At 28.5% G+C, this 144,179-nt stretch overlaps 3 protein-coding genes across 9 annotated transcripts; 2 read left to right on the plus strand and 1 right to left on the minus strand.

Moving 5' to 3' along the window:
- The first annotated feature begins 15,524 nt into the window (after positions 1 to 15,524).
- LOC129968460 (fasciclin-2-like) lies at positions 15,525 to 107,605 on the plus strand. 4 transcript variants are annotated; one of them, XM_056082347.1, is made up of 18 exons: positions 15,525 to 15,864; positions 74,132 to 74,303; positions 80,995 to 81,146; positions 83,737 to 84,003; positions 85,199 to 85,314; positions 86,359 to 86,518; positions 87,439 to 87,578; positions 88,388 to 88,544; positions 89,101 to 89,285; positions 91,079 to 91,190; positions 91,364 to 91,537; positions 92,223 to 92,479; positions 93,439 to 93,628; positions 97,555 to 97,792; positions 99,058 to 99,129; positions 101,487 to 101,543; positions 102,344 to 102,439; positions 105,590 to 107,605. In XM_056082347.1, exons 1-18 carry the CDS (start codon positions 15,816 to 15,818, stop codon positions 105,687 to 105,689), a joined length of 2,694 nt encoding a protein of 897 aa, XP_055938322.1. In that variant the 5' UTR covers positions 15,525 to 15,815; the 3' UTR covers positions 105,690 to 107,605. The 4 variants fall into 4 exon arrangements, with proteins under 4 accessions (XP_055938322.1, XP_055938324.1, XP_055938323.1 ...); XM_056082349.1 differs by lacking the exon at positions 102,344 to 102,439; XM_056082348.1 differs by lacking the exon at positions 99,058 to 99,129.
- A 10,357-nt stretch (positions 107,606 to 117,962) lies between these two features.
- LOC129969276 (uncharacterized) lies at positions 117,963 to 126,149 on the plus strand. 4 transcript variants are annotated; one of them, XM_056083769.1, is made up of 2 exons: positions 117,963 to 118,118; positions 122,339 to 126,149. In XM_056083769.1, exon 2 carries the CDS (start codon positions 122,346 to 122,348, stop codon positions 123,279 to 123,281), a length of 936 nt encoding a protein of 311 aa, XP_055939744.1. In that variant the 5' UTR covers positions 117,963 to 118,118; positions 122,339 to 122,345; the 3' UTR covers positions 123,282 to 126,149. The 4 variants fall into 4 exon arrangements, with proteins under 4 accessions (XP_055939744.1, XP_055939745.1, XP_055939746.1 ...); XM_056083770.1 differs by having other exon boundaries at positions 118,001 to 118,187; XM_056083771.1 differs by having other exon boundaries at positions 118,001 to 118,151.
- Positions 126,150 to 129,258: 3,109 nt separating this feature from the next.
- LOC129969159 (NADH dehydrogenase [ubiquinone] 1 alpha subcomplex assembly factor 3-like) lies at positions 129,259 to 133,948 on the minus strand. Its single transcript, XM_056083594.1, has 3 exons — positions 133,748 to 133,948; positions 132,085 to 132,185; positions 129,259 to 129,901 (listed from the first exon to the last, which is right to left on the minus strand). Exon 3 carries the CDS (start codon positions 129,883 to 129,885, stop codon positions 129,307 to 129,309), a length of 579 nt encoding a protein of 192 aa, XP_055939569.1. The 5' UTR covers positions 129,886 to 129,901; positions 132,085 to 132,185; positions 133,748 to 133,948; the 3' UTR covers positions 129,259 to 129,306.
- Between the last annotated feature and the right edge of the window lie 10,231 nt (positions 133,949 to 144,179).

The raw sequence follows: 144,179 nt of genomic DNA on the forward strand, positions 1-144,179 counted from the left end.
ATCAACATTTTTATTTTTAAAAATTTGGTGATTGCTCCCGTCGATTTTTCTTAAATTCTCATTTGAGATGTCACTCCTACTATCAAAAATGAGTTAGTGACATCCGTTTACGTTTACTTATATTAACGTCCTGCTTCTAAAAGAATATGGGAGTTTTTTTTTTTTTTATTTTTTATTTCTGGAATTAACTTTTGGATTTCGTATCGTGGTCAAATGGTGTCACGCATGCCAGTGCCCCTCCCCTATATTTCCGCTCCATATCAACAATAGAATCGTATGTTAAATCTGAAATGCTCCGAATGTCGACCATTTATATTCAAAGTCGCAGCTCAAAGTTTTAGGCTAAGTTTATGTAATTAAATGTTCTTAATTGGCGACAAAATTCTCAAAAAGCAACGATTCTGTTGTTCTTTTTTTTTTTTTTTTTAAAAAGAAAAACTTGCTTAGTTTGAGCAAAAATAGGTTTTTGTATTCATTGAAATGTAATCATTTCCTTTTTAAATTAAAGTTCAAATTTTACGAAAGCTGACAGAGAATTAGAAAGATACATAGTACAGTGATCAGATATATTACTATGAGTTATATGACTGTCAAAACTTTAAAAATGTTTTACTGAAGAAGCTATTAAAAAAACAACCTATATAAAATATTTAATTGAAAATTTAATCTTTGCGAACGACTGGTCGCCAAAAACGGCTAATAAGATTATAAAATGAATATTATAATTGTGGTATAGAAATCATATATATCTTGATGGATTAATGACCAGAATTATTAAATAACAATTATTTACATTTAGCTCACAATCTTTCATTTGGCTAATAAACGCAAGTCATGCTCAGAAAATGTACATAAAAATCCATTGAGAATTCGGCAGAAAATAGTAATATCAGTTCTAGGAGGTTAATTATCCTGAAAAGATATAAAATAATATAGAAGTGGTATAAATTATTTTCAAAAAAATGCAATGATATGCTATTGAATGAGTAAATGATTTTTGTCAAAGTATTTTCAGTAAAGCGCAGAAAAGAAAGATGCGGTTGGTTAAAGTTTCATAAATCGATAAAAATTAAAAAAATTGCAGAATTCCGCTATTATACTTTGATTGCATTTTAAAAATCTAACTTTTCTGTTAAGACTATTTTGTTTAACTAGTTAAACAAAATTTTAACTGGTTAATTTTGTGAACAATTGTTTAGAACAGATTGATACTCATAAATAGATTCAGATATTATGTTATCTATTAATAATAGAAGTTATCAAAATGTAAAAAATAAAGTCAAGCCTGTATGCTTTTCAATTCATCTTTGAAAAATTTATACTCCATTAAGAATGAATAATTCGGTATAAGTAATAGCTTATCTTTTTGGAATTATCGTTTGCTCCTGCATTTCTTTTGTAACATACTACAAATCCTATTCCATAAGCGAAATAAACTAATGCATTAACGCTTAATAAAAGTTTTTCAATATTTACAAAATTATTTATATTAAATTCGCCGTTTTGATTTTGCTACGAGCATTGCTCCATTCAGTTCTTATATTCGTTCGTCCAAATTATTTTCCTATTACCAATAAATCTGCTTTCACCAATAATGCTCTTTTAATATATTTAAAATTCTATTTACTTTCTCAGTGGTTTTAATTTATGATCAAAATCACATGATTATTTTTTATAAATGCACTTTTTATTAATTTAAATCTGCTATAAGAGTTCTGATCTGTGGCGGTTGAAATCGGTGAAATGTGCTTACGTTTTGGAAAAAAATATTTTGAACTTTGAAAGCATTTTGAGGATTGTTAACATAAATCATTTTAATGAAATGTTGAGGAATGGATTATCAGTTGTTTTTTTATTAATTGACACTGTACACTATTATATCTTATAACTTTAAACGAGCAATTCTTGTATATATATGAATATATTTACTTCGTGTATCAAATTTTGCATTTAGAAAAGGTTTTACTTTTTAAATTTATCTATATAAATGTTTTTCCAGAAGAAATGCGCTTTTACATAAAACAAATATTTTTTACAACTAAACTATTAGAGCCTTTTTTTTATTTGCTGTCATGCTTACATTGTCAAATAGTGCCATCTCGGACCAGCTTTCACCATGGTAAAACTGAGTGTAAGTTTAAAAATATAACTGATGATAGATAAATCATAAAATAAACTCTGTAATATAGCAGATTATTTCGAAAAATATGTTAAATTAAGTGTATTTATGATTATTTTTAATTTAAATGACCAGTTCATATGTAGAAAAGATTCAAATATATTCATATGTAATCAGTATGTCATTCGTATCTAAATATTTTCTCCGAACAAACACAAATTTTCAACAACAAAAAAATCGTTGAGCTTGGTTTTCTATTAATAATGTATTATAATGAAATATAAATGGTGTGGAAAGTTGATTTATTTTTTTAAAAATAAATATGTACTTCAAAACTTTACCAACATGTACCATTACTTTAACCGATACTAATTATTAGCAGCTTTTCAACAGATTAAGAAAGATTATCATTAGATATTTTTTTATTACTTCCCCAGTGGAAATAAATAAAAAAAAGCCTAAAATAAATAAAATACTAATCAGTTATTTAAATAATTATATAACAGAGCTCAGCTAGGAAAAGTACCTTTACACACTGAAATTACTTTAAAAAAAAGTGTTTTGAAACCCAACTTTGAAAAAGATGAATGAATTTCCTTCAAAGATGTCATAAAACGTCCTTATGTAATTACCTAGACTTCAAATGCAAATAAATTAGTCATAAAAATGCATGAGAAGTTCAAGGTTTTCGACAATTAAAACATAATTGTTGTCTTTAAAGTGCACTTCCCGGATGATTTATTAGAAAAAAATTCTGTAGAAGTTTAGAAAAAGTAAAATTAGAAAGATTTTAACGAGCCAAGTTTTTAAATAAAGAGAAACCAAATAATGATAAAGCGTCACTGCATTCTTTTGGCGAATATTTTCAGCATTGTGAATTTTTGAGAAAGATATGAGATAGAAAATAATACTCAAAATAAAAATGCAGCATTTCTTAAAATTTATATTAGAGTAAAGATTATAATAACATTATAGGAAATGGTTTATCTGATTAGATGGAAGTTGAAATAAGTAAACGATTTTTTTTTAAAATTTTTTTCCTTCTGAATAGTTTTAATTAACTATTTTATCTTCGTACAAGCTGAAGATAAGCACAAACTTACTTTTTGCAGGAAAATTTGAAAAAAAAAATACTTTTCAAAATCGTTTTCCCTTTAATTAATGAACACGTTGAGGATAAATACGAGAAAGTGTTTTTTCTCAACCTGAAATTCAGCATAAGAAAAACAAAAACAAAAAACAAAAAAAAAAAAACTTATGGTAATTTTAGTAAAAAGAATTCTTTTCAGAGACAAGTAATGTTAAAATGTATCTAATACTTTGAAAAATTTATGTACATTAATTCTCCTATCTTTCCATTTTATAAGATTCGTAGTTTTCCTTCTGTATAGAGAATTGTTATTTTAATCATTCAATAATGTTTATATCAGGTTGACATACTTAATTGCGTAGATCATTTAATTTCTAATTTGACGCCGTGTTGCAGTATAGTCGGTATTTCTACGTAGTTTTAATTTTAAAATTACAAAAGTTAGTTACACAAATTACGAAGGAGAAAAAATTAATAAACATTAGTTCATATCCAAGGTGCACCCACTTTCACAAAACACATAAATCTAATACTTTCTTTCATATAAAATAACACCTAAACATAAATCGTCTCTCATTTAAACCATCTTCGGAAAATACAACCAAACTTTTACGGCATATCCTAGAACAGAAGTAGTATAAAAAAAATCGAATACAGACTGTCTCTGATGAGTTGGCAGGTCTGACGTAACAATTGTTTGATGTTGGACGAGTCTATTTTGATAAATTAGAAAATGGGTGTGAATCAAATTTTTCCGCATATATTTCTTTTATTCATCACATAAGCCTTTATTATCGATTTTATATTATTAATAAAAAGGAGGGAAAAAATTACGCCACGTTCAACAAATGATATTCAGTACCATTTTATTATTTCTCCAAATACTTTCACCTTCTTATCAAATGAACTCGTCTATTTGGAATCGAAAGTCAGCAACCAATTCGTCAGAGCCTCACTATAATGTCTGTTCTTATACAACAGTCGTGTGACGTCGTGCGAACGAAGAAAAACAAAATAAAGAAATAGAAAAAATAATCATATATGAAGTCATAATGCTGCGTTACCTTAGGATATAAAATCCTTTTTTTTTTCCTTTTTTTTTCTGTAAAATATTCAGTGGACTCCAAAAATTTATTGCCGTGGTGCATTAGACGCATATGAATCAGCGTGAGTTGTCTTCATATATTTCTGGAATCCATTGAGAATTTGGCAGAAATCACAGCTTAGTGCAAATCAGGGAGCGTACTTCGGCATCTAGTGACATGTGCAATTAATTTTCTCATCTTGATAAATCTTGATAAATTCCTTTTAAGCATCAATTCTTTGAATAGAGTTAAGTTTTTGAAATTTTTCATTTTAAAATTCTTTTCATTTACTTTATTTTTACTGTTCAATTCATTTAAAAAATTAATTAAAATAACTGTAATTACATTTTTTGATGATGAAAAGTTACTCCTGCACAATTTTAAATTCAATGATAAATTTAGTTTATTTATGTATTTTGGGATTGCAAATGAATCAAGTTTTGTAGTTTCAAAATATTTGAAAAAGAAATTTATTTTTAGTATCCTTTGTTATAATTATTTATTTTTTATTAAGATAAAATTGAAAGAAATTTTATTTAACTTTTTACAATATTTTGCTTACGTAACATGTGCAAAATGGAATGTCAAGATCCTGTCAGTTACAGTTAATGCGACGAAATTTAGCATATTTAAATAATAATTTTCAAAAATACGAAATATGAAACAAATTAAAAATGCTTGAGTTTGAATTTCAAAATAAAAATAGTTAATTTGAATTTATGACATACTGTTATTTAAATTTATAATCGTAAAAAAATCAAACTCCGAACTTTTATTTGCATTTTCAATTCTGAAACAGGATTTTTGAATGTTTTATTAAACAACAATGCAATTTAATTATTATTAACTAACTTAATGTATCCTTTCCCATCATTTTTAATTAAAAATATGTTTCTATGTTTAAGTGGATTAATCAAGAATGTAACACAATGTTATTAAAACTTGGATTATAAAACGATTAGTTCATTCATACATTGGATATAAAAGACACTATAAGCTTCATTTTAATTATAAAATCAGTTGTACATTGTTATAATATGTAATCATATTTTACATTATTTTAAATTAAAGAAATTAGCTTTTCTGTGATGCTATTTTTTATTTCTGTACGTTTTTTCTTTTTAATTCTAGTATTTTTTTTAATTAGTAATACCGTTTCCCTTAATAAAAACAACAAAATATCAAGATTGCGCATAAATGATGTGGATATTTCTCTTAAAACTTGTTTGATTAAGCACAATAAATGTAAGATTTTCCAATTTATCACAAGCGAATAACAACTAATGCTTTGAACTATTTCAAATCATAAAATATTTTTCTTTTTTGCATTATAATGTATGATTTAAGAATCGCTATGCACTGCACGCAACGGCTGATGTAATCAACTTTAGAGAGCATGACTTTTTATTTTTTTACATTATATGTGTTTTGAATAGCTACATATAATTTAGGAAAATTATTAAACAAATTTTAAAATTATACTTTTGCGTGAAATTAAAAATAAATAAGTATGCAAAATGGATGCGTTAAGAATTAAACAATATCTCAAAGACATAATCCCTTTATAATAATTCTGCAATAAAAATTTGTTCCTTTTTATCAACATATTTTGTGCAAAGCAGACATATATATAATATTTTTAATGGTAGAACAGTTCATATGCCAACCATCTTGGTATTTTTCCAAGTTTCCAGTTTAAATCTTAGTTTAGTTATTGCCATATATCGGTCTTATCTACAAATGCTTATTAAAAAGAATTTCCAGATATTCATTATTGTCCTTTAGAATAGTCATGTAAAGCTTATAAATGGAAATAAAAATGTGCAGCCAAAAGCCTACATGTGTGCACCACTGCAGAGTCAATCTAGAGGCAATAAGATAAGGCTTTATATTTGCAAATCTGTTGTTATTGTTTCTTATGGCACTTGCCATGGACAAGCCCGCTGTTACGAAGACAACGATTTAAGCCGGTGGGGGAGCGTCTCTTGTTTTTATAGTAACGCCAACTAGGGCCAAGAGTACGACTTTGCTACTCACGCATCACTCATTCGCTTGCACATCCCCATTTTACAGGGGGGCACATTCACACATCTCACAGATAGAACAACAGAAAAACAACCATGCCCAAACCGGGACTCGAACCCAGGACGTCCAGATCACGGGGAAGACGCGCTACCCCTATGTCAGGACGCCGACTATTGCAAATCTATCTATCATTTATCATTTTAAAATGATTCTACGATATTTTGCACAAGAGTTCGATTTTTCTTTTTCTCTCAATTTTCTTCTCTTTTCTTTTTCTTCATTAGATTCAAACACGATTGCTTTACATGAGGCAACTTCACGATAAATATTATTAATTCGGAAATATTTAGATTACTAAAGAATGCCTCAAGCTGGTACAATCTGGTACAATCTTGATCTAGAGATAATAAGTTGAGTTTTTAATACTATCATTCTGCGATGTTTTGTATAAGAATTCAATTATTTTTCTTTCGCTTTTCTAATTTTCTTCTCTTTTCTTTCTTTCTTGTTCTCCATTAGATTCTAACGCGACCGCTTCACATGATGTAAACTTCGCATTAGATATCAGCAATTCGCAAATGTTTAGATTAAGAAAGAATGTCTCAAGCTGGTACAGTGCGTGATTAAGAAAAAGAAAGAAAAAAAAATCGATTTAAAAAAATAAGAAGAAGCCACACCAATAATGACAGCCGGAGGAATTAATACCGATTGATTGATGAGAAAAAATTTCTCGCTGAGACCTAATCGATCACGCCTGGATTTTTCTTTTGTTTAAATTTGTCTGTGTTAAACACCTTAATTAACTCAAGTCGCGAAGTGTTCCACTCCGAAGGCCTTTCACCTTCCCCGAGTTCTTTTTTTTATAATCTCTTTTTAGCATTTTCTTTCTCTTATACTAATTCTTCGAACGGATTCAACCGTATCGGAAATAACAAGTAAATGAAAACTGCTCGTTTCGGAATAGTTTAAAACAAAGTAAAAACTCGCTTCTGCTGTCTCAGACAGGAGAGATATCCGGATTTAATACACTGTGGAGATAAATTCTAGGAATTACGGCAAGAAAGTATTTTAAAATGTTTCAAGTTGATAATTTTGGAGGCTTTCAAGCATTAAGGTCTTTGATAAAAATGATCGTTCAGATAGCATTTTACAGCAAGATTTTGACTCCATAAATCTTTGACTTGTATTTTTGACTTTGTCTGGTTGCACAAATGATTTTTCCAGAAATTTTTGCATTTTTTTTATATGATATGAAAATAAAGTCCAAATTTCGTAATCCTGAAACAGACTTTGTTATTAATGTATGTGAGATAGAACAATAGATACAGTAGTTTCAATAATACACAACAAATGAAAATGAAATCGGAAACAGCGGCATTTTTATCCGAAAATGAGTTATTTATTTTGTTTTTACTGTAAAATTCTCCAAAATAATATTTGATATGTTTATATTAATTATCTATTTACTCAGACGTAGGGTTGTTTTTTTTTTGGCATTTCTGTTAAAAAAGCGCGAAAACTACATTTGTTACTAGCATGTTTCGATGAATTAATTTACAAGTACAATATCTAAACGCATTTTCTGAAGATTGGATATTTCACTGTGATTGCTTCACGGAATTTATGATATCTCAAAATCAATTCAATAAAATTTCATGAAATTTGGTATGCATGCATCCAACATTAATTTCTGAGATTATGGTAAACCCCGGGCTTTGAAGTAGCTTCGTTTAGACATGTTTTACAGACAATTTAAGTTCAAAAGAAATTTGACAAAAAATTATTGACGGTAACTTTAATTGCTCATAAAAGTTGTATTTATTAAAATAATTTTTATCTTATGGTCTGTTATATTTTATGTAGTTTAAGTTATATACAGCTGAAATAAAAATGAAATATTTCTTTTATTTTTTTAACTTACCGTTTTTTTTCTAAAATTGGAAATTTTGTTAAATTTTCATTAAATAAGTAGTTTTTTTTCAAAAACTAAAGGCAATGAATGTTTTTTTTTTTTTCTTCTAATAGTGACCTGTTAAGTCTGTTCTAACTATTTAGTACAATAAAAATGTTTATGTATCATTTAAAAAAAAAAATTCATCTCCAAAACTAGTCGAATACCTTAAATGGGCATTAAAATTCCGAATTAAATGGGGATTTATTCCGTTTTATTTTCTTGTATGTAAAATATCATTAAATAAATTTCAAACGCACAATTTTAACGAATCTGTATGTTTCATATCACCCTGCTTCCAAAAAAATTACGTTTGTCTGTGATCATAACACAAAAATGTTTTGAGCTGGCTGGATGAAATTTGGTATATTGGCATAATACAGCATTTATTGATTTTTTTTTATCGAATTTTGACTTTTTATCAAATACTTTTAAAGGAAATCTGTCTCTCTAACTTTCTCCATGTATTAGTGAACACAATATTTAAAAGATTAAGATTAAGATAAATACTAATACATGCAACTTAAATGTAGATTGTAATCAGATTTTGAACCAAATTTGTGAAACAGCATGCAAGTGCAGTAACTAAAAAACATATGGACTTAAATAAGTGAAATTTGGTTTGTGATCGTATGTCTTCATTTGTAGTTTTTTGTAAAATTTTGTCTCAATCGGGCAGAAAAAAAAAAAGGTGCCAAAAATACAAATTTGATTTTCTGGCACTCATGTTTTTGTCGCATTCTAGGGATTAATCGCCAAAGATCACGTGATATGTTTAGCAAAATGCTAGATTCGTGACAAAGATCAATAGTTTGCAACTATTGTTCATTCGTGCCATTTACGGTCTTGCCCAAAATCCACAATTTTATTCGGGGGTGGGGGGTGGGGTGAGAGGGAGATTGCACTTTTATTAGGGTTTAGGTAATTATATAAACTTTCTATTTTAAAACAACACTAGAGCTATTTTGGGACAGATATATTAATTTAGAATTGCAGTATGATGATAAAGACGACACTGAAGCTGGCGCTCCTCTTTCCATGCTTTGGGATGATGAGGAAGTTTGGCCCCGATTATTTTATCGTGCACCAAACCCACTAACAAGCTGTTCTTTAGAATCAGGTTTCGAATTGGAACTTCCTGTCCCGAAGTCGGGACCTTACCACTAGACCATCCTGGGCCCCTTTATTAGAGATTATGCCAGAAAATTTTGGAGAGACCACACCTGATGGCTTTGAAAGTTTGCAAAGGTTTTGGAATATCACCCTTCTTGATATTACTTATAAAATACACCAAAAAAAAATTATTGCAGAGTTCATTCCTTTTGTTTATTTTCTCATACCCAGTTTATGAACACTCTCTGAATGTTGCTGTTGAATTCCAATCAATTCTAATTTGATTTATGTTTGATAATGCATTATTTGAAAAATTAAATGTGTGGGGTCGTTAAGGGATTCAATAAAAAGTCTGAATTGGTGTAAGAGTAATTTATTTACAGATTATGTAACAAATGAACAATTTACATACAAAAGTTACATATAATTTTAAGATTATATATATTTATGAGCATGAATCAAAGCATGCAGTACATGCCATTGCTTGACCTGAACTGAGTCATAGCTCTACAAGGCTTCAGAGGGCGTCATCATAGTCAGTTATAGTTAGTATTACAAAAGCGGCTACAAATGGTGTTTAAATACACGTAACTATTAACAGTGTTTAAGAATAAGCTGGTAAACCATTTTATTTATGCCAACAATTAATGATAATTATTTAAAATATCTTTTTTCTTTTCTTTTGACTCAGTATTTGAAGGAGACATATTTTTCTTGACATCTATATTTTTAACCTTACCGTCGATATATTTTGCTGCATATTATAGCCTTCATTTTCTCGTTTGATTCATTATCAAATATGTCATATTTTCTTGACTCATCTGCTTTTTAACCTTATCGTCGATTATTATAGCCTTAATCTGTTTTGATTCATTGTCAAACGAAGGCCTATTTTTCTTGACTCATCTGCTTTTTAACCTTACCGTCGATATATTTTGTTGCATATTAAAGCCTTAAAAATTAGCAGCAGTCTTGTATATAATTAATGGAATTTAGTTTAATAACATCAAAAAAAAAGCAAATAATAAATGTTTTACCGAAACCACCGAAAAAATAATTCAAGAACTTTCCATTTCTCATTTGCTTCAAAGATAGCAATCTCTCCTGGCTTTCCAGATTTATAAACTTTGGAATTCATTTTCGCATGAATAATTTGAATCGATGAGAAAAATTTATAATCAAAAATATTCTACATAAAGAAATATTTAAAGATGGATGGCAGGATTGGTTTATTAATGGGTTTCTTTCTTTTTTTTTCCTTCAAGTTTTAAAGAAGAAAGGTTAAGCACGATTTTAAAATTAATTTTGCATATTTTCCCGAGCGGAACTTTTTTTTTTCCATTTTTAAATTCTTAACATAGTTGAAAGTCTCGCTTTGAAATATTGAAACATTTTATGCATCAGTTGCTGTTTATTTAAGCGTTTACTTTACAAATGGATTCTCAAGGAATGTTAGCCCTTTGCCCTTCCCTCCTTCATTTATCATTTATTTTTCGCATTTGAGAAATAATTCATTCCATGGTAACGTTTCGAATAACAGAAGTTATCAAAAATTTATCAAATAGTTTTCAGAAAATATCAAAAATTAAAATACTTGACTATACATTTTTATTTTCTCATATACTAAGCTTAATACAAAGGTAAAGTACTGTATCGTTCAATTACAGTACTGTACTGCACTGTATTTTTCAAAAATTGCAAACCCGGAATTTTGATATATTTGGACATATCTAGACAAATATTTTGACATATTTGGATAAATTTGACATTTCAGATCTCTCCGAGTTCAATAAACCATTTTTGGAATTATACTTTTCCAACTGTCTGTCTGTCTGACTGTCAAAGATAGCTCAAATGGTATGAATAAATTCGGTATGGATTTTACACCGAATTTGTAGATTTCTATGAAATTTTAAACAATATCCGTTCAAAGAAGTCTATCTGTTAGACTCCCGATGTGCAAATAAACACAAAAATTACAAAATATAAAAAGCTAGATGAATAAAATTTGGTGCATAGATTTAACACGTTGAGTATAGTTCTGTGCTAAATTTTAAACCAAATCCGTCAAGTATCTGTCAACTGCACTTCTGTTCATATTTAAACGCGATGATTGGAAAACATGGCCTACTAGATAAATGAAGATTAGTGTGTATGTTTTTTACTAAATTTGTTGTTGATTTTCAAATGTTGGTTGATAAAATCGGTTGAATCGATTGAAAAAAAAAAGTGAGGTGTAAGGAAGCGTATAAAATGCGCATTTGATTTTCTTTTGTTATGTTTTTCATAAACCTCTTGAAGTGTGGGGCTGAAAATAAAAATCTGCGCATGTGGCTTTCAGTGTCAATTTTTATGCTGAGGAAAAATTCTTTTTGTATACTTTATGTAATAAGCGGGGATGTTTTTATGAGGCTTTTTCAGCTGGTTTTATTTGCATATTTTTATACATGACACGCAACCAAACTTTCTATAATGGTATTAAAAATTGTTATGGATTTAACTAAAATTAGCTTACATTTGTTTTTTTTCTTGTGGCAATTTTATTGGAATTTTAAGGTTTTTCGGTGCAAACTTAGAAAATTTTTAACCATAAAATTAGTTTTTACCTTATTTCTAAGTCCGAAAACGTACTATTTATTTTATGATGTGATGTATTATTTCTTTTTTTTTTTTTCCTATTATTGTGTGCTCTTTGTTCCGAGCGTCCTCAATTTTTTAAGCTGGCTCTTTTAATCATAGCAACTATAACTTGTATGCAAATAAATATATTTAATTTTTTATTATAATAAGTGGCAATACGTATTTAAATAAATAAACAACTAGAAACTAAAAATATTAGCTAAAACATTAGAATAAAAATATGAAAACTCAAGTCATAGAGTAAGTCCATAGAACAAGCTTAATTTTAATCACAAGTTAATTTCATCTTTCAAAGTTTTATTCCAAAAGCACAGCATTTAATAAGCCTTCTGATATTTATGAAGAATAAATGTCAGAAATTGGCTGTGGGTTTGAGTGGCAAGTACTCCTATAAAAAATTCTGTACTTATCATCATCGTTACTTTTTAATTTGCTCATGCAAAAATTTATAATTGCTAAGTCCATTTAATTCGTATTCAAGGTAGAATGCAGTCTATATTAATAGTTTAACACCAGAACGGCTAACATTCGGGCATATAAGGCGGCTGATGTGATGTATTTTTGACGGCAAAATAAGAAAAATCTTGTTATATGCTGCTGATAGCAGAATTATAGCTATTTAGTGCAAAATCTTCTTTCATGAATTCATCTTCAAACAATAAATCGTTATTTTCGCTTTCACAAGCATATTTCAAAATTTCATTTTCAGTTGTTTCTATAACATAAAGTTTCAACGGCCGTTTTATTTACTCAACTCCTAGAATTACAACGTTCTCCTATCAATAAGAACACTGAACACTCAGTAAGCATTTAATGCAAGTGCTGACAAAAGGATCAAGTTCATTTAATATTCGTTTCAGTTTGAGCAATCTTTCCTTGATCTTTTGATAAGCAATCTTTCCTTGGACGAATTTATTTCTTCACTAATGTTACATTTTGAGCAATAAATTGCATTTTAAGAATTGCAATCGTAATATGTAAACCGTTTTTGGAAAGGATTCTGCTTTCAGCGAAAATATAAAAGATATGTTCAGCTTACAACTGCGTCAATATTTTCAATTTCAGCCATGTTAATCGTGCTTCTTAAAATAAATATGTCGGAATTTTCCGTGAAACGCTCTTTTGTTGGGCTCTTCAACAAAATTAACTAAGAAAATGGTCTTGATTTAAGATATATTAAAGTTTCTATATAAATATTTATTTTAATTGAATTTCCTTTTTAGTTACTAATAATTAATAATCCATTTTCGAGTTTACTTTCTAAATATGAAATTCTTTTTGAAAAAAAATGTAGTGTAAAATTTTTTTTTCTTAAAAAAAAAGAAGTACCGAACGGGAAATTTTAAATGCATTTTATAAATTTCCATTATGTGTGCAACTATATTTGCTAATCACTTTTTAGCAAAATTATACAAAATTGCCATTTTCATAATTTGTGCTAATTTAATATGACAAAATACTCCGTAAAAATTATTTTTTTGAAATTATAATCTTTATGTGAAGTGTCTGAAACAATATTCCAGATTTTACATATGAATTGATTTTATAACAAAAACAAAACAACAACAACAAAAAAAGATTTCATTAAGTAAAATATGTATTTAAAAAAATTCCATCTTTTTGCTATACATACCAATTACATTAGTAACAATTTTATCAAAAACATCCAAGTTTAACTTTTTATATAAGATTGAATAAAAGGTGTCGATTTTGAATTAAAGTACAGATTTGTTCAAATTTTTGCATACCAGAAAGTAAATTATATGAGATTTTATAAAAAGTTCACTTATGTAAGAAAAAAATTCATTAAAGTTTTATTAATTAGTAAGCAATTTATACTAGAAAAAATTTATTCAAATTTTATATCCACAAACAATTAATACTAGAAAATATTTTTTCAACTTTTGCTAACAAAAAACAACTAATAATAGAAAAGATTTATTAAAATTTCGCTTATTGATAAGCAATTAATATTAAAGAAAAGTTTGTTAAAATTTTGCTTTTCAATAAGTAGTCAATTATAAAGATTTAATAGCATTTTACCTATCAATAAGTAATCCTATTAAAAAGGATTAACTAAATTTGTATTTATCAGTAAATGGTTCATATTAAAAAAAGGATTTACTAAATTTAGATATAAAGTTTTGGATCATAAAAATTCTTTTTTCCTTTTTTTTTTGTGTGCGACTTTACTTTTTGCGGTTATTCAAACACAACCAATTAAAATTAATCATCCTGGAGGAAGGGTGGGGGAAGTGATAGAGATTCAAAAGAAATTTATAATACTTCTTTTTTTTTCCCTTCAGATCTTTAAAATAGCACATTATTTCATTACTTTTTAATTGTTACTTTATTTCGATTTCTTTCAATACTTCATCTTTGAATTTAGAATCCTTTTAAAGGTTGAAAGAATGGTAAATTGTTGATTTCCAGTTTTATTTAGTTTAAATTTTAAAAATTACTTTAAAATCTATTTTAAACTTTTCAAATACACTGAAGCAAAAGAAAACATATCCCTCATTTTCTTTTATACATTTAAGTAAACTTAGTTGAAAAAAAAAAATTAAAATTATTTACAAAAATTTCTAATAAGAAATTCAAATTTTTTTTCCTACGACTGTGTATTTATATGATGTAAAATGAACAAAATGTAATCAATGAAATATTTTCTTTAATTTTTTTTTTTCCAATTTGAAAATTTTTTTTCTGAAAATATTTCGAAATTGCAGATATTATTAATATTTAATAATAAAATTGACTTTATACAAAATAGGTACAATGACTATTAATCGAAAACAAGTTTCTTAAATAATTATTTTACGTAGACGTTCCTAAAATATTTTCTACATAAATAACTTAAGAATTTTAATTATTCAAAGGCATGTTTAAAGCAAATATTTCATTTTAAAAAGAATCATTCCAATTTCGAGATTTTTATTTTAGACAATTTAAGCGATATAAATTGAACAAATCATAATCAGAGCAAACATTCTTTTTTTTTTTTTTTTCTGAAGAATTTAGTTTAGAAAAAATAAAAATTTTTAATTGTTGTCAATATTTAAATATAGTAATTGTTAAACTGCTGTATTATTTTGATTGAAAATGCACACATTAACTAAAACTATAATTGGTATTTAACAAATAATTGCAAAGAATAGATTTTCAGTCATTTTTACAAATGTTTTTCTTAAACAATTTTAGTAATCTAAAAATAATAAGCATTGTAATTTATAATTTACCACCTCCATTCATAAAATTTCTATTGGAACCTAAGAAAACCCTTATAAGGAATAAAATCCAGAAAATCGGAAGCAAACGACAAATGCATGGACATCATCTTCCTGTTGACGATTAATCCAAAAATCATCGTCAGCCGCGACTACCTCACCTCCCTGACTAATCTCTCCTGCTGGCGTCATCTTGGCATCCTCTTTCGCAAGTGGCGATGACAGGCTACTCCGAAACTCTCTGGCAACCCTTTTTGACGCTTGTACCGGTTTTTCAGTGCAGTGGAGAGGCAGCAGAGAATCTTTTGGCCATCCTGTTTTTACGTTGGTTCTGCGTTTTGAAAAGAAGGAGCGTTTTCAGTTGTATGTGCACTCGGAGGTACCTACTGGTCTGCACCTGCCGTTTTTAGAGAATAGTGACCACTCCATCCCCACGGATTATATTTTGCCTGGGAATTCAGTTCTGAGTTTTTACTGTGTTTTTTTACATCGATACGGTGTGTGCAAAACGACACTGCTGCAACAAAACTGGAGTGTTAGTGGTTTATAACGTTAGAGAAAAAGGATGCGGGATTTCGAACGAATAGGATTGTTATTGTTTGTCGCGATATCAGGTAAGTGTTTTCTTCATAAAATGTAAATGGCTAAGTGTGTGAATGCATAAGGGGTCGTTTCGAATTTTACGCCGGTTAGTGTTTATGGGAATAATCGCTTCATTGTTCGACAAGTTTTCGAGGAAACGTTATTTCTTTGTTCTATTCATCTTGAATTTTGAAATTAACTAGGGATTATGTTATTCAAGTGCCTTAAATAGTTAACTCATTTAATAACTTCGTTAATAGTTTAAGAAATAGTTTTCATTTATTATGGGGATAAACTATATAAGATTAAAATTTTCACTTTAAAAATATAATTTTTCTGAGTTTTTTTTGTATATTTAACTGATAGTGTAACCTGCATTATCATGTAATAATAAGTTCATTTTCTTCGTAGTTCTAAGCAAGTATATGTTCGTTTCGGAAATTATTTTCGCCTTATTTTGAAGTTTAGAATCTAAAATGCGATAGAATTGTTTTAAACAGGTGTTTCAAGATAGCTGATGAGCTGAGCATCTTGTATTAATTAACAATTTCGATTCCCCTTTCGCGCTAAAAATAAATTTTGAGAATTTGTGTAAATTTTTCTTATATATTTATTTTGTTATTTGATGCTCGTTAATCTTATCTACGAAAGTAAAATATGCTTGTCGCAGTTTCTTTCAAATATTCGATAGGTGCGTTTTCCAAAATAATGTTACCCTCAATAAATCATTAATTGAATCGTGTTTTAGGAAACATTTCTGTATTCTTCATTCTGTAAGAATAATTGGTAACATCGGGCGATTTTCTTAACTCTTATCGGAACACCGATTTCTTATACGAGAGATATTACTAAAAAATTCGGAAGTCCAAAATATGCTCAGCACCTTAGAAATGAATTCGTACGAATTTATTATTTGCATTCTTCATTACTTAGTAAAACATAAAATTATTCTGATGCGCCGTTTCGCCGTACACTCGATGCATATGTTACTGTTTTTCATTTATTACTTAATACTCGAAGGTATTTAAACTATGTGAAACTAAAAACTTGTATGAATTTCGAACATTTCTATAATGGTGATATGCTACTTGTATTTTATGTAAGTTAACTTTTTTTTTGTGCAAAAGTGCTTTCAAATTAAAATTGTTTCTCACAAAATACATTTAATATTTGGTAAGCATATGTTTTAGTATTACTATACAGTGCTTTAAAAAATATGAACCAGAATTATTTTTCAGTGTTAAATTACTGGAAAATTGATAAAACTCTTGTAGTTAAGGGCTTAATTCTTAGTGGAATTTTCACTTCGAAAATTTCCTTCCACAAAATTTATTCAGTTTCTCAATTTAGAAAGCAAAGATTTTTTTTTTTTTTTTTTTTAATTTTATTAACTCAACATTCGTATTTATTCTTGAGATTTACTTAGTTGATAACGGATCAATGAAATATGTCAAAAAAATTGTATTGATCATTTGATTTCTCCGAATTTTTCTATCGTAATTCTTCAATTTTAGCTGTTTAGAAGATCATAAGGAAGTAAAAAGTAAAAAAATTCACTACTGAGTTCATTGATAAAGCTGCAGAGTACAATCGTGCATCTATGTTGCCAGTCGGGCGTTCTGAATATCGTTTTCCATTCTTTGTTTTAGCACTACGTAAGTTAATGCGTTATTGTTTTCGGTGAATTCTTTATGATGCCCATTAGTAGAAAGAAAAATGTGAGACAAAGAGTTTTGTAGCTTTAGTGAGTTTATCTGTTTATTTAAAATTCTGCAGATAATTTTCTTGAAGAAAAATTACAAAAGGAAAATTCTGTATTCTTAAGAATAACTCAGTATGGAACAGGATAAAAATGAAACTTAGAAGGAGGCTGAAAAATATAATATTGTAGTTTCTGTGAGAAATCTTGATATTTTGTTTTATTTTTCTGAAAATCTGTAATGTGACCATTTGTATAATGTGCTTTAAAAACTTTTTTTTTTCCAATTCTCTGTATTAATGTGAATTTTGCTGATAGAATTGAAGCTTGATGGCGAATGATGCCATAGATCTTTTGCTTTAACATATGTTAAATAGTCTTCTAATTAATAATCAATCACATAATTTCTTACTTTTGAATATGTGACTACTTACGGGTCGATTTTGTTTTTGAAAAGCTGTTTAAAAAAATTATATTTTTTAAATTTCTGCATAAAAAAGATTGAAAAAACATTCATTATACTAACATGAATCAATTGAGCCATAAATATTTTTAAATTGGGAAAGAGGCATAAAGCAAAACTCGTTTAGTTGGTTACTAATATATGTAATAATTTATTTAAAATTTTACAGACAGCTTAGAAAATATATTACTTAGCTGAACTAAAGCTGAAACTAAAAAATAAGCTGTATTTTAAATATTAGGTTTCGATTGATAAATGAAATTTTCATTTTTTTTCACATTGCGAAGCTTTAAAGCAACTATAAAATATTTCTAAATGAATGATTAATTCATTTTTCTAGTTCTAGAACTAGAATGAATGAGTAATTTTTCTAGTTCTAGAACTGCAGAACATATTGAAAAATTGTTGTGCCAAAATTGAACAAAAAATATGTATTAGATTTTAATTTACGAGATTTTTCGTAAGAAAATTCTACCAATTTGAGAAAATAATAAAAAAAGTTGTAAAATAGTATTAAAATGTTTATGAATGAAATTATAAAAATCAATGTTAACTTCCAGAAAAATGGACTTGGAGACAGAATTCAAACCGTTTTCTTAGGGAAACTGTTCAAGTAAGAATATTAATTTTAAAAAATCATATTTTTGACAAAAATATACTTTTTAATGTAGTCAACCTTAAAAAACAAAGCATTTCTAATCATTATTGCATTATTATAAAAATCAGAACTATTTTTTTTATCATTCTTGTTTCGGAATTTTAATTGTAATGAAAGCATTTATCAGTACTGTAACATTTAATATTTTTACGTTTGTATCATCGTTTCATTTAGATCTGATATCAGAAATTGAGTTTGTGGCAATTAATTGGTTGTGGTAATTTGTTTTGGTAATGATGAGTAAGTACACAGGCCGCCAAAAAGTGCATGCAAACTTGAGAGTACCCCCCCCCCCTTTTTTTTTTGTCTTGGTGAAAACGATACTTATCATTTCTCAATTTGTGAGATTTATTATGATGATAAATTTTCTGAAAATGTAATTTTAATATTCTGGAAATTTCTGCTAATAATAAATTAATGATTACATATTTTTTACTCTAGATATTATCATTTAAAATGTGGAAACTCCACTTGATTTGTAATGTAGGAAATTCAAAGTAATTAAATTAATTACTAATTGGTGTATTTTTTTATGTTTAAAATAGGTCTTATTGTCCAATTTAAAAAGTGAAAAATGTTTATGCTCGAAATCAAAGAAAAACATTTATGTCCGCTTTAATTCTTTTTCTGCACGACTTTAGTTTCCATTAAAAGTAAAATAACAATAATGCAATAAACGTAGAAAGAACAATTAATTTTTTTAAGTATTAACAATTAAATCATTTATTGCTTTCATTTTTTAAATTATTCAAAATCATTTAAAAATGTTTATATGTTAATGACTCATTTATGAATCACGGCATAGAGTAAGCCTAAAACCTTCAAATATTCTCATCGAACATTGCTGAAAAACAACTTTGAAATCAAAGATACCAAAAAATCTGGTTTACTGTGTTCAGTTTCTCCATTAAACTCTTTCAACTGAAGAAAATCAATAAACCATGAAGTCAAATTATACATCGTGCATTGGTGCTTTCATGTTCGAAATCTTACTTTTTCAAGCAACAGATAATGGTTGATGATATTTCTCGTGCGGTCCTGGGAGCAGCTGCATGTTGTCATAACACGAGAACTGGGTTTATAGATTTTTGTTGATTGGCTTGACTAACGTGGGAGAAAGGATTTGATGGCTTCTGAAAAGTTCGTAGAAAACGCGATGGTGCTCGGATGTTTTAGGCACGTAAAATATCGATTCGTAAGGTTTTTCCTGGGAATATCCGTGTAATAATTGCCTTTATCGTTGCCTATTTGCTAGGAAAAAAAATGCAAGAGAATTCTGCGTTTGAGTTATATATTTTTAAAGTTGCTTATTAAATTAACAAGATAATATAATTATACAAAGTAATACTGAAATAATTAATTCTGTGAAAAGATTAAAATTTGATAGACTAGTGAATCTAAACAAGAATAATTCGTAATCAATTAATTCTAATTTATTAAGAATTATTCTCGTTCTTATTAAAATTTCGTTTTATTTATATATTTTTTTTATTTTGATGTTCCAAGAATTATTATCTAGGATTTCTTTAGGTTATACTAATTTAGGTTATACTAATAATAGAAAAATTTTAGCAATATTTCCAACCAGCATTTTCTTTAGATTGATTTTTCTGCATTGAATGCTGCTGCAGATGATCGTATGCTTTGCATAAGAAAGGCACATATTCTTCAGAAGCTGAGCTGTAAAATTAAAACTCGATAACTTTTATTTAAAAAATGGAGATTATCTATATTAACTTCTAAAAAGGTGAAGCAAAGCGGATAATTGTGTTCTAAACTGATAATAATCAAAAGCAAAAGTATGGTATTTGATCTGGGATTTGTGATGACATTATTTACTTATTGAATGGTATTCTTGAATTTTAAACAATAACAGTAACATCATCTACTTAAAAAAATTATTGCATATTCTGTAAACAATGTTATCAAAATGATTTTAATAATAATACAAAGTTTTTAATAATTACTACACCTTTTTTTTTAATTACATACTTACGATCCCATATAATGTATTATTTCATTTGTCTTTCAGAAATGAAATGAAAAAAAAAAGTATAATAAGCGTAACAAACCGGCTTAATATTCGAGTAATCTCGCAACGTCTGAATCCCTGCGAATCAAAATAGCCATTCAACTACAATCCTACGCATGTGATCTGTCCGCCCAGTGCTAAACGGATATATCTTTTCTTTCCCTCAATTAGTGTAACTGGGGTATACCAAATGATGTAAGGTCAAGGGCCTGAGCATAATTGTTTATGATGGAAGTAGCTGATAAAAGTATACTTCTACTGATAACTGCTTGGTGAAGTTGTCTTTTAACACATTATCCGAAGAAAGTTTACTTCCGAATGCTTTTATTTGCTTATCCTGATAAAAGAAGACCCATTCTTTATCCATCGTGTGATAATGCAGTGAAGCACCGCTTACGCGACTGACGTAAATCGGCATATAAGTGAAAGATGTATAATCAGAACTTAAATAAAGAGTTTTGATTTTTACAAATTTAATGCTATTAATATTAATTTATTATAATTAATTATTTTAAAAATAGTAAAAGTGTATTACAGTGTATATTGAAAACACTAAATTTTAAAATCGAACTTTTAAAATATAAGTGGAAAAAAAAGCAAAACTTTTATTACCTATTATGAGTATTATATATGGTTATTTATTACCTATTATTTCCTTTTATATGGATTATGTATGAAATTAAGCTTTTAATTAAAAAAAATCTTTATTTGTCTGAAATGAATTCGTTATGAATCGAATTTTTTGCGTAGAAGCGTTGTTTTTTTTTCGTTAATATTTTGACTAACAAAATAAACCCGATCTTTAATGCAGTTCATTTCTTGCGTCTGAAACGAAAGGAATAACTTAGTCACACTTTACTTCATTATCGCTTAAACTAAGGCTAAATAATTTGTCTGCTATAAATCCATCAGCTATAGATAATTCCGGAGTCATGATGATCGACATCACAACTCATCTACTCTTGGAAAGTGATTTCTACTCTTAGATTACTTATTCCGATTACTTATAACTTATTCTTATCTTCTAATATCAAAACCGACGTTTTAACGAAAACTGCGTCATATAAACGAAGTATTCTGCAATGGTTACGAATAAGTTAGATTGACGTATGAATGGTGCTGAAGATGTGTGTACATTGAGATAACATCCTGAATTAACTGAGTTTGGTTTGTAATTTTGATGATGAATAACGATCACGGTTATTTCCATTATTTTTCGTATAGATAAATAATTTTTTAATAAAGCTGAAAGGAAAAGGATGAACTAGATCTGAGGTTGTTGAATTTTGCAAAGGCGTTTGGCTGGAAGGGGGAGATGCTGCAGCTCCATATATGGAGGAAAAAAATCTTTCATGATCGAGTATATACTCGATATAAAAATAGAAAAACAAAATAGTATATATACGTTACGTAATGATCAGTGAAGATAAATTTGATTAAAGATATTTTGTTCATAAAATACTTCGAAATAGTAAGCCCTTATTTAACTATTCTAATTTATTAAGAGTCCAGGAAAAGCAAAAGTTAGCAGTATTTTTAGAACTCATAGTAAGAGAACCTGAACTCGATTTAATTCCAAAACTTTGGCTGCTAAACTGATATTTTGTCCCCTCCCCCCTTTCCTTTCCTCTTAACTTTTACCCTAAATAGAATCTAGTCATTTTACTTTCGTTAGAAATGGCAGTTGAAATCGTTATCTCTTTGAATTTTATTAATTTTCATTCCGTATTTCTGCCGCCATTAATATTGGTGGTAAACATGTAATCTGAAATCGATCCATTAATTTGAACCTTTGTCCATACTTGATCCTCATCCCACCTACCCAATATCCAAAAAGAATCGAGTTAAAAATAAAATGGTTACTTAATATAATATATTTAATTCAGCAGCTTTAACTGCAATAAGTTTTTCTTCTTTTCCCCAACTGTATAGTTGTATGTACGTTAAAAAAAAAGTAAAATAAAATAAAATAAGCAGCATATTTTGCTTCAGGGGTGGTCTTTGTAGGCGTTATATAGACGCATAGAAAATATTCCAATAGAGGTCCCTGACCATAAAACTTTCTGTGTAACTTCAACGAACAAGTAAACTAACCTTTTGGGCTGAAGCAGAAATGCATTCAGGTTTTGAGAATGAGGGGGAACCAGGTATTTCCCACACTTTTTACCTTAAGTCGGAGACGTGTTCTCATTGGAGGCCAACAGCCCGTGTTTCCCAACCGTGTACCTTTTGCTTCCCCTCCCCTCTCCTCCCCCCTTAACGTCTTACCTTTTCAAAAGCAGCGGGTAATTTGAAGTCCGCGCCTTTTTCATTTGGCGAGATATCGCCGAAGTTTTTCTCTCATTTTTCGTGCAATTTCAAATTTTTGAAACTGATATTTAAATTTCTTGCGTTTATCGTAAACAAGCTCTTTAGGATTTTTTGAGATATTTTTTGACTATTAATTTTTTTAAAAAAAGTTATTAATACATATTTAATGTAGTTTGCAAAAATGCGGATTTAAATTTATTTTACATGTTATCGTTTGCTCGAAGTATTATTAAAAGAAAGAATCTGATTGTCTTTCGTCTATTGTATAAATATGTTTTATTAATTTAAGAGTGAGATTTTCTTTTGTAAACTTTTTTTTTGTAAGCAATAGTAGATATGTTTTGAAAATGTATGGAACTATACGAATTGGAATTTTGATTTTAAAAAATTAGTGCCAAATTTAAATAAGTAGTTGATTTATTTATTTACTTTTTCCATTTGCTTAGTCAAATTTAAACTTTAAAGGTTAGAAAAAATACCAGATACGAAAGATTAGAATAAGGACTAAATTAACTTGTTCCTTTTGGAACTATTGTTTAGATTAGTAACTTGTTTTTTTTTATGTTCTTTGCGAAATTTTAAAATCCAGAAATTTGCAATTTATCGCTTTATTTCGCAATAGAAGCTTTTTGAATGAAGCAGACTAGTCATTAGCCATAAAGTATGACTCATCAAACTTCGTTTGTTAGAAATACCATAAACTTCACGGCTGGCATGCGGAAACTTATAAACTAATCAGTCTTTTTTTTCCGGTTTTGTCACTTGCGGAAACAATGGTAAATTAAAGCGGGTATTTTTTGTATTTGATTTAGAATTTGATCAAGGTCAAGTATTGCGTTTGCAAAGTTTTCAATAATGGCTTGAGTAATGTTCAAAGAATGAAATAAATTTTACCAATAAGTATAATAGGCAGAAAATAGAAATTTAAATAAAAATTTCAAATCATAATGTATGCCAATTTAATGTGTTTAAGCAGATATATATTTGTACCTTATATTTAGAAAAATTTTGTGAAACAACAAGTAACTTGGAAGTTATAACGCTCTTTTTTATGATTATTAGCACTTTTGTAAAGATGTTTAATATTTTTCAGGTATCTGCTGTTTTCATTTTGTTAATATTTTGCATTGTATGATTTGTATCAGAGTATTTATTTCATTGTTTTGCCATTTGTTTAAATCCCATAAATTTGTTGAAATTATTCGTGCCGACAAATAACTGCACACACACACACACACACACACACACACACACACACACACACACACACACACACACACACACACACACACACACAAAGTGAATCGGAACAAAAAAAATTAATCCCTTTTATGATCTTATGTAATTCCTTTTTTTAATTTAAGAATCAGAATTTTTGAAGTTAAATATCTTTCGCTTGCTTTTGGGCTACATTATGTAAATTTTTTGCTTCTTTGTATAAAATGTTTGAATTTCCTTAAATTAAAGAGTAAGAAAAGATTAAAAGAAATTTGCATTTTTAGTCTGGGTAAATAGTTTCCCTTCTCCTCAAAGCTGTAGGGAGAAAAAGTCTTTTTACTTAAAATTTTTATAATGCATTTGTGGAAGGGCTCACTATTTGATTAAAAAAATTTGCAGACTAGTGATTTAGACAACATTCTTCTTGTTGATTAAAGGTAAAACGATTTTTTAGAAGTAGGGCAAGCCTATTATTTTTGTCTTAAAATTACTAGTATTAGAGAGATGTTATTAGCAATAATAAAATAGTTTTTGAAATTATGAATGAATTCGTCCGTTCATTTAATTTGTGATTCCTTAAAATTAATTTTTACATAATATAATTTTTGTATTTTGTATCTGATAATATAAAAATTATGTAAAATCTTTGTCATAGATTGATATGATGTAATGTTATCAAAAGCAGTTATTCTTCGTTAATTATTTGCTGATTTATTAAAAAAACATTCAAGTGACCTTTGTTGATTCAAAAAGTATTTTTATAAGTTTATCTTGAATTCAGATTTGTATTTTGAAGGAAAGAATCTAGATAGATCTGCATAGATTATTTAAATTGTTACAACTAATCAGGTACGATTAGTATACCGACGTAGGTTGACTACAACACTGTTTACATTCTTTTTTTTTTCTTCTTCTTTTATCTACTCAACATATATATTTGTTTTGTTGAAAATTCAAAATTTCTAAGATCAGTTTATAATAAATCCTGCTTTCCAGTAAGTTTTGTATTCTGTACCGAACACAGCGGATTAAAAATACATCTTTGTGTATGTGTATATGTGCAGTTTATCAGAATCATGATCTTTGATCATTTTTGATGAAAGGAATAAAAAAATTAGGTTCTACAATTCATCCATAACTTGAAAAGGTGAATGCTTTTAAAAAAATGAATTAAAAAAAAACATGCAAATTATCGACAATCCTTCGCCAGCTTTTCAATTCCTTGTGGCCTCAGATTGAATACCTCTCAGCTTGATTCAAAAAGGTTGGGGGATCTCTTGTACTGGTTTGGATGCTTGCATTCTTAATTTACTACCCTCTTCGTTTTGAAAAGCGGTACAGAGACGTAAAAATTGGTATGGCAGACCCACGTTTACCCTCACACATTCTTTTCTTTAGGGTATTCCCCTTTTCCTGTATGTATGCCCTTGCATTCCTTTGATTGTTAGCGCTCAAAAAGGTTCTGCCTGGTTTTAATACCTTTGGTATTTGTGAAATACGTTTAAAAAGTTCTGGCCTTGAGTGCTGATTTTTTTTTTACCCCTCTCATATTTTATGATGACGGATTTATTACGCGGAATACATTGAGCTTATGCGAATAATACTTCTATGTCATAAAACTGTCCTGGTGTTGAATTGGGTTATGGAAATGGCAAAGAATTTGGCGAGAAAACTTTTTATCGAAATAATCGTATTTTTATAAATAACATTGCAGTGGTTCTCGTTTAATATGTTTTGTGAGGGTTTTATATTATATATTATATATATATATATATGGAATTCTTTTTATGAGAGTAAAGTGCGCTTGAGCTTGTGCATACAATCAAAATTCTTAGTATATGTTTAGTGGTTGGAATTATTGCGCTTGTCTGTAATAGGATTCGTTTTTTTTTTTTTTTTTTTTTTTCGTTTATGAATCTTTAATATCTACCAATTTACGTGTAGTCAAAAAATATCGAAAGATTATAATTTAGAATTTCACCATCATTAAAAAATATTCTGCAATTTCGTATTAGAAATAATTTTTTTAAAAAAAAATAAGAATTTTCGCTGTTAAATAAGAAAAAGTTTTTTAAAGGCTGTCCACGCGTGAAATACATGAAGAGATATTTTTTTTTTTCGTCTGAAAAACGGAAATTAAAAAGGGTCGATTTTTTTATTGTTTCGGTATTTTTTGTTTGAAACAATTATGTGTACTTAAAAGGCTGAAAAACAATTATTGAGTTATTTTGAAATGTAATATGTTATTCATTCTATTTTTATTTTTTAATACCCATGTCAGTCCACTCACCTCTAGAATGTATTATTATATATATCTATAGACGGGGAAGAGTTCAAAAATATCGGCTGCATCATTTACATGTATGCATTCATAAAAATAAAAAATAATAATACAGTAATCAATACCAATTAAATATGCAATATGTTAAACATAGATATTAAAGCAAATTATATAATATTTATTCTATTTGGCATTTTAACTTTTTTTTTTATTCTGATTAAAATTCATAAGACATCAACATTTAGATTAGTCTTCTGAAAATGTTTTGCAAATCCAGGCTGTATTATCTAAATTGAAAAATTCTAATTATTCGACTGTTAGTTCTATATATAATTGCTTCCTTTGAAATTAAATCTATTTAATTAAATAAGGCAAAATAAATATCACGGAAAGAATATAATAAAAGTATTTCAGATGTTCAATCGCTTTATTCTTGGTCAATATTTCTATGACTTCAATAATTCCGAGACGAAATATTTTCATTTCTATTAAAAGATGCAATTGTTGAGGCTTAAGAATGGGATCTCTCGCCAAATGTGCCAGAATTGCGCATCTTATCAAAACACTCGCCAAAACATTTATTTTGAATGAGTACAAAAAGTCAGTTATCACATTTAGCAAAAAATTGCTACAAAATAATAATAATAATAATAATAAGTGATCGCATCGTATTTTGTAAGTTTGGACACAAAAAATGATGCAGTAATATTGACCTATGCATCAGGTAGTTAAATTATTTTATCAGAATTATGAGCCATTTACGGAACGAGTCCTTATATCATCTAATTGAAACTTGAATACTTATTTACTATTGTCATTGGATTCCAAAATTTGACACAACAAATGTCGACAATAATTCGACACAATTTTAAAACACTTATAATTAAGCTGTAGATGCAGAAATTATTTTTGATAACATCTTGCTAGACTATATAATTTTTGTTTAATTTTTCTTTAAATTGATGAACTAGCAGAATACGAAAATCGTGATTTTCTAGAATTCGTAGAAGTCTGAGGATAAAGCATCCTCTATTTCAAAAGCCTCAAAAACACAGATTTTTCACTTGTTTTGTCTACAAATAAAAATATATATAGGTCAAATAGCTGCTTGAATAACCCGGAAGAACATGATCTTATTTGCATTGCTTTTTTTATTAAGGTAGATATCGAAAGAACAAATATTCTCTGCCTCTTTATTCCCTGACTTCGCTGGTTTATGCCTTCATTGTGCATGAGCAGGAAGAATTCTTGACGTAAAACGAAAATAATGACGTTTGCTGGAATTTTGATTTACATGATTTTAGCTTCTGCTCTTAAAAATGAGGCAATGTTTACTCATTAAAATATATGTCACAATCAGTTTGCTGTCAGTTTTAATAAAACCGTTATTTATTTCTGAGAAAGATTTTCAAAATTATTTTCCCCCTTTCCCCTAAGATTGAGGGCAAATAATGTTTAATTTGGGGATAATTTTTTTATGTTTTATAATCTATAAATTGGACTTTAATTATAAATATTTCGATTTGATTTGAATGTATATTAGCTATATTTTAAATTTATTTTATAAATAATTTGAGTTAAGAACGTTTAAGACGGCAGTAATAACAAAGAGTTTATAATCTGCTGAAAAAATTATATATTATTGGTAATATGAAAAATAAACATGAATATAGAATTAGTTTAACAAACCTATTCAAATTGTATGTTCTATATATATAAAATGGAGAAATACGTTCCTTTTTATATAATAGTTTTTATTTTCAGTTTGAAGCAAGTGTGTGTGGTGTGTGTGTGTGTGTGTGTGTGTGTGTGAGAGAGAGAGAGAGAGAGAGAGATCTTGTAACTCTTTAAATCATTAGTACAGAATAAACAGCCCCCCCCCAAAGAAAAAGTTACCCAAAATTAATGTTTAAACAAAACTCTTAAGAAAAAAAGTTATAAAAGTCATTTTTACTTTATAATCATTTTTTATACTCATTTCTATTTTATACTCATTCTAACCACCCTTCAAGACCAGATGCAACGAAGTGCATGGTGTTGGTGCCAGATGTGGCGTTGCAACGAAGGAGCATGGGGTTTGAGATAACCCATAACACCTCTCTTAAGAGGCGTCATAACCATCTAAAACCTTAGTACGTTTTGTCACTTTTCAGAACGAAGTCTAATACAAGTGTAAATAAATAAAACCATGCTGCTTCCACGATTTATATCTGCAAAGTCATTGATGACGATTAGATACGAAAAAATATCCCGCGCCCCTAGTCCTTGCCTCGCCACTGAGTTAAGAGACCAACAACATTTCCATTGTGAAATTTCATCTGCTCCTTTATGTATTACGTTTCTCCTCAATATTGCTTTCCTTCGTATAGTATCTCTTATTCATAATCTTACTACATGGAATAGTTTATTTTCCAGAGTCCTTTCTCTGAACATTAATTTTATTTGTACATGATTCGGGCGGTGGCAAAGCAAACGATCTATTCTACCCCGCCATCCTTCATAAATAATTAAAGCTTGGCGAGAAACATTGGCTGAAAAGGAAAATTTTTGCGAAATGGAGCCCTTTTAAACTGAGTCAAACAAACTTTACGACTCGCGTATGGAAATATTCCCAAGCTCCAATTGCAGACCCCCGATCGATTTGGTTGCCATGACAACGGCGCGGCAGCAAGGACACATACACACTCAGCGGTTTTCTTTCATGTCCGCCACAGATGAAAGGCTGAAAGGCATTAAATTAACAAAAGATGCCATCATTATGAGACATTTTTTTTAAAAATTATTTTTTCTTACGTTTGGCTACGAGAGTTTAATTTTGAAATTGAAATAAGTTACCGTTTTTATTTCTTCCGCTCTTCCATCTTTTCAAAGTTATTTTTTTTCGAATGGTTTATTGCTTCTTTCAATATGGTATTTGCGGCCATCATTTTTTAAAGCCGAGATTTATTTGCATTGTGTAATAATTTCTTAACCGCTATTTAGCTTCGCTAGAAAGCGATGACCATGTTTTAAATAACTTCCTAAAATGTAACAGTTTGTCTTAATAGTTAATTTAATAGTTGTAGGTATTTTAATTTTAGGGTGAAAATACTTGACCTTAGGATTCCAGACCTTAAGAATTATAGTTACTTAGATACTGTCCTATCCCATGGGACTGAAAAAAATATTTTAATATTTTGTTAACTGTAAAATATTGTTTACATGCGAGTCTTTATTGTTAATTAACATGCATAATAGTAGTATTGATTTTGATTAATTTTAATCGAACTTTTCACGTATAATTCGATATTCCTAATTCCCTCAATAATGTATTTTTTTCCAAGCATCATTTAAAGTGCGTGCTTTTAGGAACCTAGACCTTATTTTGTTTATTGAAGATAAACTTCTCTAATGAAATCAGGCCATCTGACAATGACATTTGCATGCAAGCACAATTGTAAACATCATTTAATATCTAGCTGCATATTGCCAACGCCGTAACTTTATTTTTTTATTTTCCATGTAAAATATGCATATGAATCTAACATTAAAACAATGCTGTGTATTTTATTTTTATTATATAAGCATTTTAGATGGAAGTTTATGAATAAAAAATTAAAATGCGAAATAATAATAATAATAATAGTGATTATAATTATAAAATATATTTTTAACTTGCGGCTCCTTTTTTCTTTTCAAAATAAAAGATATTAAAAATATTATTATAATAAAATATATATTAAAAATTGAATATGGGGCATTAAAATAAAAAGATGAATAACATGCTAAAAATGAATTATTAAAACTAAAATGAAAAATAGCATTCATTTAATGCGAATTAGCAACGCCTATAACTATTGATTTAATGCATATAAAAATAAAATGCGTATTAATTTTTCATAATTCCTGTTTTTACTGGAGGAATTCAATATTTAACAGACTGAAAGCGGAACATATGACTTAAAAATCATATTCCATATTTTATTCGGTTGACACTTATTTTAATATTTATTTAGTATTGCAGACGAATTATTCTTGTTTTAACTTATTAAAAAACAGAATTGTTCTGATGTTTTAACTTATTACAAAAAAGAATTGTTCTTATAACTTACACTAAAAAGAATTTTTGTAATTTAATTAAAATTTTTATTGATCTCGTCGAGTTTGTGACTAATTTATTTGTATGTATTTTGTTGCGTATTGAAATTAGAAATTTAATTGTATTTAACACGAAAGAAAAAAAATTCCGCCCTGGGGTTTGAAAAGTGGATAATTATAGACGCACGAAATATCGAAAAGTGAGTCTGTAAATAGGGGGAAAAATCAATTATTGAAATTAAATTAACAAAATATACATTCAGTTAACAGAAAAGCAAAATAACAACTTTAAAAATAGATTAATTCATATAAGTAGCACGAAAACTAATTACTTTCGTTGATTAATTATTCAAAATTCACTGAGGACGAGCAAAACTCCTAAATGCGTTGGTTTTGTTCATTAAATTTAATATAGAAAGTACCAACCAATGACAGTATGGAAATGTTACCAACAGCCAATCAGTTTCCTGCGTTTCTTCTCATTAAAATCGCTTTTTTTTGTTACATTTATTCTTTGTTATTTGTTTTCCTTTCACAGTCTTACTTTAAGAACATGTTATATGTTAAAATTAGAAGTCTGATTATATTTAACAAAATAAATAAATAAAAATAAAAAGGAAGGGGAAAAAATGTTCCAATCTATCCATCTAACATTAAACTTATCTCCGTGTGCTGAATTATCTTTTGCACTAATGCACTTCTGCACTAAACCCCAAGAATAAATGAATTCTTGAAATATTTATTTATCTCCAAGTAAAATCTCATTTTCAAAAACCGAAAAAATCATTATCGATTAAGAAAAATTCCCGATGCATTTTAAACCATTCAAATGAACCAATACTCTTTGAGTAACGAAGTCTGTCGAATTCGCACATTCTTATCAATACCTTTATTAATTAGTCATTATTTGCATTTCGAACTTGTTATTTATCACTCCGCAGATGTTATTTGACCTTTCATGTTTAAAGAATGGGAAACAGGGTATCAGGCATGCGTCTTATTAATGAAAATATAAAAATTAAATTTAAATTCGTGTTTGTATAAGTTTAATCTTTCAATTTGTGTGGATTTTAGTACTCATATATCATGTTTTTAGGAATGTTAGTGTTCATATATCATGATTAGAACTGGAATAGTATTTTATTTTACTGTGAACATCTGGAAGATAATTTAGATAAATTTTTTTCGTTCTTTGCTCTTAATTTATTCAAAAATGATGCTAACAATCGTTCGACTACTATATTAATAGCATTAATTTAGTAATACTAGCAAACTTTGATAAATTTTATTTATTTTAATGCATTAATTGAAAATACTTTTCTAAAATTATACTTGCACAATAAATAGATATAAAATATTCTGGTTGGTTAGCTATGCACACAAAATAGCGAATGATATTGGCGAAATTGTTTTACTGTTGGAGCTTGAGGTTCTGTACATTTTTTGTTTTACAATTTCTTCTTGAAAATGGAGTGGACTGGCGACTATTGATGACATATCTGTGGATCATGAGCTTTCCAAATTAAATAAAAATTTGCGAAGTACTTACAGTGGTTAGGACTGGGGGATTCTATCGTTATTTTTCCCCATCGAAAATTTACTGTGAAGTAGATTTTTTTTTTTTAAATAATTTCTCTAAAAAAATGGAGGAGGGGAACAAAGTTAATAACTTATCCTGGCATAATAAGTTTTAATATGAAATAAAAATTGGTGATATTGGAATTGCAATCCAAATTGGTGGATGATGGCTCTCTGCTTTTGCCAATATTTTTAAATATATAAATTTTTACTTAAATTAATAAAAAAAGAGTTAGCAGAAGGTAAGTTTGACATGCATTCACCGGTATAAAAAATGAGGTTACATTTTATTGTAACTCTGTCATGTGACTTACGTCAAATGTGTCCTTCCTATGTAATTTTAGCATATGTTGGGCTCCAAAGAATATGACATCACAGTTCAGAGTCAGACTAATGTCTTTCTGTTATTGTTGACCGATTTCAACAAATATTCATATCATTACTATGAAACGTAATTAAAAAATATATATTTAAATTAAATTTCAAAGTTCTAAGAAATATTAAATAAAATTCTAAAAATAAGAAATATTAAATAAAACAACTTTTATTGAAACAGTTTTTGTAACGAAAAAGAATATTTATGTTTTCATGTGAATGGCAACAATGTGAATAAACAAAAGGATTTAGATGTCAAGGTTTGTGTGCTTATGATATATTTTTACTAACCTGTTTTTTTATAATTTGGACGAAACAGTTGTGTATTGCTGTATAATGTGTTTACTAATTTCCATTTCTTTCAACGTTGTGTTATATTTTACTCTGATTCGGATAGACTATGCAATATAAATGTATAAAAAGGTATACGAGTTGTTGAAATTGTATTTAACTTGGAACTAGAATTATTTTAGGAGATCGATTTTGAAAATCGTGATTTAATGCAGGATTTTAATAGCATTAGAAATAAAAGTAGTATACAAATAGCATTAGAAAAGAAAGCACAAAAACTTTCTCAAAAAATTTTGTATCCATTTTTTTTATTTAAATTCTTTATTAATATTTTTAATATTCGTTTTCTTTTCCTTATTTAATTTTTATGAAACAAAAATGTCAGAATAATTATAAATTGCCTATTTACAAAATTGCCATTTATACTTAGAATTTCGTTGTGTGGAACAAATTTATTAAAAAAAAAAAGAAATCAGAGAATTCCAACTTGAAGATAATTTCATCTGATAAGGGGAAAAAATGCGCATTAATTCCTCGTTATCTATTTTTCGTAGATGGTATATTTCTGAATAATTTTACAAAATTTTATTTCAGGACAATGCCTTTTTTATGGTAAATTTGCTGTCGATATTCATCGTGCAAACAGGTATTTTGGTGGGGGTGGGAAGCATGATTTCTTGTTGGAGTTAATGATTCAAACAGAGACAGTGCATTTATTCGAATATAATTTCCTTGAAGTCTCGCCGTCCATTTTTAACGACAATGTCGCCATTTTCAGAATCTTCGAATTCTTTTGTAGTGCCGTAAACTGTTTTGGAAAGTGATATAATCACTCATTCAAGTCACGAATGAACTGAGATTGACGATCAGCCAAAGGGATTTTTTTTTTGTTGTTGTCTCCGTGGCCTTCAAAATAACATCCTCGTATTCTCAAGAGAGGGAAAGAAAGGAAATGGAAGAAATTAATGTAATTATGGTTTGTCAATCAAGGAATAGTCAACAGAAAAGATTTGTGATAAACACACCTTTAGTTTGTTTTTTTATGTGTGTGTGATGTCTGAAAATATTGTTACAGAACTTAAGGATTATTTAAGTTAACACGTTAAATGCCTATTTTGGCGTCTTTTGTGTTTAATTTGTGCGATATCCGATTTCTTTAATATGGTGGAACCGGAAATCAATGTAAAATTACGTTAAGACTGCGTACGTGCACTTTTGTGACTTCCATGTTTAAGTCTATAAAGAGAATATATATATATATATATATATATATATATATATATATCGTCAGTCAACTTTGATTAATGCAGCTTGAACGGAAATTATATTATTAGCCAATAGCGATTGATGTTGTTTAAATATTATTAGTCAGTAGTGACTGATGTGACTGAAATCTGAAGTACTAAGTGAGTCATTGGCAAGTTTCTAAGTCTGAAGGCAAGTTTCCAAATATAAGGCTGTATTTTTTGCAAATACAAATTATAATTTTTTCACTTTATGATGAATTTAAATACAGCATTGAGGGTAGTACAGAAGTCTGAACCTATTATATTTGCAAGGGGTAAGAAAATCTGCTATTCCTAATGTAAATGAATATGAAATCTAAAAATTCATCATTCAAAATTCAAAAAGAAAATCTACTATTCCTAATGTATTTGAATTTGAAATCTTAAAATCCATAAGGAGAAGGAGAAAAATCTGCTGCTCCTAATGTAATGTAATATGAAATCTTAAAATTTATCATAACGGGAAAAGAAAACGTGCTATCCTGATGTAATTGAATCAGAAATCTAAAAATTTATCATAACGGGAAAAGAAAACGTGCTATCCTGATGTAATTGAATCAGAAATCTAAAAATTCATCATATTGGGAATAGAAAACGTGCTATTCCTGATGTAAATGAATGTGAAATCTAAAAATTCTGCTTAAGGCGGAAAAGAAAACCTGCTATTCCTAATGTAAATGAATCTGAAATCTGTAAAAAGTTTATCATAAAGATTAAAGAAAATTTGGTATTAATGAAACAGAATTCTGAAATTTATAAAAATGCATCGTGTCTAAGAAGGGGGGAGGGAACATCTAGCTAATGCACACTAATAAATTGATTATCCTAATGAAATCGAATCGAAAATCTGTACAAATCTATCATATCTGGAGGGAGAGAAAACGTGGTTAATCTCAGATGCGTTTGAGGAGGAAAATGAGCTTTTTGAATTTTTTATCTCCCGTCTGCGATCGGCCCAAATAAATTGTGAACGAAGACCTTTTTTTCTTCGGCGGATGTACCTTGTTGAAGGCCGTACGTAAAAGAACGCAAAAACAACAACAAAAAAAATAAAGAATATCCTCTCAGCACGAAAGCGTGGAATGCATAAGCTATTGACCCCATTCGGAGTTCTTCACTGTGCTCAAAAAAGGCTTCGTGATTTGAGTCACATTAGGCTGCTTCTCCCCCCCCCCCTTTTTTTTAGTGCTCCTTTCATACTTTGGTTATTTACTTCTGTTTTTTTTTAACATATTCTTTATACTTTTCCTCCCAAAACGTGAGTTTCGGCTGAGTGTAAAGCCACATTTACTAACTGTTCGGTTCCAAAATCACGTTTCGAACTTCTTCAGGATGTATCCGCGTGAACAGAATTCGTCAGGGATTTTTGGGAGGAAACTGAGGAAAGCGAAGTCATTGATATTTGACTGATTATGCTGTACTAACTTTAGGGACGTGCCATACGTTCATTCTGGTTTTTGTTTATTTCTTGTGTCGTTCTGAGTTATAAATATATTTTTTATCTAATAATTGGTTTCCTTCTTCTTAAGCATTTAGTTATCTGTCAGTTTTAAGTGACGTTTAATACTCAATGAACGATTGTTTTGTCAGGATAGCGATCTTATGCTCAGTGCGGATTTAGGCCCTAAGATATGAGTGTTCTGAAACTTCTTTATTTAAATAATTTTGATCAAAGCATATGATTGATTTATTTTCACATTTCAATATAAATTAAAATATATATTAATTAAGTAATATTGATAATAATTAGTAAATATTGATTTTGGTTGATTTTATTTTATTTTAGTAACTTTGCAAAAATGCACATCTAATGTGTATAATATTTAAGCAGATTCTCGATGTTTATAAATACTGTAATGATTGTTCTTTATGAAATAGATAGTAGCCTGGTCAATTATACTTGATAAAATACTACAATCAGTCTGATAATGTATAATTAAAAAAAAAAATACGAATTTACATTTGGGGGGAGGGGCTTGAGTTAATAACACCTTTTTAATTGATTTACCTGCAGTCCCACCTTGATCCAATGTTCCAAGAAAGTTGCCTAGCCTGCTTAGTCGGAAATCCGCCACTATTTGTATCCAAGTTATTCAAATCCGCTTCTCAAAACCAGACCCCCCCTCCCCACAGATTTCAGTATTTGGAACAATTTTAAGCCAAGCTTAGGTATACAGCACAAAGATAAGATATCCGCCATTGCCTATATCCTAGTAGGTTTAGCAAACCTGGACTTATTACTCCCTAGCCGCTTTTCTCAATGTACTAAGAATGATTTATTGGATGTTTATTATTGGACGTACAAAAATGACCTGTACTGAAAAGTCCCAATACTCTTTTCAAAATTAGCTCGATTTTCCACCCTCACCCCCTTCAGCTTTTGTATTTGGCGCAATCTTGTCGCAACTTTCGTAGTTTACTTACTGAGAAACTGACACTTTATACTGCCCCTCCCCCCTCGCATTGGATTTTTCTTTGCTGTGAGTTTTTAAATATGCTAATTTTAAATAAAATCTAGCTTATTAATGAAGTTTACATTTATTCGATTGCACGTGAAATACCAACAGAATCTACATTAAAAAAATAAACTGCAATAAAGGTGAACGATTTTTTAAAAAATATTTTTGCATGGAAGCAGGCATATTGAAGATTTTGTTTTTAATTTAAGTTGAATCTTGGTATTTGCCGAGAATTTTGGAATTTAATGCTCCGATATCAAACATTAGCAATAACAAATTTATTTTCAAACTTCAAAAACAGATGAAATGATTCTTCTTTTTTGTAAACAATATTAAAACATGGTTCTGTTGTAGGATTATAGAAAGTAAAAGAAAAGTATTCTGTAATTTAGTTTTTAATAAGATCATGTGTAACGTGGGATTATCTTCTGAATCTGAAGAAAGCAGGTGGAAACTACTTGTTGCTGTCGGTCATTTGGGGGATTATCCTGTAAATCAACATTGACTTTCTAATAGAAAGTGGAATAGAGAATTTTATGTGTTTGTTTGTCTGCTAAACAGATTAGCAGATCTCGAAAGATTTTGTGTAGAACGATAATATTTACACAGGTCTTTGTCAAGTAACATTCTTAAGAGTGCAAACTTGGGGATGTTTTCAAGTTTTATTTGAAAAGAAATACCTTAAATTAAACAATGCTTACATTCTTATTTAAGTGGGTATAGGTTTAGATTATGTTCTTGTAAAAGTTTCCTTTTGCATGTGTGTCATTTCAAATATATATATTTGTAAATTTTTATGTTTCTATTTTATTAAATTAATATTTTTTTCTTTTTTTTCAAAGAGTTCTAATAGATAGCAACGAAAACGATTGTGTTATTAACGTTTTCACCTTTTTCTAAATCAATGAAAATAGTATAATTTTGTTTATAATAATTGATTAATTCTTTCAAGTCTATGCAAGACTCACCATTGAAAAAAATTTAGTGGAATTCGCCTAGTTCTAATTAAAAAAATTGATATGATTGGCGTGGTTTGAATTTTTTTCTCTTTTTTTATCATTGTATCACATTGATACAATGTTAAAATATCGTCTGCATTTCAAATTTATTTTGGTTATTTCATTGTTAAAATATCGCTTGGGGTTCAAGTTTATTTTGATTATTTCGAATTTAAAATCGTTTTTAAATAAAAATTGTTTTTATTTCTGAATTGCTTTAATTAGTTAAATATATCCGTACCTTTCACTTTCATTCTTCATAAGAAAATGTTTTTAAAATTTTAATTTACTCGAACACTTTTCTTTTATAAAATATATTCAATTAAGAAAACTATAAACATTTTTTCACTTTTTTTTAAGAGCATAAAACACATTGAATATGAATTGTTCATTTGATTTTTTTTAAGTTTATTGCATTATTGTGATTGCTAAATTACTGCATATTATAAGTTATTAATTTTTTTAATTTTTTAAAATTATAATTATTACTTTATTTATTAGAATAACTTACTGTTTATTCATTCATTATATATTGTTTATTAATAATTTTTACAACTATTTTTTAAATTATTTTTTTTTCTCATGCTGTACGCAAAAATTAGACCCAGTATTTCTTTATTCGAATCTCCAGATAAATCGAATTTTCATTGTGAACCCTTCATCTACGAATTGTCCAAGTTCCACATGATTACATAATAACAAACGGTTTTAATATCATCGATTTGTTTCAGCTGTCCATTGTTATTAAAGAAATGCCGATTTTCATCAAACCCGCTAATCCATTAATACTGATTCATACCCCTACCTAGTTCGAAAGTAACTGTGTATATTGAGCGGGGAAAATGCAGCAGCTGTTTAATAAAACAGACCATTAGGAACAGTGAATGGTTGTTGATTGATGCTAATTTCAATGTACTGGTGCATGGCGATCTTTACAACTAATCTCATTTACAATGAATCTATGCAGCGATAAAATCGGAGCAATTAAAATTGGGTTAGTGGTGCAAATTTCGATCACAAAAGTTACTGAAGCGCTGATCAATTATGTATTATTTATTGTAGATGTCCAAGTTCTGCTATGCATCATACTTATTTATTTATTTTTTCTTCTATAATCAAAGCCAACTGTTCTCAAGCGTTTTGTAGATTTTATCATTAAACTTGACCGATGAAAAAAAGGTATTTAAGTTCTTTCTTTGTTTTGTTCAATCTAGTTAACGCACGGATGAATGAATTGTAAACATAATCGGTTTGAATCTCTTCTTCAATCACAGTATTGAATTATCTGATGTCAATGACATAGTTGCTCATTGCTCTAAATTATCAACTCCAAAAGCTTTGTTAGTGCTATTCTTTATGTTTAGAATGCTAAAATCTTTTTTTTTCATTGTGAATGTAGCAACAATTGTTAGTTTGGTTAGAATGCTATTAACATTTACGAGTCACTTAACTGGTTGTTAAGTGATTCGTATGCAGTTAGTTGCTTGATTTTTAACATAATATTGAATTGATGTAAACGAACTGTTTAAATATATATTATCTATACGAAAATATATGAGATTAATGCATAATCTATATGAATCTTTTCTTCAATCATTGCATTGAATATCAGTTTCAATGAAATTGTTCATTTCTCTAGATTAGGAACTAACCAAAATCTTGTTAATGCTCAACTTTGTGTCTAGAATGCTAATGTCTTTTTTCATTGTGAACGTATCTACAATCCTTAATTTTGCTAGAATAATGCCTGATTGGTTGTCAAAAGATTTTGAGTTATTTAATTTTTAACGAAGCATTCAGTTGATGTGTTCATGGTATATCTGAAAATGTGAGATACAAAATTTATATGAATGTATCCTTCAGTCATTATCAAATTTCATTGAAATAGTCCTATGCTCTAATTTACGAATGTTAAAAAGCTTGCTTATTTTTTAAATAAGTTTAGACTACCATTGTCTGTTTTGTAAACCTTGCCACAATATTCGCCATTTTTCTTTAGATTGGTGCCTGATTCGTGGTAAATCATCTGTATTTAGTTTTTCGTTGTTAAATCATCTGTATTAAGTTTTGTCTTTCCTTGTTAAATCCTCTGAATTAGTTTTAGTGTAACAATGAATAAATCAAAATAAACGAACCATGTGTGTTGATATTTTTGTAACACATGGCCGATTTGCGCATGTTGTTTTAAACATGATGATCTAGTAGATTCAAAAACCGAAAATCTAGATCTAACTATTCAGGCAGACATGACACATTTTTCTTGGAAACGCCGATTTCAGCCATTTTTGGAATCGAATTTTGTAATTTTTGTGGTTGATTAATTTTTTTAATGTAAAAATACTGCAATGTTTCTAATATCTCAACCACTTTTTTTATAAAATTTATTTTATTGTTCAATTAATCATATTTTTTTTATTTATCGGATGTTTTCATGAATATTGGCACATAATCATCATTTTATAAAAAAAAATTGTTGTTGTTTTGAGCCTATATTATGTCAGATAAGAAAGTGGTATCCAAGAAGTATCTGTCACAAGATATTAGTTCAAAATATAGGTGACACTAGGTCATCAGTCTTTGTACTTGAAAGTCTCTTCTTTGCACAAAGTTCTGATTTTCAGTATATCACTATTAGTTTTTTCTTAGCAATTTATTGATTTTGAAAGAAGGGGAATGTATGCTTTTAGGTATGCACAATAATTTAAATAAATTTACCTTGTATTCTTGAATATTTACATACAAATCTACAAGCATCTACTTTGTGTTCCTGGTTCGATACATGAACAATTTAAAAATATCTTTGTATTTTTGAACATTCGCATACAATCTAAATCCATCTGCTTTGTATTTTTGAATATTTACATACAACAATCTAAATCCATCTGCTTTGTATTCTCGAATATTTACCTACAACAATCTAGATGCATTCATTTACTTTGTGTTCTTAAATAATGGATGGTATATATTTTTTTTTTAAATTTATTTTCATTGAGAGCGGAAATGTTCTTTTATCAAAATTATTAATTTATCTTATTGCTTTATGAAAGCTATGTTCGTTTTTTTTTTCTGTTGTTATAACTGAGTAATCTTTTCTATCATTGGTGAAAACCTTACTTTTTAATTTTCCTTTTAAAAATGGCAACGTTTATTTTATCTAATTGAACAAAAAGCCTTATTAGGCTAAGGTCATCAAACTAACCTTATGGTCGACATTGTATTTATAAATTGGCTGTCATGTTACGGGTTTCTTTTGTTCAGGTTAAAATACATAAAATATTTTTGTTGCAGAAAAGAAAAGAAAGAAAATTATAACTCGAAAGGCGGTTTCTATCTGCTCCTTTTCGTGTACATTTCTTATTTTTGTTCCGCTCGACATCCGAGTAGATTCAAAAGAAGGGAAAGAAAAACATGGTGGTCACAAGATCCACCGATGTTTTGAAAAGATTTTTTTCGGAATGTTTCCAAAAAAGATGCGTCATTTTCTTTAAAGAAAAAAAAAAATGTCGTTGTGCCTCATCATTCAAAAGAAAAAATCACGGCATTCCCCCCCCCCCCCTTGTTTAATTTTCTTTATTTTCCTTCTGCCATTATTTTATTTCTTGCTTTGGATTATTTTGTCGCACGGACGGTGGTTAAGCTGTGGCTATTCTGTAGTTTTTGTGAACTCTCTGAGACTCATATATCCTGTCGCGAACATTCAACCAGGCGGGGAACTCAACTTGCTGCTTCACTGCACCACTGCGTAGGCCACTGAACATGGCTCCATTGTTGAAAAAAAAGGAAATGTAATTATATGTCGGATTCGCAAGCTTCCATTACGGCGAAAGGAACATGACATTTTTGCCCGGCTCTGGAATCAACAGGAATAGAATCTGGTCGTACATTGATACCAGGCGAGACTTTTCAATAGTGGAGCATGGGAAGCAAGAGTTTTTGTTCAACATCGGAATTTACAAAGTTGGACACTATTCATGTGTTTGGTGGCTGAGATATTTCGTATTCTTTAAATATCGAGAAACTGTAATCAGTTATCATCTAACACATATTAATTTTTTTCGCCTACTCATTTTTTTTTTTTTTTTTTGGGAATCTTTACAAAAGAAAATTTCTATTAAAAAAAGATCTTTCATCATAATCTATCCAACGGATCCCGCCTGTTTTTTTTTTTTTTTACTTTATTTTTCTGCACGTTGAAGAGCGTTGAATAAAAATATATGCGTTGAGAAAATATCATGTTCATTAAAAAAAAAGAGATGAATTTAATTTTTAGAGATTAAATTTATCCAGTTTTACACTCAAGATGCGAATTGATACTATAATTTGGTCCAAAATCATTAATAGAAGGTATTATTTTTTTTCTCATTCTCGATTATCTACACTTTGCTAAGAAATAAAATACAAATACAAAAACAATAATTTTTTCTCTATAACTGATATATTCCTTGAATATTCATTGACATATTAACTGTAATGAGCATTATTCCGATCAGAGTTAAAAAGATTTTCTAAAACGCGTTGTTATTCTTACTAAATAATGATATCGCATTTATCGATACTTATTTTATTAATTTTTTCCACATTTTCACTAAGGATCTAGGAGATATTTACTTGTTGCCTTTATCTTTTGCTTTATATTATATTTTTTGTACATGTTATTTTGGCTATTATTAACATATTTTGTACATGTTATTTTGGCAGCTAAGATTAATTTTTGAAATTTTAACCGCCTATGGTAAACAAAAATTTCTTTTTAATATTAAAAGCACTAAATCAATAGTGCCACGCAGTTTTGATAATCTACATCTAATGACACCAAATAAAAGTTCTGTTTTAAATTATGCTTGCACAATAAACAGAGAATTATGATTGATTAAGTACACATGGCAAAGTGTCGAAGTGGTCCTAATTGTTGAGGTGGTGGGCTGTGTTATAGTTTTATTTGGTTTATACCTCAAATATTGTTAAAGAGAGGAGAAGAGCAGATAACTAATGATGAATTATCTAAACGTCCTCAGCATTCAAATGAAATTTTGTGAAATCGATGCTGTGGTTATGGCTGCAGAACTCTTATCAAAGTTTCCCTCCATTGAAAAATTTGCAGTAAAGTAATTTTTCCTCTCAGAAATGAAGTGTAATTGTGAGTAGGTGATCATTTATGATTTGTCTAGTGGCAGTGATGAGGACTGGAGTTGTTGATTCTTTGATTTTTTTTATATATATTTATAGATTTTAGATATCTGACTGTAAACAGCACGGCAATAAAAAGACTATCATTCGTAATATGTCAGAAGACCCTTAAAATTGTGCATGCACCATCATCATTTATGTTTGTTTCGCCATTGGTAATCAGACTATTTTTTTTTCTTTCTTTTTGCTTAATACAGATGTTTCAACAAAATAATAAAACTTTTAATTTCTTTTAAGTAATTAATAATTTGTATTATATTTATTTATTTTCTTTTAAAAGATAACATTTTTATGTAGAATTCAATGAAAGAAAAAGAGAATTAATAGAAATAGCTTTAAACACTACGTAAAAAATAGCGGGAACAGTGACAAGCATCGAGGGAATAATGACATTTCAGAGTTCTGGAAATACAGGAATCTCAAGGTTACAATTATATACAACTGGTTGCTTTTTTATTCTTATTTTTAAAAACAAGTTACAGCACACATAAATCAGATAGGTATCACGAGACTATTTCACTGTAAACATTTTATAATTGCTTTATATAAATTGGAATACATTCTTACTTTTACTCTGATTTTTTCCCGTATGATTAGTTAACTTCTGAATTCCAAAGAAATGTGCTTATTTTTTAAATCTTTTCTTTCTTTATATTTACTGTATCAGCTTTTTCCAAGTCATCATTAACATTCAATCAATTTGAGATAATGACATTTTGAATGTCGATTGTAAAGTCTTTTGTTATTTTTAGTGATCTAGCGAAAAATTTAGTGACTTGAAAAAAAAAAAAAGTAGACTTATGAAATAGAAAAAAACTCTTAATTGGGAATCAACAATTCAAAAAACAGTTGTCAGAAACATGCGAATCACTTTTTAATATAATGGTGCTTAGAAAGCAGACTCCAGGCCTAACTACTAATCCGATTCTGTTAATTTTTAACCATCAAGGATTGAGTGGCCCGCACTGCTTCGATTTTCGAGAGAAATCTTAAAAACACTATTTCACAGCACTTTTTTTTTTTGAAAAAAAAAAAACAAAACACAATGGAGTTTTTCAACCCAAGTGGTTCTACTAATTCTACTAATTTAGCAAAGTTTCAACGTTTAGATATAATATTAGTAGCCCTCTTTCTGTTTCACCCTTAAAATTTTGAGTTATTGTTAAATAAAATCTTGAATTAGCCGCCACCCTCAGCAGTTGGGCCGATTTCGCTAATTTTATTTGCCAATTGGTTTCTTCATTTTTTGTGCATAGTTGAGCAATCAAAACGCTGTGTGATTATTGTGAAAGTATCATTTAAAATAATATATTTTTTTGGATTTCATGTAGTTTAGCAAAGTTGAATGGCAATACTATATAGGCTCGTATTAAGAACACTTCTGACGTCTTAAGATTTTTCTTATTTATAATGTTTGTATTGCGATGTCAGTGATTTCAATTTTACAAGTTTGTAGTATCTCTGAAAATCACAAATTCTGAAGATTTCATTTCTGAAAGGTTATAAATGGAATACTTGTCATGGTTTGTTTCATTACTTCGAATAGGCTTACGGTGATTGTTGAAACAAATACTCAATTTCTAAGCGCTTTAAAATATATATAAATTGAATGCTATTCACTTTATCCATTTTATGCTTTGGGAAGAATGATGGCAAAGATCTCTTTGGAATAAATTTTTCTGAAGTAATTTCTTAAAATATCTGAAAGTAAATTCATTAAGTGAGTGTAATGGATATTAACGATTCCTTTTGAACTCATAGTTCATTTTTGTCAGTGTATTGCTTTATCAATAACAAATCAATTTGAATGTTTTGATGAAAGAAAAATTTCTTTGACATGAAGGATTATTAGATTAATGCTTTTTTTCTTGTGCTCATGATATAGCTGTTCCTATGATTTAGTTGTTACACTCATAATAAATTGGTGCGTTGAAATAAGATAAGCAGCCCAATTTTAGTCCAAGATCCAAATCATTCCAAAAATATTCACCTAAATGGCACCGAATCATAATAAGTGGAATATTCGAATGTTCTAGTAAATAATTTTTGGTGATGATGTTAAAAATCATCGTTTGAAGTATATTACACTATTCTCTTGAAATCATTATTAACCGATAATCTGCTCCAAACAACCACCACCATATCTTTTATCAAACGCATTCGAACACGAGCTGTTTTGATCATCCATTGCCTACCCTCTCCGCAATAGGCGCGCATGGGGACCGCCACTTGGATGAAAAATATCACATCCCGCCCTGTGAATAGTGTCAAGGCCGCCACTTGCTCTTCGTCAGCTAGAAATTAGCTTGCAGTTCGGAAGCAATTATTAATGACTTAGCCCCGGGGGTTCCTCATCACCGTTTGCATGTGCGAAACCCGACCGAAGAAACTGTCTTCTCCCGATGTTAAACACATGATTGGACACTGCTATGTGGGTCAAGTCGCTGAAGGAAGGGGAGGTGAACTGCCTGTCACATTTTTACCTATCGTTTATATCTGCCTGGGGCGAAGTCATTGTCGTTTCTCTTTGGTATGCATAACGCCTGTGTATATAATTTTGCTGAGATTTCCTTTCTCTGTCGGTTGCTTTTTCCTTGGTTTGGATTGCAGTGGCGGATTTGAAATGATTGGCCAATCGCACTGAATCATTATCCATCTAATCTTTGGATTTGTTAGTAGGTGAGTCGAGACAACAGAGGGTAAAGTGGTGCGTTTGTCTTTTGTCTCCGTGAGGCAAGAGAGTGATAATAACAAAGGAAATGGCTATTGTTGTCCGCATGACATAATGGGGTTTAACCTAAATGGGGATTTATTTGATTTCGCTCTTGTTCAGATTTAGTCGTTAGTCATGGGGCACAACAGTTTACTAAATTGTGTTTTCAAAAGAGTATGATTAAATTTGTGCGGATTAGACGTTATTTTGGTTGGAATATGTTTCTTTTGCATGAAATTTATCTGTTAAGTTTACGATATTTATGAAATGAAACATATAAACTTTCATCCAATTCTCTCTAAATGACTATTATTCATAGTTTATATTTACTTTTACCATTGTTATCTGCGATACTTAAAATTGATTGTCTTTTAAAGCATTACGTCTTTACTTTTGGCGCAGTATTTCTGAAATTAACAAAAATTCTCATTTATATATTTAAAATAATTAGGGGGTAAAACTAGTCTCCCCCAACATCAGTCATTAATTTGATTTCGCCAATTTTTGTTTTACGTAAAAGCTCACAACTTCCTGATAAGTCATCGTTGGTAGTCTGTTTCTCATTTTCAAAAATTCTCAAGAACGCTACCTCAATATGAATTCTTTGTGCGTGGAAAAAATTACTCAACAAAATCTACTAACCACAACCAATGACTGATTTCGACTATTTGTATTTTATATGAAAATTCATAATCCCCTAGATACGCTATCAGTGATTGTCCGCCCCATCTACCATTCTTCTATTTCGAGCGATATCCCAAAATAAAACTTCGGCAAAGGCCTAAACTTCATGTGGCAGTTAATTTCGCAATTTTACAAGCTCATCCAACAAATCAGAATGCTTTGTTAATTGTGGAAATATAATTTAAAATGATTTTTGTTATGGAAAGATTTAGCTCATCAAAGTTTGTTCATTAAATATTTGTATTGTAAGTATAACGGATGAACAAGTGGTACTCGAATGCAGATAATATGTTATATATATGATTAAAGGATCTCCCTATATGTATATTATTATATATTGAATAATGCTTCATTGTGTTTTAGAAAATATTTTGAATATTATAATCTCGTTATTGTTGCAGTTTTGAGATTCAAGGTATATTGTATTTCAATCTCATTTTTTAGTATAAAATTGAAGATCTCTATCGATCAGAAATGGCATAATTCTAACTTTTCAAAATATGTTTAAATCTGTAATCAAAAGTTACAGTCTCAAACGCCGAAGAAAATATTCTTGTGAAAATTAGGGAAAGCAGAGTTCTGTACAAATAACAAACACATAACCTGAAGTGGTTATATGTAAATCTAGTTAACGACCGAGGTTTTAGATATCTGTGTAAATATTTATTAAGTTAACTCAAAAGATTTTGTGGTACATTAATTTTCAATCCCTTGGTTAACTCGAATGAGGGATCCGAGAGTACTAATTATAGAGGATCGAAATGATTTCCCTGAACAAGAAGTATAGTAATTAGTCTCCTTAATTCGTACTGCGTCCCTTGATGAATTCAAAAGACCGAGAACTACATAATTGATGGATTAAGTTTTGGTTGGGAAGGATCTCGCAGGATTATCTAGTTGTGTGTTTAACCAGGATAATTGTCTGTACCAGTTAAACATAACTTGGTAAAACAAGGCACTTTTCTTGGCATCGGGTTCTGAGAGCAGTTTGCAAGAAGTCTTCTGGGATTGCGATGGTTTGTGTGAACGGATTGTTTGTATTCCCTTTCCGTTCGCGAGTTACATGAAGCTCATTAACTTGGAGGAAGCTTATTAAGCTTTAGAGGACAGATTAATGAATGTCTGGTGGAGTCGATAACAAAACTTAAGATCGTTTGTTCATGCTCTTGTAAATTTAAATTGAATATTTTGTTAGTTCCATATTAAGTCTGGATAGGGTGACTACTTCCTTGTTGCTTGAAATAATAAGTGGGATGGTTGAATCAGCTCAGAAGCAGAAAAAATCAAAGTCATAGTTGTTCTGTTCAAATGAATAATAATAATTGATATTTAGTTTTTAATTATTTATTTTACGACTTTTTAAACTTTTACCCTCTTGAGACCTTTTTACTTTCTCGTTTACGTAGTATACAGAAAGTATAGTAAATGTCAAAAAAGTCGAACTCTAGATTTTGGCCAATTTCCACGTTTTGAACCGTCCTGAGTTCGAAAAACAGATTTTTGGAGAATGTCCGTCTGTCTGTGACAAAGATAATTCAAAAATGCTTTGAGCCAGATGGTCAAAATTTGATATGGTCTTCACACCATATTCGCAGATTTCTATTAGACTTTTGAGTAAAATCTATTCAGAGAAAGTCTGTCTGTTCAGCTATTCGAATAAAGTTTACACAATAATTACAAAACGAAGAGAGCTAAATGGATAAAATTCAATACATAGATTTAATATCTTTAGTATAGACTCCTATAAACAGATATAACATCTGTAAACAGATTTAACATCTTCAATATAGTTTCTGAGCCAAAATACAACTATGGTTTGATCGTCTGTCGGGTCAGTACCTTCAAAAGCATGCAAACGCAATGATTTAAATCTATCAAATTTGGTTTGTGATTACAAGTGTAGCTCTGTGTTGCATTTTTGTCTCAATCAGTTGGGAAGAACGCGTCTAAAACACAAATTTGGTTTTCGGAATATATTATTATATTAATGGCATACCAGGCATCTCCAATCATTAAAAAACTCGACAACGATCGCACGAATGCTAAATTCACGCCAATGTTCCGTAACTATTGTACGCCAGTGCTATGCAAGGCGTTCACTGGGACAATATCTTTATTAGAGAATATGCGAGAAAGTTTTTTTAAAGACTACTTCCGCTTGTTTCAATTGCAAAAAATTTCTGCGGATAAAGAATTTTTATTCAGTTTTTGCTATATATCCATTAGGATTCCCATTGTCCTTAAAAGTACTTGAAATTTTTTGTATTTAATTTTGCTGTACTTGGGACCCCGGAAAAGTATTTGGTTTTTCTATTGGATTTGAAAAGCCGGTGAAATGTACATATACATATATTGGTTAAGAATGGAGAACCAATTTGAGATTTGGTTTCACTTTGAGGGTGCGAATTTAGTGAATTTTGTGAAATGAACACCCAGTAGTAGTTTGTGTGAAATTAACATCTAGTAATAGCCATATGATGGCAAATAGTAAGGCCGTCTACATAATTATCAGAAAACTTAATTTGAGCTGTAAATATTGGCTTTATTAACTGCAAAGATAAGAATAAATAGTGTCCTTTATACTCTTCACTTAATCCTATTGAAATATAAATAAAAAAGTAATGCTGCATATAATTTTTTATATAAAAATATTTTATTTATCATTTCCATTTTTATGTTTAAAATATGCATATTATAGTCCTTGGATATTCCTATAAGAAAACACGATGAGTTTTTGGAATTTTTTTCTTCAAAAAGAGCAGGGATACTATACAAGAAAGAAAGTAAAATATTTTAAATATTAGTGATAAAGATAAATCTAGTTAAGTTATAACGTTTACGATATGATATATTTTTAAAAACAATAAGAATTCAACGGATAATATATATAAATTAGCAATCAGCTTGTCTTATTAATATCTGTTAATAACAGTGATATAATACATGATAGTAAAATGTACATCTGCCAATTTATTCACCAGTATATTTAGTAAATCAAATAATTGGCGTAGTTTTCACTTTTTTGACTTTCAAACTCAAGAAAATCAACCAATAAATAATCTAATGTATTTATCGTTTGCACGTTCTTTAAACAAAATAATTTGTTCTGCTGAATTGTTGCTGTTTTGTTCACTCAAAATAGCTGTAAATTATATAATTGATATAGAGTAACGTTTTAAACCATGATGCAATAGCGGGAAACAGGAACTCTTGAATGCCAGTGGTGACCTGCGAGGTTGAATAGAAATGGTAGGACCTGACGCTAATCCGCAAATTATCACGCAGGATTAAACTCGAAGGCACTTCCTTCTTGACTTCAAAAACCAAATCATTCAGGAAGTTTCAGAATTTTTAGAAAAAAGTAATATCAGATAGAAAAAAAGTAAAGTAATATCAGATCAGGAAGAAAAAAAAAACACCCTAATTAGGATATCTCTAATTACTTCTCAATTTTTTCTCTTGGTTGTTTCTGTTTCTAACACATGATTGTTTCTGTTGTATTAGGATTAAAAAGTAAGTTTAGCAGAAATTTTACTGTTTCTTAAAATCGTTTGTTTAAAAACGTTTTACTTTTTCTTAAAATCGTTTGCTTAAAAACTTTTTATTGTTTCTTAAAATCGTTTGCTTAAAAACTTTTTATTGTTTCTTAAAATCGTTTGCTTAAAAACTTTTTACTCTTTCTGAGAATCGTTTGCTTAATGCTCATGATATATTACGATTAAACAATCTACTATATCTAAATTTCATTACTATATAATTCATTGCTCTGAAAATTTTAATCGGTGGTTTTGAAAGATTTTTCAATTATCTATTTAACTCTGTTTGATCTTGCATTTCTTATATTTTTATTCCCCCGTTATTTTAAGAATTTTTGTTTGAATAATATAGAAAATTTAGCGAAACGATTGCTAATATTTACAAAGGGATTAATATTTGAAATATATTCCCTTTTAGATCACTATTGCTATTAGCACAGAGATTTATGGTTCTGTATAAAGCATTTTAGTATACCTATGTATTTCAATGTATTGAATTTAATTATAAAGGATTACAACAAAATTTTTTAAAGAATTATTTTTCTAATTTTTTTCGTATATGTAGACTCAAGTATCACTGAATTTTACAAGTTTTTTTAAATATAATTATTATTACAAAAGATTCCCGCCAATGATTTTTGGTGCACAATATGTGTAAGCATATATATACAAGATGATCGTTCTAAGCATCACCCAGTAGTTGGTATATAGTTCTAGATGAAAAATGCTTTTAATTATCTAAAAATTTATATTTGTAATATACTGCTAAATTAAATCATTAAATTACTACAATTAATATACTGTTAAAAATTAAGAAATTTTTACACACGAAAAAAGTTCTATGTCAGAAAAAATTCATCCAATCAATGGACTCCGTTTACTCGAGGTGAGCTTTGATAGGCCTTAAATAATGAAATCAAAAGCCTTCATACTTTGGTCAGTTTTGTGTGCAAAAGGAAAAGTGTTTTTGTTGTTTGTTTTAAAGGTGGTGCTTGAAAAATATTTTACTAAATATGATTCAACAGACAGGGAGACTATGTAAAAATTTAAATTTCGCAGCTTTTCCATCAGTTCATTTATTGTTTGGAACAACTTGAAATATAACTTTTATACGACATATAAAGTATTTTTTCCATCTAAAGCTATATTCTAACAGTTATATTCCTATGTTTAGCAGTTTTAGCAATTGATTATTGGGCCACAATTAGGCTGTATAATAATTTCCGCAAAAGAAAAAAAAAATGTATTTTATTAAATCTTGGCGTGCAGTTTGTTCATTTTTTTGAGCGTGTTCATTAAATATTATAACTACTTGCAGTGATAAACTTGCAAGTGTAAATTCCGCATTCCAGGAATTAATTAATTCTAAGATCTTAAAATTCGCTTTAATGCAAAATCTTGATTTAAGCAATCATTACATTATCATTCATATGCAAATGCATTTATGAAATAATATATTATAACTGACTTCTATTTATTCTGGGATTTCTAAGCATCATTTAAGACTCTCTAAATAATATACAACTGAATAAATTTTAAACTTGAGAACATGAAAGTCTTAAATAAATTGCAATTACTTTTAGACTCTACTCTCCGCATTTGCGCCTTTCAAAATTCACTCGGGAATCTTGATTTAGCTTTCAATTGTATATTGTATTCAGAGTGCATAAAAGTTAGGGAAAAAAATTAGTTAAACGATGAAATATTCCCTTCCCTAATTATCTGTCATTCAAGATGGGAGGAAAATTGTCTTCTCCGAAAGAATCTGGGAGGAAGCAAAACATTAAAACTGTTTGGACAAGAAATACAATGCGAATTTGCATGTTGAAAGAGGTTACATTGGAGGAAAAAGTTATTGTTCTCTTAAAAGAATTTACATGTGCAGAGATATTTTGCTGTTTGCAAACATGAGAGTTGGGAAATACATGCGTAAATCAGTTTTCTTCATTTCTTGACGAATTTATTTTATAATAAGAGACTCAAGAAAATGTTGTTACATCAATTATCTTGCGTAGCATAGTTATTGGTTATTTCATTGTAATCCTGTCGTAAAAGAAAAATTCAAGATTAGGTTATAGTTATACTTACTTTTCGTTTATTATTAAATTTGTATATTATAGAAAACGAAAAGGAAGATTCAGTATAAATTGTAGTTTGTGAATTCAATAAAATTTAAATCTGCGATAATATAAGAGGGAAATTTATTAAGTGGAAATTAATCCAGTGCTTTAAAAAAAGAAAGTGTTGGTAAGGTGAATATTGATTGTTTTTGTAGACACCCCCCCCTCATTGTATCATTTCTATTTTTAGTTTCACAAGGATGAAAGAGTGCAAAATAAAAAGTTTATAAAAAATTTCAAAAAAAAAAAAAAAAAAGTCGCATTTTTAGTTAATTATTACCTAGTGGTTGATTATCACCTTTCAACTGTTAGGGATTGCAGCTGTCAACAAATTTTAATTATGATGATTATTTGTCAAATTTATATTATCTTTCTACCTTCGATATAAAGGGATTATGAAATTATCTCCTTCATTTTCATCATCATCATCACCACTACAATTCCCTTTGATTTGAATGATCTATCAACTAACTCAGACGAAGCTTTCATATATACATCGCTGGTTTAAATCCAATCACAAATATTTGAAATTATCGTTTTTAGAAGATAAAAGAACCCCCCAAAGTTTCCATAATTTGCCTTCACAATTAAGGAACATTAACCCATTCACTGCCATTTACGAGATATCTCGTAGCAAACTGCTGTAAAAATTAAGCGTCCGTAAATTTCTCTGGCAGTAAATGGGTTAATATTCTCATTTTCTTCAGAATCATTAATATTTTTGTGTGTCGCAAAATGGTGGTTTCATCTTACTATCTTCACTTCTTTTATTTCATAAACACAACATTTTCTGAATAGAAGGTTGTATGCGTATCTGAATGATAGTAACCCTTTGATTACTTTAAAATATCCGTGACTTGGAACTATCGGTACTTCACTCTTTCAAGATTACAAGCTAATTAAAGAAAAAGCCAAACCTTTCTGCAAATAAGTCCATAACACGCCTCGTTTGTATCAGTTAAGATAATTCGGTCTTGAAATATGCATGCATTTTTTTTTCCCTCATTTTATCAGGCACTAAAAGATTGGTATGTAATGGCTTATCGGGAAAATAAATACCGCTCTTTAAAAGGCACGCAAATCGTTTGATAAAAGTCACAAACTTTATTTATGTTTCTTGGGAGTGTTATTTAAAATGCGTTAAGTTTATACTTTTTTTTTTTTATTCTTGGCAGAAAGTTAATGATAGCCTTCATTTTTGATTTTATGTCTCGTAGTTATCGTTTTTTCGATCTGTGGGTGATGTCATTGACCTCTGTGTACCGATAATTAAGTCTGTGTACAGTTAGGTTTATATTTTGAAAGAATGCTTTCGGTTGTTTAATAATAAAGAATGCTTTCATTTCTTAAAACTTTCACACGGAAAAACGTCGTGAAATATGTTCTCAGCCGTAAAATAGTCGCCTGGTATTCGTAGTAAACATTGAGTTGAAAATGATTTAGATATTGGATCTAAGATACATCTTTGATTTAGGATATATTTTTTGGCGAATGTATTGAATCATTTTTTATGAATTACCAAACTTTTTAATGAACATTTTAATATGAATTTTAGAATTAACCCTCTGACTGCGTAATTCTTTAAAATCACTATTCAGATGCGATGTTTGCAAATGAGCTCACATATTTTTCAAAGAAAGTGAATTAATACTATATGTTACACGATAATAATATTTAATAAAATTCTGTAACCGTAAAAATAAACACTAAACTACAGAAAACGCGGGATGCAACAAAAAATGAACAAATTGCCAACCCGCGAAAATCGCGGGATACGCAGCTGGAGGGTTAAGGTTAAAGAAACTAACTAAGGTGTCAATTAACAAAATAATTGAAATTGTTGTTGTTTGTGATTTACGAATGACAAACGCCAGCTAACTGAAATGATGATGATGTCGTGTCCGCGTTACCACGGAAAGGGGGTGCAGTAGCTTTTCAGGGTAAAGACCCCTGAGCACCCGATTGCAGATGTCTGATTTCTAGCGCATATGCAGATGAAACTCACACATTCGCTTGCACAACCCCATTTTACAAGGGGGGGGCACATTCACACACCTCACAGAAAGAACAGAGATGAAGAACAACCATGCTCGAACCAGGAATTGAACCCGGGACGCCCAGATCACGGGGAAGATGCGCTACCTCTATGCAAGGAGGCCGGCTGAAATAAAATTATATTTAAGATATCTAATAAACTACAGTCACAAATAATTAGATACAAAACAATTAACCTTTTGCACTCGGAAAAGTAAATCAATGCATAATTATTCACTTAATACAAATATTTGTTTATTGTTCTGAAAAATAAATGCACATTATTGTTTTAAGTCGAATTTCTGTGAAAAATTAATATACATCTTTTTACCATTCTGTAGGAGTTTTTAACAATCAAAATTGAAAAATAAATTTATAATAATATTAAAAATAAATTTATATAATAAAATTAAATATATAATTATATATTATAAATTTATAACAAGACGTCAACCGTCTTGAATGGTGAGTGAGAGGCACTATCCAAGTGAAAAGGGTTAACACATAAAACTGTTTAGACAAATCCTAATGACGTTACATTTCTGACGGCTAGAGGTTGACTACCTGTTTCTTTCAATAACCGCTAGAGGGCTATCTTTCTATTTGTTACAGGTTGTTTATACCACTAACATTTGGCGATCTGAATCTCTGTCCCTCCCCCACCCCCTGTAAGGGTCTGAAAAGAGATACTTTAAGTACCATACATACGTATAAAGTTACTATTTCAACTCACGAATTTTATTTAGTTTATTTATTGTTAAATTTGCATGTTTGAATGCAAATGCACTAGATAATCCGCAGAGCTTAACGTTTTATTTTTACACTGTTCCTTTCAAAATGCAGAAGGTCAGGCTTCTAATATGTGCATACATCTGAAGGATGCTGTCCATTCTTTTCCTTCAATGAAGACGAGTATTGTGACGTCATCCGCTGTCGTAGTAATGCCATGTCAAACCTCAGGAAGGAAACTGGAAAATTCTTAATGTTGCCATTTTTTGTACTTAATATCTTTCTTTGTAATCTGGAGGAATCGTGCATGCGGTGTAAATTACATTTAAGAAAAGGAGCCTTTTTTAATGTTTTCTCAGAGCCCAGACAAAGAAAGATTTCAATGGAGTTATGTTATTATTGTCCCGTCCAAATCTTGCCGGCCGTTTTCCGAGGAGTTTTCGTTGATTTTTATGGTGTGCGTTCATGCTTTTCAGCGAAACTGTTGTTGTTTGCATTTCCTGTTCCTAGATATTTTGGTTAGAATTAATAAAAGGGTTTTTGACGGTGAACTGAAAACATTGTTGTGTGGTTTAACGTACAATAGTTCATGCAACGCGATTGTGCGCAAAAGCGAGCTCTTTTGAGCAAAGCAAGTGAAAGCAAGCCTTCTCTTTTTCCTGAGACTACTCTAGTTTGTGGTTTAGTAATATAATGGAATCCTTGTTTGTTTGAATCCGCTTGATTCAAAGATTATTTCTCAAACTTATATCCCCCCCCCCTTTTTAAAAGTTATTTTAGAGCTTTTTGGAATGAATTTTGTGATTTTGAATTATATTATAATGGCACGAGTGAGATCTACGCTGGCTATTGGCGGATTTTGACAACTGAAGTCAGATTGTTTGGGGGGCTTTTCACGTTTCCTTTCTTGTAAATTCGAATTCGACTTAACTCTATTGTAAACATCTAATATAATCCAATGGAAGTCGTCTAGCATTTTCAGACGAGAAACGATGATTTTTACCGCCTCTACTAAAATCCACACTCTAGCATAATTCGTTCCCAAATCTTATTTATGATGTGAAACACTCGCTTAATGAAACATCCCCCCCCCCCCTTCTTTCTATAGGAGAAATAGGACAGAGCGTTCCAATCGGAAAACGAATTGTAATAACGTAATATATTACTTATGATGTATGTTTTCTTTATTTACAAAAAATTGTATAAAGACATTTGGTACGCTTCAAATTGGTGAAAATTAGACACTACATTACCGTTAAATGAATTTCTATTGTGCACAGTTACTATATTGTTAAGATGATGCTACCCAACATACAAAGCAATAATTTTTCATGTTTTCAACATCTCCTTTATTTTGTTGCTCTGTTGAGTACATTATTTCCTCTTCTCTTGACAAAATCTCCTCCGCACCTTTTTGCTGTGACACAGGTTGTAGTTCCATAAGTTCTTTCGTAGTTCTGACTATATCTTCCCACCAACTCATCCATGTAATTAATATTTATCTCTAGCCTCTTTATCTTGCCGATTTGAGAGAGGTATTACGGAGTGCTTGAACACAAGGTTCTTTATCTCCGGACGTAACAGGTGGATAGAGTAATGGCATGGCAATGAGATTACTTAGTAAGTGGTTGACTCACATTATCTTGACTACAGACATATGTTGATTAAGTCACCACAGACACTTGCTCAACCCCCTCAGAGTCGCATTAAACAACTCTGTTCGGCCGAAATTTCTTCCATGTAGATATAAGGATTTTAAAAAAAATAATTAATGCAGACTGATACAGGGTCAATCCCGCATGGGACGTCACGCTGTCTCTCCCTCATGTTAAGCGAATTGCTTGATTACATTTTGTTTTGTTCATTATGAGAATTTCTCTTTAAACGGCATTTGATTTTACACAACACAATATGTACCACCACCAGAACAGACGTTTGAACCATATGAATTAATTAACCCTTCGCACAAAACATATTGGGTGTATCGCGTGTAGATCATACGATGCTCCTGTAACGTAGCCGAATTTTACGATATGCCTCTTGGTACTTAGATTACTAAGTTCGACAGCTTCATTTAATAATCATGTTTTCTTTAAATGTTTATAATGAATTATATATAATGAAGACAAAGACTTTTAACCCTCCATCTTCTTATTCCGCAATTTCCGCGGGTTAACAGTCAGTCCATTTTCTGCTGCATCCTGCATTTTTCGCAGTTCGGAGTATTTATTTTTATGATTACAGATTTTTATTATATATTATTATTGTGTAACATATTGTATCAGTTCACTTTGTTTGAAAAATATCTGCAAACATCGCGTCTAAGTAGTGGTTTTAAAAAATTACGCAGCCAGAGGGTTAATTATATCAGAAATAATAATTCCATATACTTGTATGAAAAGGATTGAGATGAAATAGCCGAAGATATATTAAGCTATAATTTGCAGTTACAAAATTGAATGAACTGGTTATTAATCTGGACATAAGTATTACAAATAATTAATTGGTTAGAAACGTTACACAAAAACAATTAATGAAACTTATGTCAAGTGTTGCCATGGTAACATTTTAAGTTTATAATAAAATAAAATAATCAATTTTCAACCACGTGACTTTCGTTTGAATTAATACATATACAAAATTTCTCTTTTAAAATGCCAAAAGGCAATTGAATTATTGGAAATATTTTCATACTTTGATCATTTAAAATAGAAAATTAGGCTCGCTCCTTGTTATAAATAATTTTGGCCGGTGTTTGATAAGTCGACAGAAAACGTATTAAGTCATTTGGACGCATATTTGATTAAAGCAGACCTAGAACAGACATTTCAACTAAATTGAATAAACATTTTTTTTTATTTTAATTATTACTATTGTAGCAGTATGGAGTTTTCCCCCATCCTTCTGAAATGCATTGTAAATCTTGAAAATCGTTTTAATTTTGTGATTTTTTTTTAGAATAAATTTGAACATATTCTTCATCTTGATACAGATACTTAGCCTTGATAGAATTCGATGCACCGGAAAGATAATCTTTTTGTTGTATATAAAAAAAAAGGTCACTGAATTTAACGAGGTAGCAAATGTATATAAATCTTTACTAAAAATATGTTTTGATTAAGATGACAAGGAAAAAAAATACTTCAAGCATGCTGGCTCGATAAACGGTATCGTTTTGTAGATCTGAATTTAATTTCGAAATTAGATATTCAAATATTTCAGCTTTCATATTACTTTAAATGGCTACATTATCTGTAATCCTTCAATGAAAGAGGAAAAATTTTATCATAAAAAGATCTAATGTATTTTCTTTTATCTCATTTATCTGTTACTTTTTCTCTCTCTTTGGTACTAAAGAAGCATTGATTAAAAAAAAAAAAGATATCTAATCCATCAACGTTTCGTTTCTTTCTAATACCAACAAATGCTATTTATAAAAGAAGGAAAACAAATTCTCAATACCCTTCTTTATTTTACTTATCTCTTAATACCATGAAGAAAAGTCTTCAGATTTATTTCTTTTACTATTTAATATAAAGACAGAAGTTTTGTTATTTTATTGGCAAGAATCGATAACAAAGAAGATTACTTGTGACAGAATTTATTAGGTAACGCACTTCAAATCTATAAATCGAGTTTCGGGAGTTGGAACAATTTCAGAAAGTACTTAAATTTTTTCCCCGATACATTTATTAAAAGTTTACTGTATCAACCTTTGACATTTTTAAAATGATTTGTTAAAAGTAATTTTTAAATTAGTTTGAAAATTTTATATAAATAATTTATAATGTAATTAGTATTTTTATTCCACTATTATACTCTAGATTTTGATAATCTATTGATCCGTAGTTTGAAAATTTGATTTATCTTTGAAAAGAGGGTTGGAGAAAATATCAATAAGATGTTATAAGACCTGTTTTCTGAATATGTGTTATGAATTCTATTATTATTTTATTCAGTGCAGTGTGGTATTTTGTTTATTGGTTAATATGAAACAGACCAGCTTCTTTCACTAGAATTTTGTAAACAAAGCATTTATAATCTGAAAATGTCTTGAATTTCCATAGTTTGAAAACATAATCGAAAAAGTAATCTAAAATACATGTTTGATTGAAATACTTTGATTGAATTAACATAAAAATGTTATTGATGATGTCGTGTCCGCGTTACCACGGAAGGGGGGTGGAGTAGCTTCTGAGGGTAAAGATCCCTGAGCAACCGAGGACAGAAGTCTGACTTCTGTCCTCGGACTAGCTCATATGAAGGTGAAACTCACACATTCGCTTGCACAGTCCCTTTTTACAGGGGGGCACATTCACACACCTCACAGATAGAACACAGGGAAGATGCGCTACCCCTATGCAAGAACGCCGGCAAAAATGTTATTTTGATTATTATTACAAAGTTAGTGATTTATCACATACAGAAAAGATATCCGAAAACTGATCGGTTCATTAATTGCATACTTTGTGGCTTGCCAGTAACCAATAATGAGATGTGCATTAATTGCCAGCGTTAAGTTCAAAACTCTGTACAAGGTACAGTACAAAGTATTTCAAGTATTACAAAGTATTTCAAGTACAAAACTCTGATATGATTCTTTTATTAAGGCAGCAGAATAGAACCCTAGATTATTCAGTGTCGGCATCAGTGCTTCATTACTACCTAAATTGTGTTAAATGGTATCAGAATTTTGATACGGCTCCCATGCTTATCGTTCAGTGCCAGTTTTACGTTTATCGCCAGTGCCAGCTTTGGGCTACCATGCTCATATTTTCATCCACCATCTGGCATCTTATGTCTTAAAAGGAAATATCTGATTAACTATAAGACATCCAGAATTAACCGAGAGTTTTAGATTTTAGACTGTTTATCCCGATTTCAAATGAAATACCCCGAATACTCCCCCCTCCTAGTAACTAATAATATTTTAATATTTATCTATCTGAATCAGTGAATAATTACACTATTTAATCTTCAAATTTCGTATGATTGTTATGTAGATTTGCTATATATACACATGGACTGTAGTTAAAGTGGGTTTATACTCATCCAGGTACAAACCATCCAGCTAGACTACGCATGCACAGAAACTGAACAGTAGCACTTATTCCGTCGAGACAAGAACTTGCTATTGTCCGCTCTCCTACTGCGTGCGCATGCGTGACTTACTGGAATCTTATAAATGGCTGATTGTAGACCCACCTTTATTGCCTATAGATAATTAATCAAAGATCCGATATTATCCAGGTCACTCCAACTGCTATTTCTCTGTCATAGGTAGGATCTAGTCGAGAAATAAGCCTTAACATGATTTTTCATGGATGCCCGTAGTATAAGCCCTACTTCTTAAATAAACTCCAGTGAAGATCTTCAGTTGTCTGTGCGCAATCACTATTGCTGAATGAACCAAAATACAGATACAACACTAATGGATTTTTGATAACAGGCATAATCAAAATAAATTTCGATCATGTGGTAGTGTAAGTGCAAAAAGAAAGAGCTATCCAGGTAGGTACTAAAAAGCAATTTTAGGAGACTTAAAATTCTTTCAAAAAAGAGGTCTTTGGATATCCCCAAAATGGTATTCAGAATGCGATAACCTCAATCCAAACAGGTGGACGAGGGAAATCCCAAGAAAAGTAAGTGCGGATTAAGTTAGTAATCATTATTTCTTCAGTTGAAAGACATCATCTGTAGGTGCATTATTGCTAGAAAAAAAAATTAAATTTTCTCTGATATGCAAGGGCGCAGTATAGCCAAGTATGACTCTTGAGCCAATAAACCACACGAAACCAAAACAAACCTGATATTCAAATGTTTATTCTTGCAATGGCATTACACACTAGAATATGGACACAAGAATACAAAACATCACAAAGTATAAGTGACTTTATTCCACGATATAAGTTGATTCTTTTACATGAATAAATGCGAACTGCACATGGAAAATTTTAAGACATTTCCTAAAAATAAGCTGTAATGCCTTTTTTTTTGGGGGGGGGGGACTGTCTTAATTTTGGAGAAACACAGTATTTCCAACACATTATTGCCCTATATATAAAGCATCAAAGGCATCTACGGTCACTTTAGATAAGAAAAAAAGTTATGCTGTGAAATAAGTTCCAGCACTTCTAAATCCTGGTTGGTCAGCATTCACATTATGCAACTAGTTAGCTTATTTAATTCCGGACAAGGAAAAAGGCCCCCGCTCTAAAATTTCAGTCGGCTTGTTGAATGAGGGATGGCGTCATAGCAAATGCAGCAGCGTATTATTCTAATCTGTGAGTCACGTATATTCTCTCATCTTTAATTTTACTGTCAGCCATCCGCGAGTCGAAATTGCTATCGCTGAAATAATGGAAAGTTAGCCCACGCTTCTTAACATGTGGATTCTTCATTACAGTGTAAAGATAAATTCAAATTATTAATTCCTTAAAAATAGTGTGTTGTACATGCATATTGCTTATTGATATTTTAATCAGTTAATTTTTTAATTGCATTATATATTACGTTTGCTTCTAATAATGTATAATAAAAGTAATTGGTTATAATTTATTCATCAATAGCGTTGGGATCCCCCCTCCCCCTTCTTCTTTTTCAATTTGTAAATAGTTCGTTAGCTTCATTTGTGCTTCAATAACTAATCATTTGTTGAAAAATATTTATGCATTGCTATATTTTCTTTGTATCCGTCGGCAGTGTAAGTTGAAAGTGGCAATTTAATCGTTGTTGTGTTTTATCTACTTCTTATTTCTTCTTCATTGGTTCTTATTTAAGGAAGGCTTGTCCATTCAACTGAGAGTGTTATAAAGGATGGCCCAAGATTTCAATTTGCACCATTCGTGCAGTAAAGCGTTGGCAACCCTATTAAAATAAACACATTTTGACAGCTGATAGTTTAGGGTTAGTAAAAACGGAGCGTTACACGATAGAACAACGTGTTAACGCAAAATTTGAATTAAATAAAAGGCATAGTTTTTTTCTTTAAATTGTTATATTTTTATTGAATTGTAAAGCAAACAGGATAGCGTTATGTATAGAATAACACATAGGGCAAATTGCCTTCACGGCTCTGCTGCCACATACGCACTCTTTTGTCGGAATTTTCCATGACCGTTTTGCATAAATGTGACTGAATTTTGCTTATTCAACTTTGAATTTCCTCCTTCAATGCACGCTTGTTTGGCTTGTTTGTGGGCTTGTTGGCATAGACCTTTTACTTCAAACAATCCCATAAAAAGAAATCCAATAGTGTTAAATCACACGATCTAGGCGGCCAATTCTCAAATTTTCGAACTCTGGCTACCAGACTTTCATTATTTTTGAAATATTGTTCAACAATGAAACCACGTTGTTTTATTGTGCAACATTTCATTTTTACTAATCCTAAACTATCAGTTATTAAATGGTTGCCAACACTTTACTGCACGAATGGTGACAAAAGCAAATCTTGCATTAATTTTGAGACATCCTTTAGAATGTTAAAGATATTGGTGAATTTCAATCATGAAATTTTTTAATGATAGCAATTTTAACTATAAATTCTTAAATATTATCTAGACATATATGATGCTTGGGTACAATAAATAAAGCTTTCAAGTGTGTTGTTAAAAAAGACTTTAGGCGATATTAAAAACAAACGATACTATGTATTTATTTGTCGAATCCGATAATGTTTATTTTTGAACTTTTAGTTGAAGAGAAAAAGGCACGAATCAAGATTTTCAAAGCACTAGAATTTCTTTATAGAACATTTTCCAAATATTGGACCAGAACTGCTTGCTGATGAGTATTCTGTTAATAAATGGGACGATTTTATATTTACATGGGTTAATAAAAAAATATTTAAAATGCAGTACAGAATGACTATGAAATCCTTTTATCTTTATTTCCGCATTAACTTTTTAAGTCTTTAAAAGATAATCCTCTGAAATCTGTCTCTGAACGTGATAAGTTGATTCATCTTAATGTACATTATTCCGTTCAATTTAGCTGCGCGCTGGCTGTCTTTGGCGACGTTATCTTAATGAACTTCCTTGAAAACCACTTCACCGCAACTTGACCATGCCCATGTTTGTTTCCTAAATTTTATGCAAGAATGCCTAACATCAGATAACTCAAGAATGATTATTTTATGATTTTGTTCGTTTTTATGCATTTTTTTTTTATCTAATGACGTTTCCCAATATTCTAGGAAATTTATTGATAAATCAAAATGATATAACCAAGGGCAAATTTTAGTATTTATAACCTTATGGCGATTTTTATATTTTCTCTCCATATCACAATAATGGATGGAAAATGGAAGGGGAGGGAGGAATGGAAGTTCGATGGAAAATATTTGTAAAAGGGCGGTTCAGTGGTCGTGTTTATAATAGCGTGTGGTTTTACTGTGAATGTACGCCGGAAACTTTATAGAAATTTTTAAGTTTTTACTCGTTAAAAAAAGACTTTAAACAGCTGTAATGCTAAACCACAGATATAGATTTTAATGTATGATTACTACGATGAATTATATAATTTCCAAAAGTGATTGGATGAAAATATGTTTAAAAAGTAATAAAATTCAATCAGCGATTTAGAAAATGAAACGAAATTGAAAAATAGCATCTATAAATTTTAACTGGTATTTAAGTAATCTATATGTCTTGACATTGCTTATTTAGTGCTAATTAAATTTTAATAGGGTAACTGATTTATTTTATAAAAATAGCGCAAGGAATAATTAAAAAAAAAACATTTTTATTATATCACCTATTTACAGCTCTTTTTTTTTTTCCTTTATTCTAATAAAAAAAATCATTATCTTGTTCGCCATTCTGCTTTAATAAGGTTTTACAAAATTTAGTTATGAAATAGACACTGTGGTTATGTAAGCTGTAAATAAAACCGATTAAATATTGAATCAGTTGACTTATGGATATTATCAGTACAGAAAATTTTATATCGAAGCTCAGAAAGAGTTTAAGGGTTATTAAAACAAAAATTTTTTTTAATTAAATTTATTGTTAAGCAAATTCATTTTTAGAAACTTAAAAATATAACTTCTTACTAATGTCGTAGTAAAAACAAATATTAAAAAAGAAAAAAAAATGTCGAGAGAAAAATTTATTATATTGCGCTCTTTTATTTGTAATCCACTGTTGGTGTCTTGAATCCCACCCTTGCCTTACTCTTTTGTTTACCATCTTTCACTTTATTTAACACTGATGTTCAGATCATTGATTTTATAACTAGTTTTAGGGATTTTCTTTCTGTTTTGGCGCATTACAGCTTAGCATATCTCCTTAGAATCCACGCTATAAAACCATAAACTTAACGAAAGCAAACTCGAACTTGCAATGGATTTAATTACCACCTTGAAATGCACAGTTGTAGAACCACTACTAGTTCTCTGATGATCTGTCTGTCAGGTTCCGGAAATTCAAATTTCCTAACTGCTTTAATCGCCTTTCTTTGGACTAAAGTCATTCTTTATTTCAGTTTCTACCCCCTCTTACGTGTTCCAAATGGGTCGTAATCCTTGCTGGGCTGGTTTCTGTCATTGACCCTTGGAAGAACTTGCCTCGTACTGTTGTGACTCATGTCATGCACATCCAAAGGGATGGTTCTTTTAGTCACAGAGGCAGGCCGATTGACTCCGCTTGCTTTCTCAGAAGAAAATCTCTTCTGAATAATTAAATGAAGCAAGAGTTTGATTAATGCCTTTCTTTCTTTCTTTTCAATTCATCTGATTCATGCAGTCGTGAAAGAAATTCCATGTGGGAGAAAAAAAGAACACCAAAAAAATATTATTATATGTTCTTAGGAATTGAACCTGATTTTGTAGTCTACCGTTTTATGGATATTGTGCTAACTGAAGTAATCAGACATCCTGAATCTCGAGTTGGGACCCTTGAAACTTAAGCACACCACCTAGGATATCAGCCGGGTGTTGGATAAAAATAAATATATTACGTCTTACTTAAATTAAATTATCTTTAGACTGAATGTTCCATAATGGTAATCTGGAATAGGATAACCCTATGCTGTGTATAGTTAAAATTAAAAAGGGGAATTCTGCAGAAATTTATTTTTTGCTATTAAACTTTTCTCTGTGCCATATCTGTGTAAAAACTGTACGTCCGGGATGTTTAATTCAAATCTTAGGTCTAAAATCAGATTTTGGGGCAAAATTCACTATTAATGATCCTTTTCTTAGATGTTTTGAAATTAAAACTAAATCTATAAATTTGGAACTTTATCAAAATTGTGTGTGTTGATGTTCATATAATTTTTTATAGTTCTTGTTATCACTGTCGATTCACTTAGTCTCGATATATGTTGCTTGCTAAAGTTTGACTTATTTTTATTTATAAAGTAAGTTTCCTTAAAGTATGATACATGTTAAGTCCGTTGGAGTCAAACGTCCTCACGTTGGTGTTGTGTGTAATTTTGGAGAAGTGACGGGATGCCAGTTCATGTGTGGTCCTTGTTACTGACCGCCGCTCAGAGTTGCAGGGTCCGTTGCAAAATAGCTTTAGGTTGCTTATAAACGGTTCTTAAAATATCTAAACTTAACTATGAATCTTAAATTTGAATTGGATGTCCTATATGAATTTTTGGATCGCAGAGAAAGAATTTAGGGAAATGGTAATAGTGAGTGTCACAAAGAAGAAATCTGTAAAGAAAAATTTTCTCTGTTGTAAGTGCTTCAATAAAAAAATCTGTAATCTCACCGAGAAACATTCTTAATTTGAAACATTTAATCAAAAATTTCAATTATTTTCATTAAAACAATTGTTATACTGCTTGGGGTTTCGAGCGTTTTTCAAGCTGAAATTAATTCACCAGTATAAAATAATTAAGAAGCTGTATTATAATTAAGTAACATTTTAAAAATTCTACATATAGTTAAAGAGTAAATGATAATACAAGATTCTTCATTAATTTTGTAGATTTAATCCAGTCTGTAGAAGTCAGACGTTGCTTCAGAAATATTATTAGAGTTCCGAATATATAATCAAACACTCAAATGAATAAATGTTAGAGATTACGCAAAATTTCTTAGAAAGCGATGTTGCTCATTATTATTGGAGCAATGAATTCAAATATTACCACATTTATGCGGCATGCTGCTAACTTTCTATCAAAAGATTAATTAATGACGTTTGAAATGAGATTACCTGATGTAATCATATATTTATTACGTAAGCGTTTGCATGCACAAATGATTTTTCATCCTTTCGTGTTTTGAAAAATAATTGTGGGAACATGCTTGATCAATAGACCTGCCACAACTCGACGAAGCAAATCAATTACGATTGCATTTCAGCTTATTCTAACCAATTTTTAAATGCATTTCATTCTTTATAAGCCAAATACTGCAAATACTGATTTTACCAAATAAGATTATTTCATCAAAGTTTTGAAGAACTTGTGGAATTGCGATTGGTGTATAGGTTGGTAATTATAATTACTTTGAGTTTCATCTTATGCAATCTGTAAGGAGAATTTGGTTTTGGTCAAAATTGGGATCGATATGTTTACTTTGTTGTAGATAACATTTTTATTTCTGTGTATTTAGGCTTAATGTAACAAAATTATATTTTATCCTTTCCCTAAATTGGATCGTGTGACATGTCACTTTCATGTGATTAGCGTAATTGCGAATGAAATTTAGCTTTAAATTGCGCTTTGTCCTGCACTATGAGGTTATACCTCGATTCTGAAATGCAAGATATACAATTGAAAAATTGAATCAAAAATTCAATTTTTGATCGGCATGTAATATGTAATGTAAGCGTGATTCCATTTTGTGTTTCGAAAATCGCAACCTTTAATTTGCAGCTTGTATATTTTTTGCATTTCTTTCTGAATTTATTACATAATATTCAACAGGATAATATTTGGGGCTTGGCTTTATTATATTGTAAATTGCGATATAAATGCAAGAAAAAAAGTGATTAAAATTTTCTGTAAAACAAATTGTTTGACGTGGAGCTATTCATTTGACTCTTAATTGTTTCCTGGGTAATAGGTGCTAACTGAGAAAATATTTTTTCTTTCAAAATTCTGATAAACTATTGAAAATAAATTGAAATTTTAATGTTTCTTTCTGGATAATTTATAAAATGACATTTAGATTTTTTAAAAAAATTGCACTTAAAAAAATTAAAGTAATTTGTGTAATGGTATAAATTTTATTTCCATACAGTTTCCCTCTCTCTAATATCAATAAATTTAAAAAAATATTTTTCGGTTTATTTTACGACAAAACTTTTGATTGCTTTAATTACTATGTACTCATTCGATTTCGATAGTGTTAAATACATTTCTTGTGAACGTTTTGTCACCATTATATAATTAATTTAAAAATTTAAAAATAAAATAAAGATGAGCGAATAAAATCTGAAATATTATCATGTTACGATATTCTGGATTAAAGATTCGAATGCCCTTAAATTTTTTGTTTTTATTATATTAATGTAGGCACTGTACAGCATTTAAGAGACATTATAGACACAAAATGTAGATTATAAAAATGGATTCACTGTACTCTGTCATTTGCACTAATGAATGTTGAAAATAGTCTGCACACCTTAACATATTAACATGTCTCACATATTTTCTTTTCCAAACCATGTAATAGAGGAATAATTAATTCTTCCTTTGATTGTTAAAACAGGGCGAATGTTCGTTGCTAGCAAACAAACATGATACAATAAAACCTCAATTATACGAGCTGATTTCGATCATAACCACCTCGGATAATCGAAAACTTAATAGAGCCTAAATTTTAAATTATGGATCTTTCAGTAGCCAAAACTGTTTTAATTGAAATTATAAAAATAAGTCAACAAATACTATCACGCATTAGCATTTTTTTAACAAACTTTTCTATTACTTGTCAAACTTTTTATAAAGGATTTCATGAATATTCAATGATTTCCGCTGTTTGTTTTGCATTTTCCTAATGAATCTTTGAGAATGTTCGTAAAAGAATTTTTTTTCCCTAGTGCAACGACGCGAAATTTCGCAATACATTTGTTATGCTTTTTTTTACATGAAAATGCATGAGATTTTATGCGATCATCCAACGAGATGTATAGGTTTAAAATATTGTTTTTATTTATTTATTCTCTGAATAAATAATGCAAATGATCAACTCTCGGAAACGACATTTTATGCACGTTCCTATCAAATTGATTCCAATACCAAATTTCATATCATTTTTCTAAAAAATTCGTAGGATTAACTTTTTTTTAAAGTATAATTTGCTCTTACCTGTTCATTTAAAACTAACATCGATTGACTGAAACTTGAATAATCGATGTTCTTCTGTGTAACTGCTTTTTACAGCAATGTTTGATATACATAATACGAACCAATGAATAAGATAAATGTAGTTTCTTACATTTCAAACTGGATTTTAATAGCCATTGACTCGACAAAAAGAGCTGTTTAATGTAGCGTTTACATTATGAAAGTCCCGCCTATACGCCTACCTTCTAAGGTCATGGCCAAGGTCGACTTGACTTCGTGAAAGGGGAAAAAATATATTCTTTTCAAGGTTGTAAAATGACAATTATGTCCTAGTTATTTAAAAATAATTGGCTCCAAATAATTATTCACGGCCTAATTTTCAGTCTTATACTTTACAGAACTAATTTGGTAGATTGTGTTCTACATCTGTTTTTCCAAAAATTGCAATTAAAATCGTTTATTATTATATTTTTTTAAAAATATGATCAATGATAATTTACATATTTTTTGACAAATCTTATCGTGCTCGAACTTTTCGTATTTTTCATGGGTATACTTCTTCAAAAATATTTCATTTTTGTTCGACTTCCAATTCTTTAAGAATTTTTTTAAGCCAATATTAAATTATTTGACTTTTAGATTTTTTTTTTACCCTGTCGAATGGTAAAATATGGAAATGTGGAGGTTAAAATTTTTTAAATGTCATTTTTTCCGTTATTGAGCTAATGAAAATTTTCTATTATTGTAACAGAATGAGTTTTTAAATATATGAAATTGGTACTAACCGGAACTGGTTTACTTTAATTTATCAAGATTTCATTTTTGTATTTCATTTCAACTTTCTGTCGCAATTTCCTCCCCTCCCCCTCCAAATATAGTTGGAGAGTAGATATAAATTTTTAAAATCCCTTGTTTGAAACAAACATGTGTCATGCACATTTTGGAACTGTAGATTAACTGTATAGGAATAATTATAATTAAAAATGCCACGCTTTATTGTCAATAATACTTGTTAGTACTTAAAAAATTATAAACGATTATATAAATTGTTAATGGTACTTCGTACTCAACGACAACTTAAGTAGCTCGTATAATACTGAAAATAATTGTCACTTGTGAATATCATTCTATAATCATTTAAGAAAATTAAGAAATCACTAAAATCATTCAAGTCACTCCATAATAATTCAAGAACCTCAGAAAGTGCACAGTAATTTCTTCGTCTGAGAATGTTATCTTATAGTTAAGGACAACCAATTATATATATAAAGTTAAAAGCACCGTATCATATATGAATGTCGCTTTATATAATCAATGGCAATTCTAAAGAATTCGTAGAAACATAAGCAAACAGACCAGCAATGAGTGACGTAATAAAGGTGTTTCTACATGTCTTTGGATTAGAGAGACTTTAAAGAGTTATCTCAGCCATAGATTATTGGCATTAAAATTTGATTTAAATAAATCAGGTACTTCTAAAGGCATTAAGATCATATTTAGTGCTATTTAATTTCGTATGGTCATATACTTTCACCCCCCCTGCTGATATCTTAAGTTATCATGAACGTTAAAAATCTTATTTGAATGATTTAACAGTATTTTAAGATTGATATTTCTCATTTAAAATATTCATTCATACCTCGTCCCCGCTAGACTTCAGAACTGGGTACGGTTTCTTGCCAAGAACGCTTGAATCATGCCAATCATCCTAAAACTTTCTAAAAGTACAGAATCTTGGATGGCCAAAGGAAATGGTAACAAAACATTTTTTTATAGACATAATAAAAATTTTCGGAATTAACCACAATTGTCAAGGAATCATCAAAAAAAAAAAAAAAAAAATCAACTTGGGTGATCGCATTTTATTTTTAAGTCGAGTCTTGTCCCCTTTCATGATGGAATATATTTTCCCCCTCATTACTTCTTATACCCGGCGTGTACAAGGATTTTTTTTTTTTAACTGAAGAAACGAAACGTCCTTGAAAAATACCTCATTAGTAGAACTTAAAACTTGCTCAAAAGTGAAAAAAGAAAGGGGGGGGGGAAATGCTACTCTAATCTTAGGAAAAAAAATAATGTATTTGTTCATAAGAACTGTCAGCGCGGTTCTTTTTCTTTCCAAGAAGAGTTCAAATTAGCGTAACTTGGATTTCTTCTTGCTATAAGACAGCAATTGTACTTGAATTATAATTTTTTTTTTTTTTTTTGATAAAAACTTATTTTCTATTCTTTTATATTTGAGTTGCTGAAACAATCCCTTTATTTTTGTTCGTTGTAATCCGAAGATAATCTTTTGCTCTTCTTCGTCGACTTTATTTTTTCATTTTTTAAGGTGGAGGGAGGGTTCCCCCCCCCCCCCCCTTCTTTGGGGTAATCTGAACTGGCACCGTCAATCATTTTTGAAAAGTCAGACAGGAATTATTTTTGTTCTTGCGGATTAAGAAAAACTTGAAAAAAAAAAAAATCCTTCTATTAAGCTTTCTTTGTAGATGAATTTATCATTGGCATTTTTTCTCTGCTTTGCTCACTAGAAGCTTTCGCTTATAAAAGTTTGTTGGAACTTAATTTCTAAACATGCTGCCCCAGGAATATTATCTTACCATGTGTATATATTTTTTATGGCTTACCAGACACGTCCTTCAGTAATTTTTTTAAGGTCTTTCAAGATATTCTTCACAGATATGAAACTTAATAGCATTTCAGATTATGTGGAATATTTTTTGCCTTGGAAACTTTGTACTTTTCTTAATTGGACGCAGTTATAGAGTTAAGTATTAGTTACTGTTTTGCGGATTTTGGCTTCACTGTTGCGAACTGTACCTAAATATGTATGATTTGCTGTACAAAATCGGACCGAACTCGATTTTGTGAATTAAAAAAAAAGTCTTTAATGCGATGATTGATTTTAGAGAAATGCTACATTAGAAGTAAATCCTGATATTAGGAAAAAGTTAATTGTATACTTTGACATTTAATTCACTTAAGCAACCGGGAATGAATTACTATTTTATGGATTTTGGATTCATTATTACTGTACTTAATCACCTTACTGTACTTCTATGTGTATTATTTGTTACAAAAAATAGAATAAACTTTTACCCGTTTCGTAATAGATTGATAATAATTAATATTAATGCAACATAAGTATTTTTATTGCAATGTTTCTTAAAATCGGCCGTTACATTTTTTAAAAAATATGCTCTGTATGATATTCCATTGCATCATTACATTCAGTATTTCCTATTTTTTTTATGTCACAGAATTAGCTATTTATTGTTCGTATGATTTATAAACATTTTAATACTCTTAGATCGTATTCGTTGAAGAATTCTTGCTAGCAAAAAACTAATTTCTTCCTCCAAATGAATATTTATAACTGTGACAGGAATAATATTCGTAGTGAAAAACCACAAAATCTATTTTTTAATTATGAAACCAACATGCACTGAAAAGTTATATTGGAATTCTGTTTTCCGTATTACCGCCTCCCCGTTATATATATGATCATTTTCTTGAATAAGTGCCTTATTTATTATAGGTAAGATTTTTCTCCGGTTCAAATATTGTTTATTTGAAATTTAGTTTTGGTAGATTGATTTATTAGAAAATCTCAAATAAAAAGTAATGGATTCGTTGAAATTTTGATTAGAAATAAGCTAAGCTTGTTTTACTCTTTAACGTAAAAAATTTAATTGAAATTGTGATTTTTACCTTTTGTAATTATTTTATTTTGTTTGAGAAAAGAAAAGAAAAAATTAATTTTAAAAACTGGCGTTAACTCTTTTTTTTTTTTTTGAGTAATTCTTTTGTATTGCAAATGAAAATTTGTGTGCTATTAATTCTTGTAATGACGAACTCTACTTGCAGTTTTATGTAAGTAATCCAAGAGTTCATAATTCGAAATTGAAAATCCAACGCTCATTTTTTTAACAAATTGAATACATGTAATTCGTAAAATATTATTTTTAGGTCATAACCTATAGTTCTGGAAAAAAAACTAAATTGTTGTTAAGGTTATTTCACCTTTATGATACCTTATTTATAATAGAGACTAGAAGTTCAAGCCATTTCTATGTAAACCTGTCTTCGACAGTTATGTTCAGTTAATCCACATTTTCACAAAACTGAATATACATAGTTCGCAGAATAATGAATTTGCTTTACAGTCTATGGTTTTGGAAATAAAATGAATTACTGCCATATAAGTTCACCTTTTACCAGTTAACTGTTTTCTTTATACTGTGTGAAGACTGAGAGTTCAGTTCCTTTCCCTGTATACCTGCGGTTTACAACAGCTGCATTTTCCGAGAAAAGATTTCTTCGCTGTCGTACCTACGTAATTATAAGAATGATAACTATCTTGAACTCTGTTAATGCTTTTGTGCAGCTTAGCATATAGAACTCTTTTTACTGACAGTATTTCAAATGCTGTTTCAAAGACAAGGAATGTTTCCAAAAACCGCAAAGTTTTGTAGTATCTTGCTGTGGGGTTTGCAGGTGCAGTAAGTTTTCTGGAGAAAAATATGCCGTTACAGAAATAGTTCATGACCAAACTCTGGCAGTAACATTTCCGTTGGATGTTGGTTTAAATGAGGTTATATCAATAGTTCTTGATCTAGTTGATATGAATGCGTTTACTTTTCTTGTAATCATTCAATGATCACAAGAAAAGTAAACGAATTTCATATTCGCCCAGCTATGATCATCAGTGAAAAAGCAATTTTCAAATTTCAATTAATATGTTATCTGTGGTTGCGTCTCTGTTTCAATCTTTATATATACAATATATAAATTTATTAATTTCGCAGACGATTTTCTAAAGAATTTATATTTTTTTACTTAATTTATTTTATTTTTTAAGGTTAATGTAGCAGACGATTTTGTAAAAGCTGTAGTATCTCTATACATATTATCTTTCTCCCAATAAAATTTGATTTTCCCAGAATGGCAATAAAAATATACTTTATTGTTTGGAAAACGCAAAGATTAAATAGAATAATTTTAAAAAAAATATTTTAAATGTTAATTGAGTTTTAATATAGTCTTTCCGTCTCTCTGAGAATTCTTTTAGAACTCTTGCATGAATTTTAGAATATGATACATATACCGAAATTGGTGCCAAATTTTGGAACAAATCAATCAATAGTAAGATACACTATTCCGATTCATGTTCTATTCTATTCTTTTCACTATTGAAGAAGCTGGTTTGATATGTGTTTATTTGCTTGCCTATAAATTTATCTAATCTTTCTTCAATATTTCTCGTATGGTTTTACTCTTATTCTTTGATTAAATTTAAATGATATTTTATCAAGGAATAAATCTACCTGTTTAGCATCTGAAACTCTTAACCGTGGAGTAATTACGTAGATACTTTTTATTTTAGTCCCTAATTAAGTTAATTATTAGGTATTTAAATTAATTATATAAGCCCTTCTGAAATTCTGGGAATTAATCATAGTTTTGACTTATGTTTAATTTTTTTTGTAGGAATCCTCCTACTTTGGTTTCATTTTTGAATACCACCATTTATCAATGTGGGGAAATTAGCCATATAAATCCGGTTCCCTTTATCCATAATGGATGGGAAGTGGGAATATGGAACCCCCATTATTTTGCGTATGAAACTGGATCCAAATTAATTAGGTAAACGGATGTTAAAATTATTGTGATACACAGTATCATGGAAATGTAGTAAAGTAATTATAAGTTGAAATAATAATTTGAGTAACATATTAATTTCCGAACTTAGTAGTTAAATTCAGCATTTTCAACTTGCCAAATGCGATATAGAAGCACAAGCAGTCATTTAAGCATAATTTTTTTTAAAAATGTAGTATTGCTTGCATATACAAATCTTCGCCTTATTTCAATAATAAAAATGTAGAAACTATACGTTGTAGTTGTGCATAATTCATTTTTTATCAATTAATTTGAAATTTTGACGTTTATTGATGTGTATTATTATACAAAGGATTTTTGGGGGGAGGGATTTTTTTTTACGCGCTGCTTCTTTTTTAATAAAGTTACTACTATCCCAAAGTTCAAAAATATAAAAGTAGAATTTGATTAAAAAATAATTACTCAGAAAATTTCACACAAATTTCTAAGTCTTGAAAATTTTCATGGATATTATTCTTAAATAGTGAAAAAATTTGACAGAAAAAAATTGCTAAGATCTTAGCAAACTGATTCCTTTGATTGGTAACCGACAGTTATTAAAATATCTGTAACAAATATATAATAGATTGTCAAAATTTATATAAGCATTGTTTTTTTCACAGCCAATTGTTTGTAACCTTTTTTCATTCCTTCTTTTTTAGGTTATTTAGTCTTAGTAATTGAAGGAGCTAAACTAATAATAAATCCATCTGGTCAAACACAGAGTCAACCCGCTGGAAAGGGTTTTGGTCTAACATGTCAAGGAGATGCAGACAACCCAGATCTCTTCACAGAGATGAAATGGGTGGGCCCAAAAGGAGAATTAGTAGAAGGGTAAGTGTTTTTTTAAGCAATCAATTCTCTTTGTTATTACTGCTTTAAATGATAAATACTAATACATATTTTAAAGTTTTTGAAATTTTTCAGTAGCAGATTCTGTTATTATAGTCGGTAGAGAAGGCATATCGTACATTGGCCGTTACATGATTTCATCACTTCCAAATGAACCAGTTTCCGAATTGGTCTAGTTAATTTAAATGATAATTTGGACATGTTTTTATTATTACTAGCAGCTTTTGGCGACCAGCTGTTCGTTAATCGTATTGATAGCATTATTTAGTATTATCAATCGCTTAAATAAGCTACGACTTATCAAATTAAAGGAAAGTATTATTTTAAATTATAGTTGCAATGTAAATAAATATGAAGCATTCTGATTGGTTAGATATGCATGCTAAGTGGCGAAATCTGCCCATTTATTAAGCTGCAGGCTTTGTCAGTTATTTTTCGAGCCATTTCGCGAAACTGAAGGATAGAAAGGGGAAGGCGTATCTAAACATCGTGGGTTTTAATTAAAATAAAAATTGGAGAAATCAGTATTGTAATTGGGGATTGGAAACAGGGTTTCTTATAAAAAAAATTTCATAATTATTTTAAATATATAGATTATAATTGCCTTTCATATTTGTTTTTAAAAGTGCAGAAAAATGCAACGTAGTAACTTTTTGGTATCCAGAGCGTCTACAGCCTCCTTATCTCCTGTCACCATGCCACTGATGACATATTAAGTGAGCAGTGTATTAAGATATTTGGGTGTATCATTACATTTAATTAACAAGCCTCAAATGCAGGGTGTTTCAAAAGTTCTTCGGCAAATTTGAAGAGTAGGTTCAGGCATACAGGACAAAAAAAGTAATTTTTGAAATTGAATATGGATTTCAAAAAAGCTATATTGTCTATGATTTAAAAGAAATGGAGAGAGTTAAACGCAGGTTTATTAACACAAATTTACAGTTGTACATTAATTAGTTGTAAGAATAATAACATGTAAAATATACTTAGCCTCGGCAAGCCCTTTAAGCACTTTAATTACTCGATTTTTACTGATATTCTACTTTTTATATCTGTCATGCTGCATGCAATTTATAATATTATTAAGAGATACGATCGGAAATCGAAATTACTTGAAAAGATGAAATTAAGTTTTCTCACCAGAGAAACCTAGCAAAAAAATATGCAGTATTAATACTACTTATAAGTAAACATACTAAAAGATTATTTATATATTTGTCTTGGAAACAATTTTGAAATTATACTGAGGCACCATGAAAAATGATACATGCTCTTTATTTGGACGACATAATCAGTAAGAGACATTTGAGGACGTGCCTTTAGCATTATAATACATTCGAGACGGGAGTTTTCTCTCATTTGGAAAGTGAAACTAGAAAATTGTTGAGTTTGTAATTCTGTGGGGCTCGTAATTAATATTTATTAATAAAAAAATTATTCAAATCCTCCTTTCAGTTATTACTTTGGATTTTTTTTTTTTTTTTTTTTTTTTGGCTAGTTAAAATAATTTTACAGTAATGAAATGATAATAGGGAATGAAGTGTTTTCTTGAAGTGAATTTTTATTGATCAGTGCGGGATCTGACCCGCATTTAAAAAAAAAAAAAAAAAGTCTTGGACTAATAACCGACTTTATTTGCAACATTTCATTCTCTGAACTTTGTCTTTCCTATTAGAACTTTAAAATTGTATATTAATTTGATTTTCTCACCTATTTTAAGAATGACAAAAGTAAAAGCTGAAGCAAAGGGACGGAGTGAACGAGGGTACATTTGGCTCAGTCTCAAGGGACATCGGAAAAATAAATTTTCATATCTTTATTTTTACTTCCGCATATAGGGAATATACAAAAAGAAAGTATGAAAATCATCGAAAACTCCTCGTCGAGAACGAATCTCCATGTTAAGGTCCGTCCCGGGCCCGGTAGAGGGTTTTCTTGGAATTAAATTGTTGTTCCATTGTTCCCCTTCTCTATGTTTACTCATCATTTACAGAACTTTTTGTTGGTCTCTGAGAACAACAGTAGAAAATTTAAAAACTAGGTAGTTCTGTACATCTGCCTGTAATCTTTTTTATAAACACGATAATCTTTTTTTTAACGCACCCCACCGGGAAATGAACTAGAGGAAGGGCATTTGGCATATGGTCCTAAAATTAAAATTATATATTCATTGGTTGGATGAAATCCATATAAGGGAAGGGCGTCTGACCTTAAGCATGTGCACACAATGGCTCAAAAGCGCAATAAACTACTGTGACAAAATTTTTCAAATAGAGTTATAATCACTGGTCTTGTAGATCTGTTGGAAATTTGGGACCAAATCTGTGAAAGATTGAATTATATGTCAGTCTATCTGCTCATATGCGTATGAATGAATAGAATGTTCTAAAAATACAAGCTACATAAGCATGATTTTGAACCAAAATTGTATATTTGTATCAAATTATGAGCACAGTCGAAGAAAGGGCAGGGATAAAAAATGCATGCGATAAAATCGAGGAAAGAATATTTCCGCCAGACCTTTTTGAAGTCACATATGACGAAAGCAACAAAACTATTTTATATGCAAATGTCATTTGATGCACGAACGGAGCACCCGGTCACGATTAGCTACTATCTGCGAAATATAACTAATAATAAAATATTGGATATTGCACGAATGATATAACCCGATTTTGATATATCAGAAATATGATAATTCTCATTCAGTTAAAAAATTAGTCTTTGAATGTAAGTGAAACATAGATTAAACGAAATGTGTTAAAAAAAAAAAAGCAATAGATTTTTATTTAATATGGAGGATACGTTCTTCATAATAAGAAATGGTTTATACGGTGCATAATTGAAGAATTTGTGCTAATTCAAACATGTTTCTAAATTGTTGCGTTGCAGATTCTAATTTTACTCTTATTAAAAGCTATATTATTTTTGTATATGCAACAAGCAAGTGTGTCTGTGCTTTTTTAAACAAGAGAAACAAATCCCGACTAAGCCAATGGCCAAATGTGAGTATTAAATCACGTCGCCACAATGCTTTTATAAACAAAACAATTCAAATAGATAAGAATGTGTTGCATTTATCTTAAGCTTAGTATGAGAATTTTTAATCCGTATGAGAACTAGGGACAGTTTTTTGTCGTAATTTGTGGAAGCATTTTATACGGGAGTCCACTGTAAATTCATGATCTTCCCAACCTTTCACGTTTAACCTTAATCCCACTGAAATGTAAATGTAACCGCATTAACCACCTGCATCGCCTCTAGGAAATATGAATCTCAAATTGAGTTTGCGCGTTACTGACCTTTCTATCCAAGTGTAAAGCTAGCTGTCTCCAATCTGATAACTTTATGCACTCAGTTTATTTTCTACCGATATTTAATGATAAATGTTAATGCGTGTTGTGCGTGCACGCGCATAGGTTCCACATAAATCTATTGCACTTAAGCATTTAAGTTTGAAACACTTGAAATCGTAATAAAGACGCAATACACATCAAAGCCGGAATGTTTTAAAATTTCATGCAGAATTTTTAAAAACTGATATTTGTTATTTTTGATTTTTTCCACGTTCTTATTTGGTTACTTGCCGCCTTTGGCGACCAGCCGGTTCACCAGTATTACAGCTCGCTACAATTTTCAATTAAATATTTTAAGTAACTTGTCTCTTAATAGCTTCTCAAACAAAACATTTTTAATCTTCAAATTTTGATAGTCATACCAAACTTATACTGTTGTTTAAATCGTTTCGTTCAATTTACTATATATATTTTGCTAATTTATTTTCATTTCCGGTAAAACTTCAACTTTAATTTAAAGTGGAAATGCTGAAATTGCAATTAATGTAAAGATATTTTTTAATGAAACCAAGCGTTCTATTTTATTTATCATTTTTGTTGTTATTTATTAATTATTATTATTATTGAATATGAGTACTGCAAACAGAATCGTTCGGTATTTAAGTCTTATGTGAACTACAAAATATTTTTCATAATTTGCGTAATATCTCAAAGAATAATTCAACAAAAATTTCTCAGATTCAGTATAAAATTCAGTTTTTAGTTTTGCTTTCAAAAGGATTGAAATGAAATCAATAATAATATTTTGTTCCGGCCTATAAATATATTTCAAAAATTATGAAGTCTAAATTTTATGCAGTAAGGTATCATATTCTGGACACACCAAATTTTAAATAAATGAATGAATGTTTCTATTTTCCACGATTAACTAAGACTGATTTATGAAGTTTTGAATGTTAAAAATTTAGAAAAACTCAACATTTTCATGATCTTAGGCCAATTAATCTTGAGAAACCTGCGCGCTGATTGGCGTATTTTCTTTAAAACGATCGATAAAAAAATCTAAAATTATCTTTTTTTTTTTTTTTTTTTTTTTTTTTGGAATAGTGATATTTAAATTTTTATAAATCAGTCAGTTTAAGTGATTGATTTTGTTGATTGGAAATTAATTCTTTATTTAAAATATTAGTGTTTCAAAAACATTTTGTTAAACGTGATTTCCACAGCAGAAGCTTTATGTAAAATCAAAATTTCGTTATATATTAGAGTATTTATTGGATCAAGTTACATAAAATTTAATCATTTTCCATTTAGACCATTTTAGCATATCTGTGTCTATTACTAAAGGTTTACAAATTAGCAGTGTGGCCCTGATTTGAATAGATATCCTGTTCATATTAAACAAAACTTGCATTAAAATAAAACTGATTTATTGGATTAATAATACAGATAGTGTAAAAGATCATAAAATAATTTTTCTTGAATTTATTTTTTAGAAAAAAATAATATTTCATATTTGTTTCATTTCCTACAGACACGTGGCGAAAATCATATTTTTGCAGATTTCATTTCCAAAAAGATTTAATTTATTTTTAAATGGAGTTTTAATCGATGTGATGGCAACACTTTGAAAAAAGCTAATTTTTTCCCCATGAATGCGAAACGTGCTCGTGCAGCTTAAATTTTATTTTTATTTTGTATGAAAAATATAGTTAAATTATTTATTTAAAAATTAATTAAAAATAGAAATTTAATTTTAAGGTTAAAACATTGGTATCATTTAAAAAATAAATTTTTGATCTTTAACTTGATGTAAAAATCTTTTTTGTGCGGTAATATTTTCGGAAGTTATAGCAGAAACACGCTAAAATTTCGCTTATTTTTTAAATAAATAAAATTTTAACACTTTACCGACCGGCCGTCGATTAATCGACGTTTTGTTCTCAGCGCTTACCAACCGGCCGTCGATTAATCGACGTTTTGTTCTCAGCGCTTACCAACCGGTCGTCGATTATTCGACGTTTGCTCCCCAGCGCTTACCGACCGGTCGTCGATTAATCGACTTTTGACCGATCTGTGGTGACTACGTTTTCCACCAATTCAGCATGCCCTGAAAAAAATTCAGCTGTCGTTTTCTCGAGTGCAGCTGGGTGCAGCTGAGCGGGCGGTGAAATGGCATAGTATGTTCGAACCGCTACCGGTCGGTAAAGTGTTAATTAAAAATTCGAAAAAATAACCCCAAGGTATACACGTGCCCATTCCCGGCCTCCAAGGTATACACGCCCCAAATTTCGTAGCTGTTGGTCGAACGGTCTGGCCTGTAGAGCGCCAACACACACACACACACACATTGAGCTTTATTATAAGTATAGATTATAATAATAATAATAACAATAACAAGCCACGTGAAAAAAATTTGTTACATTTTTTTGGCATCTTTTTTGTAATTTACTAAATTTTATGAAATTTCCTAAATTATTAAAATTAAAATTTTTATATCCAATATTCTAATTCCATTATGTATTTATATTGCTATTTAAGGGAACAGTGGACACTATTGCGCATTTTTGAGAATTTTTCACTTAGAGTTATGAAATTTTTTAGGCATGTATATTAAAATATAAATTAAGTCAAATTTCTTTTTTTTTTTTTTAAATTGGAAACAAAATATTATTTTTTTAAAAATAAAAAGATGTATGATTTTGTAATTCTAATTAAATGCTAATCTTTTAAAAATATTTTTATCCAGGCTTACTGAATTTTCATAAGAATTTTATGCTCTTCTAAACGAAAATCGACTTTTAATTATCTAAAAAACCCCGAAATATAAAATGCATACCTTATTTTCTTTTAATTTTTAATAGAAATCTTTATTGTCAATTTTATGTAATTTCTTCAAAAATTAAGACACCTGGAATGTTTCAAAGATATTTAAATCTAATTACAATATACTTTGAGGAAAGAAATTAAAATATGATTTTTTAATTTTAGCATTTGAAATATTCATTTTATTGAACAATATATCTTATAAAACTATTTTAGTTGAATATAAACATGTATTTTGGTGAGGAAAAGATAAAAATAACTTTTCATGTTTCTGTCGTGTTGGAAGCCAAATGCGTGAAGGTGAGGAAAATGATGAGTAAGGTTTCTCGCCAATTATCTTAAATTTTATTATATATATTAATCTTAAATTTTGTCAAATAATGTCTGCACCGTCCGCTAGTTACATTTTCTAAACCCCGAATAACCATTGTTGGCGAAAAATATTTTAATTCCTTATCTTCGCTATGTTATTGCACATAGTTTCTGATATTTTATATTAATGTTCCATTCGTTCTAAATGAGAAATTGCTTTTTTTTCTCCCTCCCTCCAGATCATCAGGTCCGATAGAAGTTTCAAAAGCAGGTGGCCTACTACTACTTATGTTCAGAGAACCAACTACAGAAGATAGTGGATCATATAACTGCAGTGCAGTTTATGATAACATTGACCCATTGAATACAGGAGTTCAGTTGGTATTTTACCGTAAGTGAAGAATTTTTAATTATTTCTAACGACTTACTTATTTATATTAAGCGAACTGAAAATAGTTTTGTATGTTCACAAGCAATTATAAACCTTGGAAATGTTGCCATGTATTTAAATTTTTAAGAATTGCATTTTCTTCTTACAAATGTCCCTTTTATTTGATGATACCTGAAATTAAGCATTACTATTTTCATAAAATATTATTTTTCTTTTAATTTATTATTTAGTTTAATCGAATTAATCACTAATTTTGAAGTTATTTTGAGACGAATATTATTTCTAAAATAGCCTCCCAGTAGCTTTGAAACAGGACTTAAAAATGCTAAGCAACTTTTTTTTTTTTTTTTTTTTTTTTTTAAGACATGGGTTATACTTGGCGGAGTTTTGAGCCCCTAGGCAGTGCTCTTATTTATTAAAAGCAGACTTTTTATTTTTATCTATTATCACTACCGTTTTTTGATCGACGATATCCAAATTTCTACACAGTATTATTGAAGCAGACGTTTGATGCTGATAAATATTCTAATAACTAATTGAACTTAATAAAAAATTTAGAGGCCTTACCAATTATGAAGTATTAATAGTAATTCATACAAATTTTTATGTTTTGTAAATTTATTTGGCAATTAGTAAAATAAAGTTCTTTAATCGATTTACTTGCGGCCCTTCTCAGCTTGGTGGCCGTAGACAACTACCTACTGAGAAATCTCATTTGGTTAAATTGGATCAAGAATAACAAAATTTCATCGCATTGAACTATAGAACACACACATGCACAGATCTTTGGACAATGGCCAGTAAGAATTTTAATTGCATATAAGCTTGCCGTTGTCCCGTATTTACTTTTTTCAATTTTTTGCAAATGCAAGTTATTAATTCCATATCGCCCCTTATATGTTTTCAAGCCTAATGATTGTCTCAATGCAAAGTTCATTCATATGATATGTCAAAATTAGGCTCAGTTGTTTGAATCAAATGATAAGTCAGTTGCACAGACAAGTGTTTGTGCTTCACGATGTGGTAAATATTTGATCTAACATTTGGCGATTTGAATGCATTAGTTGATAGAGAAGAAAATCCAGTTTGGTATTATCTTTATTTATTTATTAAAAGTTAGACATAAAAGAAACGTTATTTACCTGATTAACGGTGGTAAAATGTTTCCCATGCAAATGAATGGCCTGCTACAAATATTCAAGACTTCTTTTGACTTTGGTGTAAAAGATCAACCCCTGAAACATCTTCCAACATAAATATTCCACACTTGGTATTATAATTTCTTAGATCGTGGTACCAGTACACAAGGGCCACGAATTGCCTCGCGTCTCATGTTGGAAACTATTCGTAGCATCATTTAGTGCCGATTTAGATATATATATATTCACCAAAATCTACTCTGATTTTCGAAATGCCGTGAAAATGGGAAAATCTCTATTTTCGCTGCAAAAAAATTAATAGACTTGGCGAGTATGACATATATTTTGACTGCCATCGAATTAGTGGTGAGTGTACCCAACAAATTTATTTATATAAATATTATAATTTTTATATTAGATGAGAAGAAAAAATGAACATCAAAAACGTAACACAAAGTATTTAAGTTTACAATTTAGTTAATCAATGCATGTATAATGTTAAAAAACATCAATTAGAGAGTTCACGATTTCCGTTTAAGATCACGACCCAGTGGCGCGCGTGTATTATAATCGTGTGCTGCTATAATTAGCTGTACACGGAGCAGTGGTGCATTTTCTGATTACATAAAAGGAATCTATTTTTAATCGGTTTTGATAATATGTTTAAGAAAACATAAACAGATATTTTTTTTATTGATGCAAAGTTTTGAGTGAGAAATTTTTATCACGTTCATGGACAGTAGAAAGAAAGAAGCAAAATAAAATGAGAAACTCAATGAATAAGTTAAGCATTATTTAAAAGAGCATAATAATATCCAAAAAATAAGATTTTATGGAATTTAATGCATGATAATAATACATATAAATATGAATGGCATCACGGAGCAGTTTAGACGCCGTCCTCGCCATCTGATCGGGGCTTGAAATTATGAGTTGTTAATTGCTCTTATGTTTTTTAATGTTATAACCCAAAACGAAATTAAATTTTAAAAACTTTTTTTTTAAATTCGTGGTTTTTATTTTGTATTAACCGAAGTAAATTCAAATAAAATGATATTTTAATATCATATTAATAAGAAATGTAAAGGCAAAGACGAAATTTCGAAATTTCTGACGATTTGCCAGTTCTTCTAATCAGTACATAAGTTTAATGTTTTTTTCTGGCTTATTCTGTCTACATTTTGTATTGTGCATAATTTTTTTAGAATTTATTTTCTATATGATCCTTGTGGATAATTAAATCTGCCCATTTACTCGGTGATTTTCGGATTATGCCATGATTTCTTAGCTCCATTATACTGAATTACAGCCATTTTGACAATATTTCTCATTTGCTTGACTTTAAAATCCGAGGGCTATAAATATTTTCTAAGCATACTCTTCGATTTTGCCAATTTTTTACTTCAACATAGTTAATTATTACTTTTTTCTCATTACTTACTCTTTTACAGAGGACATAACATGGGAAGACTGCCCTACTAAACAGGCTCTAGTAATTCAGACTGATGGGAAAATCAGATGCCGTGTGTCAGCAAATCCTCCTGCCACCATCACTTGGCAAAAGGATAATCAAATCCTTTCTGATCGATACATCATCGAAAATGATGGAATCAAAGTAACAGGTGCTACAGAAGAGGACAAGGGAGAATATTCCTTGCGAGCAATGGTTCAGCAGACTGGAAAATTCCAAGATAGAGTGATTAAAGTTGAAGTCCATGGTAAGTTGCCATCCCTCCCCCAGTCATTTATGTGTATTTACATATATTTTTAAAGTTAGTTTTAAAAAAATTAAACCCCATGTTCAATATTTGTGAACAATTTTTTTAAGGGTTGGTGAACTGTATTCTACTTTGAAACATACCATGGTAAACCACCAAAATTTTCTTATGTCAGTCTATTAATACAGCTTTATGATTATGTTGATAAAGTTTTAGGCTAAATTTCATTCATCTAGTTCATTATGAGTTCCATATTCACAGTGACTGGTTAGACCGAATGGACAAATTTTCCATCAACCAATTTCTTGCAAATTTTTTTAGAAATCTGAAATTTTATTGTAAAAGCTGTATCCCAAATAAACCATTCATTAATATGAAAATCAATCAGACTTGATAAATTTTCCTTTCTTCAGCAGTGCTGCATTCTTAAATATCATCAAGAGTTCATTCATTAATCATAGAAGACATTTTCTTAATAGTATCATTTTTACGTGCTGTTATTTAACTTCTGTTACTTGAAAAACTATTGACAAAATTTCACTTATTGAAATCTTATTTATTTTTTATAACATTTTCAAAACTTTGTTCCTTAATTCAGAACTTCAGTTAATTTATTAGTTTTGATTCATTGTAAATGATATAATCTGATAATGAATGCAAAAAATGAAATGAAAAGAAAATGTTTGTAAGATTCTATAATATTTATGTTAAAGTTATGAAATACCTTAAAGTCTTTAAAAAATCCAATAATTAAATAAAAATCAGTGAAAAACAATAAATAGTAAAGGTTAAAAAATAATATGTTTTAAAAACATTCTTTTAATATCATTCTTAAATTACAAAACACTTTTTAAATCAAAAACAAAGGTATATCAAAATAAAATCATTCAAATGTGAATTAATGCTGAGAAATTTAGTGGCAATGAATACTATAATAATAATAACAATAATAAAAATGTTAAATGTTCATTGCAAATTAGAATATTCGACAAATGTGAATAAAATCCTATTTTGCTTCTAATATGTTTTATTAGTGGTTCACATTTTTGCGATTTTTTTAAGGTCCATGTTTTCAAGTTTGCACTTTTAGTTACACTAATAAAAGTGTATTAAAGAATTTTTTAATAATTTTTTTTACCATTTATATTTTTTTGTTTTTGTAAAAGATGTTATTTATTAAGAAATTATTTTTCAGTTCCTCCTGAAATCATTGAATTGGATGATAGAATGGAAGCCACAGAGGGCAATGAGGCTATGCTGAGGTGTCAAGCAAGTGGATTTCCAAGACCTGCTTATGCTTGGTTTGACCCTGTAAGTTTTTACCATCAGTTTCTAACTTTCTTTGCTTTAATATGGTATTAAATTCGTGATGTATCATTTATTTTCTAAAACCTTTTTATAAAGTTTTTTTTTTTTTTTTTGCACTCTGTATTCTATATTTATGAGTATTACATTTCTGTTTTCAATCACTGAAATAATTTTAAAGAATTAATTTGATTATTCATTTTTTTAAATTAAAAATAATTATTGAAATGCTGTAAAACATAGTTAATTTGAAGTTTTAGAACTACAGTAAAAATTAAATTTCAATGCAATACTTCTCTATTTAGTTTTTTGTTTCTTTTAATCATAGTTGTAAACTCTCGATTATCCACAATTGTGAAACCTAAAATGTTGTTAAAAAGATTTATATCGTAAAATAATAAACAAAGCTGCTTAAACACCCGTAAAAATAAGTTTTTTTAATAATCAGGTCACTTTTTTAGAAAATAAATAAATATGATAATGCAGAAAGTTATTATTTATTAAGTACTAATCATATATATATATATATATATATAAGCTCTTTACTGCTGATAAGAATTGTTCTTAAGCAATTTTTAATTGATTTGCATTTTTTATTGGTCACTTGCTGCTGCACCATTTTTCATAGGAAAATATAGAGTTTGCTGTATAAACATTCTTAAATGCAAATATTCTTTTTGAATTTAAAATTCTATCTTTATCTCTGTTATACTAATTATACTTTGATTTTTCATGGCATCTAGAAAGGAAAGAAATTGTTATGAATAAGTCTTATTTCTGAACAATTCGTGATTGAATTTTATCTGATTTATGACTGGAGAATAATGGAATTTATTCCATTATTCTCCTGTAGCGCAAATGTATTGTACAATTTGTACATTATATCAAGTAAATTACATAATATTATATAATATCAAACATTATTATTATTGTACAGTAACATACATTTTGTTGTATTACCAAGGTTACTGTCTTGTCTAAAGTTTTCCTTGTATTAGTAATTCAAAGTCAAATGTGAGAACATTAACGATTATTTTAATTATTTTTTAGGATCAAAGGGATCTGAGTAATGTGGAAGGGCATGTGGTTGATGCAGATACTGGTACTTTGATCATCAACAGTGTAAAACGAGAAAATAAAGGACGTTATACCTGCTGGGCAAAAAATCCTGCTGGAGATGCTAAAAGAAGTCTTGAACTGTCTGTGATAGGTAACACAGAATTTATTACAATGATTGTTACTTTTCTCATAATATTTCCTGCCTTTTTATGTTCTTGTTGCTTTTGGAATGTTTCACCCATTCACATTCTGGTTAGGACTATTCTTGTAATGAAACATTTAATATTTTTAATGAAGCTAGAAAGGAAGCATGGTGAAAGTATCTTCTTTAAACTTTTTTTTAAAATATTCTTTTAACAAAAATGATTTACATTAAATAAAATTAACTGATTCTGTACTTGAATTAAATATTCAAATAAATTATCTTAGCAGTAATCTTATCTAATATAACACAGCGCATTTTAATTGCTTGATGATTTTGCTAGTGTTTTTTATAACTGCTGGTAATTTTCTTCACAAATGAAATATAATTTGTTAGAAATATAATATATTTATATCATCTTTCTCTAAATTAATCCAAATTTCTATTGCTGTGTATTTACTATTAGTCGATCTAAAATGAGAATCTTCTATATTTAAAATAATTATCTGCACTTTTTAATCCACAGAAATTCTTAAATTAAATTGATGCTTCTGTTATGCATTCTTTTATATTACATTTATTTAGCTACTTCCATAAGAAAATTACAGTCATCAAAATTGAATTCAGCAAATTGTTTCCAAAATATATTTCTCCCTTAGTCTTATGTAGGATCCCTAACCAGAAGGTTTATTATATTAGTTCATTTATAGTAAATGAGTTATATTGTACATAACTAGGTATGGGGGGGGGCATACAACCACTAACAAGGGATTTTAAAAAGTACAAGAACAGAATATTTGTATTTAAAAGGTGTTACCAGTTACAAGATTACGTTTGTTGTTTGGTTCATAATTGACAATTTATATATTGAAATATTTATGTATAATTTGCTTATTTTGATTAATAAGATTTTCTATGTTTATTTATAGTTAAACCTGAAATAAAACAATTTGACAACATCACATCAGTGGAAAATGGACAAGCTACATTTGAATGTAGAGCTATTGGTGATCCTCTACCAGAACTAACAATTAGAAAGGAAGGCCAAGATCGTCCTTTTGATGAAGATGTATGTGCTTTATGTTTTATTTTATGAAATGATTTTTTTTCCATATACATTAAAATTGGGCTAATTCAAGCCTTTTTAATTTCTCATTAGCATAAATATGTGATAGTATATAAAATATCATCTATCTTTCTGATTAATTTAGGTAATTTGAGGTTTAAACTAAAAATTATTTTTTTTAAATCTGTTCTCATGTTTGTATTGTTTTTAAAAATGAAATATGTTTATACTTCTTATCCTCAGTAGTTATTAGTGAAAATAATTTTAAATGCCTTAATTAATCAAAAAGTTTTGTTACTGTATAGAGTATTATTAAATTAAAAAAAATCCAATAAAATATATCACTTCTTTAAAATATAAAGTTTGGATACAAATTATACTGTTTACTTATTAAAATGTTTAAAAAATAGTTTTTCTTGTATTTTAAACTCTTAAATATTAAAAATGAATATTGAATTGCCCTTTTTTTTATATAGTTTAAAAACTGTCATATTACCACCCTGCCCTTGCCGTACTTATTTTTAGATCCCCCCCCCCTTATTTCACATGGTTTTATTATTATTATTGTGATTTTTGAGTTTCCAATTTCCACTGCAATATAAATTAATTTTTGATAATACTTAATTTTATTAGTAATACATATTTTTCACACAACAAACAGATTTAAAGGTATTGACTTATTTTAATTAGTACTCTATTGTGAATTAATTTTTCAACATAAGTTGAACAAAAAACTAAATTATATGGAAGCCTTTTGTACTATTTTTACTGAGTAATATTCTTATTTTCTTGCATTTGTTTTTTTTATATAGGATGATAGAGTTAGTTTGAATAAAAGAATTGAGGGTGATGAATCTGTCATAACTTTGACAATTGAAAACACTATGCGATCCGATGATGGTTTATATTTTTGTGCAGGAGAAAATAAAGGCGCCCATGTCGAAAGAGCTGGTCATTTAACTATTGAATGTAAGTAGAATTTCTGATAAGTGATGCAAAGAATTTTATATATTATTTCTATTTTTGAAAATTTAATTTTTAATTTTATTCTATGTATAAGATATTTTGGCTATTGGAAATTATTGTAATTATAAATGTAAAGTGTTTATTGTGTTTCGTTTATAATTTAGTGCGAGAAATATAAAAAAAAATTAATTTTTAAGGGTTTCACAGTAAATATTTTAATTGGTAAATTTTGGCAATATGAGGCCACAGTGATAAAATTGTTTTGAGGCCTTTTTTTCATACCCAATCTCATAAATTTACTCTGTTCTTAACTCTGCTTGGTAAGTTGAGCAAATTTTAAGAACCCCTAGGACCTTAAAGCACAAGGCAAGCTCCCCTAACCCTTGAGTGAGAACCCATCTTTTTATCCAGTTATAGCACTGAATATTTCTGTAATTTAGAGAAAATGTATTTAAAATAGTTATTCACTTTCCTAAATAATAACAACAATAAAGAACATTCATTGCAACATAATGTATGTATAATTTCATAATATCACTTTTAATTCTTTATATTATAGTTGCCCCAGTCATGAGTTCTACTCCTAGCACCTCTGTGAAGACATGGAATGGAAATCCTGTTAATCTAACATGCATAGCTGAAGCAATACCCAATGCAACTATTACTTGGTCATATAATGGTCGAAAAATTCAAGATGATGATATATATACAATCTATGGACGATCAGCTCACAGCAATTTGTTGGTTTGTAAAATTTTCATTTTGACTATTACATTCAATTTATGAAAGGAATGTTAAAATACAGATGGTACTTAATAAATGTTAATACATATATTAAATAACGCTACAAGAATAATTAAATTATATGCATCAAAGTTTAAATGAATTAGTGCAATAGCATTATTGTAATTAATACATTTTGTTTGAGCTATGAATTATCTAAAATCCCATCTTGGTGAATGTATGATGTTTTAACATAAAGGAGGGGCATAAAGATTGTTTGATAACTAATCAATTTCCAGTGGAACAAACATATGTCTATTTGTGTCACTTTTTAAAGCAAATTTTTATGAGGGGACAAATAAATAGTATCATGACAAAAGTGCTGTTTCCAAGTTATAAGCTGTCAGTGGCAGTTGGGAAGACACACACACACACACACAAAAAAAAGGTTATATTGTGCTCTAGTTAATCTCAATGTAAACTAAAGAATTGTCCGTTGTAAACTTATAATTAATGTGAGGAGGAAACATTGGTTAAGTTTTTCCAAGATACCAGGTTATTTTATGCTATTTTATGCTAAGTTTTTAACATGTTTCAGTTTGTAACAAAGATGAAATAATAAAACATTTCATGCAAGCAAAGAGAATACTTTTCTCGTTATCACAAAGGAAGATTTGTGCCAAACACTCTTCAGATAAAACTTATTGAATAAAAAAAACATATTTAAAAAAAATTGTGATAATTAATGTAATGGATCCACAAAATGGATAAATGGTAGCATGTCACCAAGCTTAATAGTTTGCACTGTTGGAATATTTAAAAAAAAAAAAATTACATTTTTGGATAGGATTATATAGATTAGACAAGAAATTTGTAACAATTATATGAACAAATATTAGGTCAAATGAAAACACTGAATAAATGGGACATTATAAAAAATCTTAATTAATTTTTAATATGTTAAAAAAGAAGATGTTAAGTAAGTGGAAGCACAATTTCATCTATTTTGTGCATGGGTTTTTAATAATTTGTCACATAATTTTTGTTTTGAAAGAGCTATTAAAACTCGCTTATTTATGTTTGTTTCATTTAAGGAAACAAAATTTCTACGATTTTGATATAAAAATCAATCTAATCAAGTAAACTATTTATTAGTTTTAGATGAAAGTGAATTTAAGAATAGTTCAGAATGTTTATTTCGCATTCTAAATCTTAGCATTATTTTCATTTTCAGTAGCAAATTCTATAAATTATTCTGAAATAAATTTGAAACAATTATAAAAAGTAATGTATATTGAATATATTTTAATTTATAGAATCAGCATGATCTAAACACTAGATGCAGAGTGTTTAATGAATTTGACAATTAGCAAAATTAGGTGTGGTTGGAAAAAATAAACATTTGGTCTGATTATTGACATATAGTAACAATAAAAATTAAAGGATTGTTTTATTAAATTTTTTTTAAATATTTAATGATAATACAAAAGAATGTAAATAATTCAGTAGCTAGTAGAACCAAAGTAAAAATTTGTATTATTCAAAAATTTGTATTCATTATGCAATTTGTATGCAATTTGATTTCATTAACATTATACTGAATAGAAAGTTAAAGGACCATAAAAAATTGGAATTAACCAAGTTCCATAATGCTATAACAATGAAGCATTAGCCAATGTTTACAAAAATACAAAATGAAAGTTTATTATTCAATTATGTAATTGAAATTCACTATATTTTTCAAAGCATGTAGTCTAATTTTTGTTTGTGTCAATTATTTTGTATTTCATTTAATATTTCTTTAATATTTTTAGGTAAGGTCTCCTAGTGAAGCAATTAATGCTCAAAGTGTGTATGGAGTTTACAGATGTCAGGCTGAAAATAGTCATGGGGAACAGTATATTAATATAGAACTTCAAGAAGCAAGTACGTGTTTTAAATTATCTTGGAATGAAATATATTTTACTTCTCATATCAATGTTTCTAATATTACTTTGCAATTTTAAGTTATTATGCTTCATGATACTGATTTGTTGCAGTTTCTCACCTTTTATCCATGCAGACATTTCTGTCATTAATTATTTTTCTTCTTCTCACAGGAAGACCCAGTGAATTACGAGACATCAGAAATGTTAAAGGTACTGCCACAACACTGACATTTGAATTTGAACCACCATTGGATGATGGAGGTTTGCCCATTCGTGCCTATGTAGTTAAATATTATGAAGAAAATGAGCCTTATGATGATGCTCTTGTTCAAGAATGGAGTGAAGGTATATTATTTGAACTCAGTCTTCCATTATTAAACACATTTTCATGGAAATTTGTGTTTTTCTCGAGCTTATATACTTAAAATCTTACCTGTTTACCTAATTTTTTAATTGCTTTTCTTGTGATATTTATGAAATTGAACAATGAATTTTAAAAAAATATTTATTTTGTAAAGGTAAATATTCCTTTTTTCAATATATTTTCTGACATTTGCAGTAATTGTACTGCAGTAATCTATCCTAAAAATGTGAAAGATTTGCGAAATTATTTTTATGAAGTTATTTCTAAATAAATGAATAAGAATTTTACTTTATGTAAAATGTAAGCCCAAAAAGATGTATAACGTAGTTACAATTGGTACATATTTCTGCCACTCTAGTTGTTTTATTAATAAAACAACTAGAGTTATTTTTTCCTAGCTCCTATTTTATTTTGCTTATGAAAAAGTATTTCTGCTATAGCTGGATGAATTTTTTTCACTTTAAAAACCTTTTTCTAAAATCAAACTAACACCTTTGTTAAGCTTTAATGTTAAATTGACAATAAAATTAATTGTATTACAGAAAGTAAGGAGTTAAGTTAAAGCAATTAAGTAACATGTAAATTTACAAAAATGTGTTAGTAAGTGGAGGTATTTCATCTTACACATTTTTAAAAAGTAGGTGTTAAATTTTAAAACTGTTATAGGTGTTCCATATGTCCTTGATGATTTGAAACCGAGAACTGCGTACAAATTCCGTTTTGCTGCCAGAAATGAAGTAGGTGTAGGAGAATGGAGTGATGAAAGAAGAATTGTAACCCCAGCTGAGTCTTTCCCTGAACCTCCTAAATTTATTACTCCTGGTGGCAATGTTAGCACCTATCCTGATCGCTTCCAGATCCGCTGGACTGTGCCTTTGGATAATGGACGTAAAATTGATTACTTTGAATTGCGATACTTTGAAGTAAGTCTGCTTTTAATAAATTTCTGAATTTCTTACAATGAAGTATGATTTGCAATGTCAAATGAAAGTTTTCCTTTAAAAGTTCATTCATTCCTTGATTTACATGGAATTTAAATTTTCAAAAATGTGGTTTATTAGTGAAGATATTTATCTTAGTTTTAACCCTCTAAAATGTCATGCTTTTTTCTGTTAATGGTATATAAAATAGTTCTGGAATTTAGAAGGTTTATTTACATGTGGTAATAGTTTATTGTTTTCAGTAAAAATTTTCATTTGTTAAAAATTAAAATTTATGGCTGATATTGAAATTCTTTTGAAATAAACTAAAATATTTTGCAGTAAGCCTTTATTAGAGCTTCATATTTGTTGAAATATATAACAGTGTTTTCTTATTTGTCTGCAAACCTATCCTTAACATACAGTTGCTGTATTTATTGATTTATGCAATTGCCATATCTGCTGTTTCTTGGAATGCCTTTTCAAATTAATTCTTACTCATGTATAAAAAGTGCCTAAGTTTCTTAGACTCTTTATTTAACATATTTATTCTGTAACCAATTTTTTTAAAAACTGATCTGAATATAGTTTCAGTTAGATGCGTGCGTCATCAAAACAGGTTATAACAAAACTGTTACAGCAAGTATTCTGTAAAAAAAAAAAAGAAAAAAAAAGAGGGAGAGGTTCATAAAATAGATAAATTTTCACAATTACTGAAATAAAATCAAATTTGATTATTTATTAATTACCCACAAATCATAATAATTAGAAAAAAGACTTTCAGTGCTTATTAATTTCTTTAAAAAAATGTTGAAATATTGAGATTATTGACAAAATGTTTTACTGGTAGATGAAATGGTACATCAAGAATTCAAAATTTTTAAACAGATGAATTAGTATACTCAATTAGAGTTAAATTAACAAGTAATAGCATGTACTTTATTCCATGAATTTTTCAATAGGCTGAGAAGAGAAACGGAGTTTGGCGAAGAATTGGCGAAACTGTTGTGAAGGAGGTGAGAGATTGGGAAAATGCTCCTATGTATGAGATGACAAGATTGAAAGCAAATACTTATTACAAAGTTGAAGTTCGTGCTCACAATGACATTGGTTTTAGTCAAGATGCTACTATGGTCTTTCAAACTGCTGCAGGTACTGATTGAAGAAATTAAAGATTTTATTCTTTTCATTTTCCTGATGTGTATTAATTCATTTTTTTTTCTTTTTGTTGTTGTTGTTGAATATCTTATTGTATTTTCCTATCAGCACATTTGCAAATCTTTTCACTCGCACTTTCATTTCATTCAGTGTCATGTTCTGAAGCTCTTTTGATAGTAATGAACTTGTGTATGTGCATCAAAAAGGATAAATGCAAGTTTATATATTTCAATAGATAAATCAATTTAAAAATATTTAAAGAAGACGAAGAATTAAAATCTCTTGCTTGAAGCATGGTAGTTTAATAATTTTCTAGACTTGATTCACCTGACTTAATTTTTTAAATTTACTCTTACTTATATTTATATCAACATCATATGTATAAACATAAATGCAGTTGTTGAAACAGTAAATGAAAGATTGCAAAATATACTTAAAAATGTCTTAAAAAATTCAAAGAAGATTAAAGAAAATTTGTATTAAATATTGTCATTTACAGGTTTATTGTTTTAATTCTAAAGTCTTACAAAATTGGTTTTAGAGAAAAAATGTGTTTTGTTGAGGGAAAATGTTGAAATTTTGATTAATTTTTAACTGGCAATCTTATTTCAATTTTGAAAAAAAATTCATTCTTAATAAACATTATTGGCCTGAAATAATTATTTGTTGAATTTGTTAGCTTAACTGTTATAATTCCTCTGCTGAGCCTTTTGAACCGCAAATTACATTTTTCGAATAGCATACCAGCCTGTGACTATTAGCATGTTAGGAAACATCATCATTATTAGAAACATAACAGTCTGATTAATATGAAATTTTAGGAAAAAGTTGTATTAATATATTGTTCTGTGTATTGACTAAATTAAGAATTCAAACTTATATAAGGGAATTATATATAATGAAGGAAAAAATTGTGCTTCTGTGACTTTAATTTATTGTAAAAAATCTGTTTAAAAGTCGAATTTAAGCATATTGCTTATTTTAAGATATTTTCATCTGTCAATTATTTTTCAAACACTTTTATTTCTATTTTTGGCTTTTAAAACATTATTCAACTCTATTGATCATTTATATTAACAGTCAACATTATATTTTCAAATGCTGCAATGTTCACCAAAAACCAAACATTAAACCTTCAATTACAGTGTAATGTAAGAAATGCATAAAAATGTCTTAAGCATATCTTATGATATAGAAATAAGTAACCAGCAGGCTTTTTTGTGTGTGTGTGCTATTTTATTTGAAAAAAAAATTATATTAATGAAGAACAATGATAAGTTCAGGAAGATGTAACTGAAGAATAAATTCATGAATTTCCATATTACAAAATGTTGCCATCAAAAATAATCAAATGATAATAATTTTATTTCTTGCATTTATCCTTTTCAATCACATAAAACTCATTAAAATATAAACCTGATTAATTGCTGAAATTGTTTCATTTTTTGTATATAACAGTATAAACTGTGTAGTATGTTTAAATATCTTTGTTTTCTATTTTAAATAGTTAAAACAAAATCTGATGCAAGATAAGAATTTTAAAAAAAAAAGAAAAGAGAATAGAACATGCATTGACTTTATATTTGAATGTTTTGTATGGTGATTCATGAGCATTTCTATTACTTCATGTATTTGTCTGTTTGCTATTTGTGTGTTCTTTTTCTTTGTTCTAGATCCCAGCAAAGGTACACAAGGTCGCTCTCACATCCACATGCCTGGTACTCTACCTTGCTGTCCTTTCTTTGCCCTGCTGCATGCTCTAGCATTTCTGTTTCTCTCATAGAAAACCTTCTTTTCAAATCTTAGTTTTTGCATGTGCATGCTTGAATGTGTCTCTGTAACTCTTCTAAAGCACCAATCACATTTCTCTCTCAATTCCTTTTAAATTAACAAATTATCTTTTATTTCATTTTTCTTCCCAAGGGGTCCAGTGCTTTTAAAAATTAAACTTGGTTTTGAAATATGTCAATTATTATGTATGCCATGTAAATGTGTACTTGATTTGCTAGATGCATACTTTATATATGCTATAAATTCTTTTATTTTTTAAGATTTGTGGCAAAAAGAAAACTGGTTCAATATTTTCAAGGGGAAAGAAACTATATCTTGCCGTGATTACTTACTTTCTTTCTTTAAAAAAAATTTTTTTTTTTTAAAGAGAAAATTATTTATGTCTAAGAGTTTATTTATGATAAATAAATGATTAGGTATAATAAATTTTAGCTTATCTTAAGGTGAAGTAATTGATATAAATATATACTTTAAGAATAAGATTAATATTAGAAATTATGTTTAATATTATATTAATAATAATAAATTTTACATTGGGAAGAAACATTTTAATTTGACTCTGAAAACTATGTATTGATGAGTCAAGAACTTTATTTTACATAATCAAATTCAATTGGCAGACTTGAATTTTGAAATTGGCTTGTGAAATTATTACAATATTTTTGCATATAAATTCCAAATGCAAAATTAATTATAAAGAAAGTTAAAACTATAACAAAAAAGGAAATGTAGTTGAAGTGTGTTTTAGTTTAATGATTCCTCAACTTTTCAAAGGTTGATAATATATGCAGATGTTGATGCAGAAATTAAGTTAAGTTTACTAGTTTGTTATCTGTACAGTCTTTTCCTTGGTGTTTTATTTTAGGATCCATTTTTAAATGTTCCAAAAAAATTACAAGACCTTGAAAATATGCATGTAGACCATATTATTGCTTTCTATTGATAATATTCCATGCAATAATTACTTCATGGACATAACAACCCTTGTTGCTTTACATTCCATACTTTTTTTACACTCAGGTTAAGATACTCATTTCTTCCTATTCCATACAAATTTTATTGATAAATGAAATAGAATTCATACTATTGCAAAACATGTTTTTTGTAATCCTTTATATACATAAATTTATAATTCAGGAATTCAATTATGAATTATTCAAAAAAAAGGAGATAAGGATTATTTTAAATGATTGGCACAAATAAGGAATTTATAAAAGTCGTTTTAGTCTACCTTTTTTCCATTTTATAGAAATCATGGCTTTGATTTTCAACAACTTATGTGCTCCATATTGGGATATAATGCATTGTCAAAGTTACTTTGTGTTTTATATTTATGCTGTTTATTCATCAGTCAAATTATTCATCACATGAGGCTTATATGAACCAAGGTTTCTATTTATTTTTATGTACTGATAATAAGTATAAGATGTCAGCTATGACAAAAATAACAATGCTAAAATCACAAAATATTTTTTTTTAAATTAATGTCAGTATTCTCCTATTAATAGGAAATGTTTATTGCTTTATAGGAATTTGTGCATATTTAACTTTTTAATTTATTTAATTGTTAATAGTTATTGAATAATTTTTTTAGTATTATTCATTTAGAGTTTATTAAAGTGATGTAATTAAAACTATACTATGGATATTATAAGCATCATGTATGTATACAAAGCATTTTAAGATATTGTTTATGCATTTATTAAGCCATTTATATTATTGTTTGGAAAATAAAAAATTATAATCTACTTATAAACATTTTATAAGGATGCTTTTAGAATATGCATGTTAAAAAAAAACAATTTCTGGCACTCTAGTTTATAATCTATTTAATATTAGTAGTAAATTTGTAAAATTTCTTGTCCCAGAGGGCTTTAGATGTTTTTCATGTGTAACCAAATTTAGAAGCAAGGACCTCTTGTTTATTATGTCTTAAGTTATTTTAGAAAAACTAGTAATCTATTGACTGATTCTCTGCTCTTATTATTATTTTTTTGTGCAAGACCAGAATAAAGTGGATGTGATTCTTTTTCTATGATTTATTTATAATATTTTTCCATAGTTATTACCCACTCAGTTTTTGATTTGATATGTTTTAATTAAAAAAAATATTTCAACTGACATCACAGGATCAGAACATGAGCACCAAAGTAATGGCTACCAAGGTACTGTGTCAAGTTCACTATCCATTGGTGCGATTTTTGCCATCATTGTTGCTGTTGCGCTTGTCATCCTTATTATTATCGATATAACTTGCTACGTCCGGTACCACTGGGGAGTTGTTTTCTTCCTGCGAAGCCGAGTTTGTGCAAAACCTATGGCCAATGAAAAAGCTAAAGAAGCTGCATTTGAAGATGGAAAAGGAGGGTATGTTACTGTTTTTATTTAACATTTAATGTTTGAACTAATATATTATTATTCATTAGATAAAATTTTATTTTAAATTTAGATGTTTCATGTGTGAATAATGCTTGAATTAAAGACCTATTTAGTTTTACTTATAAAAATTTAAACCAATGCCATCTAGAAAACTCAAACACACAATCTAGCTCAGCTTGTTGTCTCTCATGTGTGTATATATATATATATATATATATATTCCTGTCACAATACAAGCTTTGTTCGAAACCTTTCTTTTCATACAGTTATGTCATTTAACTCTTAGAAATTTGTTTTGAGTTGTTCTTCCCTATTAACATTTTATTTTAAAGATAAATCAACTAGAAAATGCTGCTTTATTATTCTTCATATGTGTGTAACATTATATTATAGTATATTTTTAGAACTTAATATAACTAATTATTAAATAGAACTTAATAAATGAAAAAGCGCCTATCTTTTTAAATGATTTAGGATATTCAAAGATCTAAAAAATGTGTAGGGATAGTTTATTAATTATCTTTCATTTAATTGTCAGAATTGATTTTTCTCCAATTCAAATTCTTGCATTTATGCGAAACAAAGTTTTGTAATAATGTGTGAAAAGAACTAAAAAATTTTTTAAGCTTCATTCTTTGGTACACTTTCAGTTTATGTATATGTAATGTTAGTTTATATGTAACATTTTGATGATAAAAATTTTATGGCCATCTGTTATTTACTCATACCTATCTTACAGAACACGAGAGAATAAAGTCTTAAGTTCATTCTTGAAATTTTATATTTAAATTGAATTCTTCTTTTGGCGACTGATTGGGAAGAAACTTCAATATGCAATATGGATCCAACTTTTATGAATTTTTGTACTCTGTGCAAACTACTTCTATCTGTGTGTAATTTACATGCAAAAAAAATGAACCATTTGCATGAAAATGTGCAGTATCTGTATGCAACAGAGAGAGAGTATTGATAGTGCAATTAATAATTTTTGAAAAAATTAGTAGTATTAGAAATCTTGTGAAGTTTTTATACCAATTTAAAAAAATATCTATATTTGGAAGTGTGCATTTTGATATTGGTTCCTAGTTGTATAATAGTGTCCACTTATTATTATTTTTAATTATTAAAAAAAGATTGGACATATTCTCTTTCTGAGAAGAAATATATGCTATTGTAATAGCATTTTTAATTGAATTAAATTGTATTTCTTTGAATAGTTTTAATAGATTGTACTCACTAATATTATTTTCCAGAGGAAATGAGGCAAACACAAACAATGGAAATGTAAAACTCGATGCAAACAGTGTTGCTGTCACTGTTACTGAGTAAGCCCTTAATGTAACAACTTACATCATAAATACTTGTTGATTCAGGGCTCTCTGTTATCTAATGTCTGCAGCATGAAACTGCTGTGCATGGATTTCTAAATTCTGATTTTGCTTTCTGCATGGAATTGTGATCTTCAAGCCATAACTGTATTTCTTTTTATGAATTTCTGTTTGTATAATTCATATCTAAACAATATTATGTGTCTCTGTATGTGAAAGATAATTTCTCAGACAGTTGAAAAATCGAATATTTACTTTGTATGCTAAAATTATCAAAAATTACCTCTTAAACTGTTTTAATGCAATAAAGTGATCAACCTTTGGTGCAGGGATTAGTCAAAATCTTCAATATCCTCCTAAAACAGGGATTTTAACAAATTAGCAGAAAGGGATATCTTCCCTTTACAAGTCATTTGAACATAAGATTTTCTTCATTTTGACTGTCCTTAAAGAGCTACCCATTCTTATAATTCTTCCTTATCAATCAATCCATCTATATATCCACATACATGATCATACAATTAGATATCAGAATAAAATGATCTACTCTATACTTAAAGATTCAGTAGATTTAATAATGCAAATGGAGTGAATTCTAATAATCTAGGGCAATCTCTTGCACAGAGTTTCACCAACTTATTTCCACTAGAAGTGCTTTTGAAAATTTCTGTAAATTTATTGTTGACATATGTAATCCTTCATAACTGTTAAATTTTCTTATTTTTCTTTTTGTAATGTGTTACATACTTACTTCTGTAAGCCCCGTGTGATACTTTGTGGTGCACAAGGGATTCATAAATGTTCAATAAAAAAAAAATTAAAAAAAAAAAAAAACTCTTGCATCAGCCATTTGTAGAGGGAGGGGGTGATATTTCTTGCATACCATTTTTGAGCAAAAAATTAATGAAAATCTTTCCAGTTTTTTCTTTCTTTATTTGTTCTGTATTCTAAGAACATTCAAGATTGTATTTTCTCTTTGCATGAGTTGACAAGACGTTTAATAGAAATGTTTAAAAATTTACTTGAAAAATAAAGAATGATCTAAGCATATTATCCTTATATATTTATATTATTTTATGTATCTTATAATTTTCTTCAAGTAATGGAAGGCATTAATTATTATTTAACTTATTCTGTAATCATTCTGATCCATATGGCATTAAAAGATTTTCTTAACAAATCTTCTGCACTAATTTATGTGTTCTCTTTGGAACCATATGAAATGTAATGGTCGTCTTCTTGCATTTCTGATAATGAGACTTCAAACTCAGAATTATTTTATTTATGATAATTACTAATACAATAGTGATTGTTGATGTTAGAAACAAGAGTGTTTATTATCTTAAATGACCTTTATAATTTAAAATTGGACAGTATATGTCTTAAATTAAATCTTATGGTTTAAAATGCATTTTGCTATGAGACAACACAATCAATTTACTGGTCATATTTCAGTTTTTTTAAATGTATCTTTATATTATTTTTGGCAGCAAATAATTTGCATTTGTTTATTACGTATTTTTCAATCACATTCATGTAAAAACTTTTATTGTATTGGTTCGAAAACTAAAACAGAAATTCATAATAGTGCGTGTGGAAAGTTTTCCTGGCATGGCAAAAAACAATATATATATATTGTTATATCTTCCCTTTTTTGTGGCTTTTCATTATCTGTGCCTAACAGCTTAAGAAGATGTAATCCCTCCTTTTTAAAATATTTCCCTTTTGTTGATCAAATAATTTATATTTTTAGGTTTATTATTTAAAGTTTTCTTTTTTTCTATTAGCTGGGGGAGGGTGATAACTTGCAGAAAAAAAAGTAATATTTTTTGATAAAAATGCAACCAAAACCTATGTGATATGTTTATTTAAATGAGAATGGGCTTGTAAAAATATTTGATCAATTTATATTTTCTACTCAGCAGATCTCTCATATGCATTCATATTTTCTTGTTAACTTTCATAAAAGCTGAAGAAAAAAAACCCATATATATATAAAATCTCATAATAAAAAAATGCTGATGTTACATTTAAATGAAATATCTGTGATAGCCCTTCTTTGCTAAGCATATGCATTTCTTCTTCGAACATTGTAAATTTTTTTCTAAAAATGTCTTTTAAAAGAAAAAGAAAAACTTTTGAATTAGCTTACTATGCATAATGTGATTTATGAGAAAGCTTTCATGTTGATCTCTATTCAAATGTTACCTTTTCTAGCTTTTGTGAGTAATACATTATGTGTTTTAACTCTTTATGCTTTAAATGTTTATTATTTTAAGTAAGAATATGTTAAGAATTTCGTAAATTTTTCCTTTCAAATGATGTTAAATTCTAAAAGAACTTTGTTCTTTTAGGAAAGGAGATAATTTTGAAAAGAAAACTAGAACAGAAGTAGATAATCCTGCATTCGAGTAAGTGGAATATTTATATTATATTTTTGTTGAAGACAGTGTTATGGATTTATTATAAATGATATTTTTCTGTTATCAAATGTTCCTCAACAACTTAAATAAACAAATTCAGTTTGTAAATGTGAAAATTGCATTTGAAGAAGTCAAATGAAATAAGTTTATACTTTTTAAATCCTAATCTAAATGACAAATATTCTTTAAATTATTAATCTGTTATGATGTAACATTTAAAATAAATAATAATAATAATAAAAACATAATTGAACATCATTTGAACTCATGTTCCTTAAGATAACACTATCCATATTTATTTTTATTTCCTACCTCAGTAGCATACATATATTTTACAACATAAGATATAAAATGATATTACCTTATTTTCTACAATACCATACATCACATTTGCTATCTCAGTCATTGGTATTGTAATTATAAATAACAAAAAATAGTAGCATCAGTAAGTTTTAAATCTGAGCCAAAAATGCATGAAATTACTTCAAAATATTTATTTTTGAAAACAGAATGCCTTTAAAAAAAAATCTGTAACTCACAATTTTTAAGTCAGCATCATGGGCTGCATGCTGCACATTATCTCACTGAAAGTATTGCATTTCATCAAATATGCATCATAAATAAACTGAACATATGCTTATTTTTTTAAATGGCCTATAAAATTGAATACACAAACTATGCATGGGAGATTGATTTCCTCTCTAGGTTGGACCACAGCTAACTCCTTTTGTTTGAAGGTGTATGTTGGGGTGATCATAGATTTGAGTAATATTTCTCTGCCCCTTTAGCAAAGAGAAGGAGCCTTTCAAGGTGAATGAAGAAACTGAGAAAGATAACGAAGGGGAAGTGGCTAATGAAGATACTCCAATGATTGTCTCTGCAGGGTGAGCTCGGGAACAATCTATGCTCGATAGCTTTGTACCCTTCTATTGTCTGCATCCATCTTGAATGCACCTTCTTCTCCCATTTTTCACTGGTGACTCATTTTGAAGATATGTCACATAAAATATTCAAATTAATGATATTTACTATCAGCAGACATAATATTTCTAATTTATTAGTTTATGGTTTTTAGATGGGTATTTTAGATGTATAAGTAAAGTTAGTATTGTTATATTTAAAATACTTAGTTGTATTGGTCATAAATTATACTTTATTGTATTTATTTATATGGCATTTTTTTATTACTTTTATAGAGGCTATTACCAAACTGTAGATAAAACAAATGTCAAATACATTGAATTGATGTTGTAAAATTGGCAGATATACAAATATATCATGGTATAATTTTACTCTATTTAGAAATTATAGCATATTTTGGATACTGCCAAGTAAATTGGAAAATATTATTGTAATGCAGATATTTTTTAAATAAATTCATAATAATAGTCTAATTTATTATTTAAACACCTATTAATGTTTTTATTGAGAGAACAAAAACAGATTGTCATTTTGCCATATATTATTATTTTTAAATTAAGATTTAACATAAATTCAAAATGTGAAAAAATGAAGTAAAATGAACTGATAATAATCTTGACTCTAAACCATCCAAAAGCACCCTTAATAGTAAAACAGTTACTATATAAAACTGAGTCTAAATATTTTATGTATTGTACTTTTTAAAATATAAGCTAAACTTCCTGCATTTGATAAAAGTTAACACAATTTAGTTTGTACATTTTTTTAATTGGAACATTTTAAATTATTTAAACAATGTAGCTATTTTTTTAATTTCTAAAAATTATTATCATTTTTTAAAAATTATATGATGAAATGTGCATTTATGCTTTGTATGTGATTAGGATTTCCAATGAAATTAAATATTTTAATCTTAAGATTTCATTTTTGAACCTTTAAAAACATTTTTATTAATGATTTCTTGTTTCTAGCTTTTTGTAAATTTGAAAATAGTTTAAAATTATTTCACTATTTCAGCGTTATCATATTCCTGTTCGTATATTATATTAAATGCTGTAATGTATTATTTGTTAAAAACTGAAATCTTTTTGAGAAAATTGCAATTAAATTAATTTGTACATTGCTTTACTTTTAAGATATGCAATGCTAAATAATAATTATATCATTCCAGCAATTTTTCCTTAAAAATATTAAATATAATTTGATTTTTTTTTTTTTTTTTTTTTGTAGTTAAGTAGATAGTAATTTATTTTACTTGAAATTAGAAAATTAGATTAATTTTTTTATGTGACATATTCTTTCAAAATATCTTTTTAATTTGATCTCTTCACTACTGCTCTTGCTGACTTCTTTGTCCCACTCTTGAAAATGAAACAAAAAGTCTTGTGTTCTTCTTGATTTTGTTCTTGTAATTATCTGTGTTTTCAAACTCTTGTCAAACATGTCTTCTGTTGGATGTTGCCTGCCATCTCATTTTGTGTTCTGTTTTTTCCTTTGGTTTCAATTTGTTATAAATTTTCTTTATGAACATTTGATGAATTGTGGACGTTATGTAGATCAACAAGATTGTATCATTTCAGATTTCATTCATTATTATTTCTATCAGGTTTCATTTTTTTTTCTTAATTATTAAAATGTGTGATGAGCCTCACTGCACTCTTTTCTTCTTCTTCACATTATATGATTTCAATGCACTGCCTGCTTCTGAAGAACTGGTTCACAGTCGATCTCAAATTAAGATTTGTGGTAGATATTGACAACTATGACTTTCAGTTTTCATTTTGTGTAATTTTGACAATTTAACTGCAAGCTGTGGGGGAATTTGATTTGTAGCTCAAGAAACGGTCAAGAAATAAATAAGATTTCACTTGAAAATTTAGCAGGAGAAGAAAGATTCTTCTTCAGATGTTAATTAAAGAAAAAGTTTGGAGAGTGTGTTTATGATTTCTTTAGACTTTTGAGTTTTTTGACTATGTGTATCTTTTAGTGTTTATTTTATTCCCATGAAGTTCTTCAGAAAATTTTTTTTCTTTGTTTTAGTTTATATTCACAGCTGTTTAGTATCTCACTCATTTGTGTTGATCTCAACTTTTAACTGTGCTACTAATATTGATTTGCCTAACACAAATCTTGTTGCTTTAATTAACATCTGCACTGCATCTAATTTCTTATTATTTTATATCATGTATTTTTTCTACATTAGTCTTAGATATAGTCATTAAGCAACATAGCAAAACCTTGGTCTTAAATTTAATACAAAATTAACCATATTAATTTATCATTAAAAAATGTTATAATTAAAATTAGCTTAATGTTTGCAGTGTTTATAAATTACATTAATTAACCATTAATTAACTATTCAATTTTTTTTTACTAAAATATGTAATTTAATTTGACAGCAAAGTAATACCTATAAAAAATTACAATAGTCACTCATAGCTTAATTTCAAAACATGATTTTTTTTTCTTTTATTTTGTCAAATGTAATTGTATTTTTCAATCAAACAGTTATGAACAAATTCCTCAGTTATAAATATTTTTTTTTATTTTACAAATTTTGTTTTTTATTAAATTAATTTCTTGGGGACTTTAAGATATTTTATATAATAGATGAAATGCTAATAATGAGTCCTCTTATGAGATATTTTATGTAAGCAAGAAAAACAAAACTAAAATTTGTGTTTTAATTTCTTGAGTTTTAAAAGAAAGAAAAGAAACTTTTTCTCCAATAATAGTTTGGTGATACTTGATAATTTACTCTATATGATTTTTGTAATAGTTAATTCATAACTTTCCAGTATAAATTATCAATTAATTACAATCTCTGGATATTAATTACTTAGTTAACATTCAAATATCTGAGCTTGAATACTTCAAATAGGGATTTTAATAAGCTTTTAGATTAATTTTCAGAACTAAATTAATTAACCAATAACTAGAAAATCAAATCAAGGTTTTGCTTTATTTTATAGAAAAATAGTAGTGTCTAACACACATGTAGAAACATTAACTATGGTATCGGCCTGTCTCTTTACTATTTAACTGATGGTATTAAAATATTTCTTATTATTTTATGAATGTTTATATTTATTTATTTATTTGCCATTTTTCAGTGCTAAAGATACTAAAGCTAATGATGGCACAGCAGATGATGTGAAAAATAAATCTCCCAAAGGATCAAAGTCAAGCATTGCCAAGGATAGTCTAGTGTAGAATGACCAAAGATGATGATTCTTTCATTCAAGTTAGCATTGCACTAAATGCTAACATAATTTAAATGGGAAAAATATGACTTTTCATAATTGTTGTTTGACAGTTGGTACAAAAACTCTTAACATTCTGCTGCTTCTGTCATACCAAAAAAATAATAATAATGTTAATAAGAGAAAAAGTCTCATTTAAACAATTTTTTTTTTGTTCCAAAGACTGATTTATTCAGCTGTTTGTCTTTTTCCAGTAATATATGTCTATGATCTTTTTTTTAAAAAAATATAGCGAATTTCAACAAATTTCTACTCTCATCAAAGATAACAACGATATCTAATATCACTGAATTAAAGAAATAGTTAAACTAAATGTGTAACATGCTTGTCCTTGGACTGTGTTCAGCTACCTAAGTAATCTCATTCTGTCAACATTTGCTATGGATAAAATTTACAAAATGAAATTTTCATCGTGAAATATAAAATGGAAGAAAAGATCTGAAATAGTATTAGATTTTTCTGATAAAAATGTATAAAGTCATCAGCATCAACATTTGTTTTGCGGATTTAGCTCTACGGTTCTATTTGAACAAATAATTCTTGAGATTACTCATTCCTTGTTATGTGTTTATAAATCATTCCATAATATTTTTGAAGTATTTTTGTTGTTGATTTTGTTAGCTCGCTTGATGGCATATTTGTATTTAAGAAAATGCCCTTTCATCACATAAACTTACTTGATCATCATTGCTTATTGTGTGTGTGCGTTTCTTTTCAAATTCATTTTTGCAAAGTGCTGGCTGTTTTTTTTTTAATGTCTTTTTTCATGTGGTTCAGTTCATTTTTATTTTATATCACTTCATCAATTTTTATGTTCACTTGTAAAAAAAAGAAAGAATATTGCTTTTTATTATCGTGTGTTTTATTATTTCACACTGCCTGTGAATGCAGTGATGTAGAATGTATTCCCATCTAATTGAAACTCCCGCACACTTCATGATTTTTTTTTGTGTGTGTCTTTTTAGTTCCCCCCCCCCATTTTTTTGTTGTACTTCACTTGTCAAACTTTTCATGGATAAAAATATGAATTTTTAACTATGTAAATAATGTGAATCTAATGGATGTGTTTTCATTTTATTTGGGCTTTGCATTAACAAAGAAATAGATCTGAAAGTGCTATGATAACGAATAATGCCACATTATTTACTCCACTACTGAACTTATTCAAACGAAGTAGCGAAAGTAGTATTTTCTTCATGGAATCGATGTTATTTCAGATGCGTTTTTGATGACCATGACTGTTTCATACATGTTTAAATATAAAAAAAAGGAAAGTTGAATTTATAAGCAATTTAAAAATAAAAAACTTTTTAATATTTTCCATAAATTTATTGCTTTTGACGATAAATGGGAAAAATAGCAAAAAAGTTGTATAACACCTTTACAGTGATTATTTTGAAAAGTTTTTTTACAACTGTATTTAGTACATTGCCCATTTTAATATGCATTGATTTCATGGGCTATTAAAACAATGGTAATCTTTTTAAGAAAAAAAAATATGATTCTGCTCTCTACGACACATCAGCAGTTTCGGTGCAGCACCAATTACACTGCTTAGCACAGCTGATCCATTCAGTACATCATTATTACTTGTAATCTCCGTGATATGTGCTGTGCAAATTCTAGCCTTCTTAGTTGCATGAAAGCATTATTATATATGTATATATACAATGTAAAAATACAAAAGGAAAAATCAGTGGGTGCCAGAGCCTTACCATCTGTATGAGCAGCTATTTTTCGGCAAATGAAATACTTGTACAATTATAATGTGTTTGTTCTGAGATATATTGGAATGCTTGCTGCTCTCTTCTTACCTTGTGATGTTGTGTGCATGAATCAAGAATAAAATCTTGTTCATAAACGTTATGTTGTGTTCAGTTAATCATCCAAGTATACACATCGGTTCTTTCATCATTTGAAGAAAAAATTAAAAAGCACATTATTTTTTATTTCAACTAAACAATGAAAATAAAATGGTTGAAATCTTTTTAGAGTCCCCCTTCATCTTAGTAAGGATGCTACTCTGTTTCACCCTAACTTGGCAGTAGTGTATATTCTAGGCATGCCGAATCACAGTCGCTGTGAGGAGAACTGGGCTACTTTAAACTATAAAGTTACTAGAAATGCAGATCGCTGGCGGAACTTTATCTCGCAAATTTTCCGCCAAATAGTAAATATTTATTGGTTGGGAACTAAATGAAGCTGAGTTGGCGGAGACGTAAAAGAAAAGCGCGCCAAATATTTGACCTTGAAGACCGGTTCTAGCCAAAGTGGAATTCATTATGTCAATCGTTTCGTTTTATTCGTTCGCTCTATTTACAAAATACTTAACAGATAAACACTTCTAACTTGAGAATAATTTTAAATACATACTGATAAAAAAAAGGATTTCTGTAATTTATGATATTATTTGATAAATTTCTGAGCATTTTAACTATTTTAAAGTCAAAATGGATGGGGAACTCTTTCCCAACGTGGAGCATCACATTTTCTGCCTTTTACAATACTGCCAAGTTAGGGTGAAACAGAGTATAACTAGCCAATTAAGATGGCTGACCAGACAGATAAACAATACTGTAAAACAATTATTGCCAGCCATCTTGATTTTTACCTTTAGCAACTTGGCATTTCTAGCATCCTGATTGAGATGGAAAAGGCGTCCTAAAGTAGTTTTCAACCAATTATTGCCAGATTATTATATTATTGACGATCATAATATATATATATATATATAAGAAAATCAAAAATATATGTATTATGAAATTTCAATTAAAATTAAAATCTATTTCTGAAAACAAACTAAAAAAATTAAAAATTATTTATGAATCAAACTAAAAAAGATAAAATTATGTAGAGAGCACTAATGCTGCTTCTACTAAAATACAGATGAATTATATATATTATTACAAGATATCTAAATGTTACAGTCAAAAACACCAAACAGATATGCAAATATACTCACAAATAGCAAATTTTCATATAGCAACTGAAATCATAAACCAAAAATATTCAATAATTTGGTAGAAATGCGACTAATCTATGCAAGTATTTTGCATGAAAATATTTTTGTTAAATTTCATCTGTAACATTTTGTTATAAGAATAACACTTTGTACATTTCATACCATTTTTTTTTCATTATAAATATTTTATACTTTGTTAATTTTGTATTCTTAAGTTTATGATTATAGTTTATCATAAAATATCATCAATATTGCTCTTTATTTTCATTTAAAATACTTGAGAGGGAAAAAAAATGAGATGTTTTTTTAATTTTGGCCTGAAATTTTCAATAAGTCTTTACTTTAAACCTCAATATATATATTAGATCGTAATAAATACTTTTTGTAATAGTAAATGGGCTGGCTTTAAAATAGACCTCCCCACTGGTGATATTTTATATTGGCAACTTTTTTTTGTCGCCACTACATAAAAATGTTTGTATCCGAATCAGGAAATGGCATTTTTCAATTTAAAACCCTATGAAAAATAAAATGCCAAAACAAAATACTGCCAATGGGTGCCTATAACAAAACTATATCCAAAAATACCTTGTTTCTTTAGGAAACAATTCTAGTTTTCTTGTAGTTTCATCCTAGTCCAGAAATAGGAGAGAAAATGCTATTATATTCAGATTTATTAAGAAAATTATAATACCAGGACTGCTATATTATTTCAATCTCCATAATGATCCATTATGTTAACAACAGAAAGCACAGTTTTGTTTTGTTTTCAAAAAGTATTTTTGTGGCAAGGGGAATTTGATAGATTAAATTTCAAACAAGCAAGAAAATGTTTCTTTTAAAGCATTTTTATGCAAAATAATGAATATCTTCAAATTTTTTTAATATTAATTTTAATTTTTTTAAACTTTAGTCTGTCATTTTCATTTAGGTTCACCTTCTGCTGTTTTTTTTTTTTTTTGTTGTTGTTTTTTTTCCCTCCTTTTTGCCGAAATTAAAATATTTATATTTCTATTTTCAGTAAGTTTTCACAGCGATTCATTTCTTATTGTTTAAAACTATGGATAAGACTTTTTAAATATACATGGCAGTGACATATGTTCTACTTCAATCCAATGTATTCAAATTGTGTGGTATTTATTCATTATGATTTCATTTGAACAGTCTTTACTACTGTAAATTTATAATTTCTTTCAACTTTTCTTACAAGACCCGAAACGTAGTCATATTTGTTGCTTGTGGCAAGTTGGTGGGGGTAGATACTTTGAATGCCAGTCTTCTTGGGGGGGGGGGGGTAATTTTAAACACAAAATGTGATGTTTCCATCATTAATCAATTAGAAAAAGGGGGATGAGATTATTCCTTGCCCCTGATATTTTTACATTAGCTAAGTTAATTACATGGATAACAACTCTAGTAGCACCATAATATTATATAATAATATGATAAATATTGTGCAGTAGGGAATAATATTCAAAAAGCACCATAATTTTTAATATCATTGACACAATAAGAAAAAAAAAGAACACATTAGTCATAGCTGAATAATTCATGTAATTTGGGATATTATTCGAAAAAAAAAATAACATTTAAATTTAACTGGGGCATGTCCTGACAGCAAAATGACTGTTATGAAATTGTCTAGATACATGACGATAAAAAAGTTAACTAAGATATGTTGCCCCGATGACAAAGTATAGGTGTTGAGATAGCAAAGATGCGCGGATATGAAGAAATTAACATAATGTGTTGTCTTGATGGCAAGAGTATCAATTTTGAAATTGGCAAACTTGTGCCGTAAATTTGACTCTTGTTTACATGATGTCCAAACTTCCATAATGCACAAATTGATATCTGTAATATTTTGTTTGTTAATGACATTTGTAGACAAAATCTGTTCAGAATTTAATTTGTATTGAAAAATCCAAAGAAATATTTTCGGTATGAAGCTTCACCAAGGGGGGGGGATGCAATAAGTGGTAACCAATCGTTTTGGTTAATTTATTTAAAAAAAAAAAAAAAAAAAACACTACTTGTTGAAAATAAATTTTTCACACAATCTTATTGTAGGTAATGAGGTGAATTAGTAGTCAGCGTTTCTGTTATATTTGAAAACTTTTAATGATCCGAGCTTTGAAAACAACAAAATTTTGGAATATAACCTTAACTACTAATATAGCTTTTAAAAAAGTTTCATTTCAAAATATAGGGAGATCTAAACTGTGAAGATTTAACAATAACTCATGGATGAATTTTTTCAATAATTTTTAATACTTTCAACATTTTGTTTACAGCAAAATTGCCTGTAAGCGTGTTCTCCTTTCATCTTTCCCTTATATTTATACTCACACTATATAGCAAGATTTGCGTTCGTAATATAGCTTGAAAAATTGCAGTCGCATTTTGGTCCTCTACCATTTGGTCGAATGAGTGCAAAATTTCCTTGTAATAATGTAAGCAAATCATTGAATCATTACTACCAAAATCTGCAATTTCAATAATGTTAATACAAGCAAATAAATAATATTTTATTTTTACATCAAAACATACTAAATATTTATTTATTCGTTATTTTTTTACTTTCTCGTATATGTCAAAGACTTCGAACAACAGAATTTGACGAATCACCCAAATTTTATACCTTCGCGAGTTCGAAAAACACGTTTGGAAAATGTCCGTTTGTCTGTCTGTTTGTGATAAAGATAGCTCAAAAACGCTTTGAACTAGACGGTTGAAATTTGGTATACAGTCTGTGCCGGTTGAGGTTCGAACTCGCAACGTTAGGGTTCATAGCCGAGTAACATAACCACTAGACAAAACAGTACTCTCTCCTCCGGAAGTTGTTATCTGGCTTATAATGTTATCACTACAATAGTCACCCACCAGTGAGTCGGTAGAGTTTATCGCGCCAGTTATGGCGAGCGACGAACGTGATTATCGCGCCAAGCGTTATGGCGAGCGACGAATGTTGTTATCGCGCCAAGTGTTATGGCGGGTGACGGTTAGCGTGTGTGAGTGGTTACTGCCTGTATAGGGAGCCACGACAGCTGAATGAAGGATGCGGTTATTCAGAACCAGGGTCACCAATGTGCAGGTTCAGGTTCGAACTCGCAACGTTAGGGTTCATAGCCGAGTAACATAACCACTAGACAAAAGAGTACTCTCTCCTCCGGAAGTTGTTATCTGGCTTATAATGTTACCATTACAAGTCTTAACATCAAATTAGTAGATTTCTATCAAATGTTGAATAAAATCTGTTGAGAGGAATTCCGTCTGTTCGAATATAAGTTAACACGATAGTTCCAAAGCGAAGAGAGCTAGATAGATAAAACTTGGTACACACATTTACCATCTATAGAGTAAATAAACACTTGTCTAATTATGAGCCAAATGCAACTATGGATTGACCATCTGTACTTTCCGAAACATGTAATAGCGATAATTTAAAAAATAATGACTTAAATATATCAAATTTGGTGTGGAATTTGTGACTACAAGTATAGTTTTGTGTCCAGTTTCTGTTTCAATCGGATGAGAAAAACGTGTCTAAAACACAAATTTGATTATTAACGCTTCCCGGAACGTCAAATAATTCGTCAAAGATGATACGATAGATTCAATAAAAATGCCGAATTCACGCCAAAGATTAATATTTCGTAACTATTATATTCCAATGCCATGCAAGGCGTTCTCTGGCATGACAAGTTTATTAGAGAGTATGCTGGAAAGTTTTGGGATGACCACAACCGTTAGTTGAATTATAGTTTTCATCTATCCAAGGACACACAGACTGTCTTCCAAAATTATATTGCTGGTAATCAGAAATTCCAAAATTAAAACGTTCAGTTTTGATGTTTATCATATTCTAAAATTACCTATTTAGCTGCATATTGTTTTAGATCATCGCGTTCACATGTGCAGAAGTATATAAATCATTTAGTAATTCATTTGCTCCTATATTCGGTATTTATCTATAATTCTGACAACAAAATTATGTGCCAATTTCATTTATCTAGCTCATTGGAAGTCATTGTTTTCACATTTATATAGTCAAAATATCTGATGATGAATTTCATTCTAAATTTATTAGAAATTTGAAATTTTGTTTGACAGTTCGCATATCCATCTAAGTTATAAACCTTGATGTGTGTTTGAATGAATGCATATTAATAATGCATGCAAGTAATATGCACTAAATTTGTTAAATAAATTACAACCTAAATTTTTCAGATTCTGCTTTCAGTATTATAAGTATGTAATTGGGGAACGTATTTTTTTAAAATTGTCTTTTTTATTTTTTCTTTCAACTACTCTGTAGTAAAATCTATATAAATTCAGGTGCTCCTAAATTTTAATAGTCTTTAGATAAAGATGTCTTGATACAATGGCGATTAATTGATAGAATATTCATGTATAATACGTTAATCCCTTGATATACGAATTTATTTAATTTTCTAAATAGATGGCAAATCTTATTAGGGGACAATTATTGTTTTAATTCCTAAAATTATATAAAGGCATTTGAGATGATGAGTTTTCAAGTGATTTTTGCATTTTCAATTACTTAATACTTATACTTAATTGCACATTAAAAAATTAGTAATTCGATGCGCGATTCTGACTCGTCATTGTATACGAAGGGATTAAAAAAAATGAATTCATGCAACTGAGGGGATACGATTTTTGTGAGTATACATTGAAAAATAAATACGTGCTAAACCTAATGTTTAAGTTGTCTATTTTTCACGCGTACAATTTTCAGATCCTACATAAAATAGAAAGTTTGTACATATATTTACAAAATATTTTCTCCAATCTTCTTAAGAAACAACAACATCATTGTATATTTTTCGCGTTTTATATTGTTCGTGCCCGAGTTATAGTAAATTTTTGTTTTGCACGAGCACTTATTCGCCTCGTTTTCGAAATGTATTTGTATTCCTGTTCGTTGTTGCATTCATTATTATAACAATTATTTAGGTGGAGGCTAAACTAAAAAAAATTTAATTTTTAGCTAAAATATCGAAAATTTTTTATTTATTATGCTGGATTAAAAAAAAAATGTTTTATAAAACTTTTTGAATATGATTTCTACATTCGTTTTATGTAGCTTCCATGATGAGAACATACATTTTTCAGTTAACATGACACGTCATTCTGACCAATCAGGGCCCGATTTAGCCTAATTGGGACCCAGGGTAAAAACTTCTTTGGGGCCCACCTCTACTTCAGTAATAAAGAACCGAACTTTATGGAGATATTTAAATTGTTCATCTCATTATAGATATATAACAAGAAAATTGACTAAAACTTGAAAATAGCTATAAAGTCCCCTCCCCCTCCAATGGTCAGGCGAAATATCGTTCTGTCCATTTTATTGATTTTCTGACAGTTCTATGTCCATCATTAAAAGGATATAGCACATATAAAAAGCCAAAATTTGACAAAAAAAAATGCTATTTAAATTAAGTTCATTAAAGAAGGAAACGTAAAATAAACTTTCTATTCGATTTGGGGCCCCTCTCTGAGGTGGGGACCCGGGACAACTACCCTGTATGCCTCTCCCTTAGTCAGGCTTTGGACGCAATCTGTGTTTCTATCTATATATATATTACAATCTAGAATAAAATAGAATTATATTTTTTCCAAAATTAGATTTTAGTACAAGTAAATCTCAAGAGTCTCATAAAAATAAACTCTAATATTGACAATATTTTTGATGGCCAGTAAAAAAAAAAGGTGCAACATTTTTTTTTTTTTTTTTACAAATATCTTTGTAAATTAACAATGAAGGAAAAGGTCAATATCTGAATAAAAAAAAAGCTAAAAAAATACTTAATTTCCATTAATTAAATGCAAAAACTAATTATTATGAGTTACTTTGAAGTAAAATTAGAGAAATTGTGACTACCCCCCTGTCGAATTTGTCTTGCCCCTCTCCCCGTCGGCAAGCCACTGCCGTCGTCTCTGCGTACATCAGAAAGATATGAAATCATTGATACGACTTTTCATATATTTTTTCTGTCAATGGAAATAAAAAATATTGCTGGCAAGTAGAAAATATCTATAAATGCATCAAAACCCATCTTTTAACTTTCTCGTATGCGAAGTACAGAGAAATATTACAATCGTCACAATATTCAATTCAATATTTTGACGAATCTCCACGTTTCACACCTCCCTAAATTCGAAAAACAAATTTTTGGAAATTTTTTGTCTGTCTGTGACAAAGATAACTCAAAAACGCTTTGAGCTAGATGGATGAAATTTGGTATTGTTACGGAATTTTCCTCACCGCTGGGTTCGATTGAATAGTGGATGAATGGTGTGAGAAAACGCAATCAGCAGGCCTCAGTAGAAAACGACGACGTTTATTTACACAAAGACGATGAGTACACAGACGACAAATATTTACAGTAGAGACGAACACAGGACAGCACACTATAGTAGACAGTAGCCCATAAGTAATAATCGTCCACAGCACACGAAGCGGCTAGACAGAATCCAGCAGCAGAGTGGTTCCTCAGAGCTTCGCTCTACGGTCTCTCCAACGTCTGAACTTCTCGCTGTCTTCTCTCTCTTTAGCTGCCGACTCGCTACTTCTCACAACTGGCTACTACACACAATATACGAAGTTGCCTCCACAGTAGACAACAGGATTCGGCACACAGTAGTTCAGTACTAGCTCCTCACAACGATGGTAATTAGCCGTTGCTTCTCCATTCTCTGGAAGGCTCGTCACTTGTCGGCGACTCCAATCATAATTCACGACGATGACTCTCGAAGACGACACACATAACAACTTGAGAGTGCCGGTCTTTTATAATTCCGGGAGGTGAGGCTGGAATCTTCTAGACCAATCAGGTGTATCTCGGTTCCTAATGGACGGATCGACAAAATTCTCGAAGTTTCGAGCATTATCCATTTTCTCGCCAAAGTCACCAAGCTCTGGAATTACTGACTCGGCATCCGGCAGCATCCAATACAGATGACTGTGAAACGGTCTTTTTTATGATGGTACTATTCGTACTGGAAAGCCAATTACACGTTTGTAACAGTATATAGTCACATACAGTATATAGTCGTCAGACCAAATTTGTATATTTCTATCAAATTTTATACCAAAGCCAATAAGAAATTCATCATGTGTTGACTTATATTTTCAGAAGCATTTAAACGTGATAACTCAAAAAAAAAAATAAAAAAAAAAATACAACGACTTAAATATATCAAATTTGATATGTAATTTTGTGACTTTAATAATGGTATTCTGTCAAATTTTGGCTTCAGGCAGATGGGAAAAAGGCGTTTAAACCACAAATTCCATTTTTTTATACTATTAACTGCAAGACAGGGATTAACCATCGAAAAACTCGCCAAGGATCACAAGATATATTCAGTAAAGATGCTAAATGAGAAATTTCTTTTGTCTTGTGGTCATGTTACTCGGCTACGAACCATAAGGTTGCGAGTTCGATCCTCGCTTATCGCCAACAGCAACAGGATAATAGCCATTTATGCTGCACATCCCAACTTGCATATTTTCAAGTTTCTTCTGAAAAACAGTTTCCTCAATAATAAGGTTTTCAATGGCTTAATTCAGGTTTTCTAGTTAATTATTATTTGATGAAATCAAACAAAATAATGAATACTTGCAAAATTCTAATTAAAAATGAACTCTGTGTAACAATGAGAAAATTCGGTTCATTTTTTTCAATGTTCCTTTTTCAGAAATTTCGTAAATTGAATGGATTTAGTTTATAAAATTTCTGAACTAGAAACATAAAAAAAATTAAACCAATTTTTATCGTTTCTATGCAGAATTTATTTTAAAATTAATTTAGTTCAATTTTCTAGTGAACAATTTTAAAAATACGTTCAATTGTTTATACTCCATTTGCCTAATCGACGTATAATAAAGTCGATCTTCCCACGCGTATACTTACCTTTGAGTAGGTATCAGTGATTCAGTCTATTTCTCTATGCGGATGCTTACTTTTGAGCACTGTTCAGCTGAAAGGAGAAAGCGGAAAAATTACTTCATTTTTATGCCAGTCCGATTGAGTTGTCAAAATTAGAGCTGCTAATAAAATATTTGATTAAACTCTGAATGCATCCATTTGCTTTTAAATTTGAACAGGAATTTTTGCAGTTATCCTAATGATAGTACAACAACCTTCTAATAACCACTATTACTTCTCCGTAAGCGATTTAACTATGTTGAAATGTATTGATATTTTTAAAAAGTAATAAAAGAAATTACGATTTTGAAAAATTCAAAATGATTTTTTTTTATGTGAGTTTAATAAGAATTTCTTCATATGAATGATAATATTTTTCTGAAAATTCTTTCTGAATATTGCTTAATGTAAAAAATACTAAGCATTGACCCTGTTGCTTCTGGCGATAGGCGAGGATCGAACTCGGAACTTTTGGGTTCGTAGCCGTTTAACAAGGCCACTAGACAAAAGAAATTTCTCATGTCCTGTAGCTGTTATCTGGCTTATAAAGCGTCACCACATTTATACTGATTTGATAAATCAAAATGCTCGCATTATTTTAATGTTTCTTTGTTGAACATATTGAAATAGAAATAATTTCCATTTGAAAAGATTCTTTAATAGAAATGCAATATATATGCTTGGGCAAATCATGTACCATTTGTTTGAAAATTTTTTTGATGGAATGACAAGAACTATAGGTCAAAGTATCAATATCTACATATTACACTTAAAAAAGCTTTACATTTCATTTAGAGCGTCAAATATTACTTTTAACGCGAGCCCTTTTCTTAATTAAATTTGTAGTACAGAAAATTTTGTAGTAAAATTTGCACAGAAATGAGATATAAAAATTTTAAAATAAAGGCATCATGAATAGACTGATCTTAAAATAGAATATAATGAAATTTCAGCTAAACAGCATTTATTGAGAATAGGATTTTGCAATCTTTCTGTCTTTACCTTTTTTTTTTCTTTCTAAAACGCAGTTTTAATTAAAGTGACGAAATCAAAAAAATTCCAAAAAAAATTGGTGAACAACCTCACTGATTACAAATAATTTCAATGGTCCTCACCATATTTATTTTCAATTTATACAATATTTTAACAAGCTTAAAATAATTTTATTCTATGCAATGAGCTCAATGAAGTAAACTGCTAGAATGTATGTCAACATATGAATCATGTTGATTTTATTATCTCTAACTCACGACGTGAATAACTAATAACTGACGTCACTCTCTAGACTAGGACACGTTTTGGAATCTGATTGTTTGCATTTATATCATGACGTATCATTCGATTCAGAATCGTAATCGTAAATTGAAGAATTTCAATGTTTATTTATTTTCGTCAAAATAGCTGCCGAGATCAAGATACTGTTATTTGTTGTGACATTGTATGATTATAATACTACGTAAGATGAAATTACCGGTTTACTGCATGATATGTCTGTTCTAATTTTTTGAACAATTAATTATGCACGGTTCGTGTAAGTTTTTTATCCATGTATTTCTTGTAATTATGACTTTGTTGTGTAATGCTATAATAACAAGACTAACATATCTTTAAAGCATGTTTGTTTTCTAACAAATTTTAATCATCAGTATTATCAGTGTGTATTAAATTTATATGGAGATTTCACTAAAAATAATATAATAATATCCATTTATAATTAAATAGTAAATTATTAATTTTGCTTTACAATTTAATATTTGATAGTGCTATGTATGTAGTATGTTTGTTATTACATTTTTCCTGTACGTCTTTTTCAGTGATTAACTGTGAAAGCAGTAAAACCGAACAGCTGAAAATATTTGTTCTGAATTATTAATAATTTTGTCTGTATAAAACAAGAAAAATGTGATCATTTGCAGTTTAAAGATTCTTATATATTTTCTAGAGTTTAAACATTTATTTTATTTGATACGTATTACATATAGAATAATATGTAAAATGTTCAGTTTATAAAAAAAGTAGTAAATTGATTTTTAACATTTGATCATAGTGTTGAGCTTTTTGATTTTTTTTTTATAGTGGGGGCGGATTATTGTTTGTGCTATGAATGGGTATTTGTTATGTTAGCAGTATGAATTATTATATTATCAAAAAGAAAAAAAATACTCAAATTAAAATATAATCATTAGAATATTATTTTCTCTTGTAATATTACATTTGGCGATTCAAGTTCAATTCGATTCCTTTTTTAAAATCATTGTGGATTTAGAATCAATTAAGAAATTTTGATATTTATTTATTTGCTGATTATTAAAAGATGTATGTAATATTTTAAGACATAGTATTAAATTATAAAATTTTGTTTATTTTAAAAGTACTTTCCTTAATTATTCTTTTCTCATTCCTTAGCATATTCTTTAATTTGCAATTCATTCTCAGTCTCGGAGAAAATGTAGTATATTTGTTCATTCTCTCCTTAAAAAAAAAGCTAAACACACAAAGAATTTGTGTAAAATAGAAGAATACTAGAAATATGTGAAGCTATTCAATAATAATTTTTGGTAACGAGGAAAAGTAGTTGAACTTTCTAAGATTTGGATTGGTAGATTAATGATCATATTTGAAATCTATGTTAAAATAAATGTATCTAGAATTAAAATAATTTGTATTGTTGGTTAATGAAGTAGGACTACATCTAAGCCTCCTCTCTATTTTCTATACTTTTAAATCACCTAAATACTTATCTGAACTTCTTTCTATTAGTGATATTCTTATTGAAAATTCATGGAATTATTTTCTGTATAGTGTGTATTCATCAGGAAATGCAATTAATAGTGTGTTGGTGCAGCAGTTTAGTTATTCTCTAAAAAAACAAAAATGAAATATTTGTCAGAAAATGATTTGTATAGAAGATTGACTTATTTAATAAAAAAATATTGATGGACCATGAAAATAAATGTTTTTGAAAATTAATATTTGTCTGCTATTTTCCTATTGTTTCTATAATATATTTAAAAGTACATTTTTATTTCTATGACAATGAATTTTACTATAATACTTTTTAGTTTATACTTTTTATTTAACTACTAGGAACCTTAATGGTGCATCTAATAAAAAATAATCAATTTAGAAAAGCAAAAGAAAGTCTACATTCTTGATTTTCTAATTGTTATTCTGGCATTTGGAGAAAAAAGAATTGTCTAGTAGATAATTAATATAGAAAATAAACTAATTCCCATTAACACACATTCATTTGTTGCAAGTGAATTTTTACTCATGAGAAAATGTTTAATTAACTTTTTTTTCCCCCTAAGAAATATTAATCTAACAGCAAGGGATATTTTAGGTTCACTAACAAATATATATTTCTGTAATGATTTCTACAGTCCATATAATCTATCTCCTTCTTCCTTATTTCTGTTATTGCATTAGTAAACTGAAATTTCTAGTTCTAAGTGTATTTCAAGTGTTTTTAGATAATTTCAATCATATTGTTTGTCTCCAAAACATTTTTGTTTCTTATATTTTTCTGAATATCAGCAAACTTTTTAATAATGAAATGTATTGTTTTGATGAATAATAATAAACTTTGGACTAGGGTCACACTACTGATCACTTATGCTACTTTTACACCCCAAATTTTTATTTATTTTTGTCAAACTTTTTCTCAAAATCTATTTCTTCAAAATATCTATGATAGAAAAGTCAGTTTATATGAATGCTGTTATAAAAATTGATTCTAAAATTGAAATATTATTTCTAATCATGCTTTCAGTTAACTATGTGTGAATAATATCTTTGAAAATTAACCCATTATATAAAAAGAAATTGACTAAATTCCGTATTAGACAAGTATCATAAAATTTGTATTCTAAGATTTTTTTATATATTGATAAGTTTTTACATATTTTGTATTCAATCGCTTTCCTGGACTTTTTTTTTTTCTCTCTTTTTAATGGAACAGATTGTTTTCATTATTATTTTTTTTAATTTCTTAATACGTTTGCATTTTTCTGGCCAGATTCATGAAGATATAATAGATATTTATAACAGTCTGATGCAGGTCTAGTTGTGTTTGATATTCAAAATATATGAAAGCTGTTAAACATAGAGGGTGACAATGTTAAAACACAAGCTTAGTGCTGGACGCATTTTTTCTAATTAAATATTGGTAACTTGTCTTAAAGGAAAAACGGGCAAATTAGAACATCTGAGTAATACCATTTTTAGTATACAGCTCGTCAATTAAGTTTTCTAGTTTTCAGAGGCTGTTTCTAGTCTACTTATTTATGACTCGTGTTAACCCACTTGCCATAAGGTGTCGAATGATTTAGTAATTGAAGAGGAAAAACAGTGGATGTTATTTTAAACGTAAAATAAGAAATGAATTTGTTTGCATACTTTATTTTTGTGATGAATTAAATTTGCATTAATCACTAAGTGTGTAAATTTTCTTGCCTATAAAGGATATTCTTCGTAGGCAAAAGGTGTATATATATATATATATATATATATATATTAGCAAAATTACTGAAATATTTAAATTTAAATGTACTTAATTAGAAAATATATAACATGATATTTCAAACTCTATTATCTGAATCACTGCATTACATTATTTTTGGTTATTACATGATTTTACATAAATTATTTAAATAAATGTAAAATATAAAATGTTTTAAAATATAACATAGTAATAGTCCAACTGGCCACATATTAAGCATGTCACTGAGTAAGAATCGTAAAGAAAATTTGGGGAACGAAAGTTGGATAAAGCATCCATTTTCTGTTTTGAGCACTTTGTTAGATAATATTTCAATTCAATATAGAGATCAGCATTTTATTTTGTATGACAAAATTTTCATGAATTGTTTCAAAAAAAGATAATTTATGTCAATTTTGATTGAGAAGAAGTGATGAATAAAGTATATATATGAGAAAGTGTCAAAATTGTTAATGTCTTTAAGCAAAATATATTTTTGTGGAATTGAATTTTCAGTAATGTTATTAATTATACACAAAACATGATTACGATTTGAACTCGACTTGCACTTGAAAAGAGAGAAAATTAACATTATTGTATCATAATTGACTATGAATAAATAGGGCCATTTGTTTCACCAATCCTCGTAAATCTTGCTTACTGTTTACTAAAATGTATAGTTTATTTTAAATTTTTAATATTTAGTAGTATTATTATTCATAATTAATTAAATATATGGTATATTTTAAAAGTTACATTTAGAAATAGAATTGAATAATATAGAGTTTAAGAAGTTTTACTTTTTTATTTTAAACACTTCATTTACAATGCACTACTTTTTTTGTTAAATGCTTTTATGGTGATATATTTTTTTAAATTCATGTTTATGTGGTATAAAATTTTAAAAGTTAGAGAACCTCTCTTTTTTTATTAGATTAGAAGATGATACAGTAGCCACGATTGAATTGAACTTGGTTTAACAGAATTGTGTATTGTTATCTAACAATAAAAACTTGTGGTTTAACAAAATACTCTCTGAATTTTGAATTAACTTCTTGTCGTATATAGTGTATTTAGGTTTGATATTGAATTGAAAAGAATGTGACAACCTGCATTTTTATAATCAGTAGAGTACAAAGGATATATTAATATTTTTTAAGATTTAAAATTCTATGACATATATATTTTTATTTCAGGATTTGAATGGATATTCAAGGAACTTGCTACACAATGGCTAACCAAATTTTAAAATCCATTTGGGAATCCTTGACCTCTAATACTTCAAACATGTTCCGACATGCTGAAGACTCCTATCGTAAAAATTCAACCATGGCCAGCCTTATTAATCAAGTTCTTTTTTTCATGTTATGTGATTGCTGGTTTTGCCCAGAAGACAGACTGACTGGTCTGTATTGTTTATTATTTTACAATGTCACTGGTTACATGATTACTTATGCTGAAAAACTATTGAACTTACATGATTATTCACCTATAATTAGAGTTTCAGAACATTCTAATATTAGACATCTAGCCATGACAGCTACAAAAGTAGTTCTTGATCTCGCAAAAGTTGTGACTTTTGCTATTACTGGTGTATTTTTATTACTCGTTTTTGGTCTCGAACAGGGCCTAGAGCATTTTAACCCCACTTGGTGCTATATTTTTATTACAGCTGTGTATTATATAACAACAGAACCCAGTTGCCAGAAAAAGTGTTCATTGCTACTTTCAAAATTACAACTTGATTGCTTTGAGAATTTAGAAGAACTATGGTATCCAGTGCTGGTACATGTATTTTCATCCCTAGCTTCAGTTCTAATGGTCACAATTGTATGGTTTGGTACTGAAGGAGGCTGGCTTCTTATATTTTCATCTGGTTATATTAATGTCTACTTGTGCCTTAAAAATATGGGTGATCATTGGAATGTTTTGTTGAGAGAAAAATCAGTTTTAGATAAATATCGTTATGCTACCAAAGAGGAATTAAATGAAAAAGATGATGTCTGTGCTGTATGCTTACAGTCAATGAAAAGAGCTAGAGTAACTCCTTGTCAGCACATGTTTCATAGTGAATGTTTGCGAATATGCTTGAAACAACAAATACACTCTGTTTGCCCAATGTGTAAGCAAGATTTGTAACATAACCTAGCAGTGATGATACTATTTTGCTTACATATAGCTTATAATTAAATCTAGGAAATTTGACACTAAATAACATTTTTAAATTGATAAAAAATTATATTTGATATGAAAAATAATTACGCTGACTTTTTGGCAATTGACTGTTGCTGATTTATATGCAGCTGTGATTTTCTGATAGTATATAAAATGCTTTGTTTTTACTACCATTAGATTATTTTGCATTTTCTTAAAAGTTTTTCTAATGCAATTGATTCTATTAAAATAAACTTTTAAAAAGAAAATTGTAGATTTTAAGCTGCTATTTTTATTTTGAAGTATATGTATATATATTCAATTAATTGAATATGTATAACTTGTTATGACAAATCTATTATTATAAGGTGCTACAATTTATTTAGTTGGATTGCCTTTTTTTCTATCAAATGATAATTTCATAGATTAATAGAAAATTCAGAAAATATACAATAAATTTAAATTGAATGGAAGTTATATGTGATGATTGTAATCTTTATAATTATCATTCTTGTCTTGTTAAGATCATAATTATTAACACAGTTAGAAACTTAAAGAAGACAATTTTATTCTATCAACATAAAATTCCTTTTAAAATCAATAAAAATATCCTTAAATTGTATATTTTCTGCTTATTGTGATTTAGATTTATTTCAAAAGTTCTATTCAAAATGCTTTGTTTAAAGGACACAGATGTGGATATAGAAGGAATATGTTTGAATTATCTGCTTAGCTTATAGCAGGGTTTCTTCTCTTGTGACCCAATACAAGGATATGTGATACAATTTTCAGGTTGTGAAAATTTTCAAAACTTCATTATTAATTAGTGAAAAAAAAGTGACATTTTATTACTAAATAATGTATTAACTAAATGAGAATTCTTGCATTTGATTTTTTTGATTTTTCAGATTTTTTTTAGTGATTAAAATTAAAAGTATGAATATTTTTTTATGATAAAAATGTTTGTGGGTTTAAAATATTTTGCAAAATATGATTGAAGGTTTGTATTCAAATTTAGACATTCTAATTTTTAGAAATACATTTTACTGGCTCGAATATCTGAAAATATTATTCTTTACATAATCTTTTGGAAGTGTATGCTTATCGCTTGGAATGTAATATTTGGCTATGATACATTAAGTGGGGAAAAAAGGATTTTCTTCAAAAAACATTTGATTACTTCCTAGTAAGCCAGTTGTTACCAAGAAATACTGGAATTAAATTTCTCTTTGAGTAGTGTATCGGTCACAAAAATATGCCAATGCAGCAATCTTGTATTTTACTATTTGGTAAAACACTACTATTAATTTTCAACAGAAGATTATTTTATTTATAGGTCATTATTACTGCTGTGTAGGTACATAAAACTGAATTAAAAATGTTCACTAGGAATGTTTTAAAAAGTCCTGTTGTGCCGGTAAATTTTATAATATATACATCATAATAACTTTTTTGGTGCATTTTCAGTGATAAGACAATGACACAAGGTATTTATTCAGGTTAATGTATAATAATAGGCTTTGTAATTTTAAGGGAATATTTTTTATTATTTATTGATTAGCGAATATGTATTTTTGTATTAATATTTGTAAAATGATTAGGCAGTAATAGAGTGATTTCTGTTTAAATTTTAATTTCCAAAAAATATTTCCTGCCACTATTATCGTACTTAATTTTCCAAGATCACATTATTTTTGACTAATATTTTTATAAATAAACAGTAGATATTTGTGCAAATTTAGAGATTTTTACAAAATGGAAGTTTTTTTATTACCTTGTATTATGCTTATAAGCAAATCAATGCGTATTGTATTTTTAATAGTAATTAGAAATGCATTTAACATAATAACATCTGCAATTGAAATATATTGATTTGCTTACATTATATTTGACTGATTCTGCTACTTTTAATTATCAATGAAAAATGATATCAGTGATTTTTTTTTTCACATTCACTGTAGCATTTGCTTATGACTGTATTAAAATTTAATCAAAAAAGAAATATATAATTTGCACTAATATTAATTGAAATTTCTTTAATGTTCTAGTTATAAATGATCTATTTGAAGATTTTTCTCTGGAAAATGACATATAAAATAATTTAATGATTACAATAAATATAACATGCACTAAACAGATTTATCCAGATGAGGATGAAAACCATTTTCTTTAACAACTTTGATACATCAGTATGATTTATCCTATTCAGTTCTTTCAGTAAATGAAACTGATAAACAGTATTGCATATGCTTCCAATTCAGTAATTTAAGAAAATATTCCTTAAATAACTGGAAATTTTTGTAAGTGAATTTCTTTTAAACATGTATGCAAGTTGCATATTACAAATAGCATACATTTTTATATGATGGGCTAGTAGATAGCTCATTAGAAAAGATGAATTATTTAACTGGAAAAGAGCAATCATATTTCAGTTCTTATTTTCTTCATAATAAATAATTCACACTCTTTTATTATCAAAGTATAAAACTATTAACTTTTAGTTTGAATTTTATTCTATTTTGACATTTTAATAATATGAAATTTTAATTGTTCTAGTCATTATTAGATGTACAGAAAATTGTAATTTTACCTTTGTTGTAATTTTTTTAATGTTTGAAGAATTTCAAATGATTTATTTTTCTGTGTGTTATATAAGAATAGAGTAGCTATATTATCTGTTACTGAAACTTGTGTTAATATGGTGTGCTAAATGTTATATTTGTTGATATGAAGCAAGTTTGTTGTTTCTAGTCATTACTGTTTTTCATTGCTTTAATTTAGCATGCATTTATGTATGATCAACATAAACAGTTTGTATTATCAAATAACTTTCCCAAGTTTAAATAAATTTGCTTATTTACATACTTTATCACTTTCTCATTTAAAATGCAGATACAAACATTTGCAAAAACAATAAATAAACATTTATAGAGATAAGCATTTATTTTTATGAAAAAATTAAATATGAATTGAAATGAAATACATTAACAAACTATGATTTATATTTTATTTAAAACATGATCTTGCCAGTAATTTTGAATACAGTGGGAACACAAATTAGTATATATTTCAATTTGAATTTTTTTTTTTAGATTGGTGATGGTGATCTTAATTTTTTAAATATTAAGAATGTTTTTATAAGCATTTTTTTTAAAAATTCTGTCAGAAATTGTCTCAGTCAGATCTTTATCCATTGTGGATATATATACTGACACTACTGCTATTTTACGACAATTGTTCAAACTTCATATCTCGTTAGTTATTAAGATATTAAATGTCATGTTTAATCACTGAAAAGTGGTTGCATGCAGCTATTCTGGTTATTATTATTATTTTTTTTTTATGCAAGAGTAAAGACATATAATTCCATTAGAAATTTTTTTCGATAAAACATTTTTAAACCAAAAAGGCAGACACTGAAAAATGTTTGTGCAATAATAATAAAAAAAGTTTGAAAATGTAATGATAAAGATAATCATGCATAATGAGTAAAAAAAAAAAATTAATTTAAATTGTACATAGTTATAGAAATGGGTTTGACTAAACCAATAAAACTATCTCTCACAGAAATGGATTATTCAGTTTTATGAAATAAATAACAATACATCAGCAAATAATCAAACAATATAAAAGAGAGATAAAATATTGTTTGTATTTAACTAACAATTATCCATATGCCATATTATCTAAGCTGTAACTTGGTTAATAATTTTATTTGTTCTAATAACAGAGTTACACTATTTACAATAACAAAACTGCTACATAGTTTAGAGTTACACTACTAACAGAATTACATATTATGACATGTTTTAATTTTTCTACTACATGTAAAATGCTACTTACAAAATACATGCAAATAGTATTGTTTGACAATAAGTCAAAGAAGCATCAAGTGTAATGATCACATGATCTCTAAGTAAAATGACCAAGACTTTTGATTCAAAGAAGTTTAAAGGACTGTATCAGTGACCTTCTGGAGACAATAAACTTTATAGAGGTTACTGATTTAAAGGGTTAATTGGTGCTTTGATCCAAAGAGAGTTATGATTAGTTTGAATATGGTAAGACAGTTTATTCCCAGCTACAATTAAATTTTTATCTTTCACACTATTCCTAATTTTGAGTTAGGTTTTTATTTAAAACAATCGATTATTAGTAAATTGTAATTATCCAGTTTCAGTAAAAGGATCAATAAATCCGCTTATTGAAAACTGTTGAAATATCATCTATTAAATATTTTTTTATATTGATTATTGGCATGATGCTGGTCACATGTATGAATCTTTTTTTTCCAGCTGAACTCTTCAATGTTCAATATTTATTTGATTATCATTTTCCTGGTTTGATCTTAGTTATGGATTTTAAGCTGTTTAATATTACAGAACTGCAATACACATGATAAATTATCTCCAAAATTATTTTTAGATGTTGTATTGTTTGATATGGATAAAATCCCATTTGAATCAGCAAATGAGACATAACATTGCATTCCATTGAAAAGGAAATTGTCTGTTTTTGCTGCTAACAACATTCTTATTTTTTGCTTTCTCTTTACAGATAATGGAATTCAATTTATAAACATAATAGAAATATTTTTAAGAAGTTGATAAATCTTAAATAAAATCAAAATTACCTTTGTAAACATAACCACCACATAAATAAATATTTGCGTGTGCAATTTCTCTTTACAACTTGTGTAACAGCATAATTTATTACATTTAAATCTTAAACTCCTTTTCATCATGTTCATGTGCCATATAACTATCAAATTATCATTTTTCAAAATTTTAAGATGCTACAGTGCAAAAATTTCATGTAATCCACAAACAGCTTGCAAAATCTATGTATTTTTAATTTAACCCTTTTATACAGCTTATTCCAAACAGGAAAAGTATCTCATTAGACATTCATAATAGCTAAGAGGTTAAAATACAACAAAATGGATTTACAAATGATTATATGTCACTAAGTAATTTATTTATTATTTTGTAATGTGAATTTGTGGGGGGTGGGGGAATGGAATAAGTAACAACTGACGTTTAGTTTTCAATAAAACATTATTTCGTGAATCTTCTATGAGAGTATAATAAAGAGATATTAGATTTTATTATTCTGCTGTCTTTTTCAAATAAAAATATGCAGAAGAAAATGTGTATTTTTCTACAAAGGCAATTTGATTAAATATACTCGATTTTACACAGTTTGTCTTTCAAAATAAGGTATAAATACTGCACAGTTTTGAAAAATTCTTTTTTTCCCCCCTTCAAAAATTAAGACAGTAACAAAAAAAATGTATATTATATTATCTAATCATTACATCTTTTCTACGTTTTTAAATTCTGTAATAAATTAAAGACCACTGCAATCAAAACATAATTGTCTTTAGATTTGTCTGATATATTTTCAAAGCAGGATGTGTTGAAAATATACTATACTGATCAATTGAATTAGCACAAAACGTTTATGACAAATTGAACTAAATATTTTGTATGCAAATCTTTTAACATCTTGAATACATATATTTATTTTGTTAAACCTGATAAGAACTAAAATTTGTAATAGTTAAAACTATAAATAAAAATTACATATTTTAGCATTATAAGACACCAATGTAAGGAAAAGAAAATTTGCAACAATATTTTGCAAACAATAGGCATTATGCTAACAGAGAAGATAACACTTTATAACCATGATATTAATCAACATATCATAAGCCAGCTCTTATAGTTAAAATGCTATTTTGATGCAATGCAGGGAATTAAAACTAATTTATTATATTTTGATGGTTTAATATATTTAAATGTATAAAAAGTTTTTAGACATCATTGATACTACAAATATTAAATTAGTATATTATATTTATGAAGCCATTCAACATAAACAATTTATATCAGCATTTCATTCATTGAAAAGCTTTCTAATTTATACAAAAGTCTATAAAACATAAAAAATACAGATATCATTTGATTTTAAATAATTTATTTTATTTTAAACTAGGACTAAAATATTTTTACATAATATATCCTGTTGGACTTGCTTTTGGAGGTGTGAGTTTAAAACTATCTTCTTCATATACATTAACATTTTCAGGGGGCATAAAAGCACCTCCAATACATCTTCCTTCAACAATTAAAAAATTGAAAGTTGCACAAGCCTTTTCAGTTGGCAATACTTCAACTGCTATCTTTTTGGATTTTAAAAAGTTCATAACTTCGGGACTAGGTAATTTTAAATGATCACCAGTTCCAAGAATAAAAATGTCTAATTTTGGTTCAAGCACAGCAAATAAAGAAAGAGATTCTATTGTAATATATTCAACAGATGGAACATTCCATTGCAAAACAGTCCTAGGGAATGCAGCAACCGGCCCAATAACAAAAATACCATTATTCAATTTGAAACCCATCTCAGTCAAACTATCAAACATGATTAAATGTCGATGCTCACGATTTAAAATTGTAACAGTAGTTTTACCATCACCTTCATAACTGTCCCAGGTACATTTCGTAGTGCTTATGCTTCGAATGGTAGTCGCCTTTTTAAAAATTCTGCAAGGAACATGAAAAAGTTTTTTGCATAACTGCGCCATACCTAGTGTTGCGAATCTAAAAAGAAAACGTATATATATACACAATTGTAAATAACTTTACAACTTGCAATATCAGAAAATGGAAAAATTTTGAATAAATTATTTCTGTAAACTGAATTATTTTAAACATTCTCTTCTAGTAATATTTTTTCAGATTAATAAAATGATTAATCTCAAATTTTATTGGGACAAAAAATTTGTTTGCGATCCTTATACAAAAGGATAAATATGAAAATTAACAACTAAACAATTGTTTTAAAAAGAAACAATTTAAAATAATCTGTGCGCTTTCAATGAAATGTTACAACAATTAGTATTAATTTCGAATTCATAAGGTGCTTGGAATACTGTGGAAATAAATTGCTAGACAATTATGTCAACTAAAAATTTTAAGGAACTCCTCCTGAATTCACCACATATTAAAATCCTTCTCTTTGATTATACTATAAGTGACTGGAGAATATATTTTCAGAAAGAATGAACTTTACATTCATTGTTTGTTAAATTATATAATTAAAAAACATATTGTATCAGTGTTCCTATAAAGCACACTGTTTTATTTGTAGCACATTGGATAATTTTTTCAAAATATAAATATTTAAAGAAACAAAACATATAAATTAAGATACAAGATAAGAATGTAGGATTTTTACCATCAGTTATAAAAAGCAATAATACTAATAGATTTTAAAAACTTATGTTAGTTATTATACTAGGTAATTATCTTTTAAACTGATATATTTTTTTGTATATTTCTTAGAAACTAATAGTACAGGAACATTTGTTCAGCCACATTTCATGAATTTTTTTTAATATAAGGTATTTAGTAATCCCAAATACTACAATAAAAGTAACACTGTTTTTCTTATCTATCTTAAATGCTAATTATTTTTTAAAAAAATTTCTAAGTTATAATTTCTCTATTTAAAATATGAAAAATGTATTGAAGATACAAATTTACAATTTTTTTTCCCCTTAGAGAGATTATTGTCTTTTAAAATAGGAATATAATAATTAAATCTTTTAAAATTTAAAATATAAATTTTTAAATTATCTTTTAATATAAATAATAAGACAATATAATAATATTTTAAAATATCTGTAAAATTTTGGATACTGAAAGAAAAAGCAAGGTTTTTCAAATAGATTTAAAAAGACATATATATTTTTAAAAAATATATAAGTAAAAATATCAAGATTGCAGTAATGTTTTTTGGCAAAAGCAAGATTTCCAAAAGATTATTGAAATAATTGCATGAAAATATCTGTACATTCACACACATATATACAGTAAAACTTACTCGTAATAATATTGAAAGAATTTAGTCACAGTTAGTCTAAACAACATTTATGTATGTGTGCATGTGCTAATATTATTGCACTTATTGATTAATATTGTATATTATAAGCTTTTAATTTTAATTAATTTTTTTAAATAAAGTACATTACCAAGAAAAGTATGCATAAAATGAAGATGAAAAGAGGAAAACATTTATTGCAATCTTTGAAATTATTGCTGCCTATTATAAGAATTTTTTTTTTCTACTTTTTCAGAAATTATTGTCTGTTAATGGCCAAGAATTGCACCCAATTCATCAAATTTTTTTTAGGATAGCTTTATCAGCATCTTCATTCATGACATTTTCATTTATTTATTTCACCTTATTTTATTTTATCTTCAAGCAATAAGTGGTCTTATCAAATTGCTAATAACACTGAATAATTTGTAAACACTCATCTTCCAGCTATAACTCAACAGAACAGCTCTCTGTCCAGTTTTAGCATTTTCCTATCTATCATTCTTCTGTTATTTCACATTCTGGAGCATGGGTTATTGTTTTAAGAGGAGGGGGGGGCAAGAAATTAGATTCTACTATACTAACTTTTTAAAAAGATGAAAGTGCAATTGTTGAAGGTGCATTTAAAAAAGTTTTTTACTATAGGCAGATTTACAGAATTCAGCTGGAGCCAAGTAGAATATGTCAATATAAGCAGATATATTATTTTATGCGAGTTTCACTGTATGTTAACAATCCAGAAATAATAAGAATTTAAATAGGAAATATATAGCTTTCAACTAATCAGATCAACTAGCCAATAATTTCTATATATATATATATATATATATATATATATATATATATATATATATATATAAAATAATGAATAATACATGATATTGTAATATGATATACTTACAAATTATTGTTTGCAGATAACCATTTTATTCAAATAACCAATTTTATAATGGCTCTTTATGCAGTCTGCTACTGCAAATAATTGAAAGATGCTGTTTTGGCCTTAATGCATGAAATGAATAAAAACAAAAATTACTCTAACATAATAATAATAAAAAACAACAACATATAACTTAAGAATAAAAAGTATTTTTAATAATATAATTAATTTATACATAAAATGTCTTTTTTTTTTCAGTTTAAAATCTTATATTAACATGTTACCATAAACTTTTAATTTCACAAATGTGTTCAGAAATACAATTTTTTTTCAATAGTTTAGGACTCTCATATGAAAGGGAGCATGTTTGGAAGAGAAAATTATCACAGTTTTTCCATGAAAACTTTCAATGGCTGTAACCATTATTTACTAATTAACATTTTTTTTCCCTTTCCAGAACAAATGATGGCTATAACTGTCATCTGCCCACATATCACCAAAAATCCTTAATGTGCGGCAACGTGTTAATGTATAAATTTTCATCGAAATAAAATACTGATCAAACAATTAATTTGTTTTCAGAATTTAAATGAATGCAGAAGTTTCATACATATGCAGATTAAAATCCTATTTTTGGATAAAAAGTTAAATGAATAATTTACAAACTTAAACAAGTTTACCTTATAATTTCTAAATTTATTGAGGATCTTATTTTATGATGGCTGTGTAAATAGTATATAGTGCAAACAATAATAATAGCAGTAAAAATTCTTATGAGTGTTTTACCTGAGTATTTATTTACATCTCAATTTAAATGCACAGTGTTTTAATTAAAATAATATAACATTTAATTAATCTTCAAAAATATTTTTGTAAATTAATTTTTAAACTTTTTAAGGGAAATGGTAATCTTATCTTGATAATTATATCTTGAATTAATGTAAAATATAAATAAGATTACAATTAAAGTGTTTAAGTATCCATTGCTAACAAATATTATGATTGTCTTTTCCATTCTCAATTATTCATAGAAACTAATAAAAAGACACTTTTTGAAAGCCATTTAATTAAACACCTCTTAAAAACTAAAATATGATTTAAAAATACATGTTAGAAAAAAAAGAAAGAAAAACCAAACACTTGCAATTTGAATTAACATGAAAGTTCATGTATTATATAAATTTTTATATAATACCTGATATATCAGGTATTATATAAATTTCATGTATTATATAAACTGCAAAATGTAATTCATAAAAAAAAAAAAATTTCACCTAACTCATATAGACTTCTAATAGCATTTAAAATTTTCTCAATATAAATGCTAAGCTTTTCTTATCAACAAAATCTAATTAATCTAATTATTTTTCGATTTTTCTTCATCATTTGGGAAAATAGTACAGGGAATGGATTTAAAATATAATATCCATTACTAATGAAACATTTATGCAAATTATTATCTTAAAATAGAAGATCAATGTCAAGAAATTATAGAGGATTCGAAACTGTATTCCATATTTAATAAAATTTAAGTAGTATAAATAATATATTCTAATTACACAATATTGAAAAAATCTACTGTTGACCTCATTCACTACATAAGAATAAATTTTTCTATACAAATCATTAACTATAAAAAGAAAATACTACTGATAAAATTGTTATATAATTCTGAAATCTTTACTTCTGTCACAGATTCAAATAAAAAGTTCTTGGTTTTCAGACGTTAAGAGAAGATCGGAGTTATAATTTAGTTTTATATAAATACATGCAATGAATTAGGAATAATTACTTATATACAAAATATCAAAACAATTTATTTTTGATGTTTATAATCTCAAGCAGCCGCAAGTCCATTCAAATAATAAACAAAAATAACCTTTAGTGGAGTGACTTCATTTCATTTCTTCCGATCGATGCTCGAAATATGCCTTCTCCCATTCTCCAGAATTTCCGTGATTCCTAAAGTGAAGTAAACATTTCTTTTTATAACTGAAAAAAGTATGAGAAAGAATTCATTAATTTTTTAATGGAGTATAATATTAATTATCCATAATTTTTTCATAGATTGCAAACACCACAGTTTAAAAAATCAGTGCATCCAGAGATTTCTAATTAAACTCTTTTCTGCAAATTTCAGAGTTTGCAGGAAACCCCTCCCCACACAAAATACAAAAATTGTCAATTAATTTTGTGATTATATCAACAATTATTGAAAAGGTGCGATTTTTAAGGGAGATGGTTGCAGAGTTCTTGAATCTTTTTTTAGGAAAGACATCTTGGATGGATAAGTTTTGCAGCTCATCAGAAAGAAATGAATCCGCTTTTATGAAGTAATTAATGGTAAGATGCTTCTTAAATTGCTTAAAAATGCATAATGTAGCTTGAAAATGTGCATGATAATTTTTCAAACTTCTAAGTTTCATATTTTAGTACTGGCAATTTAAAAAACAAGAATGTATACAGATATTTCCTTTATTCAAAAAATAAGCATTGATATTGTAAATAATAGATAATAATATTGTTAATAATTGTTGGGGAACTATTTAGAAAATTTAACTTTGGTATCAGAATTTCAACATTATAATTTAAACTGGTGTATGAGGAATCGAATCTTAGAAAGTCAAAACAGAAGACGTTTTCCTATTATATAACATTTTTGGATAGGTTTTCACCGCTTGAAATATCTTAATATCCATCACTATCATGAATTTATTATATTCTTAAGGAAAACAGGTAAAGGAATTTTATTAAAAGATATTAGCACTATAAGCAAACCGAATCACTTGAATGTTATCGTTAAAGAGTGGATATATAAATAATGTCCATATATATACTTTTAAGTATGAATTATGTACAGGTAAAATTGTTGCAAAAGTTTATTATTTGGTGATGAATCCAATATTCAAGTAGTTGAGTTGAAGTATATAATAGACATGTACATGTAGACATAAGTATTGTGATTGGTTTGAATGTAAAGAACATGGATATGTGGCAATAAAAACTGTTATGTTTTGTTTGTCAGTAATTAATTGATACAGAGATATGTGATAATCATGATATGTGAGCACAATGGATATGTCACGAATACTTAATAATTAATGTTGAAAAATCACTAACATAAAGTAAAATTGCACTTCATGTCATAAACTCAGATATGAATAAATTCAATTTCAATTCGGTTTGAATAGCATCAAAAGCAGACAAAAATTGGATTATTAACCTTGAGTTTTCTTACAGAATTCCGCGGTAGGAATTTTGATATGTATGCTTTATTTATATATTTATTTCGACATATATATTTCTTCATATTTATTTCTACTCTTTTATTTACTTAATAACTATTTTCTATTCTATTTACCTAACACCTAATCAATTTATTCCAGATTTCAATTGACACACAATATCTACCTACCAGGGCTATAGTACCCAGCGGGATTAGGGTAGTCCTGAGTGAGTAGAAAGAAATATATATCGATTTTTCCATACTGGAATTTTATTTTTAAAACATTGAAAAATTAAATTTCATCAACATTATTTATATTATCATTTTTCTAGGCGAGAAATTATTTATCAATGTAGAAATAATGTTTCATATCTGATTAAATAGAAAATGATTATCATCAATACATCGATGACAAATAAAATTCTATCAACCCTGCAATTGGACGGCAACACTACATAGGTCGTTTAGATTAAACACTTCTGGTAAAAAATAAGTTACCAGAAAGTACGATGAAAAAGCTAGTTCTCAGATGAGCGTTCAGATAAAATTCTACTATCATTTGTCCTAGAAGAGCATTGGATATAATAAAAGTAAATAAAAGGCGTCGAAGAAAATATTTTTACTATCAAGAATAAATTAGAGATTAACTCGTACAATTGATTTCTAACGTTTACATACAGTGTTGTGTAATAATAAATGATATAACATATGAAAGATAAGCTTTTCGATTTTTTTTCTCTCTGAATTAACATGTAAATGGCAACAGTAAAAAAATGATCAATTGCAACTATAAAAAACGTTGACTAAGAGAAGAAATAAGGGACACTATCATCATATTTTTTCGAAGTCTCTAGTTGAATTTAATAACCCTGAAGAAAATTTTGACACTGAATCTAAAAGGGAAATTTGCCGAATGGCATAACGCTGCTAGAAACGTAGTTCTGCTTTCATTTGGGCGCTCCTTATGCATTAGCATTCACAAGGGAAGTTTACCCTAGATGAATTTAAACAAATTAATATTGTAATTATTACTTCGTATGTACGAAAATTAGAGAACAAATCCCCTTTTGATTTTTATAGCGGTGCTAATTTTTTTGCCCTTATATATTTCGAAGCTATAAAGAAAAAGCGTTAACGTGTCGCTTAATTTTTAATTAAATTTAAATAAAAAAATATGGAAAAGCTTTTTCTGGCTAGCATCTATTGCCCAATAAGTAATTAAGATTCAAATTTGGTAGCTCTAAGTCTAACGAAATGACATGTTGAGAATTTTGAAGGATTTTTGTTTCATGCTCATTGAACTTGTCTATAATCATTATTATACTAACAGTTAATGGCAGTTTTTCTTTTCTCATATTTGCTTATTTTGTAATGCGTTCTCTATCCCTCTAAATACTCAATTATTTTAATAGCTTCAGACAACCAGCTAGTTTTACTGGAATATTGGTTATACTTGATTTCAGATAAATCGTTTGGATATAGCTTCATATCCATGATGCACCAAATTATCTCACATTCAAGCCATGCTATTTTAATTGTCTCATTTAAGTTCTATTTATCGCGCACATGAACATTTCTGAAAGAAAGAGTCTCATAACATCATAGGGTTATTAAAAACATAAATGTCTGGTTCATCTATTTTCTAAATTTCGCGATATTGTATCTTCATTTTTTTTCTCTCGTATATGAAGTGTGGAGAACGTATTGCAATCTTCAAAAATTATGAACTCGATATTTTGACAAATCTCCACATTTTAGGTATCCCTGAGCTTGAAAAACCATTTTTGGTATTATGTTAATATGATAATGGGTAAACACTTTGAGCTAGATGGATGAAATTTGGATTACAGACCAACGACTAAATTTGTAAAATTCTATTCTTGAACGAAATCCGTTAAAGTAAATCTTTTTGGTTCGATTACAAGCTAATTCGATAGCTCGAAAACGCAAAGAACTATGTTGATGAAATTTGTTACAAAGGTTAGAATGAAAAATATAGATTCTTATCAAATTTAGAACAAATCTGTCAAAAGATTGATTATCTGTCTGCCTTTATTTACATGCATGTCAATGCAATAATTCTTAATAGTAAGATTCTGGTTTCATTTGACCGGTAAATAGGCGTTCAAAATGCATATCCGCACGATAGAATATTAAAATGCTAGATTAATGTCAAATATCTATATTTCGCAACTATTATTCTCTTATGGTATGCAAGATCCATAATTTTAAACTGGGGGGAGGAAGATAAGACCTTAATTGGAGAGAATGCAAGAAAGTTCCGGGAGGGGGAATCAGTGTCACTGGTTTGCCTTGCAAACTACACGGAGATTAAATAGAATCCTTCTTTAGTTTTCAACAATGGAAAAAATCATCTGTTTAAATATATTATGAACACTGAAAACGGTTTTTTTCAAAGGCAACAGTGTAATATATTATTAGAAAAATAAAAAGAAAATTTCCAAAATTCAGGAAAAATTCGCACGGCTATTAAATTAGTATTGTTAAAAACTCAATTTTTTAAATTTTGAAGCTGTGTAAACGTTATTTTTATCCAATAGTGTTTTATGAAGTAATTCACGAAAAAATGGCAACATTCAGCTTAATTTTCAATTAACTAAATTAAAAAAAACAACTCTTCGAGGTTATATGCTTACATTTCTTGTATGCGTGTGCCGAATTTGGTAACTGTAAGATGGATATAGTAGTTTTACGATCAAAATAATTATCTTTTGAGATGAATAAAACGACATTTTTTGGAACTGAATCTTATCTCTGAAATTGGAAAAATATTCTATCTATAAGACTTTAAGAAAACGATCTTATAAATCATCTGCTTTTGAATGAAGCATGTAAAACATGAAATGCCGGTTCGGCTACTTAGTTGAATACTCTTTTTTGTTAAGCTTAACTATCGTCTGCATGAAAAATAAAGAAAGACTAATGCTTGAACAATGAGGAATAAACGTTTAATAATTTAATTAGTTTCATGATTTTCAGGTGGCAACATTCATTCGTTCATAGTTTATTCTTTTCAGATGTTTATGTTTTAACGATGTTTGCATTTTACGGTTGTGTTATTCAAAGTTTTGTGTAAATTGGAACTATTTTATATTCTACTCGAGAAGTATACAAAGTCATATTCTTTAAATGTGCCGATTTTGTTCTATAGGAAAATAATTTCATCAATACTTCAAATCAGTGTGGATTATTTTTTTAAAAAAGAAGACAAATTTTGTTATGGCATTGAAGCAGTGAACTGAAAGATAATGTAGAAGAATAGAAATATATAAGATTTTGGATTTTGGCTATTCATATGACTTCTAAAAAGGTACATCATTTTATTATTATTATTATTTTATGAGCTGTAAATTCGATTCAAATGCTACTTTTGTTTTATGATTTTACGATTTCTATTTTCAAATATTCTATAATGCCGATTACAAATGATCAAAGTCTTTACACTGACGCTATCGACTTCTTTAGAGTAATGTTATGTTACAATTTTATTTATTTCTTATAGAATAGTTATTCATATTCTCACTGGAATTAATTAATATAGTGTAAAAGAAGCATTATCAAAACCAAAATAATATATAGAAAAGATTTTGTATCGGCGATGCACATTGCGATTATTTAAGGATTAAAATAATTTTAACAAAAATTTAAGCTCAGAATTTTCATGACCGAGTTTAACTGGATGCTTCTGACATAACTGCAGTTTTAAACCGTCTTCACCATACATACTGCATAATGGCTTTTATGGTATTTAATTGTTATTATTTCTTTATGGCTTTTATGATATTTAATTTCCCTTTGCTTGTGTTAAATATTCGTTTGATTTCTAGAGCAAATGTACTACTTTTCATTAGTACGATTGTAAAACGGGATTTTATGAAAAAATAGGAAATTTAGCTGAAAGAACATCTTAAGCCCAATTAAGCAGCTAAGAATTTAGTCTTAGGCGATTTGGAATAGGCTTGATTGATTTTGAAGTTGCTTCAAAAGACTTTAAACAAACGATTTCGGCTTAAATTATCTCAAATTAAGGTGGTTTATGGGTGATACCATGCAATAATCACATATGCTTTTCTTCACTGTTAGGGCAATATGTTTGATAACTCATGATTTGGATTCTTTAATTCGGTTGAAGAAGTTCCTAGATAACTTCTAGGTATAATCTTCAATTTTATGATCATTTTCTATGATATTATTTCTCATGTACCATGACGCATTCATCCTGTTATAAAAAATAATTCTGTAGAATTTGACTTTTTTTCTGGGTATTTTTGCTGCAAGCACCAAATCTGCATATATCAAAATGGAACGAAATAGTTGTATCTATAACAGGATATAGTTTCTGAATGAGAATGGAGAGTGTCTGCCGATCATGAGAATGATTAAATGGGTTTAGTATCAAAATTTGTTAGTATCCATAAATGACATATTCATTAAAGACTTTGTTAGTGACAAGCTGGTCACCGGGTTGACGATCACTAAAACTTTCAATTAAATATCTTACGTAACTTGGTCTTAATGGCTTCCTCAGAAAAATATTTTTATGCTTCAAATTTTGACGATCATATTACTCATATTATTTGAGAAGCCTTCTGTTCATAATACTATGTATTTTCCTTTATTTCTGTCATCTTCCCTAAAATTTGAACGTTAATTTGAAATGGAAGTGATTAAATTTCATGTTCTACAAAAACTTTTTTGCTGAATTTAAATATGTTTTTTATAAGCATATGAAATATGAGTACAATAAAAATTGAATCCCTCAATATTGAAGTCACATGTGTCAATAAAAATTTCTTTGATTTAGCATTTTATGCTGAATCAGAGAATGCAGTCTACTAGTATAAGAAAGTAATTTTCAAGTGTTAAAAGCGATAATATATTTTGCATCCAATTATACTACAGGAAAGAGCTGCAATCATTAAAAGCGAACGCATTTAACACGCTTTAAGCATTGCTTTCTTGTGAAGTTAACCTTTGTTATAAGGGCAATAAAATTATGAAAAGAATATTAAATGCATATTTTATACAGAAAACTACTAATTATACAGGAAAAATAAGTCTCGTTATACGGAAAAATGTCTTTATATCTTCATCTTTAACAATGGAATAAAAATCCTGGATGAAATATTTGTAGCAACAATGGAAACGATTTCAGTTCCTTTACAACAATAAAATATATTGTTGTCAAATACGCTTAAAGTGTTTTTTTAAAAAAATAAATTAAAAATAAATAAATAATTCATACTGCAATTAAATGGAATAATTGAAAACGCAATATTTTGAAATTTAAGTTGATACTGAAATTTTTATTTTTTTAGGTCAATATTTTGAGAAATCATAATTTAAAAAAATCAGTATTTTATTTAATTTTTAATTAATAATTTTAATTAAAATTTAAAAAAAAATCTTTCCGATGTGCACATTTTTATCGTCCAAGATATATATATACCTGTACTAAATGTGGTAGTTTCACTTCTCTCTTTTCTATAGAGAGCGAATAAGTACATTTATGTCTACCAACAATAAGTATGAATGTGTGTGTGTGTGTGTGTGTGTGTGCGTTTATACATTTTGGTACAGTAAAAGTCATACTTTTTTTTTATAATTGTGAAACTAGATATATAATTACTTTGGACGGTGGGAATGTACAGATAGGAGGCTTGTTTTTAAAAATTGAATGAAATTTGGAAGTTTTTTGAAGATCTCGAGATAATATTACAACATAAAAATGATTTTTTTAATTTTATCTGAAAATTACAAAACATTTTCGTATCGGCGATACCAATTTTAGTGCCGTATAATTTTAATTTTAATTTCATTTAATTGAATTTTTTTAGCATGTTTTAAACTGTGTTTTGTCCTTTCTTGCATCCTTTCAGCTCATGAAACCAAAGTTAAATACCGACTGTACAGAATTCTTAATTTTGTACAGTCAATTTGTTGGGACTCCACTGCGTTTAGGAAAATGTTTTAGATTGACTTATGAATCTGAATTCTTATGTTGATTAGCAATCTTTTACTGATGGTGCTTTGTATGTCGATTTATTTTTCTTATTTGGATCGAACTTCTTGTTACAAAACGCATTCAACCTTTGTTTTTTGATCTAATTTTTAAATTAATTTTTTTTCTGTTTTTAAAATTAACTTTTTCTTCAGCGAAAGTTTTTTGATTTTTTAAATCTCCATTTCTTTGCAAAATTTGGAGTGTTCGCTCTAATCATGATCCAATAGCTGATTTCTAAATTATTCGTGAAAGGTATACACTTTCAATTGAATAAAAGGAGCTAAATGATGTTAAAAAATAATTTATTTTGGCAATAAAAGGGCTTCTAAAAATATGAAGATAATTCTTTACAATTCTTCATCCTTGTAAATCGGATTCAGCAAAATGTTTTTGACATTATCACTTTGAAATAAAAATTAAAAAAAAAAAAAAAAACTTTTTAAACAACTGCTATCAAATTCTGAACGAATTATGAAGAATTAAAGATTCTTGTTTTAGGACTATCAACAATTTTATTATTTTCGGGTTCTCAGTCTGGCGTTCATTGGCGCACTTTATTCGAGGTGGAGTGGTCCAAAATCACGCATTTTAAAAAATATTTAGATATATTAATAAATGCTTAAATATTAATAATATGTTTAAATATTAGTTGTTAGAAATCAGATAGGATGTCCTCTCTCTCTCTCTTTATATTATTATTATTATATACACACAAACTATTTTTGCCCTAAATAGTAGATAACTATTTAATTAATAATATAGATATTTTAAATAGGCTCAACAAACTTTTCCAGTATTTATTCATTTTTATAATATAAGCCATTTTTTTCATTTTTTTTAAAAACACAATGCAAGTTTGTTTTGCCACTTATTTATCAGTTTTCTGAACTCATTCGGTATTACTTTTAATAAAAATTTCGAAGACAATTATGACTACAATTTTTCAGCTGTTAACGAAAATCAATGAATATTCAACGCCCGATTGAATGCTATCGTAAATATAAACAGCCCAAGAAAACTTAAATTTTATCGATTTTTCAAATAAACCAATCGAAAAGACTTTTGTAATAATTAGCTCTGAAGAATGTCACATCAATGTCTGAATTTTCCCTAACAGCAAAAATGCACTGACGCAAATCAAAACATTTTTTGTAACCATAATGGCTTTTCCAGAAGAAAAGAATTTCGACATTTACAGCTGCAAATTTCCGAAACGAATTCAACGGAAATAACAGATTTTGAATTCGATTGCCATTTCTTCCATAGCTATGTGTTATTTCCAACAAGAAAAACTCAATAAATGCTTTCAGTTAAGTTAAAGAATTAGGCGAGTAATTAGTCGCCAATTAATCGAAAGAATTGTCTCCAAGCGATATCGGCATTTTTTCACCGGAGTTCCGCAATGGAATATTTTCGTCTCTTCTTCCTTAATTAAAGCATCTTGCCTTTGGAGGTTGGGTGTAACTCCTGAAACATGTCTTCTGTATTTCGGAAATAATACTTAATGAAGCTAATAGAACAACCGGATTATTAAGAAAGCATAATTACTTGATGCGGTGGCAACCTTGTTCATAAGCTAGGATGAAACATTTAATTTAGGTTAAAGATTTCCAAGCAAATACTATTTGAGCATTAACTGTGAAAGAGTGGTTACATATTTTCATCAGTTTTTTTTATTATAATTTCTCTTAAACTGTCAGTAAATTAAACTATATTTTAACAATAATTACCCTCCTATAGCCATTGCGCCAATTTACAGTAATGGAATGCAGTGTTTATCTATTTTTTACCATTAACTTTATGGTGTATCTGCATTAATCGTGAGCTAATAACTAATTTTTAAATTTTAAGAGAAAAGTATATAATTCCGAATGGAAAAATATTTTAAATGTCTCTAAGAATTAATCTTTTTGATGCTTCAGTCTATAAATGTATTACTGAAAAAATTTCGAAATCTAAATTTTTATAGAGTTCCTGAGATATTTATTGTACAAGCCTTTATCATATATCCTTGGCACTCTAAAATTTTAAATAAAGAGTTTCACTCTTCTGCGACTAATGGACTGAATTGCTTTAAACCAATCAACAGCCATTTGTTGATTGGCTCATCCTTTGATTCCGTAGTTAAAATGATCTAAAATCGTTTAAAATGATGATATTCGAAGCTTCATAATTAGATCAGTTTGGATCCCAGAAATATGCAACTTTCTTTTGTTTAAAATGGCAAGAATAATTTTCTATATATTTTCAAAAGCTATTTTTGGTAATCAACGAATTCAACTAAAATATATATCGCATTGAAATGTCGTACTATTTTAATAGTTTAGTACCTATTCTGCTTACTGTGTACACGAATTTTCCTAACGGAGTCAAGTCCCATGCTGTAATAGCAGAGAACCGTGGGGGGAATTTTCTGACAGGCGGAGTAAATGAAATTTGTCTAATTTTGCATTAAATTAACGCACAATAATTAATTTCATATTCATATGAAATTAAGTAAATATTTTACATCAGACTCGATTATAATAAGTATTATTTGTAATAATTAACTATTCGTATGATGTTGGTGAATACTAAACGAATGATTAGGAACAATAGAAAATGTAGAATCAATGACCTAATGTCAAATAAATGAATCGCAACGCATTGATATTGAAATGTACCGCAACACACTGAAATAAATGTCCACATTATTTAAATTTTTTAAAAAATAATATAATAGCCGAAACAAACGAAAATAATTATTAACTTATTATTTAACTTGACTTCAACGATACATAATTGATGCTGTTGGACATTGATGTGATGATATGAAATGAAGCAGATCAAATGTCAAAGAACTTCTCAATCAAATTTGGGTTGTTC

The sequence above is a fragment of the Argiope bruennichi genome, chromosome 5 (assembly GCF_947563725.1).
Source record: "Argiope bruennichi chromosome 5, qqArgBrue1.1, whole genome shotgun sequence".
NCBI lineage: Eukaryota > Metazoa > Arthropoda > Arachnida > Araneae > Araneidae > Argiope > Argiope bruennichi.

What these genes read in the sequence shown, in the direction of transcription:
- LOC129968460 (XM_056082347.1), top strand. Translation starts at nt 15,816, where the DNA reads ATGCGGGATTTCGAACGAATAGGATTGTTATTGTTTGTCGCGATATCA. An exon ending in AGTTCAGTTGGTATTTTACC is followed by an intron (nt 81,147 to 83,736) that starts GTAAGTGAAGAA and finishes ACTCTTTTACAG; the next exon opens with AGGACATAACATGGGAAGAC. An exon ending in CCAATGATTGTCTCTGCAGG is followed by an intron (nt 102,440 to 105,589) that starts GTGAGCTCGGGA and finishes GCCATTTTTCAG; the next exon opens with TGCTAAAGATACTAAAGCTA.
- LOC129969276 (XM_056083769.1), top strand. Translation starts at nt 122,346, where the DNA reads ATGGATATTCAAGGAACTTGCTACACAATGGCTAACCAAATTTTAAAA.
- LOC129969159 (XM_056083594.1), bottom strand. Translation starts at nt 129,885, where the DNA reads ATGGCGCAGTTATGCAAAAAACTTTTTCATGTTCCTTGCAGAATTTTT.